This window comes from Vulpes vulpes, chromosome 13 (genome assembly GCF_048418805.1).
Source record: "Vulpes vulpes isolate BD-2025 chromosome 13, VulVul3, whole genome shotgun sequence".
NCBI lineage: Eukaryota > Metazoa > Chordata > Mammalia > Carnivora > Canidae > Vulpes > Vulpes vulpes.
The window spans coordinates 50,724,371-50,847,566 of record NC_132792.1 but is presented as its reverse complement, the minus strand read 5'-3'; the positions used below and the strand labels follow the sequence as shown (position 1 = coordinate 50,847,566).

Sequence of the window (123,196 nt, the reverse complement as noted above, 5' to 3'; positions counted from 1 at the left end):
TAGTGAGGCATAATATATATACAGAAAAATGCACATGTCATTAGCATACAATGTGAGGAATATTTCCAAACAGACCCACTGATGTAACCAGTACCCAGACCAAGAAACATTATCAGGACACTCCCTTGGGCCCCCTTCCAGTCATTATAACCCCCACTGGAAACTACTATTCTGGCTTCTAATATGTCTATTTGTTCTACTGGTTTGTCATCTAATGTAAATGGTGTGGTGCTGTGTATAATCTTTTGTATGTGGCTTCTTTCACTCAACATTATCTTTGTGAGAGTCATTCATATTGTTGCACATCATTCTTATTGCTGTAGAGGATTCCATCATATTAATATATCCCAACTTTTTAATCTATTCTACTCTTTAGGGACATTTGGGCAGTTTCTAATCTTTAATTATTAATAGAGTTTTCATGAGCATTCTAGTACATTCTTTTGGGGAATATATGTATGTATTTCTATTGGGTGTATACCTAGAAGTAGAATTACTAGGTCATAGGAAAGTATATATCCAGCTTTGCCAAATACTGCTGGTCTTCTAAGGTGTGGTTATACCAATTTTTGTCTTTTTTTTTTTTTTAATGTAGGTGGCACAAAAACTTCCACTTAGCCTCTACCTGAAGTATTTCCTTTCTTCTCTCTTGTTTTAAAGTGCCTATGTTTCGAGTAACAGCTAGGCTTTCTTTAAAAAAAAAAAAAAAAAAGATTTTATTTATTTATTCATGAGAAACAGAGAGAGAGAGAGAGAGAGAGAGAGAGAGAGGCAGAGACACACAGGCAGAGGGAGAAGCAGGCTCCATGTAGGGAGCTTGATGTGGGACTTGATCCTGGGTCTCCAGGATCAGGCCCTGGGCTGAAGGTGGTGCTAAACCACTGAGCCACCCGGGCTGCCCCAGCTAGGCTTTCTGTCAAGTTCCAAGAAGTGAAGACCATAGAATAAAAGAAAGAGGGAAATTAGGGAATAGGCCTGAGTATTAATAAATTACCTGAAATTGCTGTATATAACTGGGCACCCCAAGTCTCTTTAGCTTTTATTCTCTATCCAAGTACCTATTTAACACTTATGACCCCTCATGAATTTGACCCCACTCTCCCCAAAGTTCCCAAACTTCTCAGGTTCCTGCAGTTAGTCATAGAAGATGGATCTCAGAGCCCTTTATGCATTAGGAATTATACCTGTAGCATCGGAAATTTGGCCTTCTTGACATATTTTTTCAAGTGTTAGGTGACTGAGTTGAATTCTACAGTTGGACTAGAATTCTACATGTTGGTTAATAAGACTTTTAGGGCTGTCTGTAATATAAGTTGCATGTACATCACATTACACTTATAAGGAAAACAATTTCAGTAACTATTTTTTGGGTGCTGGGAATCTAGATGGATAATAAATTGAGAACCCTTGTGTTTGTGTTTGTACATCAAAATTCAGTATTCCAGGTTTCAAATCATTAGAAACCACAAGTTAAATTAATGGTCTAATGGAGGCTTGTCTAATGTGGGCCAATTGTATGAAAAGCAGAGTGATCAGATGTGAAAAACACATTCTAGGAGCACTCAGAAAAGAAGGTGGCTGGTCTCTGATTATATAAATTTATCTATTAGCCTTCTGCACTTAATCTAATTTCCCACAGAGAAGAGAGTTTCAATCGTAGGGTCTTCAGCTATTTTTCTGAAGAAAGCAGCCCTTATGACATTGAGTAATGCATGCCTCTCCCAAAGCTAGAGCTCCCTTCTGAATATGGGGGTAATAATGCCAGGTTTGCTCAATTAACCCCAGAGTATTGAAGAGGCAACTACTATACTAAATGTTTGTTTTCCTAAAACCTCCCCTGCTATGGCCTCTATTTTATTACCTTAATGTTTGAAAGCAGATTTATACAACTCATTAACTACTGACCTGCAACTATTAAAAAAAAAAAAAAACTTACTAAACAGAGCTAGTCAAGTGTGTCTACATTGGACAGACTCCTAACTACTTCTGAGTTACTGGAGAAGACTGCTAACTGGGAATCTATATATCCTTGGGAAGAAATGCTTGAAATAATATCTTATGTGTAAATTTTATATACTGAGTTCACTGCTGTTTGCTCTAATTATGCCCATCTATTTATCTTGCCTTAAAAGATATTCTCTGGGGATAGGAAGACTGTGGAATAGGAAGCATCAGGAATCCATGTCCCCACCCAGGCAATAACAAAGGCAGAGTATGTATAATGTAACTATTTTGGAACTTTGGAGTCTATTGAAAGTTTACCTTGGTAGCAGTTACCCAGCCCCAAGCTCTCAACCCCCAACTCAGTGGCAGGCAGCTATACATGTGATCCTGGAAAAGCTTGCATTTTAGGAGCTAGAGTGGGAAATAAGACCTTACCTTCCAAATACAGGAAATCTGATCACTGATTACTCCTTCTGATCTTAGTGGCATAGTCACAGAAGCAGTCAGCCATTGTTGTTGTACCTCTTTGCGTTGTGGCCAACCCCACCCCCTCAGGCCACAGTAACTTCCAGGGGATTTCAAAGGCTAGAACCTTCCTCCTTTTTCCTTTCATTTTTGTCTTTTTCTCCTTTTGGGAGCCATATATGAAAGATATTCAAAAGCAACTGCATATATGGAAGAAATTAGAAAGTTATCACTTATGCCCAGAGAAAGGCATGGGCTCAGAAAAAAACATAAAAAGACCTTAAATTTATACCTTAGGCTGATCCATGGCACAGAAACACCTTATAGTAATCTAAACAAAGCAACTCCTCCCCTGGAAAAGGGGAGGAATCTGATATCCAGAGGTACCAGTCTTCTAGATTCAAGTGTTCCATTTTCAACAAAAAAATCACAAAGCACACAAAGAAACAAGAAAGTGTGTCCCCTAAAAAGGTAAAAAATAAGTCACTAGAAACTGTCCCTGAGAAAAACCTGATGGTATGTTTACTAGGTACTAGATAAAGTTGTTTACTAAAAAATTGTGTAAAAGATGCTCAACTAAGGAAGACATGAAGTAAAAGACAATGTATGAGCAAAATGGAAATATCAATAAAAAGATAAAAAATCTAAGATGAATACCAAAAAAAAAAATCTGGAAATTGACTGAATTGAAATAACTGAAATGAAAATGTCACTAGAAGATTCATAGGTATACTTGAGCAGGCTGAAGAAAGAACTAGTGAATTTGAAGATAGGACAATTGAAATGATCAAGTCTGAGGAACAGAAGGACAAATGATTGAAGAAAAGTGAAAGAGCCTAAGGGACCTGTGGGACACTGTTAAGTGAACCAACATATGCATCTTGGGAGTCCTGGGAAAAGGGGGAGGGGAGAGAGAGAGTGACAGAGAGAGAGAGAGAGACAAAGAGGCCAAGAGAATATTTTGAGAAACAATGGCTGAAGAATTCCCAAATTTGATGAAATATGAATGAATATAAATGTCAAAGAATCTCCACAAATTCCAAGTAAGATGAACTAAAAGAGACCCACGCTGAAACAGGTTATAATCAAACTATCAAAAGTCAAACACAAAGAGAGAACCATAAAACTGGCAAGAAGGAAATGATTCTTCACATACAAGAGATTCTTAATAATATAATCAACATATTTCTCATTAGAAACTTTGGCAGCCAGAAGGCAATGGGCTGATACATACAGAGTGTTAAAAGATAAAACAAACAAACAAAAAACTCCACAGGTTTCTTTTTTTTTTTTCAATAATAAATTTATTTTTTATTGGTGTTCAATTTGCCAACATACAGAATAACACCCAGTGCTCATCCCATCAAGTGCCCCCCTCAGTACCCACCACCCAGTCACCCCCACCCCCTGCCCTCCTCCCCTTCCACCACCCCTAGTTCGTTTCCCAGAGTTAGGAGTCTTCCATGTTCTGTCTCCCTTTCTGATATTTCCTACCTATTTCTTCTCCCTTCCCCTCTATTCCCTTTCACTATTATTTGTATTCCCCAAATGAATGAGACCATATAATGTTTGTCCTCTGATTGAGTTATTTCACTCAGCATAATACCCTCCAGTTCCATCCATGTCGAAGCAAATGGTGGGTATTTGTCATTTCTAATGGCTGAGTAATATTCCATTTTATACATAAACCACATCTTCTTTATCCATTCATCTTTCGATGGACACCAAGGCCCCTTCCACAGTTTGGCTATTGTGGACGTTGCTGCTAGAAACATCGGGGTGCAGGTGTCCTGGCATTTCATTGCATCTCCACAGGTTTCCACCAAGAATCATATACCTATCAAAACTGTCCTTCAAGAGTGAAGGAGAAATTAAAACAATCCCAAACAAAAGCTGAGGAGGTTTGTTACCACTAGACCTTATCTGCAGAAAATGTTCAAGGAGTCCTGCAGCGTGAAATAAAAACACACTAGGTTATAACTTGAAGCTGCATAAAGAAATAAAGATTGCAGTAAAGGTTAAAAATGGACAGTTATAAAAGCTAGTATTATTGAGACTTTGGTTTGTAACTTTACATTTTGTTTTTTACATAATTTAGCAGACTAATGCACTAAAAATAAATTGTAGTTTGTTTCTGGCCATACAGTATATATAGATGTAATTCTGTAATATCAACAACTGAAGGATTGGGGACGGAACTATAAATATAAAGAAGCAGAGTTCTGGGGTGCCTGGATGGCTCAGTCAGTTAAGTGTCCAGCTCCTGGTTTCAGCTCTGATCATGATCTCAGGGTCGTGAGATGGAGCCCTGCATCAGGTTAGGTTCAATCCTCAGCAGGAAGTCGGCTTGAGATTCTCTTTCTCTTCCTCTGCCCCTCCCCTGCTCATGCATGCATGCACTCTCTCTTTCTCTCTCTCTAAAAGAAATATTTTTAAAATAATAAAGTATGCTATTGAACTTAAGCTAGGATAGATAAATTCAGATTAGACTTATAACATTAGGATATTAAATGTAATCCCCATGGTAACTACAAAGAAAATAGCTATAGAATATACACAGAAGGAAATGAGAAGGGACTTAAAATATTTCTCCATAAAATAACAATCATAAAAGAATAAAGTGATTCAGGGAATGTGAGGAAAATGCTATGAGGCCCATAGAAAACAAATAGCAAAATGACAAGTAAGTCTCTTCTTAGTAATTATTTTAAATGTAAGTGAATTAAACTCTCCAATTAAAAGAAATTGGCAAAATGAATTAAAATAAATAAATAACCATGATTCAATTATATTTTGAATTATATGTTGAAAAAAATCATTTTAAATCCAAGGAAATGAATAGGTTAAAATTGAAATAACATGAAAAGATCTGTTGTGCAAGTGATAACCAAAAGAGAGACATATGCAACGGAACATTATTTAGCATTAAAGAGGAAGGAAATTTTGACACATGTTACAACACGGATGAATCCTAAGGACATTTTGCTAAGTGAAATGAGCTATTCAGAAAAAGAAAAAGACAAGTCCAGTTATATGAAGTACTTCAAGTAGTCAAAATCAGAGACAGAAAGTATAATTATGGTTTCCAGACGCTGGGAGGAGGGAGGAATGGTGAGTTATTATTTAATGAATATAGAGTTTCACTTCTACAAGATGACAAGAGTTGTGGAATTAGATGGTGGTGATGTTGCACAACAGTATGGATGTACTTAGTACCACTGGCCTGTCCACTTAAAAATGGTTAGGATGGCAAATGTAATGTATGTATTTGACCACAATAAAAAAAAATGGAAAAAAAAAAGAGACTCCTATGTTTTTCTTGACTTTTAAACAATGAATATAATTAGCCTTTGTGCGGATCAGTTGTCATACTGGAAGTTTTAGTGGTAGATGTAGGAACAGGGTGAGCAGATTGTGTCCTGACCCCCAAGACAACCTTTCATAGAAGCTTTTATGAACATATCTGGTTTGCAGCTTTTTGAGTGAATATTTTGCTCTTTCCCATAAATTGTGAGGGCCCGAGGGGAGAATAGTTTACATTTCTGGTTAACTATAGCTCTGTTTATGGGACATTTTCTTGCTTCTTGAAAAAAAACTGGCTGGGATTAATGGTTAAGATGTGCTTTTAGAAATCAACCATGGAACTTTTACTGTGTACTTTATATGTAAAGAATGGAATTAAGGAAATGACCCGAGACAGAATTCTTGACCTTGGGGAACTCATGTTGAGCTGGCGTATGGTTTTAATCAGAGGTCTTCAGTTTCAGTGACAGAAACCCAATTCATACAGACTTAAGGAAAACAAGGAATTGCTGGTTCAGCTCCCTGTGGACATCCCTCTGCTCTCGACTCTCCCATTGTCACTGGCTTGACTGCTGATTTCTAGCACCTGTGACTGTCTGCCTGCAGGTTCTTTTGGCTTTTTATAAGAAAGGCTAGAAGTGCCCTAGAATTAACAATTAGGAACATTCATCAACCAGTGACAGAAGTTGGTGAAGAAACAAGCCAGCCTCCCTGCTTCCCAGGCAGGTTAGCTGAAGCATGCGTTCTAGATCACATCCCAGAGTGCGCTGGTGGGATGAATTCCAACTGCCCAAAATGACGGCTTGCTTGATAATGCACACTTTATTTATTGGCTTTTTTCCTCTTCTATACCTCACTTCCCTACTCCCCTACTAGTATTTTCTGGGATCAATCCCTAAATAAACCATTTACACTATAATCCCTATCTTAGAAGACTAGTTCTGGGTGAGCTCCCACTAAAATAATTGGCTTTTCTAAGCGAGAAGTCCATTTGCAAACTTCAGACACTACTGGATCCAGGGTTTTTTGTTGGTTTGCATTTCAATTTGTTAAGATCTTCATTAACGGATGCTTGCCGTTTGTTGACTTTTTTTGAAAAAAATCAAGCTGTAAACTTTTATTACAAATTAAAAATGAGGTTCTTAAAAATCTCAACTTGACCAGATAGGAAATAATTTAAAAACCTTTAAAGGTGTATTGAGAAAAACTACATTTTTTTTTTCAATACGTTTGTCATTACCAAAAAGAGGCTTCTTTAGGTTAAAGAATAATAAAACTGTAAAAATTAATTAATTAATTAATTAATCAAAAATAAAAATAAAAGAATAATAAAACTGTAGATAATGTAGATGGTTTTATTTATCTGGTACTTGGGCAAAAAGCAACCCCTTAAGGTCTTCAGCTCCAATCTTTTGTTCATTTCTTATTGATGGCATCTCATCTTCATTCCTTCATGTTGGATGAGTAGCCCAGATGATGGTGGAGATGGTAAACTGGCCTTTACTCAGCCCTGCCCTGCTCAGCCTCAGGAGTGGACCAAGTGTTAGCTGGTGGATCGACTGCTTTGGTCTCTTTGCCATCTTGTGGTTTAGGGTTTTCTGGGCATCTGTGTCGGTAGTTGAAGTTGTGGTGGTACTGACGTTGAGGTGGCTGCTGACCTTGGGGTCATCCTCTTGATTTTCCTTATCATCCTTGTTGCCATCCTCTCTAGGTTGTCTTTGGCAAGGAGGACCTGTACAGGATCGTGGTCTATAACCTCGATTCATACTCTGTCTCACTGGTCTACCTTGTTCTCGTGCACCTGGTTGTCAGCACCTGCCATCCCTTCTCCCTGCACAGGAGGGTTGGAAGACTGTGGTCGATGCCCATAGGATCTCCGCATTAGTAAGGTGGGAACCGTATGTAGCCTGCAGTAGAGTGGGCACTGTTGGGCCTGGCCTTCAGGAGTACTTTCCAATCCCTTGTTCCTTTCCCCACTCTCATGATCCTGGTAATTCTGCGGGTAACTGAGTGGGGGGCCCTGCCAAGTGGATGGCATCTATTACGGTTTCGGTCTACTGTGTATTTACTGCTTTGACTGGAACCCCACCAAGGCCGGGTACATTTGCTGTGTCCACATCCATTTTTCCTTCAACAACATCACACTCCACAGTCTCTCCATCTCTACGCTGCGAAGGTACTTTCTGGGGTTATTCTTCATGGCAACCTGGTGGACAGATATATCTTCCTTGGTGTTATTCCTGTTGATGAAACCAAATCCTTTTCTTATGTTGAAACAGTTTACAAATGTTCTGAAAACATTTGTTGTGATGACCTTCTGGTCCCTGTTGGGCAGGTGCCGCCCATGTGAGGCCCCACAGGCCGCCCCTCCCTGTCCTGCTGCCCCTGGTGCCAGGCCTGGGTGTGGGCAGCAGTGAGGGCGAGGGTGGCTGCTGGTTCTCTGCCTCGCTGTTCAGGGTTTGGGTGATCATGACTGGGGCCAGGGTGCAGCTGCTCAGGGCTCTCTGGGGTCTGCTCTCCACTCCCGCTATTGATCGAACTCCTAGGGATTTAAAAATGATGTCATTTTGAGTGTATTTCTCTTGTTTGTCTCTTCAGTCCTTTGCCCCAGCTTCATTTTTATCCACTGCCTTCCATTAAGGGGACCAAATGGTTTCCAAAAGCCCAGATGTAGACCATATTCTCTCAGCCACACCAACCCCAAAAGAACTATTTTTCCTTTTTTCTGATGGACATGAATTCATTGACCTGAAATTAGTCCAGACATAATCCTAATTTAATCATAAGGAAGGGATGGAATACATTGACTAGATTATACCTGGGTCAAGTACCTAACTCTAGAGCCAGAAAAAACTCAGGCCAATGTACATCACATTCCCTGCAAATGGAGAGATGAGTTTTCCAAGAAAAAAACAGGTTGCTGTTTACAGAAAAAAAGATAATGGATGATGGAAAGATAAAAATTACAAAGAAGCAAGAAATTTATATTTATTTATTTATTTATTAAAATATTTTATTTATTCATGAGAGACAGAGAGGTAGAGACATAGGCAGAGGGAGAAGCAGGCTCCCTGCGGGAACCCTTCATCCCAGGACCCCGGGATCATGACCTGAGCCAGCAGCAGACACTCAACTACTGAGCCACGCAAGTGGCCTCCAATTCATATTTTGAAATCCTGACCTCAATGTGATGGTATTTGCAGATGGAGCCTTTGGAGAGATAATTAAGTTTAGATAAGATTAAGAGGTTGAGGCCTTCATAATGTGATGGGTGCCTTTAGGAGATACCAGAGCCTTCTCTTTTTCTCAATCTTGTTCTCACTCTCTCTTTCTCAATGTTTAGAATACTTTGAAGGGTTGTACCCATGTGATGGGGATCATGGAATCCACAAAACACTTTGATGTATTTCTTCTCTCTCTCTGTCCCATGTATGAAATTGAAGAAACTGAAGGCTCTTTCCTCAGACAATCTGATGACTTCCTTTGGTGCCTCTTGATTGGACAGACCAATATCTTTGCTGGAAGTGTTATGGTATGAATGTTTGTGCACCCCCAAACCCCATATGTTGCCATCCTAACCCCCAAGGTGATGGTATTAGGAGATGAGGCCTTTGTGAGGTTAATAAATTATGAGGGCTAACCTCTCATGGTAGGCATTAGTGTCTTCATAAAAGAGGCCTGAGGAAGCCCCCTTGCTCTTTTTGCCAGGTTAGGACATGGTTAGGACATGAAAAGACATTGGTCTATGTGTAAGGGGGCTCTCACCACACACCACATCTGCCTGTGCAGTGATCTTGGACTGCCAGCCTCCAGAACTGTAAGAAATAAGTGCTTCTTGTTTATAAACCACCCATTTTATGGTATTTTGTTATAGCATCCTGAGCAGTCTAAGGTAGAAAGTATATCAAATTTCCTAGCATCAGAAACTGATCAGTCACATATCTGTTCAATGGGGAAACTAACACCACCTGATAAATTTACTGTAATAGATATATGGAATCACCTTATGTATTTGTAACTCATTTTCATAAAAGAGTGGTCCTGCTTTATATCTAAAGACAGATAACTATTAAAAACTATTAAAAACACAAATAGAAAATCTGTTTCAAGGCAAAAAGTAGAGTTAAAATAATTGCCATGATATGAATTCACATTTGACATTGAGCTTCTTGGTTGTTCAGGCAAATGGGGGAGACAGTAAAGTTTTACTACAGTATTTGTTATCAAAATGATCTTCAAGGGAAATTGTATGTCTGGGTATTTGTACTTATGTTTCCTAAGCCAAGTCAACTTTGTGCGCTGAGTACTCTGCTGGGCAACTGGGCAATGTTCTTTGTTTTTGTTTGTTAGTTGTCAGTTTTTGCAAGTTCTGTTTTATATATTAAACTATGTTCCTACGTTTCTGAGCCATTGTCTCATTCTTGTATCGTCCATACACATTCATGTTAGTGTGGTTGATTGCTTGGTGTCTTTCCATAGATAGAGAAATACGTGTTATTTGGCTATTCCATCAGGGGAAAAGGTAATTTGGACCATGTATTAGAGATAGCCACTAGTCTGTTTAGATCCAAAGAGAAACATTAGAAGAATCAGAAAAAAAATGGATACTCATGATCTAAGTACCATTTAGTACCATTTTATTCATATAGGCCTTTTTTTTAAAGTATGGACTAGCTAAAATGTCATAATGGAAGATTACAAAATCTCAAATTATATTCTGGAGTACTGATATTTTCTATCAATATTTCTTTAATTTCTCTCTGTGTGCTTAGGAATGACAAGATGTATATTGGAAAAGGAAAGGATCTGGAATTGGACAGACCAGCATTCAAATTATGACTCTGTGATTTATGAACTACATGAACTTAGGATCTGTAACATTCTCAGATCTCTGAGCCTTAGTAGTCTGTCTTGTCTGGATGGCTTGACAATACCTCTCACAAATTTGTGAAGATTAAATGAGATGATGAGTTTATAACACCTGATAGTACACAGCTCTATAAGTATTTTTAAATGAATAAATGAATGGACCCTTCTAGAATAAATTATGATGATGGCAATGATAATTTATTAAGAGACAAATGTTGGCTGAAGTACCGAAACAGGTAGGGAATGGTAATTAAATAATACAATATCAATAAGAATTTGAAACAATCATACAAGACCTGCAAGAATTTGGTTTGTTATCCTAAAAATATTTTTAAGTAAGAAGAGACTATAAGACTATAAGAAGCTAATTTAACTCAAAATGCTTGGCATAATCTAATTATCATAAATGGTCTGACAACTCATTTTCTATTTTGCATCAATTAAAAGGAATTAGAAGGATTAATTTTGCTCAAAAAGAAACAAACGCATAATCATAAAGAAAGTTTCCTCTGTGGGAAAACAATGTAACCTTTTGCTTCCCTATCCCTCTTGGGCATAGAAAATATGTTTTTGATGGCTCTGGGCCATTTTACTTTATTCCTTATAGGGAAGAAATCCGAACTAGGAAATTTTCTCAAGGATTCTGGCCTTTCTTTTAGTAGCTAATACACACTTGTGGTTTATTTCTTCTCAAATATCTGGTACATATATTAGGCAAATCCACTGCTTTAAGAAGAGAACAAAGTCATTCAGAAAAGTCTGACAATAAGAGACAAAGGCAACTGAGGCAAATACAAAAAACAAAAAGAAAAAAGAAAGAGCAAGGATTGTCATATTTATACCAGTCAAGTGAATTAAATAAGGCAACGGTGGGAATTTAATAGACATAAACATTATGATCCACAATGAAGAATACGTATGCACCAATTAACATAGCATTACATAGATCATAAGTTTGAAACTACCAGAACTTCATGGAGAAATAGATGGAAACACAGTAGCAATAGGCTATTGTAGCACAAGTGACCAATTAACTCAACAAAAAATGCATAAGGATATGAAAAACCTAAGTCCAAAAAACAGTTACAAAAGGTGACTATCAGTTTTGCTACAAAGAAAATCATGACAGGGATCCCTGGGTGGCGCAGCGGTTTGGCGCCTGCCTTTGGCCCAGGGCGCGATCCTGGAGACCCGGGATCGAATCCCACATCAGGCTCCCGGTGCATGGAGCCTGCTTCTCCCTCCGCCTGTGTCTCTGCCTCTCTCTCTCTCTCTCTGTGACTATCATAAATAAAAAACAACAACAACAACAACAAAAAAAAAACAAAAACAAAAACAAAAAAAAAAAAGAAAATCATGACAAATTCCCAAAGGTAGAAAAAGCAAAGCAAATGTTCTTTGATCAAATTGTAATAAAACAAGAATTAATCTTGCAATAAACAAGAAAACAAGAAACAATAATTATAGGATAACTCTAAAGTGTTTAGGGGAAATTTCCTTAAAAATTATATTGATAAACAACAATAAATTAAAATAACAAATGATGAGATCCCTGGGTGGTTCAGTGATTTGACGCCTGCCTTTGGCCCAGGGCACGGTCCTGGAGTCCCAGGATCAAGTCCCACATCGGGCTCCCTGCATGGAGCCTGCTTCTCCCTCTGCCTGTGTCTCTGCCTCTCTCTCTTTCTCTGTCTATCATGAATAAATAAATAAATAAATCTTTATAAAAAATAAAATAACAAATGATGTAGCCAATTCATGAAAATTTAAGATTAAAAGAGTAAGATAAACATAAAATAAACAAAAAAATCTTAATAATAAATAAGAAATTAATAAAATACTTGAAAATGGGAAAATTAACAAGCCAAAGCTTTGGTTATTTCCAAAAATGAGACAAACTAGTAGTTAACATGTTCAAAAATGAGATAAAAAATGCATAAGTAATAAAAATGGTAATATACAGGCCCCTGGGTGGCTCATTTGGTTAAGTTGTCTGTCACTTGGTTAAGGCTCAGGTCCTGATTTCAGGGTCATGAGACTAAACCTCCCATCAGGCTTGGCTTAGTTTGGAGTCTGCTTATGACCTCCTCTACCCTCTCCCTCCCTCCCCGACCTCGCTAAAATAAATAAATCTTTTTTAAAAATCCCTCTGCCTCTGCCCCTTCCCCTCTCTAAAAAAAAAGACAATATAACTACAAATACAAGAGAATACAGATCATTAGAAATATATACCTAATTTTATGAAAATAAATTTTTTTAATTTTTAAAATTGAATTAAGTGGGTAAACAAAAGAAATAGAGACTACTAAAACTGGACCCTATAAAAAAATGAATATCTAAAAGACCAGTTATACAAAACAAAGAAAATCGTCAAAAAGTAATACTTTTAAAAAAATAAAGTAATATTTACTTCACACCCCTCTCATGCACAAAATGTTATTAGGTCCAGACATTTAGGAAACAGATATCCCAAAAGATATGAAAACTCTTTGGGAACATGGAAAAAAGATGGAAAACCTCCAAACTCTTTTCATAAAGTCAACATAATACTTATAACCTGACAGAAAAATCTGAATAATCTAATAATTATTAAATGGAAAAAGCTATTTACAAGTTTTCCATAAAATTTCCCAGAAAGAAAAAAATCTTAGTTTCAAATAGTTCCATTGGCAAATTCTACAGACTACTCAAGAACCACGTGATAGACATCTAACAAAAACATTTGTAGAGCATGAGAAATAGGGAACATTTCCCAATTTGTGAGATTAGCATATCCTTTACACAAAACCCCCAAACAGTACAGAAAGTATGCATTTTAGTTCAATGTCACTGATGAATTCACATCAAACCTTAAACCATTTAAATACAGCAATGTGTCTTTCTCTATGTGTATAGGAAACACCCCTACTCTCCACCCCTGTGTGTGTCAAAAATTTGTGTTAGACTTCACTTGTATGAAAGACCTACGTTACTGTCGGTTTTCCCTAAGTGAAAGAAATCCAAAATAGATTTTTTGCTTTTTCTAAAGAAGTTGAAAAGTGAAAATAGCATTCAGCCTTTGTTTTGCAGAGTCTTTATAGAGACAGTTTGCACTTCAGCAGCAAGAGTGACCTGCCAATGTCCTTTCCTGGGAACTAACTTGGCATCTCAGCATCAAGCTGCCATAGCTTTGAACCAAGTCTGTGAGCATCTGTGCATTATTTTGATTTATTTTATACATCCTTTAGCAAGATGTGCCCTAAGGTAGCAAACAGCCTAAGAGAGGTTATTTTGGGGTCTGGAAGTGATCAAACATTTTTCCTTTTAAATTACTGGTAATTGCTTCTTTGTTTTATGCCATTTTGGCTTACAAAGTTTTTATAGGAATCTTTGACTTTCGGAGAGCAGGGGAAAATGGTGTATACATATATATATGATTGACCCTTGAACAACTTGGAGGTTAGGGGCTCCAAGCCCTGTGCAGTCAAAAATCTGCATATAACTATTGACTCTCTAAAAACTACTAATAGCCTACTGTTGACTGGAAGTCTTATTGATAACAAACAACACATATTTTATATGTTATATGTATTTTATACTGTATTCTTACAATAAAATAGGCTAGAGATGAGAAAGTGTTATTGGGGGGCCTAGGTGGCGCAGTCAGTTAAGTGTCCAACTCTTGATTTCGGCCCAGGTCATGACCTCATGGTCTTGGGATCAAAGCCCCAGCTCATTCTCTATGCTCAGTGGGGAGTCTACTAAGGAGTCTCTCTTCTATTCTTCTGCCCCTATCCTCCTCTCTCTCTCTCTCTCTCAAATAAATAAATAAATAAATAAATAAATAAATAAATAAAGTGTTATTAAGAAAATCACAGTGGAGAGAAAATGCATTTTCAGTACAGAGTTGTATTTATTGGAAAAATTCACATGTAAAGTGGGACCCTCACAGTTCAAACCCATGTTGTTAAGAACCAATTGCATTTAAAGCATCACTGACAAGTCAGTTTCATCCAAGGAATGCAAAGTTGGTCTAACATTAGAAAATTAATTGATTTAATTCACACTTTAATAGATGATCATATCATCATATGCAAAATAATATATTTTAAAAAATTCAATATCCAATTATCATTTAAAAAAAAAAAAAAAAAGAGGGATCCCTGGGTGGCGCAGCGGTTTGGCGCCTGCCTTTGGCCCAGGGCGCGATCCTGGAGACCCGGGATCGAATCCCACGTCGGGCTCCCGGTGCATGGAGCCTGCTTCTCCCTCTGCCTGTGTCTCTGCCTCTCTCTCTCTCTCTCTGTGTGACTATCATAAATAAATAAAAATTAAAAAAAAAAAAAGAAAAGAAAAAGAAAAAGCTCTTAGTAAACCAGGAATGGGAAGGAAACTTTCTTAACCAAATAAAAGGTCTCCAGAAAACCTGTAGCCAACACCCTAAATAATGGTGACAAATTGAAAACAACATTCCCTTTTATATCAAGAATAAAGCAAAGATCTCTTCTATCACTATTCTTCTCTACTGGTTGTCCCAGACCATGCAGACTGATAAGAAAAAGATACTAACAAACAGCAAGATTAGAAAAGATGAAGTTACAGGCTAAATGACAGTCTAGAGACCATGCGACATCTGGTTCTGGGTCACAACTCTGACTTCATTTCTCTGTGTTCTGCTCAACCTTGCTGTCCTCTTGCTGTCCCTCAAGGAAACCAGTCAAATTCCTGCCTCAGAGCCTTTGCACTTGCTTGTTCTCTCTGCTTATAGCACTCCTCCTGGGTCCTCCATGTGACTCACTCCTTCAGACTTGCAGAATTCTTCTCAGGTGGCTTCTCTGACCATCTTATTTACAAATCAAACCCTGCTTTCTTCCTCTTCCTTCCAGCATTCCCCTTCTCTCTTCTTTACTTTATTTCTCCAAAGCCATCTAATGGCTGCATATTTTGTTTGTTTATCTCTCCCTGAGAGAATACGAATCCCATTTCACCAGGGATTTATTTTTTCTTTTTTATTAATTGTTGAATCCCCTGTGTCTTGAAGGGTACCTGGAATGCAGAAGGCATTTAAATAAATATTTATTAAATAAATGAATAAAATCTAGGTGGGAGATTCAAAACATTCTATTATTAGAATGATTAAGAGTTTAGAAAAATTGTTTAAAACAAAATCAATATGGAAAGTTACTTGATTATAACACAACCTAGAAAATCAAATTTAAAAAACTATTTTTTATAAAAGTAACAACAAATTTTAGAGCTTGTAAGGTAAAAACTGTAAACTATTATTAAAAGCATAAAAGATGGAGATAAATGGATAAATATATCCCGTCCCTCAATACTCAATATGATAGATTTCACCTTTCCCAAAACTGATCTTGATTTGAAGCAATTCCAATAAAAATTCCAACTGGGTTCTTTTAAAAGAAATATGACAAAGTGGTTTTAAATATAAATGGAAAACAAAAGGGCCATGAATAACCATTCCTAATAAAGAAGAGGAAAATTGAGGACTTTCCTTATCAGAAATAACTTTAGGGGCACCTGGGTGGCTCAGTCAGTTGAGCTGCTAACTCTTGGTTTTGGCTCACGTCATGATCCCAGGGTCCTGAGATGGAGTCCTGCCTGGGCTCCTAGAGGGGTCTGCTTGAGATTTTTTTCTTCCTCTGCCCCTCCCCACTGTCCTCTCTCTCTCTCTCAAATAAATTAATCTTTTAAAATAAAAGACATCACTTTGAAGCTATTATAATTAAGACAGTATGATATCAGGTAAGGGAGAGATGAGTAGGAAGACAGAACTGAAGAGAGTTCACACATATTTAGAAAATGGATTTATGATGGAGTGGCTAATATAGATTACTGAGTCAAGGATGTACTTAATTTTAATGTAGTTGAATTTATCGATATTTTTCTGATAATATGTGTGCTTCCAATTTTTAGTAAGAAATCCTTTAAGACTGTAATAATAAGGTATTTTCCTAAATGATCTTCTAAAAGTTTTATAGTTGTTCCTTATACTTATATCTCCAGCCTATTTGAAACATCTTGTACATGTTGTAAGATAGGGTCCATTTTTAATTTGTTCATTTGTTTGTTTTCCTGCATTGGAGAAATAATTGTTACAGTCCATCTTTGCCTCACTGGTTTGCAATGCCCATTCTGTCATAAGTTAAGGCTTCCACAAATGTGTGGGTCTGATCTCTGAGCTCGCCATCCTGGTTTACATAAAAATGAAAGATGAAGGACCTACAAGGTTTTACACTAAGTGAAAAAGTCAAGAGAGACAAATACCGTGTGACATCATTTTTTGTGGAATCAAAGGAAAAAAAATAAGCGAAGCAAACAGAAGCAGATCCATAATACAGAAAACAAACTGGTGGTTGCCAGAGGGGGTGCAGTGGGGGATAGGCAAAATAGGTGAAGGGAATTAAGAGATAAGAAGAAAAAAAAGAATTGTGAAGATTATCTGCTCCATTAGTCATAGAAATGCAAATTAAAACTATTTCTTATCTACTAAGTTGTCAAAATTTCAAAGGCAGATAATATCAGGTATTTACATTAGATATGAACTAGTAGAGACAGCTGTTCACCCATTGCTGGTAAGGGTGTAACCTGATAAAAGTTATTTTTAGAGAAGTTTGGCATTGCCTAGTAAATTTGAACTTTCTGACCCAGAAATTTAATTCTTAGATATAATCTTCTAAAAAACTCTCGTACATATGTGCCAGGAGGCATATACAAGAATGTTCACAACAGTGTTGTGTATTAGCTAAAAACCTGGGAATAAACCAAACACCTGTCCCCAATCACCTGATAAATAAATTATGTTATATTCATACCATGGAAGATACATAGCAGTGAAAGCAAATTAACTCCGGTTACATGAATCAACACAGACGAATCTCAAAAATGCATCACGAGTGAAAGAAGCAGTCACCAAAGAATTTATAAAGTATGAAGAATAGTTGATTTAGGGATATTTCCAGAAGTGACAAAACTAGAAAGAAAGCCAAGGGGATGATTATATCAAAATGCAGAATGATGGTTCTCTCTGGGTGGATTGAGATGAGAGAGAGATGGGATCACGGGGTTTTTACCGGTATGATGGGAATATATTGTCTTTTTAAAAATTATTTATTCTGTAAGCTATGCTTATAAATATATGATTTTTCATATATACATATGTTTTTTACAATAACAACACTTTAAAAAAGGAAAGGATTATAATAATACAATATGATAAATGCTACCTAAGTATTATTTTTTTAAAAAGTATCATGGAAGGAGATTAGAATAAGTGAATAGTTGCCAGGAAAGAAAATCAAGGTTTGCAGTGGAAATATTAAGCCAGGATTACCAGGGCAAAGGGAGTTGGATGGCTTGGTGGTCAGTGCCAGACACTGAGCCAAGGAACCCTCCCTAGTTGCAGGACAATGGACTGGGTACTTAGAGGACAAAGGATCCTAGGTAGTCCTAATAATGCTCTGGCAACTTTATCACCTAATTTGTGTGTGTGTGTGGCCTTCCTGAGGAAGACCATTTATCCCTCTGACTGCACTTATTATTAGACTATCACTCTTTATTACATTTTTTTAAAAGATTTTATTTATTTACTCATAAGAGACACAGAGACAGAGAGGTAGTGACACAGACAGAGGGAAAAGCAGGCTCCCTGTGAGGACTCAATCCCGGGATCATGCCCTGAGCCAAGGGCAGACACACAACCACTGAGCAACCCAGGTGTCCCACTCTTTCTTTATTTCAACATACTTTCGAGACAAGTTAAAAATCCCATGTTCCCAGGCTCATTTTCATTGGCTACAGTTTCATTTGAAGGCTTTTAGATAAGCCACCTTAAACTTTTCCAATAGATACCTCCAAAGTATATCATAAAATTAATTCTTTCTTATATTTCCACAAAGTGTGGAGCATCTTGATTTTTTTTTTTCTGTTAACATAAAGTTACTTCCTCAGCATCCCTAAATTTAGTTGTCTATTTGTGGTGGTCTCAGCTTGGCTTAGTCCTGGCCTTAAGTAAATTTAGCTGCTCCCCATTTCCTTGTGATTGCAGTCAACCGAGTCTGATCTAGATCAGAAGACCATGTGATTGAGGGGCATCTGGGTGGCTCAGTGGTTGAGCATCTACCTTTGGCTCAGGTTGTGATCCCAAGGGTCCTGGGATCGAGTCTGCATCAGGCTCCTTACAAGGAGCCTGCTTCTCCCTCTGCCTATGTCTCTGCCTCTCTCTCTGGGTCTCTCATGAATAAATAAATAAAAATCTTAAAAGAAGAAGAACATGTGATTGAAAGATTTCCTTCTCAAATACAAAAGTTTACAAAATCTCAATCATTTTTCTCTCTCCAAAGATGGGTTCCATTTGGCACTGGATTTGTTTTTTTGCAAATAATCTGTGTGCCTCAATGCTATCAATGAAGATGTACACTTGGTGCTGCTGTTACAATCACACATCAGCTTCTCCAGTGTTCTCTAAAGCTGTGCCCTGAGGGAGAGGATAGGCTAGAGTAGTTCCATCTCTCTCTGTCCTAGTGTCCTATCATCCAAATTACTTGGTACAAGGCTATAAATCTGACTTCACTTATCTGCCACCCACTATCTGTGGAATAGCCCAATTATATTGAGCTTCATTTATGAACCATGATTTCTGATGGTCCCAGCATCATCTTGATGCTTCAGCTTCGGGCAGTTGTTTCCTTTATTTCATTCAGAAGCAGGGTACAGATGCTGTGTATACCAACTGCCAGCACCTTGGAGCCTTTTTCTGAATTCACCTAGTCTTAGCCTCTTATTTTTCTGGGAACTCTTTTGGGATACAATGAGAAGAGTAAACAAGGAATGGAACCAAGCCAGAATTCTGATTCTGAGAAAACCCCTCCCCCGTGGCAAGAATTCAAGCACAGAGGCGAGGTGGGGAGGAAAAAGAAAGAAGCAAATTGTTCTACCAGCTGTCTCCAATGTTGAAGAAAATTAGATATTAGCCAGAATAGAGATTTCTTTATCACACTTGGTCCTCATAGATGCACACTTCTTTCTCGATTGAGGATTCAGGCTATCTATCTCTTCAAGGTAGATTAGCTCATGTTTTTACTGAATCTCCAGCATCTGTACTTAGCCACTTATAATAATAGTCTTTGTAATATGTGCATCATTGCCATACCAGGAGAATCTGTAAGGAAAGCTTCAACTGGTCAAGTGATAAAATCCACCTTGAAAAATGACAACTTCTCTTTGTGATTTCCTTCATTCTATGCTAAAAACACAAACAGGTGATTTTGGTCTCTGGGGCTCTTTACAAATAGCCTATGTCCAAAGCATTTAAGGGACAACCAATGAATGTTTAGCAGAAGTCACATAATGCTGCTGGTAGAAATACACTAAAAAAAAAGTCTCTGTAATTGTGTTGCTAGGAATCCTATCAGAAATTGTTATGACCTAATGCGATGGGGAAAATGTAAACCAGACATGAAGAATAAATTCATCCATTGGTAGGTCCTATATTAAATCCAGAGGAGTCTAAATAAAATCAGGCAATGAATGTGATGAAAAATGAAATTTGCCCAATTCATAAAAACCAAACTACAGACTTTCAAGTACAAATCTTAGACTATGAAAGTCAATACCTTACTTTCTTAAAGTTTTGGAACTATTAAAATAATAAACTAAAGGTTGCTTTTATTACCTTATACTCTATTAAACACAGTTTTTTGCTATTTATCTTATAAGAACAAAACCAATGTTACACTTATTACCACATGCTAGTATATGGAATACCTTAAAGATTCCTGTTTTAAAGTGTTTTTAATTCCCTTTTCATTTAGCTTTCTTGAAAGTTTGTGTGTGGGGGAAAATATAAGACAGGAGGCATTTAGGAAACATTTACTGAGTGTCACTAGTCAAATGAAATCAGAGGTTCCAGAGCTAGATTAGACACTGAGGTTTGAGACTGGGGTTGGGAGGGGGGCAGGAAAAGAGAGTAGAAAGGAATGGATGGGGCACCTGGGTGGCTCAGTGGTTGAGCATCATCTCAGCTATGCAATCCCCATTCTTTAACAATTTGTTACTTATTTAGCATTTGATTCAACCATATTTCTCTAATCACTCTGCACATAGAATACAATTTGAGAGCCAAATATAGTAACAGTAGTGGTCATAATTGGCTCCTTGCTTATCTTTTGATAGGTTTATGTGTGTGTGGATTTTCTTTAAATGAAGAATTGTCAGGAAAACACATTTATATTGGGAAAATAAGTAGCTAAGGTATGTTGCCATTGAAGGGTAATGCATATCATCATCATGCAATAATTGCTGAATAAACACTTTAATTTACACAGTACTTAGGTATCAAAACTTTTGAAAAGCATAGGTGGAAAAAACTAAGCTGATATATTATCTTTTTTAATTAATTTTTATTGGGCTGATATATTATCTGATAAAGAAATGCTTATTAAAGATGATTGCACACCTGGGTGGCTCAGTGGTTGAGCGTCTGCCTTCAGCTCAGGTCATGATCCTGGGATTGAGTCACACATCGGGCTCCCCCACAGGGAACATGCTTCTCCCTCTGCCTATGTCTCTGCCTCTCTCTCCCTGTGTGTCTCATGAAAAAATAAATAAAATCTTAAAAAAAAAAAAAAGAAAAAGAAAGGAATGGATGTGGTTAGAAAGGAGAGGGGACAGCGCTGAGTATAGGCCCCGAGCTGCAGGTGTTATGAAGTGATGATCATTTTCAAAGATTATTTAAACTTATAAAAAGTTAATTAAGAACTGTATGAGGCCCCCTGTGCAATTATACTGCCAGTTCATTCCCAAACTTCCCTTCTCCCTTGGTAAATTATGATATGCACAGTCTTTTTTTTCATTTTACTATTTTCGAACAATAACAAAAAACACAGGGGTGTGTTTTGATTCTGCAGCTGCCGGAGCATTGTTCTCATCCACTTGATGTGATGATGGATACTGAGTTCAATTGCCGTGATCATGATGACATCTGGCAGGCAGCTTTAGAGGGACCTCTGTGGTATGCGTGACACAGGACATGTTTTTCTGAACCAAAGGGAAGCGTGTCAAGGTTTTGTTACCTCCTCTTTTGAAAAAATGGCCTGTAGTAGATACAGAGGGTGACTGGAACTAAAATTATGTATATTGAAGAGCTATGGGCTGTTGGATTACAAGACACAGAGTAGAGGTGGGGTAGTCATCACATAAAAACAGAGACGCTGACTTGTGGTGTTCCTGTTTTAAAAAAATTAAAAAAAGAAAAACCAAGTGAAATGGAAAAACTCTCTTGTATTGCTGTAAAATGAGACAGATGAAGGAAATCTTAAAAATACTTAATAAGGTGTAGGAGCTGGAGGCTTTTTTTCATTTGGGAAGGCAAGTATTGATCTATTTTTTCAAAATGGTAGGAAAAGAAGGACCCCAAACTTTTCCCATGCTTCCTAGATTTATTTTTGGCACTGGCATGGAAATCAGTTAATGCACACCTTTAATCCCCTTTGAATTGAGACATTCCAGATAGAGCTGGCAGGGGCAAGAGCTCACCTCATACGTGGGGCCACTAAATGGATGTTTAAATGCCAGCTATCTCATCTTCCCCCAAATACCTCTCCTACCAATTGTAAATCCCCAATATTAGTATTAATAATGAATTAGATAGGGACATCATCTCTGTACGGTCCCTTGACCCTCTCTTATCAGTTTATCACAAGAGAATACTTTCTAGGAGAAAACAAGTCATATCGAGCCCTGTTGGAGTAGGGTAGGCCCTGGGCCAAAGGGTGATCTCAGTGCATGCCTGGGAAGAGAACAGTGGTTCCAGAGGGGACGGGGATCCTTGAATGCTACCAGAATTGCTTTGCATAGTTCCAGTTCCTTCATTGCTCTTTAGTAAATTATAAATTTTGGAATTCTATATTACTCCAGTGTTTTTTTTGTGGTTATAGGTATTGATTTTTTCTTTAAAATTTTTTTATTATAGTTGATATACCATGTTACATTAGTTTCAGATGACAGCATAGTGATTCAGTATCTCTACAACGTAGTGATTCAATGCCATCTCTCAATAGATTATGCTATGTTCACAAGTGGAGCTACCATCTGTCCCCATGCAATGCTATGTCATTATCATTGACTATATTTCTTATGCTGTGCCTTTTATTCCTATGATTTATTCACTCCATAACAGGAAGATTTTAACCCCCCATCCCCCCACCCATCTCCCCTCTGGCAATCATCAGTTTGTCGTCTGTATGTATAGGTCTGATTCTGCTTTTTGTTTATTCATTTGTTTTTTTAGAATCCACATAGAAGTGAAATCATATTGGTATTTTTCTTTCTCACTCTGTCTTATTTCACTTACATAACACCCTCTAGGTCCATCCGCATTGTTGTCAATGGCATGATCTCATCCTTTTTATGGCTGTGTAATAAATAAATAAATATATATATATATATATATTAATTTATTTATTTATAACATCTTCCTTATCCATTCATATGTTGATGGACATTTAGGTTGCTTCCATATCCCAGCTACTGTAAATAATGCTGCAATAAGCATAGGGGTGCATATATCTTTTCAAATTGGTGTTTTCATTTTCTTTGTGTAATTACCTAATAGTGGAATTATTGGGTCATAGGGTTTTTATATTCTTAAGTTTTTTAGAAACTTGCTACTGTTTTCCACAGTAGCTATACTAATTTGCATTCCTACCAACAGGGTGCAAGGGTTCCTTTTGCTCCACATCCTCAGCAACACTTAATGTTTTTTGCCTTTTTTATTTTAGCTACTCTGGCAGGCGTAAGGTGATATCTCATTCTGGCTCTTATTTGCATCTCCCTGATGGTTAGTGATGTTTAACATAGTTTCATGTGTCCATTTGCCATCTGTATACCTTCTTTGAAAAAAATGTCTATTCAGGTCCTCTGCCCATTTTTAATCAGATTTTTTTTTGATGTGGAGTTATATAAGTTCTTTATATATTTTAGATATTAACCCCTTATCTAATATATCATTTGTACATATCTTCTCCCATTTAGTAGGTTGCCTTAGTAGTAACGAGAGGGTATTTATCTAATTCTGTTGATGGTTTCCTTCATTTTGCAAAATATTTTTATTTTTATGTGGTCTCAGTAGTTTATTTTTGTTTTTGTTTCCCTTGCCTTAGGAGATGTATCTAGAAAAATGTTGCTAAGGCAGATGTCAGAGAAATTATTGTCTGCGTTCTCTTTTGTTATGGTTTCAAGCCTCATATTTAGGTCTTTAATCCATTTTGCATTTATTTTTGTGTAAGGTAAAAGAAAGTGATCCAGTTTCATTCTTTTGGATAGAGCTATCCACTTTTCCCAGCACCATTTATTGAAGAGACTTTTTTCTCAATGTATATTTATTTCTCCTTTGTCATAGGTTAATTGACTGTATAAGCATGGGCTTGTTTCTGGGCTCTCTATTCTGTTCTATTGATCTATGTGTCTATTCTTGTGCCAGTGCCATACTGTTTTGATTATTACAGCTTTACAGTATATCTTGAAATCTGAAATTATGACACCTCCAGCTTTGTTTTTCTTTCTTAAGATTTCTTTGACTATTCGAGGTCTTTTGTGGTTCCATACATATTTTAGGATTATCTGTTCTAAATTTGCAAAAAAAAAATTTCTTGATATTTTGATAGGAATTGCACTGAATTTGTAGATTGCTTTCAGTACTATGGACATCTTAACAATATGAATTCTCTAATCCATGAGTATGGAATTTCTTTCCATTTGTGTCCACTTCAATTTCTTTCATCATTTCACAGTTTTCAGAATACAGGTCTTTTACCTCTTTGGTTAAGATTATTCCTACATATTTTTTGAGAGTGTAAAGGGAGTTATTTTCTTAATTTCTCTTTATGGTGCTATTTCATTATTGGTGTATAGAAACACTACCATATATTACTCTAGTCTATAAAGGATAAATTTCTCATCAAGTTTTGCTCCTGATATCTCAGCATTATCAGGGGAGATAGTAAAGAAATCATACAGTGTTATTTTAGCTCCTGAAAAAAGTATGAGCTTGAGTTTCCATTCAGATAAGAAGTGGCCAAGAGCTAGTTCATTGGTTCTACACTAGAAACCCTCAGGTCATGGAAAAGCTCCAGGAATGACAGTTTCTTCCTGCACATTATCAGGTATGGGCTCCACCCTGCTTTCTGTTCAAATGGTTAAGTTACTGAAACAAAACAAAACAAAACAAAAACAGAAAAGGAACATCTGATAAGGAACATCTGATAAGCATTGCCTCCTCAATAGGCCTTAATTGTGTGTCTAAAATGGAGTCAGGGCATGAAATTCCCCCAGGTAGAAGTATTATAGTGGAGCTAGATAGTGAGGTAGTGAACAGGTGCATAGGTGAGGTACTGGAATGGTATTGAGAATTTTATGAGTATAGGCATACACGTGCACACACACATATGTATATGCTCTTTCTGTAGGAAAGAGTTCCTATTTTTCATCAGCTTTTCAAATAGAACCACAATCCAAAGAAGGTTAAGAACTGTAAAAGAAGATTTAAAATTTTGAGCAAGTGACTGCTCTAATGAGAAAGGACTGAAAAGGGAAAATTTATAAGGAACACAGTTTAATAATACTATCTGGTGCAACACTGAATAAAATGAAACTAGAATGCACAATCATTATTAGTTTGTGGCGTATTACTGATATCCATGGTCCCTTGATTCCTGTGTCATATATGCAACTACATGTTGATGTAATTTGCACAATGTGGGGCATTTAGGGGAATGGATGCTGATCAGATGCCTTACTTAGGGTCACTTCTCTAGCAGGAGTTAGGACTGTTCTTAAAGATGATGGGGTCTGAATAGTGTGATTTTAGGGAAGAATTTTGATAAATAAAAATTCCTACTCCTTTCATGTTAGTTTAAATAATTGCCTTTCTAATACCTTGCACTAAAATATGAGCCAACCAAAGAATTTCTAGCCACTTAACTCCTCCCAGACCTGTTCATTTGTGTTGGCTTTGATGGTTAAAAGAGAGACGGTACAGTTTTAGCAGAGGTTGCAATAAGGATATTGGTCAAGTCCCAAAAAAAGTTATGTATGATATCATCCTCCCATGTTTCCCCATGGTGTAGAATTTAATATTCTAACTTAACAACATTTCATGATTATTATACCCGTTAACTGAAGTTAAATCGGAAAACAATATAAAGACATATATGAAATTACTTATCATCTAAGTTTTATAAAACCACTCAATAGAAAACACCAGTGGCTTACTTTTTTCATTTACATTACTTTTCATTTAAAAGGGAAAAATAAAAATTTCAGGAGTTAACAATTCTTTAGTAATGTAAGTTTTATTCTAAGTAATAATTTCCAATTAAATTATTCCATACACGTAAAATAAAATAGATGCTGTGGGTGGCATGGATATTAGAAATTTACTTCAAAACATGTAAGTTTGGAAAGAAAACCATTTTATCCAGAAAGTCATCTTGACATATTAGGTTTTGTTGACTACTTTGGCAAATAAGCCAGAAGAATTAAAAATAATAATATTTTGAACATTTCACTATAATGCTTTCTCTTATTCAATAATTAAAAGCATCATTAATGTGCAATGGATATTTTTAACACTCATATTTTGTTTTTAAAGATTTTATTTATTTATTCATGAAAGACACAGAAAGAGAGGCAGAGACATAGGCAGAGGGAAAAGCATGTCCCCTGTAGAGCCCAATGCGGGACTCAATCCCAGGACCCTGGGATCATGACCTGAGCTGAAGGCAGATGCTCAACTGCTGAGCCACCCAGGTGCGCAATCATCTTTAATAAGCATTTCTTTATCAGAAAATATAGCTTAGTTTTTTCCAACTACTCTTTTCAAAAGCTTTAATACCTAAACACTGTGTAAATAAAAGTGTTTACTCAGCAGTTATTGCATGATGATGATGATGGTGATATGCATTACCCTTCAATGGCAACATACCTTAGCTACTTATTTTCCCAAGATAAATGTGTTTTCCTGACAATTCTTCATTTAAAGAAAATCCACACCCATAAGCCTATCAAAAGACAAGCAAGGAGCCATTTATGACCACTATTGTTACTGTGTTTGGCTCTCAAATTGTATTCTATGTGCAGAGTGATTAGAGAAATATGGTTGAATCAAATGCTAAATAAGTAACAAGTTATTAAAGAATGGGGACTGCGTAGCTGAGATGATTAAGATTAAGGTATTAAAGAGTTGGGAAAAATGCCTGTTGTATAGTAATAAGCAGCAGAAGGCTTCTGAAGATCTGGGTCAGATCTTTTCAAGATCTGGGTCAGACCTAAGATAAAACTCCTACATACTTGTAGTTTCAAATATAGGCATAATTACATAAATGCTTTAAATTTTACAGAGTGCTTTCAAGCACATTATTCCATTTGACCTTCACAACAGGCTTTAGGCATTTTGAGGACCGGATCTATATTTTGTTCACTGTTGTTTTCATTGCACCTCATATAAAGTAAGCACTCTGTAATTTCTAAATAGATAAATGAAAGAAAGGTATAGTGATTAGTCAAAACCAGCAGTGTATAGAGAAACTTGGTCCCGTTCATGGTTTTTTTATTCAAAATCCCTTCTTCCTTTTATAATTTTGCCTTTCTTTTTTTTCCTACTAAGAAATAATCAAATCTTTGTTATATATGTTTTCCTACTAAGAAATAATCAAATCTTTGTTATATATGTTTTCCATTTTTTCAGATCTCAAAACAAAATCTTATGAGTTCTTTAGAATTCATAACCTCTCTTATTACTTAATAGTGAAGTTAGCTAGTTTAGATCAGATGTGGCAAGCTTTTTCCATAAAGGGCCAATTAGTAAATATTTTCAAACTTTTGTGCCATATGGTCTTTGTTGCAACTCTTAGACTCCAGCCATTGTGGGATAAAGGTAATCATAGGCAAATAAGTAAATGCTTGGGCATGGCTGTATTCCAATTAAATATTATTTATGAACACTAATATTTTAATTTCATATAATTTTCTGACTCACAAACCATTATTCTTATTTTGATTTTTAAAAACTATTTAAAAGGGTAGAGGCTATTCTTGGCTTGGGGGACCAACAATACAGGCAGCTGGCTAGGCTTGGTTCACAGTTCTGAGTTTGCCAATTCCTGGTTTAAATACTGATGGGAAGAAGAGCTTGGTTTCCCTGTATAGATGTTAATTAAAATCAATCTAACCATTCTTACATTTGGGAACTTGTGTATCGAGGAAAAGGCTATTTATTTTAATTTTCTCAGTGGTTTCTATTTAATGCTACCTAACAGGTTATAAAGCTCTTGATGGTACAGCATTATATCATTTGGGGCACTGAGTGACAGTGGCAGGGTAATCATGAGAAAAAGAATTTTCGAAGTATGCTTCTATTTCTACAGATTGGTGATTTGAACCTGGTTCAGGATTATGTCAATGTTGAATGTATCCAGGACTACAGGAAAGGAACTGCTAAAGGTACAAAAGGAAAGTTTTCCTTCCTGAAAACACAAAACATACTATTTTTAAAAAGCAAAATATTTTTTGCTTGAAAACTATTGTATCTGTCCTGGCATATTTACAATTAACAGTAAGAACAAATCTCAAAGACTAATATACACTCTAAGGAAAGCATAGAAATCATGCTCTATTTCTACAGAGACAAGGGGGGCAAATCCAGTGAAAAAATGTGCAAAATGCTGCTGAGGGGAAGGAGAAGGAGGGGTGGAAGAGAGATATTTTCAAAGTTACAGGGACAGGAAGATGAGACTTTCCTTTTTTTTATTTTTTCCTTTTTTTCTTCTTTTTCCTTTTTTCCCCCCTAATGCAGAAAGATGCATTTGTACTGTTAGAAGTGCTTGTTAAAAAGCCGCTGCGCTGTCAGAGCACGACTATAAAATAATCTGTCCTACTTCATAAGACATTGCATGGAAAATGGAAATAGAGGATAAGAATCTTTGCATTCATTCATTCATTCATTCATTCATTCATTCACAGTTCTCAGTGGTTAAAGAGAAGCTGAGAAGAGAGTGAGATAGTTAAGGTCATAATCATTCCATTATGAGCCCCCAATTTTTTCAGTTTCAGATATGATTTCAGTACCATTCACTGTAACTCTCAAGGAGCATAAGTTTCACTCATCTTGGTGAGGAAAATAAGAATCTGAAAAGCCTGGGGGCTGAGTTTTTGATTATTTTCCTGGTTCCAGGGAGGACACTTCTGTTTGGATTAAATAACTCGCTGCTAACCGGACAATTACTTGTCATTCTGTTGAAATGAAGACTTGCTCTACACGTGGAAAGAGAGCATCATGTTCCAGGGGAGACCTTGTTAGCCATTCTCGTGGGAAACCTACATTTTGTGTGAGAAACCAGCAGACCTCCCCTCCAAAGTGACCTTTGATCTCATGGAAAGACTGCCGTTATTCCAACCCACAAATCAGGACAGGCTGAGCTCTATCAAACATTCCTGCTCGCCTGACCTCAAACTTTTGTGGTGGTTTTCCTCAATAGGAGGTAGGAGATGGAAACATGGTGAGACACAAGTACTTTGGGAACACTCAGCAGAGTCTGAAAAGCTGCTTGCCCCATACAAGGTTTATATTTAATTTTTGAGTGTTTACTTGATTCTTGTATGTAAAGCCTCCACCCTTCAGTGTTGATTTTGGAAGTCATATAAATAGTTCAGAATAGTTCAGATTTCTTCTTCCCATTTGCAGATGTTCATTTTTGAAGAATTAATGAAGACATATTTCCGGTGTGTGTTGCAGGGATTTCTGCTTCATCTCCATTCCCCTTAAACTGGAATATTAGACTATGACAAAACCCCCTGGTTTTGTCTTCTTGAGCAAGTTCTGCATCTCCTCAGGAGAGTCTTCACGAGCCATTCGTTTACTCTGTTTTTGCACAAGTTCTGATAGGGATTAAAGGAGAAAGATTTATTTTGAGAATGTCCTGTTTGGTGTCCAACAGACCACACACTGGTTCGCAATGACAAAACATACTGGTTTGTGTCAGCTCTACTTTTCATTGCTTTGAAATATTGAGATATTCACTAAATCTCTCTCAGCTTTTTCACCTGTTAAATGAATTACATTTCTGGCAGAAAAGGCTTGGTTTTGCTGAGGTAACAAATATGCCCCAAATTTCAATTGTATAGAAAAACAAAGGTTTTCACACGTCTCTCATGGATTAGCAAGAGCTCTTGGGTCTGAGTAGTCAGCCATTTAGCGATTTAGGCTTAGTACTTCATTAAATGCTACCCAAAGCAACCAACACATGCTACTAATATTTAGTTTTCAAGCCTCTTCCCAAGACTTTGAGTTTATTAAGTACACCGTACACTTCCAACTTACTTCAGGTAAGGGTTTACGAAATGTTTTGCCTCTGAAAAACACAGAATGCCATCCTTCAGGCCTCCACTAATAGTTTCCTTATGAAATACTTTTTGATTCCCAAATCAAAGCTGTATACTTTAGTATAAGGCATTACTTGAGTTGTATATGCTAATTTCCACATTCATCCGATTGGTACAAATTATGCTGTGACAGTGAGCAAGCACCAAAAAAGTTAATGGCTTTAAAACAACAAAGGGTTATTTCTCATTCAGGGCACTGCTTACTCATCGCAGCCCTCAAGGATCCAAGCTCAACAAAATGTAACTACTGTGCCAAACACTTGGTTACTGCTAGACCAATGAGCAATAGATGTCTGGAGGGTCTCACACCCACAATTAAGTACACAGCCTGAGAGTATCACATGTTCCTTCTATTCAGAACTCAATAACAAGACAAAGTCACATACTCTCAGCAAAGTGCTTGTGTGACCAGACATGGCAACTCTCAAATAGCTGATGAAAAGCACTGGTGGCAATCAGAGCTGGTCCCTTCTAGTTATAAAATTTCATGATATTATTCTGACCATGGTTCAAAGAAATCTTTGGGTGACAATCCTACACCACAGAATGATAATCTTTATGCATGCAGTAAACAATTTAACATCTAAAGAAATATTCCTGGATCTGTAAGGCTGTGTAAGTTTCGGCACCTGAATAAATGAAGATGGATAACCATGACTCTCCTAGAAAGTATCCTTACTCTGCGTTCAGCTCATACCTCCCTAGTTACTCCTTTTGTGCCATGGTTTTGCCAGGACAAATGTGGTCAATTCCAGTGAAGCCTGAAGTCAGGGCTAGAGAAGTTACAACGGTTTCAGCAGGTTCTTGTCCAAGGTGTCGGTTAGCATTGACAGCAGTGAATTTGTCAGCAGCCAATTTCCACTCACCTCCATTTCCCAGAAGTTCTGAGGGGATTGCTGAGCCAGCACTCAAGAACAGAGGCATCTTTGTTTGGCAATAGTGTGAGGTTTACTGATTGATGTTCAACCTGAAAAACACTATACCTTCATTGTGCAAAATAAGTCCATATTTTGAAGCCAAGATGGCTAATACAATGGGTAGCCAGGAATACTCTCCGGTTTTGTCATCCCTTTGTCCTTGTGTTGCAGGAAATGTACGTAAGCAGGAAATGAGATAAAATAAATGTCACGTTCTGTGGTTCAACATGCAGATAGTAATAGTTATTAGATGTCAGGTAAAAATAGAAAATTTCTTCCCCAAACGTGTCCCCATGAACTTTCCAGCAGAGTAATGCAGTTAATCATCTTCAATAGGACAAAATACAGCCTCAGAATTTGGGGAAAGGACGGACTGGGCTGTGGTAGAGTGTTTGATGTCCATGTGGCCATAGCTGTGACATGTTTTGAATCTTCAAGTTCCTGAAATCTAATAAGTTCCTGATTACATCTCACAGAAATTTAGTCTCCCAGAGTTCTACAGTCATCTTTGACAGCCTGGCTCTGCCGCCTTTCAGTTATAGAACCTTGGGCAATTATTTAATCTCTCTATGCCTCAGTTTCCCCATAAATAAACATGTTATTACATGCAAAGCACCTAGTCCATAGTAAGTACCCAAACCACCCTAGCTTGTGGGTTCAGAAATCAACAGTTTCTGAGGAATATGATAATATTCACAGCAGCATTACTTCTAAATTGTGAATAAAGGAAAGGTTCTCAAAGTTTAGTAACTTAAAGATGTCCTTGGAACAGATAATATGTAAGCATTTTCCCCAGCTCCTCCAGAGCTTTCTGCAAAGGTTTCACTTTAAAAGTCTCAATATATTTCTGTGTTCTGAAACTTAGAAGGTGTGATTACAGAGTCCAGTTCAGAATTCTCTGTATCCCAGGATATTCTAAAACATGGAAGTCATGTTTTGAACACCTGTCTCAATATTTTTCTCAATCTCAATCTCAAAGGAAGAATTTTCCATTACTGAAGAGCTGCCCTCAATATTAAAACAACTCCTCATAATGAAGCCCACTCTAACTTAGAATGCAATCTTAGACCATTTTCCAGCTCTTATAAGGTGGAATGACTTGAATTGGAGATGCCTCTCATTCCATCAGTTATTGTATATTTGGAAATACCCACAGAATTCCAAGAAGAATAGAAGGCTGGGGAGGGAGTAATTTGAACTTAAAATCAAGTAAACTCTTTTATTAAAAATTTTGTAAAAGATATGTGAGAGAATCCCGTGTAGGCATATTACTTGGAATGTGGATTTGACAGCTGTAATGAAGAAGATGGGCAGTTAACATTAATTCATGTTAACATCTAAGCCACAAGGCAGCTTTCTCCAAAAAGTCAGCAGGGGTGCCAGGTCCCTTCACCTCCTGGTTCCTTTATCTGTAAGATCTTGCTCTCATCACTATGGTATAAAATAACACACTGCCAACTCCTCATTCCAGACAACAGAAAAGAGTTAAAAGAACAGGGAAGGCACCCCCTGCTCTTTTAAGGATGTGTCCCCTTGGGACGCCTGGGTGGCTCATTGGTTGAGCGTCTCCCTTCAGCCCAGGGGATGATCCTGGAGTCCCTGCATGGAGCCTGCTTCTCTCTCTGCCTGTGTCTCTGCTTCTCTATCGCTGTGTCTCTCATGAATAAATACAATCTTAAAAAAAAAAAAAAAAAAAAAAAAAAAGACGTGTCCCCTTCAGAGAAGGTGGGCTACTCTCACTTCCATCCCATTGGTTCACACTTGGTCACGTGGCCATGGGAGCCAGCAAATGTCCTCTTTATCCTTGAAGGTCAAGTGCCCAAACTAGGAACTGAAAGAAAGAAGAGATACTGGAAGAAGAGGAATAGCCTCTGTGTGAGTAGAAGACAGGATGCTGGGGGAAGCTCTATGCAAATCTGATCCCTGCAGTATTTTAGGAATCACTCCTTGTATATATCTGTGCATTATGAATTAGAGGGTTATTTCTGATTCCCTCTGAGGAATTGCCTAGGCTGCCTGTGTCTAAAGCTCCATAATTGCAAAATGGGGCAATCACATTAACTACAAAAAGGGTGAAAAATATTTGTTGATGTGATGAATCTTAAGTCAGAGTTTTAAAATAAGTGAAATATCCTTCAAGACCAACTCAACAGGGCACCTGGGTGGCTCAGTTGGTTAAGCACCTGACTCTGGATTTTGGCTTAGGTCATGATCTCAGGGTCATGTGATGGAACCCTACCTGGGCTCCCAGGGGTTCTCTCTCTCTCTCACCCTCTCTCTCTACCCTCCCCCTGCACTCTTGCACTCTCACACACACACACACACACACACACAAATAAATAAAATAAATAAAAAATTTAAAAAAAAAAACAAATCAACCATGGAATTAACATTTTTTTTAAGTAGGTTCCACCCCAGCTAGCGTGGAGCCCTATGACCCTGAGATGGAGACCCAAGCTGAGATCAAAATCAGTCCCTTAACCAATTGAGCTAGCCAGATGCCTCAGGTTAGCATTATTTTTAAAAATAGTTGATTTTTGTTATTATATATTTTTATTATTTGTTAATATATGTGTATACATATACACGCATATATATTATATGTAATTTTGTTATTACCACTGTTATAGCCAGTGGTTAAAAATTGAATGTTTTCTTCTTTATCAACACTCTTATCCCTTAGAGAAAGATGCCTGTTTCCATTTTGAAGTTAGATTTTATAATCAAAGGGACTATTGATTTTTCAAATTCAGGAAATGCCTCTCAGGCTATAATGGCCATGTTATATGATAATGTGTATGTGTAGATAAAAGAAATTTTGATGAAAAATTTGGGTTTGGTTTATTCATTTATTTATTTTTAAGATTTTATGTATTTATTCTTGATAGATACAGAGAGAGAGGCAGAGACATAAGCAAAGGGAAAAACAGGCTCCCTGCAAGGAACCCCATGCAGGACTCAATCCTGGACTCCAGGATCACATCCTGAGCCAAAGGCAGACACTCAACAGCTGAGCCACCCAGGTGTCCCCGGGTTTGGTTTAAAGAATAGTGAAGAAAGTGAAGCCAGAAAATCTTGAAAGCCTTGACTCTAGGACTAAACAAATAAGAGAAGCCAAACAGCTATTCATTCATTCAACACATGCCTACTAGAGCACTTACTTTATTCTGAGTAGAAGCTGAATATGCAAGGATAATAAAAGTAGACAAGATTTCTGTCCTCAATATTTTGCATGCTGCTAGGAGAGACAGGCAATAAACAAGTAACCATAGCATGTAATAATAGATAAGATAATGATAACTACTATAAAATGAATAAATAGTATATTCCAATAAATAACAGGGGGCATTTGCTTTAGATGAGGTAGTTGAGGAAGGCCTCTCCAAAAGGGATCAATAAAGCACAGACTGGGAAGAGAAGACACCAGTCTTAGAAAGAGGAGGGAGAAGAAAGTTTCAGACAGAACAGAGATCTGGTGCAAAAATAATGTTGGCATGTTGATCATAAATGGTAAAGCTAAGAATAAGTGCCAATATATTTGTTTCCAGCATGAGTCTCTGAAAAGTATCCATGGTTAGAACTGTTGCCTACACCACCTCATGTTCGTTGCCACTTCCATTATTTCTTTTTGTTAGTTAAATAACAGAATTGAAAAACAAATACTAGGTATTAAAGTTTGATGGCCAAGAGAGAATATATGCAAGTAGAAGCTGCTAGAATGAAGAATTTCAGAAATGAATAGAACAAATTATTGAAAAGAAAAGGACAAAATACTAGAACATGATTAGTTTTAAGTTTATTTGGAACTCCTGGCTATTGCCAATTTTTAATTGAGTGCTCCCAAAACAGATCTCACTTGAATTTTATGGGCATGCTGTCACTCCCATATTTAGCTGGGGCTGTGTTTACTTTGTAATTGGAAGAATTATCCATTCCTAGCTCTGCTGGCTTTAAAGCAGGATTGTTTTCTCCATCTTGAACACAGGGCCCTTGTCCAGCTAGCATCCCCAGGGAGCGGGGCACATCTATATCGGGAAATCCCATCGAGCTGAGCACACTGCTGTGGCCTCAGCCCTTCCGTGCTTTCAATGCATCCCCTCACTTACAGAACAGATGCTTGAGATACGGTTTGGAATCTTGACCACCTCTTTTGTGTGCTGACCCTTTCTGTAAATACTGAGGAAAACATTTTCAAAATTGTATGGAGAAGGTTCGTGTTCCCGAATTTACTCCAAAACTTCCCGAATCACAACATCACCTTTCACCCCAAAACTCTTAAAAGGAAAACCTATAGAGATTGCATGATGAAATTTGGTTTTTTAAAGACATGCTAATCCTTTTGTCTTTTAATGGATGACCTGCCCAAGATGTGCACACAGAACCCCTGGGCACAGAGGCTCTGGCCCATGGGCAAGGTATTTGACTTTGCCAGCAGCTCTAGACATGGTGAAACCCGTGCTGTAAACACAAGAAGAGCAGTGAATACAACTGGCAGTGGCTTTGGCAGTAAACTTTTCTTGGAAAAACTTGCCTGTCTTTTCCTAATGAGGATAGTCAAAAAAATGAAGCTGAGATTTTTCTGCATTGGAAGAATAATATATAAACTGGCGGGGGGGTGGGGAATCACACAAATGCAGAAATGTGGCTTTTGGTTTATATATATTTTGAACAAAATATCTTCAAAAACCGCCATGGTCATGGTCATATCACATCTGATTGACTGCTGTGATTATGTGGACTTGGTTAAAGGGGTGTCAGACATTTCGTGGAGGACCTGTGCTCGGACTACAGCTCGACTGGCTGCCTCGCAACTGGTTCCTGCTGATGTGTTTGTGAGAATCGCTGGCCTGGCACAGCTTGTTTTCCTGTCTTCTCTCACTTATGATTATGTTTAGCTCCTAATCAGGAAGGGGCTAAATATCTTTTAAAAATATAGTAGATATGTTTGTATATCCTGGTCATCAGGGGATGGAATCTTAGATAAGGTGGCTACAGATCACACCATCAGTTTTCCACCAACTTTTCCCAGAGATTTCCACCTCTGTATTGTGTCCAAATTTATTCTTCTCCCCCTGCCATTTCTGTTTGTAGATCTTCTGACCAATCACCAGGGTGTAGTTAGCAAAGGACCACAAAACTTGGAACTAGTCATGTGTGATTTGGAACGTGTTGCCTGATATCCATCAATCATAACTGTCTAATTTATAAAATGAATCATAACCCTTGCCTACCTCTCAAGGATACTGCAAACATCGAGTGGATTTGACGATGAAAGTATGTTGTAAATCATAAAGGGTGTAAGATGTTGGTTGTTTCTTAGTTGTCTTATTCTGGCTTGGTGGAAGAGGCTTGATTCTAGATTGTGGATTTTTTGGATGACAGTGAAGATCATAGAAAGGAAAATACTGAAAGAGATCAACGTCCCATTTCCCTGTCAGCAGGATAAGGTACATCTTTAGGAGGATGCCCTCTATGCTTTCATGTGCACAGAAATCACCTGGAGGATCTTGTCAAATGTAGGCTCTAATCCACAGATCTGAATGGGGCGGGAAATTCTCCATGTCTTCAGTCTCCCAAGGGATGCTCATATTGCCAGCCCCTAAACTGCACATGGAGTACCAGTGGATCAGAGAGAATGGGGTAAAGGGAGAAGGTAACACAGATAAAGAGAGTGATGAAGACAGAGCCCTATGTCTGTTGCCCCCCCTTCTTGGTACCATACCAGTCAAATGAGTTAGCATAATAGTCTTGTTAAGAAATCTTCTGTTAATACTGTGAAGTATCTGAATATGATTTGTTCTCAACCAAGCATATTTCTTGGGGAGTAAATCTAGTGCAAGAGATACACGGAGGAAATTGTGGCCTAACTCAGATCATGCCGGCCCTGCTCAGGATCTTCTACTAACACGGTAAAAAACGAGGGAAATTCAGTCTGTGAAAGAAGCAGTCTGTGTTCTGCTGCTGGGAACTGCTCCAGCGATGATAAGATCATTAGCTCCTGTGACCTTAGCTGTATTTCAAGAGTATTCTCCTGGGACCTTAGTTTAACATGTCTTGATTGGACATTGTAAACTAACATCCTCGTCATTCACATTTAGAACCAAATGACTTCCTTCTAGCATTTTCACAGCGATTTGGTAACCTGCCATGATATTATGCATTGTTCAGAATAATTTTCCATGTTACTGAGATTGATTCCCCCTGATTTATAGCTATTTGTGAAAGTTGGCCCTCAAAAGGGGTAGAAAAGTCAAGAAGAAAATAACTTTGTAATAAACTACTCTGAACGAAGAGCAGATGGTACAATTCTTGACATACTGTTAGAATTCTATAAAGGAAAAGGCTTGTAATATATAGCTCTTGCAGGCCCGATGCAAATGTATAACTACTGCGCTTTTCTTTTTTGACACACAATAATATCTTGACTCTTTGTTAGCAACTAAAATAACCGCTCCTAAAAATGGGCTGTTGTGATTTGTAGGAAAGCTACACACGGGCGTGAACTTTGTTAGGCACTATTCTTTGAGGTTTGCTGCTTACCTAGTCACTCCACTTACACTGTCAGAATCTTGGTTAAAATGACCTACAGAGGAACTATAGCGAAGTATCTGTTTATACCATTAACTGGTGGCATCCTTTAGCTCACTATTTTATATTTAAAAAAAAAAGAAAACCAGAGAAGAACTAATCTTGTTGAGTGAATCTCATCTCCACAGTGAGAACTCTACCTTAGTTCTATGCTTTTGTTTATTGTAGGGTTTTTAAAATCATTAACAAAAATAAATAAATAAAATAAAATCATTAACATGCAGAGTTAAAGAAAGCAGAAAAACTCAGTAGTTTGGTTCTACCATTTATTTCCTACTTCCTGTAGAAGGATTTCTTCAGGCTCAAAGCTAAGTGTGTCTAAAGGGCAGATCTGTGCAGTGGTGCAGCCAATATCCAAACAAGTAGTTGTTACTGGTACCCAAATCCATTGCAAATGCAACATTAGGCTTTTATAGCTCTGGAATGATCACTTCCAACTACAAGGGTTTTTGTTTTGTTTTGTTTTGGTTTGGTTTTGGTTTTGGTTTTGGGTTTTTTGGGTTTTTTGCTACAAGAGTTTTTAAGAGAAGTAATGAATTCTCAGTCTTTTAGTCAGTAATTACCCAGAGGTCAAGTACTGAGTCTTCACCAAGTATATTTCTGTAGTTTTAGCTTTCTTCTTCAGAACTCAGAACTTCAATTGGTGCTTTATGCCTCCAAAATGCATTTACGGGATGCTTGCCGACAATCGTTTACTTGCTGGGATGGCCTCTCCCTTTCAATATTTCATCTGACCAATGTACTTTGGTAAAAAACGGAAAGGACCCATACTGAGTGTCATAGGGTCTCTGCTTTACCAGAAAGTCAGGACTGCCACTTATCTTAACACAGGAAGATTTCCCATGTAGTTACATAACCCTAAACTTGCCAGCTCTGGTTGGTCATGATTGGTGACAAGGCTCCCAGCAGAGCAAGTAAGAGACAGTCCCGAGCATGAAGACCCTCAGATATCCTAGTCTGTGAGCACAAGGGCAGAGCAGGTAATTCATTCACCCTATTTATTAGGCCTTCCTGAGCCCACACAGCAATCACAAGGGAAATGTAGATTTAAGTGGTTTTAGGAAGGCCCAAGCTATTGAAATGCCAGTGATATAACTTCAAATGAGTCCCCTCTAATTTTACACTTCAGGTAAAATTCTGAAGGAAGGAGAGTGGATGACATAGACAGGACTGTTCAATGTTTATGTTTAAGAAGATCATAACAAGTACTTTCCTTAACCCTATCTTCAAAGAACGGCATGAAACTCATTATTGTTCTTTGGTTCTCAGTTAACCTCCCTCCACATATTTCTGTTCTCTACTGTCATCCAACCTCCTACTCCCTGAAGAGTTCCTTAGCTGCTTGAAGGCAGGGCCATTTCTCATTCATCTTCCATGTTTGTTGAGTGACTGACTGACTGCACATTGAATTACACTGGGATTTGCTGAGCAGGGTGCTTATTTGAGGTGGTGTCTAACAGGCTGTGGCTAACTATTACTGTGTAAAAATAAAGTTTTTTTTTTTTCACTGTATTTATGGGGATCGAGATGGGTAGAAGTACTTGGTGTTCTTGTGGCTTGTGTACCATACTTTTACTTTCTGGAGTACACGCTGCACATGATAAAAAAAAAAAAAAAAAAAAAAAAAACCTGATTGAATATTCGATGCTGCCTTCTTCCTGCTTTCCCCAGGGAGGAGAGTCTCCTCTACCAGAAAAGATTTATGTTCCTTTCTGTGCACCTGGCTGGGAGTTATTTCAGTGTTTCCCCAGGAGTTATTTCAAATAACCTTCTCTCCATTTCTCACCACTGCCTCCTGATAACTAGGGAGTTTTGACTGAAAGGAGGAAAAGGTGCTTCAATTTAGATACTTTCTGACTGTAGAATGATTTCCAAGTGATCTCACACATTTCCAGATGAATCAACAAAACAGGTATAAATCAGGAGGAAGACCGTGTGGATCTCTGATGGATCCTGCAGGAATTCTAGATTTCAGTGAGTTATAAATGCAGTTTACAAATGCACAGAGAACTGAAAGGGTTTCCCTCTGTGCTTTTCTTATTCTATGTCTTCTCCACTCAAATATTTTTGTACTCGCATCAATAATTCAAAAATCTAAAATCAACATGAATTCTCTACAAGGTAAATACAGTGTGTGCATTTGGAAATTGTAGATCTAATCTATATTTCATGTTACAACAGAAATAAATCTTATTCATATTACTTATTCGTGGGCTCACCAGTCTTTCACAATTTCCAAATAAGAAAATCCCTCAGCTTCTCTGTGGAACCAGGAATTTATGAGGAATCTTGTTAAATGGAGTATTTAACCATCCCTGGGTTATGCATGTGACTTATCAGAGAACAGAGAAGCAGACAGATTTCCTGTTTATACTTTAACATTCCAGACCTTACCATTTCAAGGGGAAAGAAGGGAAAGTTCGATGTGATGGCGTATTACAGTAGTATCTCATTGTTCTTCATTGTCTGTGAAACTTTGAGTAAAAAAAAACCTCCCCTTATCTAACCTGTGTGAAACCTAGCCCTTTGTTTTCCAACTCAGCATGGATGGAGGCTGCATGTGCAAGGTAGTGCATCAAAATTGTGAAGTGGTGGGGACGCCTGGGTGGCTCAGGGGTTGAGTGTCTGCCTTTGGCTCAGGTCATGATCCCAGGGTCCTGGGATCAAGTCCTGCATTAGACTCCACAAAAGGAACCTGCCTCTCCCTCTGCCTCCATCTCTGCTCTCATGAATAAATAAATAAAATCTTAGGGAAAAAAAAGAATTGTGAAGTGGTACTCATTCTTGCCCTCATTTACTCAGCAAACATTTATAAAGTCTCTTCTAGGAATCAAACACCGTGGGCTGGAAATTTTTTTAATTAAAAAAATAAAATTTCTTCACCTGAGCTTTCAATCAGATTTAGAGATTTAAATACACGGTTACATTGCAGTGTGAACACAATGAAGGGAATTCTTAAATTCCCCTCCTTGGAGGCAGGCGATTAATGTCTTTTCAAGGTGATGTTGGATGGAAAAGTGTGAGATGGGGAAGGGTAACTATATAAATGTGTATCTCTGTCTACATAGAACTTCTAGAAGTTGGGGAAACAGGTAGCTATTAAAATAGAAAATTTCACAAACAGAGGGTTATTTCAATATTAACTAGCCAATCCTATTAGATACAATGATATAGGGGATCCCTGGGTGGCGCAGCGGTTTGGCGCCTGCCTTTGGCCCAGGGCGCGATCCTGGAGACCCGGGATCGAATCCCACATCGGGCTCCCGGTGCATGGAGCCTGCTTCTCCCTCTGCCTGTGTCTCTAACTCTCTCTCTCTCTCTCTCTCTCTCTGTGACTATCATAAATAAATAAAAGTTTAAAAAAAAAAAGATACAATGATATGAAATGTAGAAATAAGTGAAAACTCAAAGATCATCTAGATTGGCCTCTTCTTTTAAAGACGGAGACACTGGAGCTTTGCAATGTAAATGACCTAGAGAAGGTCACCCAGCTACAAGACAATAGAACCAGGAATTAAGCCCATGACTTCAGATGCTGAATGATACTCTATTTTACAGCATCATATGCTCTGTTTCCCTTTAGTAATAGAATGACTCAAGATTGTAACATATTTGACTTTATTCAATTTTTTCTAGTATCTAATCATTTAGGAGCTTGATAAATGGAAAAGTTCTGCATACGTCATTATTGGGGGTAATTCTCATTATTGGGGATAATTCTCACAGATACGTAACACAACAAAAACCCTATATGCTGTGTAGGATGATATATATTTGTGGTATAACAATAGCAATAATAATAATAACTTACATATAAATAATGCATTACACTTTCTGAAGTACTTTCATATGAATGAAATTTCTCCTCACATCAACTGTGTGAAGTAGCCATTGTTGCCTCCATTGTACATATTACATCATACATTGCCTCTCTAACTCATGAAATATGCAATAGATGCCTTTCCCCTTCCCATACCAGTCAGATAATTAATGAATAGTTGCTGAGACCTAGCACTTTTCTGGCATCCTTCATGGACACAAAGCAGTATAGGATTTGGTGTGTGACCTTCAACACAAGCTATCAAAACTTCAGAAAAAAACAACAACAATGAATCACTGAAATAGTAATTAGTAAAAGTTTATTGTGTATACACCAAAAAGACAGCTTGCAGACCAGGAGCACCCAAACCAAAACATGGAAAGATGCTCAGAGGTATATTGTTATACAGCAGTTCATACAATACAGAGGCGGTAACTGTTTATCCTTTACACTAGTGACTGGTTACAATATTAGAATTTTCTTAAAGGAAAGGGAATTGCTTCGTGGTTACTTCCTATTAATTTTGGGGAACAATTTAAGTTTCACTTATAATTACCATAGGTACCAAAGCAAGAAGCAACCCAGGTCAAGTTAACCTCCCTTGTCTTGCAAAATAAGCTAAATTAAGTTTGTTTATGACTACACTGATATTGTTTGCTCAGAGAATTTTCAAGCCTGGTCTCTGTTGGTGTTTGATTTTAACAGTGCAGTGTAGGAGTGCCCGGGTGGTTCAGTTGGTTGAGCAACTGACTCTTGGTTTCAGCCCAGGTCATGATGTCTTAGGTCGAGGAATCAAACCTTGGGTTGCTTCCTAATCTGTGGAGAGTCTGCTTGAGATTCTCTCCATCTGCCCTTTCCCCTCTCCTTCCTCCACTTGTGCATGTGATTGAGTGTGGGTGACCTCTCTCTCTCTCTCTCTTAAATAAAGAAATATATTTTTTAAAGATTGTATTTATTTATTCATGAGAGACACACAGCGAGAGGCAGAGACATAGGCAGAGGGAGAAGCAGGCTCCTGATGGGGAGCCTGATGCGAGACTCAATCCTGGAACCCCAGGATCATGACCTCAGCCAAAGGCAGATGCTTAACCATTGAGCCACCCAGGTGTCCCTGAAATAAATAAATCTTAAATACATATATATATGTATATATATACACACAGTGTATATATATATACACACAGTGCAGTCTAGCTAAGGGAAACAGTATTGAGATTAATAAAATGTGGTATAACACAGGATAGGTTTTAATAAAAGTCCAAATGTTTAGATTTGGCTAGCTTTGAGTGCAGTAAGTGTTCTCCAAATGCCAAATTACATTAAGGAAATACAATACAAGCCCACCAAATGATTTATTTTGGAAATCCTAAATCTGAATTCTATCATCAATTTACTCTACATTATTTATCTTATTTCTTTAAGATTTTATTTGTTTGTTTGTTTGTTTGTTTATGAGAGAGAGAGAGAGAGAGAGAGAGAGAAAGAACGGGAGGAGGGACAAAGGGAGAGTGTGGAGACTGAATTGGGCTCCATCTCAGGACCCTGAACTGAAATCAAGAGTCACACAGTTAACCAACTGAGCCACTCAGGTACCCTTACATTATTTATCTTACTTAATGCAACTTCCATGCATTGATGTTGCATTAATAACTTGAAAACAAAGGCAATTATAGAAAATCAAGAATAAGTATGCTATGATGCCAAATGCAAGATTGTGCAAAAATTCATGTCCATCTTAAATTCCAGCAAGGGAGTAATATTCTTTAGTCTTGATGGATATGAAATTTAGACTTATCACAGATCTAGTTTTCAAAAACCTTTAACTATAAAAGCATTAATCCTTTGTTGCTGGGATATTCACTTTGCACCAGCAGACCAATTAAAACTGTTGCACAGGGGCTCCTGGGTGGTTCAGTGGGTTAAGCATCAACTCTTGATTCTGGCTCAGGTCAGGATTTCAGGCTCATGAGATAGAGCCCTATGTAGGGCTCTGCATTCAGTGGGGATCTACTTGAGATTCTTCCTCTCCTCCACCCCTACTCCTGCTCTCTCTCTCACTCAAATAAATAAATCTTTAAAAAAAAAAAAAAAAAAAAAAAGGAAAGAAGAGAAAAAAACAGTTGCATTGCAGTTGGTTACTAAGGGGAGGATTTTAGATAATGCCCAGATCCCAGTCCAGGTAACTGAGATCTGAACACTTTGCATGTCATCACTGATTTTTTTAATAGCAAAATGTGCAAGGCGCTTTTTCAAAAATTAGTCCCATACTACATATTTTGAGTAATTTGAACTTGTTTTCTAAATTCTGCTGAAAAAAAGTTTATATTTTGCAGAAGTTTAGCATTACTTTATAGCTTTGTTTTCCCTGTTGCTCCACATTTTGCTATTTTGAAACCTTAACTTTCCCATATGCCATGGATAATGGCCAATTGTGATGCATTCTGTGGAAATAACAAAGATAAGAAGTAAACAGTTGCTTCCCTAACAAAAGACTTGATTATATCTGAGTTGATTTTACCATAGTATCTTCACTCCCTACTGTTACCTAGTGTCATGTTGGGGACATTTGGTACTCCTGATTTTGATGACCTTTCACTCCATTTTGACTGATAGCAACATAGTAATAGCCAACATTAAATTTCTAACTTTGGAAGACCTTGGCACAGTGGTTTTCAAACTAGCCACATATTGGAATCACCTAGAAAAATACTGATGCCTCGCTCTTACCCATCACCCATAGATTATGATGTAGTGGGTCTGTGATACAATCTTGGTATTGGGATATTTAAAAACTTCCAGATGATTCTAAAGTGCAGCCATATTTAAAGAGATACCACTTAGTTCCGAAGAAATATTCCTGAAAGCTTAGCTGGAGTGACTTATTCAAAAATCAGAAATAATCACAGTCAACATGAAACTGAAATGGTCATTGAGAAAATCTAACTACTGTGCTACCTTCTAGGCAGTAGTGTGATAGTAAGTAGGTTTCTTGATTGTTTTTTATACCTGTACAAATACTACTCTTAATAAATTTAGCCACTTGGTGTGTATCTCAACAGCTCTGAGATCTTGTGAATTCTCTTCATTTTGAGGTGTAATAAAATGACCTATTTAACATCATGTGTGTTACTAGGTAAATAACAATAACAAAAGACATCTCTCTAATGCTTTTCCTATGCCAAGCACATTATATATATATATTACTTTTTTTTAAATCTCCCACAACTCTTTGAAGAATGCTGTATTATTATCCCCATTTTTACAATGAAGGAACCAAGGGACAGAGAAAGAAATTAAGGAACCACTGATACATAGTTAGTAAGCAGCAAACTGGAATTTGACTCAGCAGTCTGATTGCTCTTAGCTACCATGTTATACCAAAAAGAAATCTTGTTCTATAAAAAATAATTGCGAATTGGTATTATATTCTGAGACTATCTTTGAATACTGCAGAACTTTAGCTCCCTCTCCTGCTGCCGGTTGTTTGAAACTCTTTTTCAAATCTAGCAACGTATAGCACCTGCTGAAATGATCATTTTATCTTCCTCATTATCAGTGTAGTTCCACTTTTCCTGTTACAAAAACAGAAATTGCTCATGACTTTTGTATAATAGAGCAATTATGTTTATTGGGGAATACATTTTATTGCAAGTCGTATTACTACAACCTCTAAAAATAGCACCATGGTTTTAAGACTCTGCTTTTTATGGGTTTATCAAGCTGGAGCCAAAAACAATAAATAAAAAAAACCACACCTCGGTTATGATGCTCACAGACACGTGTTGACCAAATGCCCAGGGACAGAGAAGGACTTGCCAAATAGGGCTTTAAAAAAAATGTTTTTTGGAAATAACTTTAAACTTGCAAAAAAGTTGCAAGAACTGAACTGCTACAAAGAAAATATATATAGCCTCTCATCAGATTTGCCTATTGTTAGGTTTTACCCCATTTGCTTTATTAATTGCTCTCACTAATGTATATGCGTACACATGAATATGCATACATTTTTTAAAGTAAAAAAGTTTTTAAAAAATAAATTGCATATATTACGGCCTATTACCCCCAAATACTTCACAGTGTGTATTTCCCAAGAATAAGGATATTCTCTGGCATAATCACAATATGCTTCTAACTCTATTTACCATCTATATTCCAATTTATTTCAATTTACCAATTAACCTAATATTGTCCTTTGGAGTATGTCTTTTACCTCTTGTCCAGGATCTAGCCTAGGATTACTTACTGGATTTAATCATCATATATTTTGAAAGTAATTTAATCTAGAACATTTCCATAGAGCCTTTCTTTGTCTCCTATGACAATGCCAGTTTTGAAAAATTCGATCAATACCACCCTCCTTTTTTTTTAATAGAACATTCCTCATTTGGGACATCTGGGTGGCTCAGTGGATGAGCGGCTGCCTTTGGCTCAGGTTTTGATCCTGGGTCCTGGATCGAATACCACATCAGGCTCCCCACAGGGATCCTGCTTCTCCCTCTGCCTGTGTCTCTGCCTCTCTGTGTGTCTCTCATGAATAAGTAAAATCTTAAAAAAAAAAAAAAAAAAAAAAAAAAAAGAACATTCCTTCTTTGGAATTTGTCTGATGTTTCTCCATGATTCAATCCAGATAGGGATTCTGGACTGAAATACTACATAAGTGACGTTCCTTCTTAGGGTATCATATCTGAGGGCCTAGGTCCCAGCCCCTCACTGGTGATGTTAGGGGGTGATTACCCAGTCAAGGAGTTGTCCAATTTTTTCACTGCTTAGTTAAACTATTTTTCCCTCTCATAACAATGAGCAGTCTGTGAAGAGATACTTTAGGACCAAACTAATATCCTTCTCCTAATCAAAATTTCCCTCTAGATTTAGCACCCATTGGCAATTCTTGTTTGAGCCAATATTTACTGTGGGGATTAAAAAATGATGACTTTCCATTTCTAGTGCTCCTTCCACATTTACCAGTCAGCCCACAGCATTCTGCTCTAAGGAAGACTCTTCTCTTTCTCCCTATTATAATTATGGATTCTTGGATCCTTATTTTTCATTCAGTGGTTTATAAGCTATGATTTTTTCACAACTATTTTATTTTTCAAATTGCCCCAGCTTTAACCAAGGGGAACACCTCCAAGCTGGCTCCCATATTTTGATGGCATGCCTCTATTATTTTTTTAAACACTTCCTTACTTTCTGGTATAATAAGATATTTTAGGCTCATCTTATACCTTCCCTGACCTCACATTGGAATCAGTTGTTTCTCCAAGGAACCCTCATTTCTTTCAGTGGGGAATGACATTGGACACTAAGATCTGGGCAGTAGGTGGACTCATTCCTACTGAGGTGCAATTGCTTCTAAGCCCTCTGGGCAGATAGAGCTAGGAAATATATGGGTGTCTATACACATACACATAAATACATTTATATATACACACATAAATGCATGAAGATATTCATGTTCAATTACAAACACATATGCACATATATATATGCATGCCTTAGAAACCACAAATTTACATCTATTCCAATCCATTCTCACGTGATTCTTTCTTGCCTCCTTCATTCCATATTCATATATTTGTCTTCTATAGTGAAAATCCTGGCCCCTAACAACATCAACACATTTGTCATTTGCTCAATCATACAATACATCTGAAAGAGTTTCATTATTACTTGGGCACAGTAGTCCCTATCCTGCGTGTCAAAAATCAACTAGACCCAGTAATTCAATGCCTAGTTATTTATCCAGAAGGAAGGAACTCATATGTCCATCAAAAGCCTTGTGCAAGAATGTTTATAGCAGCTTTATTCATCATGGCCAAAATCTGGAAACAGCCCAACTGTCTTAAGAGAAGGGTAGATACGCGAACTGTGATATACTCATGCAATAGAATACTACTTAGCAATAAAAGAGCAAACTACTGCTACATGCAACAATATGGATGAACTTCAAAAACATAATGCTGAGTTTAAAAAGGCAGACAGGGATCCCTGGGTGGCTCAGCGGTTTGGCGCCTGCCTTTGGCCCAGGACCTGATCCTGGAGGATCGAATCCCACGTCGGGCTCCCGGTGCATGGAGCCTGCTTCTCCCTCTGCCTGTGTCTCTGCCTCTCTCTCTCTCTCTCTCTCTCTCTCTCTCTCTCTCTCTCAATCTATCATAAATAAATAAAAATTTAAAAAAATTCAAAAAAAATAAAAAGGCAGACAGAAAGAACACATAATGTATGATTCCATTTATATGAAATTCAAGAACAGGCAAAAATAATCTAATGGCACACTTTTAGAGATATTACAAAAAAAACAGACAAGTTTCTAAGAGGTGTGTCCAAGGAGACAAAATAAAGTGAAGGTTCAACAAATGACCCCTCTTCATTCTCTAGCACTTTGGGACTTAGCACAAGTTACTCTACACTGGTTCCTCTTTTATAAAATGGAGATAATAATAGTATCTACCTGATAGGGTTGTTGTGTGAGATTGTGCTAAATATGGCAACACGGCATCTAAATCATCTGGGAGAGAGTAAATGAGCTTGGCACACAACACACATATACCACTTAGTAGCTGTTATCTTCAGGATATGATCTGTGTTCATGCATTGCCCTATACATGTATACTGCTGGTTGCGTTGTCCCCTAATCCCTACGACATTCAGGAAAGAAATACAGAAATAGTAAGAAACCATCAGTTTTCCATATTTACTTACTAATCCTTCTCTTAGAAAAAATATTTAGCACAATCATGTATGTACATGAAGGTAATTTTTGCGAAATAATCTGTAATAACTCCAAACTGGATATAACATAAAAATAGAACAACCATATTATATAATCATCATAAATTGGCATAGCACCTGTTGAAATGTGGGAGACTCTTTGTTAAAGTTACAAAAAGCAGAATGTAAAAAAGTATGAGGGCCATGGTTGCAGGTAAGTACAATATGTTCGCATGTACAAAGTGATAGCTCACACCATGTAGGATGGAAGCAATTGTTTTCCTCTTTTTAAGATTTTAAAAAACTTCCTAGTTGCTTTTTATTTTTAAAAAAAAAAGCATACTTTTTTGAATTAAAGATAATATTCTTTGTATAAAATCCCACACATTAAAGAAATGTGTGATGTAAAAACCCAATGACAGAAACCAAATCACTACTGGCTTTTGGTGGAGGTGGGACAGGGCAGGACATTGACTGGGCAGAGGCATGAGAAAACTTTCTGGGATTAGAAATGTACCATTATCTTGATCAGGATGTGAGTTATATGGGTGCATGTATTTGTCACGATGGATTAAACTCTACCCTTAATATCTGTGCATTTCACTGTCCATAAATTATCCCTCAATTTTAAAAAATCAGCTGGAGTAGAGGCTGCCCTTTTAGCTGAAATAGAACTCTGCTTTAAAACAGCTCCTTCTTGTAGTTTGTTTCACTTCTGATCCTCCTCCCCATCATCCTCATGTTACCCCAATCAATACATTTACTTCCTTTTACTATCAGATTATTTGCTTTACTATCATTTCTGTATACAAAGTACAACACGAGTTAGAATTTCACAGATAATTAAATCACAATGTCAACTATTTAGGTCTGGCCAATATACATACTTTAATATAGTAAGGAAATGCATGTAAATTAAAAAATGTTTAAACAACACTTAATTTTAGATTAATCCTCAGTTTAGGCCTTTACCTATTTGATCTATTAAGACAAAAGCAAAAACAAACAAACAAATTGCAGTATAGTCGGGTCTTGCCAACGAAAACTGTTGATTTCCAACCTCAAATGATCAAACATCACTTCAATGAGGAAATGATTTTTCTCAGACCTTCTCATAAATTCGGGTGCATACCACGCCCTTCATTTTACATTCCTTAAGAAAAGAGAGAGATTCGTTGAGTATCTAAAACTCAAACTAGGGAACAGCAAATCTGCACATAGCAACAGAAGATAAAAACAAGCTCATGAGATTAAACTTAGAAACGAATAGAACATCAGTATGTCAGTCTCTGGCGATTAGGAGTTACCGCCATTGAAATAGGAGAACAGTTTCGAAGTCAATCTATGTTACTATGGAAGAATTTTCTTAAAGTGGCAAGTTTTTATGCATAATTCGTGTGCATTTAAATCTACTAAAAGTGGATTTCAAAACTATGTGCACATTTGTTTCATCTGAGGAACATTTAAAAATACTGTTGGCTCCTTTTCACCCAAGAGATTTGCATTTAATTGATTTTTGTTGGGGGCCCCATATTGTTAATAATTCCCCATGTAAATCTATTTTGTAGCTAGGGATAAGAACCTCTAAACTAAAGGAAAACACTTAAAATTACACGAATCTATAGTCAGTGTATGTATTATTAAGCACAGAAGATAAAACTTAAGAAAATTAAAGGTCATCTCGTCTAACCCTGATCATCATTCTTTATCTGCTGACAAAAACGTCTCCTTGAGCTGAGCTTAAATTATTGACATGGTGTAGTCCAAGTTTGGATTCTTGAAAGTAAAACACTTAGATATTTACAAATATTCTGTAATTGAGTCATTCAGGGTTTGTTTTGCTCTTAAAACTTAGATTTGCTTTTCTCTTTGTAAGTCCAAACTGGTGAGATTTATCCATATTTGACTTTACCATTATTTTTAGGCGTTCTTTCTAAAATTTTGGACCAATACTTGAAGTACTTATAGATGAGTCTTCATGGTTGAAATATCATCTAACCGTTAACTCTGACATTATTACTTACCCATTTTTAACCATTTGTATTGCAAAGAAGAAAATCTTGAAAATAATATTACACATTTCTTTATTTTAATACCATTATTTTGTATTTAGAAGTGAAACTACTCTTACCACTACCATTTTCCCATCCACCAACTTTCTTTTTATTGTTGTCTCTTTGCCATCCCATTTCTGCACTTGATTCAATGAGCCTCTTGACAAGGTTACAATGCTCTGCAAAGACAAATTCATATAATCGAGTTGTTTGGATTTTGGTTGATCAGAGAAATTCATTCACTATTGAATTGTTTTCATAATAGATGTCTCATGAAGCACATTAATTTTCTGTTTTATTTATTTATTTATTTATTTATTTATTTATTTATTTATTTATTTATTTATTTTAGATTTTATTTATTCATGAGAGACACAGAGAGAGAGGCAGAGACATATGCAGGGGGACTTGATCCCAGGACCCAGGGTTGACGACCTGAGCGAAAAGCAGATGCTCAACCCCTGAGCCACCCAGGTGCCCCTATTTTATTTATTTTAAAGTAGCCTCCACACCCAGCATTGGAGTCAAAATCAAAATCCTGAGATCAAGTAAGGGGCCTCAAAGGCACATTCATTTTCAATAGAACAGAGTGGTCTACCCTTTTGAACACTAACAGGAGTAATCTTCTCAAATCCTAGAATGAGCCAACTTTGAAGAGAAACATTAAAATTTACCTTTGCTTTCCTGTTGTCAGCTGTGGTTTCTTCAAATTCCTGACCTAACTTGAAGGAGATCTCTGTATTTTTGAATGTACTCTCAGTTCTTATAGTTATAATATCCCCTTTCTTGCTGATGATCACACGGGGTTTGGCTAAATTTCCCAGTTTTCTGGTGGCTAACCCCACACCTAAAAATCAAGATAGTGTTAGTATTCTTTTGACAAAGAGTTATACCTAGAGAGACTGTGAATGGCCACATTCTGTGTTCAGTTGTGCCTCAGATGTGGAGATGGCAGGTAGTATCACTGACTCCTGAGGACCTCCTCCCACATTACACCACCTAATGGAAATACCTGCGCATAGACTTAAATATTTTAGGTTTTATTATTACAAGAATAACGTCTGCAGATTTTAAAGAAAAATGCATTTAGCCTAAATAGTTCAAGTCATCCACTTTTACCACATCCAACCCCACAGTCCTTGAAAATCACCGATCTTTTGTATGGATCATTCCAGACATTTTAGTTTCTACATATAACTATTACAGGTATTTTTTAAATGAGACTATGACAGATACCCACTATTCTATGATTTCTTCTCCTCAGTAGTATATTATGGATATAGAAAAGAATTCCCCCCACATCCTTAATAGAATCTCGTTGCTGAAATTTTGTCATGGCCCCTAAGCTTAGCTGGTAGAAAAAAACTATCCATCTCCTTTCAAGATCTGTACCATTATACATGATCATAATTAATGTGATTTTTAAAAAATGTTCTGCATTTGAAAAATGAAACAAAATTAGACTCTTGGGTTTTATTACTATTATTACTAAGACTATAGAAACACATGGAAAAGGAGAAATGTCAAATGAGAGAAATAAATGAACGAAAAACTAGTTTTATATACATATAAAAAACTAGTTTTATGTGTATATATGATCTCTGCAGTAGGGTCTGAAAATGTACACTATACTAAACTCCCAGGTGATCTTATGCATTCTAAACTTGAAAATGACAGAATTACGGAGTCTTTCATTGACACTCTTGTATTTTTGCTTCTTCCTCAGCTATGAACTCAAGTCCATAAGTCTATCCAGACTTGTTAGTATGGATCTTCCCCCATAATTTCTAGTAGTTTTCTAGGCAATATGACATGATTTTGCTCATTTTACTTAAAAATACAACCTTTCTCATAAGCTTTCTGAACAGGTAAGGAAAGTTACAGGCACTTTGACAAGCATAGCAACCAGGATCATTGGAATCTCTTCCTATTATATTTATACAGCTCTGGAAATTTCCAAAGATACTTCTCACCTATTGTCCTCATATCATGGAACATTCTCTAGAGATAGTATAAAGTTGATAAAACTTATAACTAGATTTTTCCATCTTCATCCATTGCTCCAACTCCAGGAAAGTCTGATGTTAGCCTAACATCAGTAATTAATGTAAACTTCTGGTTTAGTCAAACACCAAAATTTTAAGTTGAAGTTTCTATTAACTTTAGTATATTCAGCTACTTATTTTATGAGAACTTCAGCTGTTATAAAATGAACCTTCAGGAAAGCCAGAGGATGGGTTGACTAAGCCTCTAAAATTTCTTTCCTCTAAAATCAAAGTCTTACTGATATGAAACTACCTTATCTGAAACCACCTTTGAAATCAGTGAAGGTTCCATATAATTAAGCAGCTCTTAGGTTAAAATCTATTAAGATTTCCACAAAGTGTACTAAATTATTGGAATGACACAATAGAAGATTAATTGCAGGAAAGGATTGTACTTCAGCCTGTGTAAACTTCCACAGAGTCCTAGAAAAGGAGTTAGAAGGATATAGTCATGCAGTCTTCTCAAAAAGGATCTTCTCAACTAGAGCAACAAGGAACATTTCTTACCCAGAGCTTTCATGTAATCATCAAAGTGCTCACTGGAGACAAGTTTCCAGGTGCCCAGGAATCTGTTGCTCATGATGACGGATGACAATTCAACACACTTCTAGATGAGACTTAGAAGACTCAAATGAGATGCTGAAGCCTCAGAAGATTCTTTTCAAAGATGTCCAAAGCATGTGACTCTCACAAAGACCCAATGGGGAAAAGCAGTGTCAGGACTGGGCAATGAATTATCCAGTAGGACAATAGAAATCCCTACATAATGTTTCCTTTAGTCTCCAAAAATTTTTATAAAGATCAATGAGAGTACTCTTTGGACGTTCAAAAAAATTTTTGGTCGATCTTACATTTTTAAGAAGTGCTTAGTCTTTAACGCTTTGGAAAAGACCCAATGAATTGAGTCCTATATACCAAACTAAATTATATGAGCATGAATGAGAGAGAGAGAGAGACCGAGACTGTGTGTGTGTGTGTGTGTGTGTGTGTGTGTGTGTGTGTTAGGCATCTTGGTCACTCCCAATCCTGAGTCTGCACAATTAAGAATTCTTATTGAAAGAGAAGAAAGAGAGGAAAATGTCCATGAGTATTGTGATAACCGCCTCAAATATGTTGTGGGAGAGAAATGCAGGGAAGCAGTGTGAGGAAGTATTCATAGGTAAGAGAGGCTTGGCATAGTTCACATATCCCAGGCAGGCAGAGTAGGCGACAATACGGTCAGTCTATTACAGCAGAGCACAGAAATTGTATTCATAGGATGGATAAGAAGTAACACTAGAGCGTGATCTTTGACCACAGCAAAGATTTCCATCTAAAAAAAACCCTTACGTCCAAATTAAGCAGGCCCTTAGTTAATACAACTACTTTGAGTTTAAGCCTTTAAAATAAAGCTTATAAAGAGTTTTATGAAGAGAAGGATTTTCTATACAAATAATACTAGCGTATACTAAGAGCTTCTTATGGGCCAGTTGCTATGCTAAGTGCTTATTACCAATTATTTCATTTAATTATCTTAACACATCCAAGAGTTAGGTACTATTATTATATCCATTTTGCTGATGAGAAAACTGAAGCTTGGGGAGGCTAGGTAACTTGCTCCCAAGCTTCTCATTCTCTCGAATGAGCAAAAAGCAAGGTTTGAACACGACATTGTTCTCCAGCCTGGACCCTGGGCCATTATCTTACACTGCTCCCTTTATACCACATATACAGAAAGGTGTTGGCCAAAGGTCAGATGATGCTAACATCACCATGACTGGATAGAGACTTTCATTCTCTGCCCCCAAATCAAGAAAGGTGAAAATCAAGAGATGAGAAAAAAAAAATCAAGAGATGAGGCACAAGGCTACCATGGTACATCAGATCCCTCGTGTTTGACCAGGAGGAGCAGATATAAAACCACTTCCAATTAAGTGTCCCTCTTGGGAATACCTTCTTGCTGCCATACTTTTTCCTAGTGGTTTCCTATACTGGCATCAATCCTGACTGTGAGATACTGATATTACTAGATTGTAAATATTCGTACACAGGCTGGCACTCTTCACAACAATGGAAAAATATCCCATCATCAGTTTGCTCATAATAGGTGGGATTGCTGGCCTCCTGGGCTCATGTTACCAATGTCATAGCTGTTCTATAACCAATGCACTTGTGTCATTAGGGTCCAAGTTGGGTCAAAATATGGAATCTTATACTGTGAGTCTGAGTCTCACTTTATATTACTCGTGCATGGATAACTCAAAGTGGGAATGAAATAGTAACTAGAAAAATTCCTCAGCTAACCAGCTAACCCAGCCCTAGACCTAAGAGAATATAACTGGAGAAAGGACATTGTACTGGGAAAGAAAAAACAGCTCTGAAAAAAGGGGGCTTTTAATTAGAGAATGTGTTATTCTCTCTCTCTCTCTCTCTCTCTCTCTCTCTTTTTTGAGATTTTATTTATTTGAGAGAGACAGAGTGACTGAGTGGGAGAATCTGTAGAAAGACTCTGAAGCAGACTCCATGCTGAGCGCAGAGCCCAATGTAGGACTTGATCCCACAACTGTGAGATCATGACCTGAACTAAAACTGAGTCAGTCACTTAACTGACTGAGCCACTCAGGTGCCCCAAGAATGTTTTATTTTCTTATCCAACCCACTTAATAAAAATGAGTGATGGTATCACTTGTGTCCTCAAAAAAAATTTTTTTGTGATCCTACTTTATCGAGAAGTATAGCATTCAACATTTAGGTGTTCTACCTAAATCTGTGAAGAACTCTCAGACCACCCTACTTGAGCTGAGCCCTTGTATTCAGAGGGATTGATATGGGAGAGCTGTATGAATTTTCAGCAGTTCTGGTATTGCACACAGAAATAGCTGTGGAATTAAAATATAAACATTGAGCTAGATATTGGCAATGCTTATAACTTTGAAGCAGTTTTAAACAAAGAAAAGAATTTTCTATTTTAGCTTATCATCAATGTATCTGACTGCTGGAAAGAACCAGATTTATTCAGACAGAGATAAAATTCTGGGGCTCATATGTGAGTCAAAGGTGAAGATCAAAGCAATGAGCAAAGATCCAGACTGAACCAGGCTTGAGACGTTAAATCACTCCTAGCTAAGAAAGTAATCAGTGTCCTAGCGAAAAAGAATAGATAATAAACACCAGAACCATATTATAACTAGATATATATATTTAGACTTGAATGAAATATTTGTGAGATGGATCTACAGTAGTCTGTTTACAGTATGGATTCACCTTTCACAGATTTATTGCCTATGTAAATTCTCCTGATAAGGGGAGCTACTTGAGTCATACACTGAAAAGAACATCCAGAGGTCCAAACAAAATAAAGAAAACTTCCTCTATATATATGTTATGTAAATATTCCTCACATATTGTCCTCAAGCTACATCCAATTATATATTTGAAAAAGTGGTAACCAACTGTCCAAAGAATTCATGATCATCCACTTGAGTGCCAAAGATCTGACTCCATTCCTTTCAATCATTTAACGGCAAAAGTATTGAGAGCCAACTAAGTGCTACTAAGTTCAAGGTTAAATATCATTGAACAAAATTCCATGCCCTTTTGGAACTTACTTTCTATATTAAAATTATTACATAGTGTGAAATTGTTTGTAAAATAGAGATACTGTGATCATAATTAGTAGAATGAAAAGCACACCAAATAATATGTCACTATAAATAAAACAGTCATTTTTAAAAATAATTAAATAAACAAATAAAGACTTTAAAATTTTCACTTGGGGGGCCTGGGTGGCTCAGCAGTTGAGTGACTGCCTTTGGCTCAGGGCATGGTCCTGCAGTCCTGGGATTGAATCCCACATTAGGCTCCCCTCAAGAAGTCTGCTTCTCCCTCTGTCTAGGTCTCTGCCTCTCTCTCTCTGTCTCTCATGAATAAATAAATAAAATCTTTAATAAAAATATAATAAAATTTTTACTTCCTTATGATAGATGAGGAAATTAAGCTAACTTTCCAACTATGACACCTTAGAAAAAATGGATGATTTTTTAAAATTCTTCAAGGCATCAGAGAGATTAAAAGACAAAAACTAAGGGTCTAGGATTTGGGTGAAAAAGGAGAGGCCAGAGAAACAGTCCCAATATTTGGGGCTATCCCCCCCTAGGGAGTTATGAATTCTGCCAAAGGCAAATGAGAGGCAAAAGCCTGAGGAACATTTATGACTAGGTTACAAGGGTTAGGGGAACAATGAGGGAAAGTCCTAGTCACTCATCGTGCTTTCTTTGGTTTGGGACTTTGAAAGGTTGCAGCATGGGGCGGGGGGGGGGGGGGGGGGAGAGAATGAAATAGGTCTGTGCTAATATCAATTCAATTCTTAAAATTAGTGTGATCTGGATAGCCAGCCAACCTAGCTACCAGTCAGAAACAAACACTCTCCAAAAGAAGATGTCACCAAAAGTCTAAATTATTCTATAATCTTTCATGTACACTGTTATTAAAAAAAAAAAAATAGAGGGGCATCCGAATGGCTCAGTCGGGTAAGCATGAGACTCTTGTTTTTGGCCCCAGTCGTGATCTCAGGGTCCAGGGATTGAGCCCCACAGAGGCTCTGCTCTCAGCCCCGAGCGTGCTGGAGATTATTTCCCTCTCCCTTTCTTTCTCCCTCTGCTCCTACCCCTGCTCACATGTGTGTGCTTGCTCGCTCGCTCACTCTCAAATAAATAAATAAATAAATAGAGCAAAGAGACAGGAAAATATGCTCAAAAAGCAAAAGAAACAGGAGTCCACAGAAATAGATGATTAACAGAGCAGATATTAGTAAAATAAAAATAAGCACATTATAGAAAATATCATCAAAACCAACAGATCTTTTTAAAGACCAATAAAATTGAGAGACATCTGGGTGACTCAGTCTGTTAAGCGGGGGACTCTTGGTTTCAGCTCAGGTCAAGATCTCAGGGTCTTGAAATCAAACTCCACATCAGGTGGTGAGTCTGCTTGGGATGCTCTCTCTCCCTCTACCCCTCCCCCGACCTTGCACACTCGCACATGCTCTGTCTCCCCATCTCTCAATAAATAAATACATTTTTTTTAAAAAAGAGGCTGAGAAAATTGGCAAACTTTTAGCAAGAGGGACTTTAAAAGAAAGAAGGCAAAAGTTACTGATCACAGGAATAAAACAAGATATATCCTACAGTCATTAAAAATTGTAAAAGATCGTAAAAAAATAATATGTGCTACTTCATGCTGATACATTTTAAGATTTAAAACAATTTTAAATTTAAAGAAAACACAATTTACCAAAAATAATATAAGATGAAGTAAAAATATGAATATTCCCAAATCCATTATTATTGAATCTATACTTAAAATTTCTCTCACAAAGATATTCCCGGCCCCTAAGCCTCACCACTGAATTCTGATAAATACTTACAGAAAAAAATAACACTCATCTTGCACAAAATCTTTCAGAGAATAGAAAAATAGTACTAATTTCCAACTTGCTTCTTCCAGTCTTTGTATATGCTCTTCTCCTTTCCTAGAATGTCTAGCCACGCCCATGTAGTTAATCCTTAAGCCTCAGCTCAATCACACTTTCCTACCCTTGGGCTGACATACTTTAGATTTCAACTCAATCATCTTTCTTAACCTTTTCTGGTATAACATCATTTATTAGTTATCACAATGGCAATTTTTACTAATTTTGGATATTATGTATCCAAATGTATATCATCCCCTGAAGTCTTGATTCCACACAAGTGGGGACAACATGTTACATTACTCAAGTAGTGTCCCAAGTACATAACACTATGTGTGGACAGTCAATAAATATTTGGTGACTGACTGAGAAAATATAAAATTTTCTACTTATGGGGGTTATTGTTTGCCTCAACTCATATAATAAATATTCTGAAAGCCTCTAAAATAATATTATTGATCAATAATATTATTCTCCTAAACTTCCTCCTCTCCCTCCCCTGCCTTTTCTTTCTTTTTTCATACACACCAGAAGCATGGAAAAAAGCACTGGCTCTGGGCCATAGCTAAGTGTGAAACTTAATGACAGCATTCATTCCTTCATTTGGTCACTCATATAGTCAGTGGTAAAAGCAAGTGATTCTTTCTATGTTCAGGATGACATGAGCATAGTATACCCCTGGGAAAGCACATGTGAGGTAATTCCAAGATTCATTATACCTATTCTCACCTGCCTGCATGCAGACAATTACTCAATACACATTAATTAAACTGAGGTAGCACAGGAGGGAACATAGTGAGTGAAGCACCAACAGTTCCTGCCCATATGGCCTTATATTCTAGTTAGGAAGATAGACATTAAACAAACATTCAGAGACATATTAGAATATTCAATTATTATTTTCTTTGTTTTCCCATTTATTATTTTCTATCACTTGCGAATGGAGATAGTGAGGAAACCATTAAAGAGCCAATGAACCACTATTATCTAGAAAGATCCCTCATGGAATTATTTAGACACCAGATGCTAGGATACTGATGATCTGATTTATCTTCAGAACTCAGCCACTAAGGCCTCTGATGCCCTTCCCAGGCAGTTATTTCACAGGTGACAATGGCACTTTAGGCCAGATATCTTCCTAGTACAGGTTTCATGTGTTTTTTCTCTACCTGTAACAATACAGAGATTATAGTTGCTAATGCAAATCTTTTCTTGCAACTTCCTTAGTCACCAGTGGGTATTTGATCTTTTGGTTGCTATGGTGACAGTTGCTGTGACATTTATGCTGCCCAAAGGTGGTTAATAGCTTTTCTTTTGTTGAATGGCAAGAGTCAGAAGTTGTTTTTGGTTCCTCCAAACAATACATTTGGCTTTGTTTTTACTAGACTTGAGCAGACATGGCCTCTTTTCCAAAATCTAGTCTAGGATTTCAAATCATTATTCCTGATAGAACACCTGAGAATTAAAGTTCCTCATTCACTAGGGAGGAAATAAAATACAATTTCTGCATTCCCATTTCTTTTGTTAGTCATTATAGTATATACTGAATTAGCCACAGTTTTTCTCTTCAATTTGCATTTTTCTTTCCTCTTAGTGAGAAAGTGACATTCACAACATTAAAGTAGGCTGTGCTTCTCAGGCATTAGCATAAAGAGCCATAGGAAATACTTTTTAGGACTCAGCCATCTGTTCCCTATATCTCATGGGAGAAAGGAATCCCTGAAAAATAATTCACTTGCAAAGCATAGTAAGAAGTGTTTGCGTGTCTAGCTTTATTTCATAAAGAACAAATATAAACTCATAAAAGTTGAAGTGATTTTTCTAACCATGTCTTATATAGCTAACCTGCTTTGTTTCCTACTTTATTTCTTTATTTCCTATCAAGGTTTTCAATAATTGAGATGATATACAGGTGTTGAGAGAAAGCATTATTTACACACACAGACACACAGACACACACTGTATTTGCTCTAAATGTTCAGTTTAGAAATCTTAAGACTTTAGGATTAGGTTACTTCAAGAAATACCTCACCCTAATTTTCTGCATACACAACTCTGTGAAGTAGACTCCATTTTGCAAAGGAGAAAACCAAAGTGGTTAAGCAGCTCATGGAGCTGTCTACAGCCAGGGTTCAAGTCCTGCTCTGACTGGTTCTTAAACCCCATTCATTCCACTTCACTGCAGGGTACCTCTAGGGTAACATACAAGTCCCATTCTTAGCATGGGGCTGGTGTCTAGATGGTTCCTCCCCAGTCTTGTCCCTCTCCAAAAATTACACAGGATCTAGATATTGAACTTCAAAATGGACAAGCTATATTTTCCCTAAACATTCAATTTAGAAATCTTGACAACTAATAACTTTGGGATTAGGTTATTTCCTGATATTTCATCCTAATTTACCATGTATTCTTTGTTATTATCTTTGGAATAGTCAGTTATCTTTTTATGGCTAGTAAAGAAAAGCATGATCTTTTATGTTTACTGCATTTTTGTACAAAAAGTATGAAAATTAAATACACTAAAAATATTAAAACAAATCATTTTATCAATGATTTACTAAATAGTATTGGGTAACAAAAAAGAAATCTAGTGAATTATTCTTTGGTAGTAGTATTAATCATGAATTTAGTATGACTGACCTTTGGATAATTAATACTTTCTCTAAAACTTCAATGTGGATTTGAAACATGGTGGTTTACTACTAAGTTATTCAGGTTAAAAATATCTGAAAATAAAATATATTTTCCTGTATGGCTTATAAAAACTACTCTTACTTCCTTTATTTCAAACCCTTTTGGAAAGTAAATAAATAATGGATTTTTATTGCTAAAGTCACTATAATGAAATATTCCATTATCTCCAACACAAGTTAACAAATATGACAGGCTATTATTTACTTACAGATAGATCATGATAAATCCAGTACAACTTGACAAACATGGCATGTCATCATTTACTTATAGATAGACGATGACTTGTGAAGGCAGGTCAGATATACCAGGAGACTGATCATGTGAAAGTCCTTAGCAAAGACAAATGATTCTAAATATAAATTTCACTGAATTTTTTTCCTACAGAAATTTTGACATGAGTTGACTGAGAATAAAAGTCAAAGCAATAGGGTTTCGAGATGCTGGGCTACTTGTGACATCAAAAGTTGTGAACTCCATCCCTAACATGTCGCTCTGTTCTAGCACCTACCATGGTTTTGAACGGTTGTCAGAGTAAGAATTTGTTAAGTGAATGATTTCCTCAGGAGCAGCATGTTTGATTCTAACTACTAAAGACTCAGCATCAGGCTTTTGGTTCATCTAGGCTCTTTGTACTTTGATTTATGGCATAACGGGAAGAGAAATGTCTTGAAAATTCAGAACTATATTAATTCTTGTCTTAATTATGCCTCTGTGAGTCCAAAGATGTTTTTAAGATTTTATTTATTCATGAGAAACACACAGAGAAAGGCAGAGACATAGGCAGAGGGAGAAGCAGGCTCTCTGATGCATGGGAGCCAGATGTGGAACTCGATCCCAGGACCCTGGGATCACAACCTGAACCAAAGGCAGACACGCCCCACTGAGCAACCCAGGTGTGCCCAAAGACTTTTTTTTAAGAGTCTGTTTGTTTGTTTGTTTGTTTGTTTGTTTGTTTATGAGAGAGAGAGAGCACAAGCAGGGAGAGGGGCAGAAGGAGAAGCAGACTCCCACACGAGGCTCCATCAGGGCTCAATGACCTGAGCCAAAGGCAGATGCTTAACCAACTGAGCCACCTAAGCATCCTATAAACCCAAAGATGTAAATGATTAACTGCCTAGTGCTTTTTAGAGTAGTATCTTCTTCCTGGTGGTTGAGAGGAACCCTTCAACCTCTGCTGCGGGCATTGCTAAAGTGGCTGACAGTCATCTGCGTTCACCTTGCAGAGACTGTCCTCTGACAAATGAACCATTGGCCCATGTTCCTCTTTGTGCAAGGACACCTTGGGGGCTGAGAGTCTCTTTGACTTCTGGAGGGCAAGCGTGGCCATATTTTGTACACACTTGAGGAAGGGTGGGCACAAGTCCTATGGGAATGAGTGTCACTGCCCACATCCAGCAGCTGTGCGGCCACCAGCAAGTCCATCATTTCAGGTGCACAGCTGTATGCTTCTGGTTTTAATATGACAAATCAGTTCTCTTATTTGGCCTCCTTCCTTTCCTCCATTCAGTTCTTGCCCCAGCCCCAGGCCAGGTGCTTTTCTATATTACCTTGCAATTTCATCCTTAGGAAGGAGCCTAGGGCAGACCCCAGGCCCCATTCACACCTGCTGTCCAAGTGTAGTTACTAATACAGCCCCTTTTGGCTGTAGACAACAAACTACATGGACATTCTACTTTAGCACATATGAAACATAACTCTCAGAATTTATTTTTGATCAACTATTATCTATTTTTTTAAACTTAAGGTGCAATGAGATATTTACATAATTCTCGCTCTTTCCCTTTTTCCTCCTCTAGGGTTTTCAAGCTTTCCGCTTAAATTTTACCTGTACTACTCTGTTTTGCTCTAAGCCCTGAGAGTACTTCCTAGCAACAGCCCTTCATGAAATTATGAAGGACTTTGTGTAGCTCTAACAATTATATATACAAAGCGTTGAGAAATTCAGGCCTGGCATGTAACATAATATCATTCCGCAAAGACTAAGCTGTCAACAGAGAGGGCAGATGTACTAGCCTGATTATTTCAAGTGGGCTTATCGATAAGTAAGACAATAATTGCTTTAAATGTTCTTCTATAAGAGTTCAACCACAGGTTATGAGGTTCAGGCTCTATTTTGTGTTCCATCAATCCTAACTACTTTAAGTAGAGCCTCCTCCCTCTGTAAAAATAAAAAGCCAGCAGTGTGGGTTTTCAGCATCTGTGCTACCCAAAGTAGTTTCCAACAATCGTATCTCCAGTGCACTACCTCCTCTGTGGGTCACAGGAATTTCCACAGAGCAGCCCTTTGACTGAATGTCTTAACCTAAATGGAACAGGTCTGCCGAACAGAACTCAAGGACTAGGGAAGGCAGGAGGACAGAGGCTCAGGGGGCCTTTGGTGCTCTTCTAATCATACCACAAGCAAGAAGCTTCTCACCTCACCAATTAATCAGTTTGTCCCCAGCCCTCACTGTCACACAGCTTCAAAACTGCACTTAATTTGTTGGTTTTATTGAGCAAATTTATGTTGAACAATTTTTAAAATCACTCGCCCTGAGATATATCTTCTTCATGCCCCAGAGTCCCATTAGTGAACAAGTTTCCATTATGCAGATACTTTCTTCAGACCTTTTCATAAATTCGAGTGCTGACAGTCTTATTCATGCTATATTCCTAAAAGCAGAAAGGGATCTATTAGAGTTGGTGGATGACAAGTTAAACTTGCTCTGTCCCTCCTTCCCCAGACTCTCAATTCAGAATGCAAAGCAACTCAGTAACTTGAGAAGCATGCGTCAAATAGGAGTATCTAAAAAATTCAATTTATAAAAAACTCACCACTACCATTTTCCCATCTACAATTTGTCTTTTGATTGTTGTCTCTTTGCCAAGCCATTTTTGGACGTGAATCATTGAACCACTGGTTAATGTTATGATGCTCTATAAATGCATAAAGGAATCAGTTAAAAATAACAATTCATGACACTCTAACCTACAGAAGACTAGACATCTACTTTTTCATTTCTATTTTGACATTCTTTTCCCCCATAATCCCTCCTCAGTTCTTGTCATAATTTATTTGATTTAATATTAAAATATTTATTATTAAATATTATGTTATTAAATACTGATTAAAATCACTTAATTTAAATATGACAAACTAGAGAAGTCTCAAGAGATTATTCAATTAATGCTCTCCTTCCGCAGATGAACAATACCTAAACTGTTTGTGAATAAACTATATGCTTTTTTATACAGTGACAAAGAGGGATCAGAAAAAAGTGAAAACTTGTCAAAGTTTTTGGCCCTGTTAACCATCAGAATAATTTGCAAAGGGGTTGACTATAGAGACATGAACAAAACAAGCCCAAACTGACTTGGTAATTAATCAGACTAGGTACGAATGAACCATGCTTAGCCACCTTCTGTTTTTTTCTGGATTGTGGAAAACCAAGAAGACTTAGTCTTTACCTTTACTTTCCGGTTGTCTGCTGTGGTTTCCTCAAATTCTTCCCCCAGTTTGAAGGAGATCTCAGTGTTTTTGAAGGAACTTTCTGTTTTGATGTTCACTTCATCCCCATTGGCACTTATGCTGATTCTTGGCTTCGCTAACCCTGCCAGGTTCCGGGCTGCTGCATTCATTCCTGTAAGGCAGTGTGCCTTCGTAAGACATTTAGGAAGTGCTAACAACTATTTTGGAAAGCAATTTAAAAAGAATATATATTTCCTCCGTTCAGGTTTTGGGTAATGTGTCATAATTTTTTCAGTGCTCACTATGATAGCTGGGTTGAGCCAAACAAGCCCATTCAGAAGGTCTATCTAGTGGTTACACTTGACATTTTGAAAAGCTCAATTCACTTTTTGAGGCTATTGTATCTTGTCTAAAATCTTCCAGACTCATGCTTCATCTAAAATATATGTCTGTGTGGTGCTTTTCAGGGGATCAAAACTCATGCTTTAGTTGGGGAAGTGTTACAACAGTAGTGCAGAGGGTGTTATTATCTTTATTTTAGAGATGAGTACACAGTGTCCCAGAGAAGCAGAAAGGCTTATTGTAGGTGATGTGTCTGGTAAGTAGCATAGCTGAGATTTAAACATGGGTTTTCTAATTGTCTAAGAATTTTAGCACACTTTAAAAAAGCAAAACAAGAAATACAATTTTCAGTTTATATAAACTACTCTGAAAGATAATGACTTAATGAAGATCCAGCTCAAGGGCATCTGGATTAGCTCAGTTGGGTGAGTATCTGACTCCTGATTTCAGCTCAGGTCATGATCTCAGGGTCATGGGATTAAGCCCTGAATCAGGTCCCTATTTGGCGCGTCTGCTTCAGATTCTCAATCTCTCTCTCCCTCTGCCCTCCCCTCTGCCTTTTTCTCTGCTCTCTCTCTCTCAAATAAATAAGTAAATAAAATCCTTTAAAAAAAAAATGAAGTTCAAGCTCCTGTCTTATTTGCAGATCACATTTAGATCTGGCCAAGTAAAGAGGAAGTATGCAAACTAGACAATTTGGCTAAGAGCCTGGCCAGATTGGGGAATGACCATTGTCAAACTTGATTCCTATAATAGGTACACAGAAGAGCTGAGTCCTCTCTCTCAGTGTCAATATTGAACTTGGTTTCACATTTAGATTGTGGAATCGATAAGACACATCTGACTTCAGAGAAGCAGTGTCAGCTGTGGATCACAGAAGAGAGAAGAGTGGGGTGGTTACAATGCAAGCTTTGCACTGTGAGCCCAGGCATGTACTTTCCTTCCTCTAACCTTTATATTTCACAGTAGCAGATCATGGATAACTATAGTACTTGCCTCCTACATGTGCTAGGAGATTAAGTGAAAAGACTTAGCATGGCAATGGCGCACAGTGGATGCTCAGCTATTATTCTCTGCCTAAGTCCAGTTCCCAATCAAAACAAGTGCTACTCTTGCCATAAGCCCAAAGTTCCTTAGATGCCCCCAAATTTAAACTCAAAACAGGTGAGTCTGAATCCATGCAGAAACAGGGAAACATGTTCTTAAATATGTTCTCTAGCTCCCTGAGAAAGTTGATATTGAGCATGAAGAAGGGACAAACATTACATTATGTACACATTGACTTATTATGCATTGATCAGCTCAGCCAAATTTAAAAAAGAAAATAAAGTTAAAAAAATTTTTGGCTTTATATACAGTTTATTATTGCAAGGGAGACTTCTCTTAATTAAATATTTAAAAATACGTAATCAAATATTAAATAATTACCATTCTTCTACCATTAGTGATAATAGTTGAGTTGTTATGGCCCTGAACCATTTTAATTGATGTTTATTCAACTTGAGGATGGAGCTAAAGGATGAATAGGTTTTATATTTCTGAGAAATATCCAGTGGTGAGACATTTGATGAGTAAAAATGTTACATTTCTTCAATAAAAAAATTTGAAATTCTTCCAAATATTTTTAAAATATCTCCTATATGTAAAAAAAAAAAAATCTCCTATATGTATGAAGAGTCTAAATATTAACCAACTGGAAGTTTCATTTGTTGCTATTGCTCTTTTGAAGTTATAACTTAAAGCAAACCTTGAAACAAATTTAGCTGATGAATTTAATTATAGATACTATTACCATCTATAAATTTGAAGCTAGGAAATACTATTAGTTGAAATGATGAAGCTAGAGAGAAACTCTAGGGCTTAGGATGATACTTTCAAAAATAATAAATGGACTTAAATATATGGATAATGACTAGAAGGAAGTATCTGTGAATAATTTTTGTATTTCAAAAATTATTGCTAGTAACAAAAAAATCAAAAACAGATACATAAACTTTGTTAATCTTATAGACTATTTCCTCCAAACACAAAAAAGAGATCTGTAGGAAAATTCGTTGTAAAATGCAAACCTAACCACATCACAAAATGTGTCGCCAGTTCCCAAATCTCATAATGGTATTTCTTACCCAGTTGTTTCAAGTATTCCTCAAAGTTTTCACTGGAGACCAGCTTCCAGGTTCCCAAGAAGGGCTCAATCATGGTGGAAAGCTTGCTGAGAAGAGGCACTCACAACCAAAAGCCAAAGAAACAGGGAACGCTGTGCTACCGGTACCTTAATTTAAAAGGCATCTTCATCATGTGACTTTTCTGGAATGACCAATGGGCAGCAGCAAGACCAAAGAGTCTAGATACCAGCATGACTCATTTTATTTACCTCCAAATTAAGAAACAGAAAATCAAAATGTAAAGTTGAATTTAAGTCAATGATTACAGCTTCTAGGAAAGAGATTTACACCCCCAAGTCACCTGCTAAATATTATTTGTGGAATGGAGACAATTTTCAATACATCAGCCCTTTGAAATTTGAATGCTGAGTCAACTCTAAAGGAAGATCCCAACAAGTGTCCAATAAACACCTGACTAAGGTGGTTTTCCCACCTGATAATAGAAGCACATCCTTGCTTGGTCCACCTCAGCTGTTTTTTGTTTGGACACGTCATGCTGCCAGAGTATACTCTTCATTAAAATAATATCCTCCTCTCCCTTCCTTGCAGGGTTGATGAATTGATATTAGTTAATGTAACTGAAGTGTCTTCAGTTGCTTGGAGTGAGGTATAGAGTATTATTAATATTATCATTACTGTTCATCAAGAGTAATTGCCCACTGGGAACAAAGGTAACAATTACCAGTGAATCGTGTTTTGTGACTTAAGTCCTAAAAAGGAGGTGGAGCTAATGCTTGGAAAATTCACCTTTCAGGCTTCCAAAGTAATTGTGATATTAAGATACCACTTGAAAAAAAAAATAAAAGATACCACTTGAAATTGTGAAGGGAAGTTTTAGAGAGACAAAGGGCACCTTGATATCTGCATTCTAAAAGACAAAGCAGTAGAATTTAAATCTTTGTACAATTACTTTTAAAGTCACCTTTGGTAACCCACGTAATATTATTATTGAAACAGTTGCATGTCTGAGTTTTCGTTACTTGCAGCTTAAGCCTTTGTCATCGATAGGCCTTAGCAAATAGCTTTACTTAAATGATTTATTTGGATGCTCAAAAACCAATCACACGTATATAATACTGGCCTCATGCACAGCAACTCCCATCTTTCCAGGTCCGACTCAAACATCCTCTTCTCTGTGAAATTGTTCAGAGCTAATGGATTCCTAGTATGTAGTACAGTTATACTTTCACAGAAAAATATTAGAGAACATTTCTTATAGTATTGCAAGTAGTTATTTTCCAACTTGTCCCTGGAGTTATTTTACAAGTGCATCAAGCACAAAAAAACATTTCTTACTCCTCTCCATATCCCAAAGACAGTGTCTGCTATAGGGTAGGTGGTCAATGAATGTTTTATGAATGATTGACAAAAGGAATAAACAGGTTTATTTCATTTTAATTGACAGTTCCCTTATTTCTGGTCTCAATCTCTCCAACAGTGACTCTAGGCAAGCTTGTAATACATTGGTCCAACCTGCTCACATGATAGGTCTTTTATTACCATCATCAGACAGTAGAGGGATTCTCAGATTTCTTCTTTGCTCTGTGTCTCTTATTACCATACGAGGAGTCTCTTCCCAACAAAGTAAGTGCTACCACCACTAGCATTCGGCTTTTTTTTTTTTTTTGTCTGATCATAAATACAAAACAAAACAAAAAACACCATTCCCTCAAGTAAAAAAAATTTCAACTGAGAATGTTCTTAATTGCTAATCCTAGCAAAGGAGCTAGATTACAATAATTTGGTATGGAACAGTTAGACATCTTGTTTTCATGACAATTACAATATCTGTTTCTCCATTATCTCATTTTTATATGTTTCTCCAATATCTCATTTTCTATATGAACTTTTTTCTTGTGATAGTTTAGATATTAAGTAGTTTTTAATAAAGTTTAATGTTTGAGGTGCCACATTCTCCACTGGCAAGAAATAGTGGTAAAAATGAAAATATATCAGCAGCTACAAAAGTATTCAGAAGTATGTCTGGTAATTTATTTATGTACATATACTATTTTAGCTGGAGCCACATTAGATTTATTTTCAAACTTTTTATTGTAAAATACACATATCACAAAATTAACTATCTTAAACATTTTTAAATGTACAGTTCGGCGGCATTACGTTCATATTTTTGTACAGCCATTGACCACCATCTATTTCCAGAACTCTTTTCGTCTTGCAAAACTGAAACTCTATACCTACTAAACAATAACATGATTTTCCCTTTCACCCAGCCCCTGGCAACCACTATTCTACTTCCTGTCTCTATAATTTTGACTACTCTAAGCACCTCAGATAAGTGGAATCATATAGTATTTGTTTTGTGTGTGTGTGACTGGAACATTTCACTTAGCATAAATTCCTTAAATTTCATCCAGGTTGTACCATGTCAGAATTTCCTTCCTTTTTAATACTTATTCTATTTGTATGTAAGTACCACATCTTGCTTATCCATCTGTCGGTGGACCTTGAATTGCTTCTAAATTTTAGTTATTGTGAGTACCATTGCTATGAATACGGGTGCACAAATATCTCTTTGAGACCCTGCTTTCAATTTTAGGGGTAAATACTCAGAAGTAGAATTGCTGGACCACATAGTAATTACATTTTTAATTTTTTGAGGAACTACCATACTGTTTTCTACAGCAGGAAAATCATTTTACCTTCTGACTGATGGTACACAAGGGTTCCAATTTCTCAACATCTTTACCAACACATTATTTGTAGTTTTTAAAGATTTTAAAATTTATTTTAGAGAGAAAGAGAGCAAATAGGGGGAGGGACAGAGGAAGAGGGAGAGAGAGAATCCCCAAGCCGACTCCTGTTTTGGAGCAAGGAGCTCAAAATCAGGACCCTCAGATCATGACCTGAGCCTAAACCAAGAGTCAGTCTCCCAACTGACTGAGCCACCCAGGCACCTCTGGTTTGTTTTTTGTTTTTTTTTTAATAGTAGCCATTTTAATGGATGTGACGTAGTATCTCATTGTAATTTTGATTTGCATAATCACTAATGATTGGTAGTATTGGATATCTCTTCATGTACTTATTGGACATTTGTATATCTTCTTAAGAAAAATGTCTTTTCAAGTCTTTTTCCCATTTTTTAATCAGGCTGTTAGTTTTATTTGCTATTGAGTTTTAGGCGCTCTCTCTATATTCTGGATATTAATTCCTTATCAGAGATATGATTTCCAAATATTTTTCCCATTCTGTGAATTGACTTTTACTCTGTTGTTAGTATATCAACACAATAGACAGACACAGATTTTTAATTTTCATGAAATCCAATTTGTTGTTGCCTGTGACATTGGTTTATATTCAAGAAATCATTGCCAAATCCAGTGTCATTAAGATTTTACTCTATATTTTCTTCTAAAAATTTTATGGTTTCAGGTCTTACATTTAGGTCATGGATCCATTTTAGTTCATTTTTGCATATGGTAATGGTTCAACTTCATTCTTTTGCATGTGATATCCAATTTTTCCAGCACCATTTGTTGAACACCGTCCTTTACCCATTAATTAGTCTTGGCACATTCATTGAAAATTATATGACCATGTATGTGAGGGTTAATTTCTGGACTCTCTATTCTAGTCCATATATGTCTGTCTTTATGCCAGTACTACACTATTCTGATTATAGTAGCTTTGTAGTAAGTTTTAAAATCAGGAAATATGAGAAATCCAATTTTATTTTTATTTTTCAGAATTGGCTCTTTGTGGTCCCTTTAGATTCCATATGAATTTTAGAATGGGTTTTCTATTTCTGCAAAACATGTCATTGGGATTTTGATGGGGATTCCATTAAATCTGTAGATATCTTTGAATGGTATTGACATCTTAACAATATTAAGTCTTCCAGTCTATATATATGGGATATCTTTCCATTTATTTATGTGTTCTAAAAATTTCTTTTAGAAATGTTTTGTAGTTTTCATTGCACAAATCTGTTAACCAAAAGTTAATTCCTTTAATTAAGTTAAATTAATTACGTTAATTCCTACATATTTTATTTTTTGCTGCTATTGTAAACGGAAATGTTAATTTACTTCTCAGGTTGTTCAGCGTTAGTGTATAGAAACACAACTACTTTTTGTGTGTTGATGTTGTATCCTGTTGCTTTGCTGAATTCATTTATTCTAATAGGTTTGTTTCAGGTGTGTGGAATCTCTAGGATTTTCTTTATATAAAATCATACCATCTGTGAACAGAAATAATTTTAGTTCTTTTTCAGCTTGGATGCCTTTTTTTTTTCATTGCACAATTACTTTGACTAGTACTTCTAGTAACATATTAAGTAGAAATGGAAGAAACTGATATCTCTGTCTCATTCCTGGTTATAGAGGAAGAACTTTTAGTTTTGCTATTGAGTCTAATGTTCAATGTGGGGTTTTCATATTTGGTTTTTGTTATGCTAAGGTAGTTTCCTACTATTCCTAGTCCATAGAATGTTTTCACATGAAAAAGTATTGAATTTTGTCAAATGCCCTCTCTGTATCATTTGAGATGACCATATAGTTTTTTCCCTTCCTTGTGATAATGCAGTATGTTAGATTGACTGATTTTTGTATGTTGAACCATGTTTGCATTCCCAGAATAAATTCTAATTAGTCATGGTGTATAATCATTTTAACACACTGCTGAATTCTGTTTGCTAGCATATTGTTGAGGACTTTTGCCTCAAAATTTATATGGACTGTAAATAGCCCTTTCTAAAGTTTTTTTCTTCAAGTGTCTTTGAAGTTAGAATCTGGGTTACATGGCTTCATAAAATGAATTAGACAGTCTTCCTTTTTCTTTAGTTAGGTTTTTTGTTTGGTTGGTTTTTGTTTTGTTTTGTGGAAGATTTTGAGAAGGATCGGCATTAGTTCTACTTTAATTTGGTAGAGTTTACCAGTGAAAACATTAACCCTGGGATTTTTCTTTATCAGATATTTGGTTACTGATTCAGTCTCCTTACTAGTTACAGATCTATTCAGATTTGCTATTTTTTTCATGCTTTAGTCTTAGTAGGTTTTGTATTTCTAGGAATTTGTTCCTTTGATCTAGGTTATCCTATTTGTTGATGTACAACAGAGTTCTCTAATCCTTTCTGTTTCTGTAGAATCAGTAGTAATGTCTCTAGTTTCATTTCTGACTTAGAAATTTGAGCCTTCTTTTTTTCTTAGTCCATCTAACTAAAGATTTGTCAATTTTGCTGATCTTTTGAAGAACAAAATTTTGGTTTGATTGATTTTTCTCTCTCATTTTTTCTATTTCCTATTACATTCATCTCTGCTCTGATTTTTATTATTTCCTCCTGCTAGCTTTGGGCTCAGTTTTTCTTGTTTTTCAAGTTTCTTGAGTTGTAGTTAGGTTGTGGATTTAAAAACTCCTCTCTTTTTTTCTTCTCCTCTTTTAATAATAGTATTTGTGACTATAAATTTCCCACTTAGCATTATTTTCACTGCATCCCATAAGTTTTGATGTTGCGTTTCAGTTTTCATTCATTTCCAAGTGTTTTCTAATTCCTCTTGTTATTTTTTTCTGTGATTCATTGGTTGTTGTTTAATTTCCACAAATTTGTGAATTTTCCATTTTTTCTGTTACTGATTTCTTACTTCATCCCATTTGTCTAAAGAAGACATTTTATATCTCTATCTTTTTAAATTTATTGAGACTTAATTTGTATTCTTTCTATCATGGAGAATGTTCCATGTACACTTGAGAAGAATATGTATGCTGGTTGTAGGTTGATTGTTCTATACATATCTGTTAGATTTAGTTGGTTTACTGTGTTTTTCAAGTTTGCTATTTCCTTACATATGTTCTATCTGGTTATTCTATCCCTTATTGAGAGAGATTTGAATTCTCCAAGTATTATTGTAGAATTGTCTATTTCTCCCTTTAATTCTGGCAAGTATTTTTTATTGAGACATAAAAATTGTCATTTTTTGCTTAATATATTTTGATGGTCTGTTACTAGATAAATGTTTATAATTATTATATATTCTTGCTGTATTGAAATTTTCATTAATATATAAGCCTATTTTGTCCGTTATTAGTATGGCCACCTCTGCTCTCTTTTGGTTACTATTTGCATAGAATATCCTTTTCTATCCTTTGACTTTCAGCTTCGATCTTTGAATCTAAAATTAATTTCTTATAGGTAGCATATGTTAGATTATGTTTTTTCATTCTTTCTGCCACCTCTGTCTTTGATTGGAGTGCTTACTCCATTTACATTTAAACAATTACTGATAAGGAGGGATTTATTTCTGTCATTTTGCTGTTTTCCATGTGCTTTGTAGCTTTTTTCCCCCTCATTTCCTGCATTAGTATTTTCTTTTTTGTTTAGTTGTTTTTTTGTAGTGAAACACTAAAATTCCTTTCTCATTTCTTTTAGTTGTTTTTTTTTTTTCCTTTTGTTGTTTTCTATAACTAGTTTCCTTTTTATTTCCATGGGGATTACATTTAACATCCTAATGTTATAACTAATTCTAATTTGAATTTATGCCAACTAAACTTGAAAAACAGAAAATCTGCTTGGTATTTGCCAAGTTATTCTATCATAAAACTAATTAATAAGCAATTAATGACAGTTATCTTTCATGGCCTAACTCAAATACATCTTCTATGTTGAAAACTCTGACTACTCCAACACATGTTGGTCCATAGAATATACCACATAATTTAGTGTATAATCCATTTCTTCCCCTATATTGCATCTTAATTCATTCTGCTAAAATTTACTGAGGGATTACCATGTTTTAGGCACTATGCTAGATTCTGGGTATACATGTAAGTGACTTGCTCTAGAAGCAGTGATAACCTAGTGAATGGGAAAGATGAGAAATGGGAATGTAGTAATATCTTGTTAAACTAAGAACACACACACTTTTCTGTGTTCATGGAGAGGAAAGTTTTAACCTTTCCTAGATTTGGGGGATAAGGATAGAGGAAGAGAGGGAATATCAGGACAATTTTCTGAGGTAATGTGATGGTATTCATGCTATTTCTCTGCTACATTAAGAATATGAATATGGGCTACCATTCTTTCTGTGTTCCATACCACACCTAACGCAAAGAAGATAGTTAACTTACTCATTCAAGAATCGTTTATTAAGCTCTAACTCCCCTGTTCACTATGCCAGGGTCTGGGGATCTCATTACAAATCTGACACAATCCTTGCGCTTGAGATGCTCTCAATGACTGATTTTTTTTTTCCTGTTGCCTACAATTTTCTGTTTGTTTGACTCTGTGTGAATCCTTTTATTGTATCCTGCGTTGGGATACAGCTGATGTATGAATAAATGGATGGATCCATAATTAGATGTAAGGTCAATATTGTGTTTTTCACATCTAATTAGAGAGATGTTCACTGATAAGCTAGCTAAGTGCTGTGCCTTACTCCTTCACTCAGCCATTTCCTGTATCCGTACAGTCTGGCTAGCAGTGCTATAAACACACTGCTTAAAAGCTAGACCCCAAAGATAAAAAAAAAAAAAATCGCTACCTGACAGCCATCATGGAGGCTTACATGTTCCAACTCAACACTTCAAAATCTATTTTTCCCTTCAGTAGCAACACACCTGAAGAGGTAACTTTTCACAAGTGCCTCACAAACCCTTGAGTAATTCTCAAGTGCAGATGATAACTTCTTTCTTTCCCATTGAAAAAAGCAAATAAAAGAACATGTTTCTTTAAAAAAAGTATTTTACAGGATAATATTGAATTTAAGTCATTTATTTTTAAAAGTAAAATAATTTGTAAATTTTTGTATACTTTATTATTGGTAGTAACTTATTTTGACATATCACACAATGGTCAAGTCACAATAATGACTTGGGTGAAAATCACTATTCTAAATAGGCTAGGTCACCTTTTCAAAACTTATGCAAAATTTTCAAATAAAAATTTAAGCCAATACTGATTTGGGATTTGGAAGAAGTATTTCTAAGGCAGAAATTATAGTTCAATGATGGTAGTGATGGGAATTGGAGAAAACAAAGGATATGCTGACCTATCATGTCATCTGAATCTCACAGTTTCTGAAGACTGAGTGAATGGCTTTTTGAAACATTCTTATCTACATTGAAATATAGATGGACTCTCTACCCACACATCTGTTTTTCTGAGAAGTATATACTTGATCCTTTCTTCTTTTTTTATAAATATTTTATTTATTTATTCATGAGAGAGAGAGAGAGAGAGAGAGAGAGAGAGAGAGGCAGAGACACAGGCAGAGGAAGAAGCAGGCTCCATGCCGTGAGCCCGACATGGGACTCGATCCCGGGTCTCCAGGATCAGGCCCTGGGCTGAAAGCAGTGCTAAACCGCTGAGCCCCCCGGGCTGCCCCCTGTCTTTCTTCTTTTAAGAGTAGAATCTTCTCTATGTTTCTGTATATATGTTGGTAGAAGCGATGTCAGACAATGGAAAATTATGTGAGCCTCAAAGAAGTCTCAAGAAGGATGAATTTGAGAACTGATACTCAAAGATATATCTTGTATCTATGGCTTTAGTTTTATGAAAATACAGAAACAAGAAATTAACTTATCTAGCAAATTTACATTGAACTGAAACTTCTTATTCAGTGCTTCCACAGACTCTGAAAAATAAGAATAAACTTGAAGAGTAAATTTTCAAAAATACCTAGATCCACAAATACACATAATTAGAAGTGGTGCCTAATGCAACTTTGTAAAAACTTAGCACAGAGGAACCATTAAGGGATGAGGAAGTTTCGGGATGAGGGAAGGGAGAGTTTTAGACAGAAAGAAGCAGAACATACCAACACACACACACCCACACACAAACCCACCCCCCCCACACACACACAACTTAAGGCAAAAAAAAAGTATGAAAATTGCTTGGTATGATGGAAGCAAGGAATGCAAAGACAATAAGGGCAATGATCAAACTACACAGCTGGGAAAAGGCAAGTATAAGACAAATATGCGTGCCACGCTATGGAGATTGGACCTTCTCTGGATGCAATGGGCATCACTTACAGCTTTTAATCAGTGAGTGAACAGGTCAGGTTTTTATTGTATAAATTGTATAAATGTATAAATATTATTTATGAAGTCCACAGAACTTGGAAAAGAGAAGAGAGAACTGAGAATAAAAGAGGGAAATTGGGCAGCCCAGGTGGCTCAGTGGTTTAGCACTGCCTTCAGCCCAGGGCCTGATCCTGGAAATCTAGGATCGAGTCCCACCTTGGGCTCCCTGCATGGAGCCTGCTTCTCCCTCTGCCTGTTTCTGCCTCTCTCTCTCTCTCTCTCTCTCTCTCTCTCTGTGTTTGTGTGTGTGTGTCTCATGAATAGATAAATAAAATCTTTTATAAATAAATAAATAAAATTTATTAGGAGAGTCCAGAAGTAATTTTAAAAATGTTTGGTGGTATTGGCAATGGAAATGAGGAAAGCAAACATTAAAGAAAATTTAAGTTGATAGAATCAACATGATTTTTTAAAAATAAAATAGATGCTGTAGAGTGAGGAAGAAGATAAATTCAATAATGATTTTAATATTTATGGAATGGGAAATTGGACAAAACATCCTGGCATTCACTGAGCTTTGGAAAATAGGATGATCAACAAGTTTTAGGGAGTGAGGGGAAGAGGGCAGCAATGGTAAGTTTAGCGTAGAACATGTTGAGTTGAGGTGCCTAGGACATCCACTTGATTACCTTCAAGTCTTTCTTTTTTCTAACTCTCCCTTATCCTTGGATGATCTCATGACCATTTATGAATTAAATTACCACTTGGGGCAGCCCCAGGTGGCTCAGTGGTTTAGTGCCGCCTTCAGCCCAGCATCTGATCCTGGAGACCCAGGATCGAGTCCCACGCCGGGCTCCCTGCATGGAGCCTGCTTCTCCCTCTGCCTATGTCTCTGCCTCTCTCTCTCTCTCTCTCTGTGTGTGTATGTGTGTGTGTGTGTCTCAGGAATAAATAAATAAATAAATCTTTAAATAAATAAATAAATAACCACTTGGATACTGAGGACTCCTAGATCTATATCCTAGACAAGGTTGCTTTCTTGAGTTTCAGATTCTGTTTATTCCCTAGTTAGCTTTCTGTACTGTAAACCTCAGTTTCCTCATCTGTGAACAGGAATACTAAAATCGCCTTATAGGATTTTTGTGATAATAAATGAAGTAAAGCACGCAAAGTGCCTGGGACCAAAGTAAGTGCTTAATAAATATTCATTTATGAAGAATTGTCTTACTGGGTCCCTATAAGGCTTCTCTTGTGGAGTTCTTTAATCCTCCAGTGAGCCCAAACTGAGAATCTGATTTTCTGTTTTTGCAAAGAAAGTAAATTCTTATGATCAGGAGTTGACTTCAGCTCTTCTGGCCTCTTCATATCTTGGTGTTGTGCAAAAAACAAGTGTTCAGAAAATAATGGACTTATTCTTAAAGGAAGCATCACAAACAGAATTCTAGCAACTGCAGCACACTAACAGACTCTGGCTGACTGTAAAATATAGGTATGTAGTTTAGGAATTTTCGTCTATGTAGGTGGAGCTCCACACAGTGATTTCTAGAATAGCTTCAAAGCTTCTACAAAAAGCAGAAGAAATCTCTCTCCCTCTCTCTCTTTTACACACACACACACACACACACACACACTCTTCTGTCTGGGAGGCCTCATTATCATTTTTGTTTGTTTGTTTTTAAATCCATGGAGATTTTATTTGAATAAAAAGTTCCAAAACATATTCAATATTTTATTTAATAAAAAGTTCCACTCCTCAAAAAAAGAAAAATTTGAAAGCCACCTTAAGAACATTTGCATCATTACTCATTACAAGCTGTCATCTCTTTTCTGGAATGAACATCATGGGATTATTTGCATTAATTTTCGAGAGACTCCAGAGATAGCTTAGGTTTGCCATTAATTTTTCAGATTAAAAGTTATACTCTAGAAATATTGCTCTGCAACATGTATTACTGCTCATTCTCTCAACGGTCTAGAATAGGAAGGTATGAAGTGGCAGGGCTTGGCCCAGCTGGCTATGGGCCACTTCACTACATTTAAAACTACCTTAGGTCTTTGAGAGATAGTTACTTGACTGTAAACATGCTACAAAAGGACTAGAATATGACATATTCAGTCATAACAAATTTATCATCTCCTACCTAAAACAATTGAAAATTCATGAATATTTATGTTTTTTACCTTGGATTACCATGAAAAATCCTATTACTTCCATGAGAAACAAAGCAAAAATATAATTCTCTATTTCCTTCATTGAATTATGAGTAAGAAAGATCCAGCACAATGAATGAATTATTACATCACCTTCTATATCTAAAAGGTTTTATTTAACAAACATATCCACGTTGAATAAGATCATTTGGGTGAAATTGGTTGCTTGCTAATTAGTAGAAAAAAACAATGCATGTTTGGACAATACATCCAACAGAATGTTGTAGAGTTCAATGCAAACTTCAGCTCGATGTCCCTTGGATTATGCTCTCTCATAAATTCTGGTAGAAGTGACGCCTTTCATGATACATTCCTAGACACACAAAAAAATTTCTTGGTCAGTCACAGGACTAAACTATGGGTTTATTTAATGTCTCCTTCAATGTTGGGAAGGAAACAGTATCACTTGAAAATATTCGTTCTGAGCCCTATATATACTTGTTATTATAATAAGTTAGGGAGATATAAAGACCAAGAAAACACAAGTCCTCCCCTCCAGGAACTTTATAATCTTTAAGTTGAGTGAGAAATGCATCATACAATATGGTGTGTGCTGAGAGCAGTCATAGAATGCTTCTTGAGGCACAGCACATGTCAACTGAACTTAAAAGCTTGAAGGACAATTGCCAGAGTGAAAGCATAATCCCAGTGAATCACCTTTTTTGTTCTAGGTAAGCAAGCATGACTAACTGCTTCTTTAGATAAAATAGTGATTATAAGATGACCTAGCAGTAGAGCCTAGAATTAAGCAACTAGACGATACTCACCACCACCAGTTTATCATCCACTCGTTTTCTCTTTATGGTAGTTGATTTTCCGTCCCACTTCTGCACCTGTACCAGGACACCTCCATCTAAGGTTATGATGCTCTGTGAACATAATTAGAAATGATTACCATTTGTATATGGTTGAGGAAAATAAAACCAAAAACATCACTTTTGAATAAAAGAATATTTTGAGGTCATTAGTCATTCTAAATTATAAGGATATATTAAAATAAAAATGGGTGTCAAAAACAATAGCATGCAAATAATGCATTATGATCAGAATATTATACAAAAACATACTTGAAATGATACTGTAAAAATGTAGATAATAAATTTATGTTGAGATGATCATCTTTTTTTTTGGTTCCACTCTTCCATAAACATTCTCTAACATTGTTATGTTATTTTAATTCACTTCACATAATTTATATATTGTGTGGCAAATAAATTATGTTAATCACTTTTTTAAAAGAATAAAGACAACTTTATAGAAAGGAGAAGATTCACCAACTAAATATCAAAGGCAACATGGTTTGAATTTAGAAGTCAGGGATCTTTGACCCATAATGAATAGTTTCCCTCCTTTTATACAAAATGGCTTCTTATTGTCAGCAGTGTTTTAGAAACCATGCTATTATTCTTCTCTAATTTCTTCTTCCTCACCTTGACTTTTCTGTCATCTGCAGTAACTTCATCAAATTCCTGGCCCAGTTTGAAGGAAATCTCAGTATTTTTAAAGGTGCTTTCCGATTTAATGGTGATCACATCCCCGTTTACACTGATGATCATGTTGGGTTTGGCCATGCCAGCCACTTTCCTGGTGGCGAAGCCCACTCCTACAGGTGGGAAAAGAAAAAAAAAACTGTCAAGTTCACAATTTTCCTTCATGTGTAAAAAAGTCAGAGCTGTAGCGTATGTGTGTTTGTGTTTGTATGTGTATAGGTGGGTGAGTGTGTATAGGTGGGTATGTGCTCATAAAAGGACAAAGACACCAGTGAGTTTCTTAAAAGCCCCATTTAAACAGCTGCTGCAGGGATCCCTGGGTGGCGCAGCGGTTTGGCGCCTGCCTTTGGCCCAGGGCGCGATCCTGGAGACCCGGGATCGAATCCCACATCGGGCTCCCGGTGCATGGAGCCTGCTTCTCCCTCTGCCTGTGTCTCTGCCTCTCTCTCTCTCTCTCTGTGACTATCATAAATAAATAAAAATTAAAAAAAGAAAAAAAGAAGAAAAAATCTCTTTAAAAAAAATAAAAAATAAAAAAATAAACAGCTGCTGCAGATAAGTAAAGCAGGGTAATACTTAAAGAAACCCATGGTATGATTAAGTATAGGTCTATCTAAATTCCTTCCTGGTTTCAGATACAACTCCACAGGAGACACATTGGTAATTTTGGAAAAGAGATTTTATATATATAGTGACTGCACTTGCAAATCAACTGGCCATCTCAGCCATTAGGGCAGCAATGGTCATTTTACTCAATTCATGAAACTCTTGGGTCACCTCGGCCTTTCTTTTTTAGAAAACAAAAATCCATGGTCAAAGAGAATTCTCAATAGGATTTTAAAACCAACATAGAGATACTCCACTTAAAAATATGCTGTTTGGGTGTACAAAAGTCACATTTCATCACGTTTGCTGCCAAGTCCTATTTTCTTGGCTTTTCCAAATTATTCTACTATGAAATGAAGATTTTGATTAATTTCTCCAAAAGGCAAAATGCTTTCTACATACCATCTAAGAATAAACTGTGGGAAAGGTTAAAGAGGGTCTAGTCAATTTTGAAAACTTCAAAATTTGAAGAACCACTATTTGAGTAAGTTTAAAAATCAATACTTTGATTCTCAATCACCTCAGTTGCAAATCCCTCTTTTAAAAAAGGAACTTTTTTCCTTAGGTAAGGTAAGGGGTGAACAGCTTACAGCTTAATGTAGACAGGGGGAACTTGCTGTCACTGCATATGTCATACAGAATTTATGGCAGTCGTTAACGTGTTGAAATTCTTAACACATGTACATAAATCTAAGCTACTTCTTTGACTACAGACTATTTGTCTATACAAAGGTTAGATAGAGGTAAAAGGGAGAGAAATAGTATACCAAACAAGCGATGCTGAGGCTCTTATTTAGTTCCCTGTCTGAAAAAATGGCTGCACATGGGAAGATATATTGCTTCATCAAGGCCTGGCTCTGTTACAAAATATAACTTCAAATACATGCAGTGAGTCAGTATAATGAATGGATGCAGCATCGGGTGTAATTCCAGAATGGCTGACCTTGGGAAAAATCACATTCTCCATTTGCTTTATTCAGTCCTTCTTTGACTGATGAAAGTACTACCTGCTTACTGGTCATCTCTAGAGCAACTAATTTCAGGAGCTATCTTATTGTCTTTTCTTACTATCAGTACTTTATAATTTTAAAACACAATGGTACAAGAATTTAAATATAAATGTTAAAAAAAGCCTAAAGTGTTCCTAAAAATCAATAGCAAAATAGCCTCAAATCCCGACATCTCTGTATCGGCACGTACTAATTAGTTTCTTGAATCATGACTAGTTGATATTCTAGAAAGTTAGTTCTCACTGATGCTGACGTCCATAATCTATAAACAAGGAAAATAGTAGTGCTTACAGACAAGGAAAAATATATATACTGTATGATTCAGGAAAAGGTGAAGTCTTGAGATAGATTAGAATCCTAACTAACCCCTCTAAAAACCCCTCCTCAAATTGTTACCCATTGATACAACCTTATCATACAGAGGGGTGTGAGGAGAGGGGCTTTCAAGGTAGAAGCTAAGTGAGAACCAACCTCCGGACCCTCTTGCTTCACCACAGTAATTATCCAGGGAACATTCACAAAACACACCTGCAGTGTTAGCAGACTCTAAAAGCCTGAAAGCCTCCATTACCAAAGAGAAGGTACATAATGTATATAACATTGTCCTTTGACTTACTTGGCAATCCTATGGCATCCCACGTAATTCCTAGTCAAAAAATATTTAACCCCTTAAAGCAACATATTTTCTGAAATTAAGATTTTGGCTCCCATAAAACAATCACACATTTTAACAGATTGACAGAAAATAAAATAATTAGTTAATATATGTTTACTTTAAAGCTATATTAAAAAGAGAAATATAATGCTTTCAGCTTCAAATAGAAATTTTTGAATCATGGGGAATATAGTCTTACTTATTTTAGATGCAAGAGAGAATAAATGAAAAACAGGCAAAGGGCCAAGTAAAACAAAGATACCCCAGTTTAGCAGTGAAATAAAATCTTGTCACTTCTATGGACTGTAAAAATTCCAGGTAGACCTTTTTTTTTTAATGTATATATTGGCTCACCATTAGTTGTGACTTTGGTCTAGAATGTTTCTACAAACAAATGATTCTCGCTTGCTACTTTTATAGCTTCTGTATAGAAAGCAGCATTTCGTATCTCACCAATAAAGCAGCCATAAGCCCCTTGTCCCCAGAGAAAAAGTTATAAATCCAGTCACCCCACAACATATTTTCTTACCCACTTCTTTCATGTAATCATCAAAGTTTTCACTGGAGCTAAGTTTCCAGGTACCCACAAAAGCATCACACATTTTATGAGCTTTTAGGATTATCTCCAAGAAGAGAAAAAAGCTGCCGTGGTCTGTAAGGTGTTATGACCTTCTGGAGCCCAGATAACTTCCTTTTAAAGATGCCCAGATCATGTGATCTTAGGAATAACCAATTGGGGATAATATCAGATCATTTCCTTCATTACCAGCCTCTGCAATTTTTCCTCTGAGTCATGTTTTTAATAGAAATTTCTCAACTTTGGTTCTCCCTGGCAAATGGTCATTTGACTTAGAGTACAAATTATTTTTAAGCATTAACAACATATTTTCAACATTCCTATTTTGTCAGTTTTAATGCTCAGTGCATTCAATTTGTCCCTATTGTTTCCATACATATTTAACCCAGGGTAGAGTAGGTTAATTATCTTGGGGTGAACTTTGACCTCCTTTTCTGGAATTTCTATTATAATTACAATTACATGGTTCTTTTGAATTGAGGAACATAAGAATTACCTTACAAATTCTTCAGTAATTGCAAAGGCTCTTTGGGACAGTACTGTCTTGGGGGTTACCTGCCAATTAGAACAAAATAAATAATGGCATCTTAAAATACCTCAGGTTTCTCATTTCAAACGTTTTGCACGAATGAAAAAGAAATTGTCCATCAGGAATCTGTCAGTTTCATTAATAATGATTTAACCACACTCTTTCCATTCCCCAAATGAGGAAATAGTGTTTATTTCCATAGTATTGGGTCCTTAAAAAAAATAGGCCCCGTTCTAAAATGTGCTCCTCATACTGAGAAAATCCATCCAGTTCCTGAACTATATTATTATATATTATTAAGAGCTCTAAATCTATCCAGATCTAAATGGTGTTGCTTTACTTGAAAATGGTCAGAAGTGATAGTGGCCACACACTATCAACACTTTATTTCCTTCTTTTACATAGTGAATAACTCATGAGATTACTTTTCTAAAGTATTCCTGTCTTTCAATCTCCTCCTACCCCATACCAGAATGTTGGAAAATGTTCATATGTGAAACAAACTGCCATGAACATACCTAGATTTTAGAAAAGAAAAAAGAACTAAAAATATTGCATCATGATGGATCACTACACTATGTACAACACTGAGTAGTATCTGTAGAGCACAGGACTGATTCACAGACTCACATAAGTATCCTGAGGGTTTCCCAAAAATGTTTGAGGCCAAGGATTCTATAAAGGACAGGTTTTTCTGTGGCCAAGCAAGCTGCTATAAAGGCCTGATATAGTCATGTTACTATGGTAATTTTTAATTGTTGCATTTGCTAATGGCACAGTAATAATGTTCATCCACTCTGGACTGTTGCATAGATGCATGGCCTGTGGGTGACGTACCATTCCCAGTAGACTTGCTATTATAAATTCAGCTGTTTCCCATTGAACAAGTAAATAAAAATGTTCAATCTTAATACAGTGATAACAGTGTTCTTTTTTTTTTTTTTTTTTTTTTTTTTTTACTTAACAATGTTCTAAGTTAATAATGGTTTGCTTTTTTGTTTTGGCTTTATTTTAGTTTATCTTTTTAAAGATTTTCTTTTTTTTCTTATTTTTAAAAAAAAAATTTAAAGATTTTCTTAAGAGAAGCTTTAAATTTACAACAAAATCGAGAGGAAGGTATAGAGATTTCTCATGTACCCTCTGCCCTCACATGATTCACAACCTCGCCCATGATCAACATCACTCACATTTTTTACCAAGGATGAACCTACATTGACACATCATAATCACCCAAAGTCTATAGTTTATGTTAGGATTCACTTTTGATGTTGTATATTCTGTATATTTGGACAAAGTATAAATGACATGTATCCATCATTATGATATCATAGCGTATTTTCACAGCCCTTAGAACTCTCAGAGGTCCTCTGCCTTCCCACATCCCTAAGCCCCCAACCTGTGCAACCACTTACTGTCTCCATAGTTTTGCCTCTTTCAGAAAATAGTTGTGTATGTGGCCTTTTCAGATTGGTTTCTTTTCCTTAGTAATATGCATTTAAGTTTCCTCTATGTAAAAAAAATAAATAAATAAAAAGTTTCCTCCATGTCTTTTCATGGCATAATGGCTCATTTCTCATTAATGCTGACAAATATTCCAATGTCTAGATATACTATAGTTTTATTTATCCGTTCACCTACTGAAGGACTTCTTGATTGTTTGCAAGATTTTGTAATTATGAATAAAACTGCTGTAAACATCCACACGCAGGTTCTCATGTAGACCTAAGTTTTCAGGTCCATTAGGTAAATACCAAGGAGCATGACAGTAAGAGTATAGTTTTGTTTTGTAAGGCACCATGGAACTGTCTTTCAAAGTGGCTGGACCATTTTGTGTTACCACCAGCAATGAATGAGAGTTCTGTTGCTTCACATCCTCCCTAGTATTTGGTGTTATCAGTAATCTGGATTTTGGCCATTCTTATAGGCGTGGAGTAGCATCTCATTGCTGTTTCAATTTCCATTTTCCTGATGGCTTATGATGTGGAGCGTCTTTTCATATGCTTATTGACCACCTGTAGGTCTTATTTGGTTAGGTGCTCTTAGGGTGTTGGGCCCATTTTTTAATTGGGTTGTTTGTTATTGTTATTGTTTGTTTTAAGAGTTCTTTGTGCATTTTGGGTAATAGTCCTTTATCAGGTATATCTTTTGCAAATATTTTCTCCAGTCTTTGTATAATGGTTTACTTTTCAAAATATATGTTGATGCTTTACTTTTAGTAACAAATTGCTTCAGACAGATTTTGAAATGATTATCATACTTGAATACATCTCATGTATATTTGAACACTGCAATTTAAGCATTTTTTTAGAGATGGGCTGCCCAAATAGTGTAGTCTTTAGTCACATGTGGTTCCTGAATACTTGAAATGTGGCTAGAATGAATCAGAAGTTGAATTTTTAATTTTACTTAATTTTAATTAAAATTCAGTGCGAGGTGCATGGCTGGCAGAGTGACTGCAGGGGCAGGGCGGAGGCAGTTGTGGCTTTTTCGCCTCCTTGTCCCCTAGGGCCAGCCAGACACCACGCAGGCTGCCAGCACCATGAAGATCTGGAATTCAGAGCACGTCTTTGACCACCCATGGGAAACTGTTAGGACAGCTGCAATGCAGAAATACCCAAACTCTATAAACCCAAGTGTGGTTGGAGTTGATGTGTTGGACAGACATATAGATCCCTCTGGAAAGTCGCACAGCCATAGACTTAGCACAGAGTGGGGACTGCCTTCCATTGTGAAATCTCTTATTGGCGCAGCAACAACTAAAGCATACGTGCAGGAACATTCTGTGGTTGATGCTGCAGGGAAGACCATGGAACTTAAATCTACTAATATTTCATTTACAAATATGGTTTCAGTAGATGAGAGACTCATATACAAACCACATCCTCAGGACCCAGAAAAAAACTGTTTTGACTCAAGAAGCCATAATCCGTGTGAGGGGAGTCAGTGTCAGCAGTTACCTTGAAGGACTGATGGCTAGCACGATATCTTCAAATGCTAATGAAGACCGAGAAGCAATGGAATGGGTGACACATAAATTAAATGCTGAAGTTGAAGGATTGGCTGCTTCAGGGGGGGTGGGGAGGAGAGAGGGAGCATAAGGACTCCGATGGTGGTTTGTAGAGAAATGAGGCTGAAAATCAGCGCTCCACATCCACTCCCCAGGTCTCTGCAAACTGGCAGTATATTTATTTGTTATTTAAAAAATAAAACTGTATTTTGGGTAGAGGTGCTTTTTTTGTTTGTTTGTTTTTAATAAGCTGAAGGAAAGCTATGGGACTTGTGATCAACACAAAGAGGTGCGAGGTTTCTAAATAAAAGGGATCAAATGAAAGTAGTATTGTTTGAAATGACCATCTGATTTTGAAGATTCCAGTATTTCGTAAAAATTGAACAATTTTTGAAAAGTACTTGGAAAATCACATTGGCATATTAAATCTCCTTTAAGGTAGAATGGTAAAGCTTTTCATGCATTGTAGACTCTACCTGGCTTTGGATCAACCTCGGAACAAAGCAGAGCCACCTAAATACATAGAATTACCCTGCTGTGATAAACGTAGGAGCTTGCACAAGGGAATGCTCTTTAAAAGGAGAAATTATATAGTTTGAAAAGACATTAATTTGTATAAAATAACTTGCTCTGCTATAAACTACCATTAAAAAACAGTGTTTTGTTTTGGTACTTATATGACATTTTTTGGAGTGAAAATTATCACTAAAATAATACATGACTCCAACAACGGAAAAAAAGGATTTTAGTATATTAAAGAAGACTGTATTAATTTGCTAAAATTTTGTAACTTAGGAAAGGTACTACCCTCATTGGATTTTTTACTTTTTGACTTAATATGCTCTACCGTGGGCTGGTGATGTTCACTGAAAAAAATAGTCATTACCAGAATTTTGCAACTTTAATTAAAATTTAAGAAATAATCCTCATACAGTAACTAGTTAACTTTTAAATATACGTGGAAGAACCTGAGTATGTGCGTCTATTCTTCAAATCATAGAAATGTCTAAATCTTATGAAATCTAAATGTCAATCAAGCATTTCAAAAGAAAGTTTAGAATCTGAATTGAGATATACTCCTAGTATGAAATGCATTCTGAACTTTGAAGACAATATTTTAAAAAGTACAAGATCTCATTAAAAAATTTTACACTGATTATATAAATTATGAAATGTTGAAATTCTGACATTTTAGATACATTGAGTTAAATAAAATATATTACTAAAATTAATTAAATAAATGTGATGCTAAAAAAAAATTAATGTGATGCTTCGTTTTCACTTTCATAACCTGGCTACCAGAAAATTTTAGATAACATGTGTGGCTCATATTATGTTTCTACTGAGTAGCACTATTTTAGAGTAACACAATGTCACCAAGGTTTATTTGTTTATTCAACATGTGTGTCAGGCTCTTTGCCAGCCACGGAGGATTCAATATGGGCAACCTTACCAGGCACTTGCTTGCTCTCACAGAGCTTACATTTTAGTTCTGGAGAAGATATTACACATGGAAATAAATAAACCAACATCGGGTAGTGATTTCAGAGAAAACAGAAAAAGGTAATCAGACATAATGACTGCTCCAAGGATTGGCAACCCTAGATGGGGCAGTTCTGGGAGGTCAGTCAATGGATGTGGATAATGGAGCTGATACCTAGAGGATGAGAAGAAAACAGTCATGGAAAAATGAGGCAAAAGATGTTCCAGACACAGGGAACAACAGGAGTTTGCAGATCCCATTCCCATTCATGACAATTTCACCTGAACATGACCACCAACACTAACCCATCCACACACATATAGATATATGTGGCAGCCCGGGTGGCTCAGTGGTTTAGTGCCACCAACAGCCCAGGGCCTGATCCTGGAGACCTGGGATCGAGTCCCACATCAGGCTCCCTGCATGGAGCCTGCTTCTCCCTCTGCCTGTGTCTCTGCCTCTCTCTCTCTCTCTCTCTCTCTCTGTGTCTCTCTTAAGTAAATAAATAAAATCTTTAAAAAAAAAGACATATGTTCCTATAAACCATGACAAAAGTACAGATATATGTTCCTGGTGAGCAGAGTCCAAGCTCCATTAAGGCAGAAACTTTTATTGTGATTATTTACTGGTGCATATCCAATAACTGAGTATGCAATAAAATTGAATTAAGAGTCCGTCAACACTCCTGTGAAATTACCTCAGGAATATTTCTATGGGCCAGTAGCCTCAGGTTCCAATGTTAATGTATTTAGTGTCTGATCATTGCTGGAGAAATGCATAGTTGAAATTCTCTAGAAACAACAGGCTCCTTTAATGATTTCTTATAAACAAAAGTAGTAGTAACCTATAGTATGGAGACTTGGTAACTTAAATAGCAATGAAAGAATTAATATATAAGAAAGTTGTTGGGTTTACATGAAAAAAGTCACATTATCAGTTGTACAGAGTAACAAAATAAGCTTGCCAGTGTTACTTGAGGGGATGTTGTCTTTAAAAGCACCTCAGTTTATGTTCCAAACTTATGGGCCATACTGAGGAATGCTAATATTCTATGAACAGGTGCACTAAGTTATATATCATGTAAGACAGAGATTTCCTTCAAACAAGAAGCTTTCCAAAAATTATTTTTAAGTTTTTTTGTTTTAATTCCAGTATAGTCAACATACAGTGTTCTGTTAGTTTCAAGTATACAATATAGTGATTCAATAATTCTATACATTACTCAATGCTCATCATGGTGAGTGTACTCTTTAATCGCCATCATTTATTTCACTCATGCTTCCACCCTGCCCTCCACCCCTCCTGGTAAGCATCAGTTTGTTCCCTGTAGTTAAAGTCTGTTTCTTGATTTGTCTCTCTCTTTCTCTCTCTTTTCCCCTTGTTCATTTCTTTTATTTCTTAAATTCCACATCTGAGTGAAGTCATGTGGTATTGTCTTTCTCTGACTGACTTATTTCACTTGGCATCATACTCCCCCAACTCCACCCATGCTGTGGCAAATGACAAGATTTCATTCTTTTTATGCCTGAGTAATATTCCATTATATATACTACATCTTCTTTATCTATTAACCTGTCCATGGACACTTGACTGCTTCCATAATTTGGCTATTGTAAAAAATGCTGCAATAAACGTAAGGGTGCATGTATTTTTTTGAATTAGTGTTTTTGTAATTTTTTTAGTAAATACCCAGTATTATAATTTACTGGATCATAGGGTAATTCTATTTTTAATTTTTTTGAGCAACCTCCATACTGGTGTCCACAGTGGCTGCACTAGTTTGCATGCCCACCAGCAGCGCACCAGAGTTTATCTCCACATTCTTACCAACACTTGTTGTTTCTTATGGTTTTGATTTTATCTATTCTGACAGGTATGAGGTGATATCTCACTGTAGTTTTGATTTGCATTTCCCTGATGTTGAATGATGTTGAGCACCTTTTCATGTGTCTATTGGCCATCAGTATGTTTTCTTTGGAGAAATGTGTGTACATGTTTTCTGCCCATTTTTAAATTGGATTATTTGTTTTTTGGGTGTGGAGTTACATAAGTTCTTTATACATTTTGGATGCTAATGCCTTATCAGATATGTCATTTGCAAATATCTTCTCCCATTCCGTAGGTTGCCTTTTTGTTTTGTTGTTTCCTTGGCTGTGCAGAAGCTTTTTATTTTGATACAGTCCTAATAGCTTATTTCTGCTTCTATTTCCCTTGCCTCAGGAGACACACCTGTAAAAATGTTCCTACAGCCAATGTCAAAGATGTTACTACCTATATTCTCTTCTAGGATTTTTATGGTTTCAGTTCTAACATTTAGGTCTTTCATCCACTTTGAGTTTATTTTTGTATATGGCTTAAGAAAGTGGTCCAGAAAAAAAAAAAAAAGAAAGTGGTCCAGTTTCACTCTTTGGCATACAGTGGTCCAGTTTTCCCAACACTCTTTGTTGAAGACTCTGTTTTTTCCCCTTTGCATATTCTATACTCTTTTGTCAATGATTAATTGGCCATGTAATGATGGGTTTGTTTCTGTGCTTTCTATCCTGTCCTATTGATCTATGTGTCTATTTTTGTGTCAGTACCATACTGTTTTGGTTACTAACAGCTTTGTAGTATAACTTGAAATCTGGAATTGTGATACCTCTAGCTTTTTCTTTTTTTTATGATTTTATTTATTTATTTTAGAGAGAGAGAGAGAGAGAGAGAGAGAGAGAGAATGAGAGAGAGAACAGGGGGAGAAGCAGGGAGAGGGAGACAGGGAAATCATCTCCAGCAGACTCTGCACAAAGTGCAGAACCTGACACAAGGCTCGATCCCAAGACCCTGAAATCATGACCTGAGCTGAAACCAAGAGCTGGATGCTTAACCAACTGAGCCACTCAGGAGCCCACAGTTTTTCTTTTTCAAGATTGTTTTAGCTATTCAGAGTCTTTTGTGTTTCTATGTAAATTTTCGAGTTATTTGTTCCAGTTCTGTGAAAAATGTTATTGGCATTTTGATGGGGATTGCATTAAATCTGTGATTTCTTTGGTGAGTAAAGATATTTTAACAATATTTGTTCTTCCAATCCATGAGCATGGAATATCTTCCCATTTGTTTTTGTCATCTTCAATTTCTTTCATCAGCATTTTATAGTTTATGGAGTACAGCTCTTTCACCTTGTTGGTTAAGTTTATTCCTAGGTATTTTATTATTTTTGGTGCGATTGTTACTTCACTATTAGTGTATAGAAATGTGATGGATTTCTGTACATAAATTTTGTATCCTGTGACCTTTCTGAATTCATTTATCAGTTCTAGTAGGTTTTTGGTAGTTTTTTGGTAGTTTTTTGAGTTTTCTATATATGGTATCATGTTGTTTGCAAATAGTGAAAGTCTTACTTCTCCCTTAGCAGTGTGGATGACTTTTATTTCTTTTTGTTGTCTGATTGCTGTGGCTAGGTACTATGTTATAGTAGTATATTGAACAAAAGTGGTGAGAGTGGACCTCCTTATCCTGTAGAGGGAAATTTTTCAGTTTTTCTCCCTTTGAATATAATATTCACTGTGGGTTTTTCATAGATGGCCTTATTATGTTGAGGTATATTTCCTCTAAACCTGCTTTGTTGAGAGTTTTTAATCATGAGTGAATGTTGTACTTTGTCAAATACTTTTTCTGCATCAATTGAAATGATCATATTGTTTTTATCCTTTCTCCTATTGATGTGATGTAGCACATTAATTGATTTACAAATATTGGAGTACCCTTGTATTCCTGGAATAAATCCCACTTGATCATGATGACTGATTTTTTTAATGTATTGTTGAAATTTGCTAATATTTTGTTGAGGATTTTTGCATCTATGCAAAAATCAGAGAGGTTAAGCTGTAGTTCTCTTTTTTTTTTTTTGTAGTGTCTTCATCTAGTTTTGGGATCAAGGCCTCATAGAATGAATTTGGAAGTTTTCCTCCCTCTTCTCTTTTTCAGAATAGTTTGAGAAGAAAAGGTAATAACTTTCTTTAAATGTTTGATAGAATTCATCTGTAAAGTCATCTTGTCCTAGACTTTTGTTTGTTAGAAGTTTTTGATTACTGGCTCAATTTCCTTGCTGGTAATCAGTCTGTGTCCAAATTTCCTATTTCTTCCTGGTTCAAATTTGGGAGGTTGTAAGTTTCTAAGAAATTATTCATTTTTTCTAGGTTGTCCAATTTGTTGGCATTATAATTTTTCATAATATTTTCTTACAATTCTTTGTATTTATGTGGTGTCAGTTGTTATTTCTCTTCTTTAATTTCTAATTTTGTTTGAATCCTCTTTTTTTTTCTTATGAGTCTGGCTAAAGTTTTGCCAATTTTCTTGATCTTCTCAAAGAACCATAAACTGTCCAGAATTTAATCCAAAGACCCATGCCTCATATTTTATGTGTCTACTCTAGGTAGAACTTGGAGTATAAGCAACTGCCCAGTTCTTCCATAAATTACCTTCATCTCAGTTCCTAAGACTTAATCTTGCTGCCTAGATAAGACAGACTGTGCCCTCATCAAATATATCTTTCTTTCACCACAGTGTTGATGAATTGTTATATGGATAGATGGAATACAATAAGGAGAATCACACTAAAAAACAATTTGGCGGTCTAAGACCTTGGGTTCACATTCTTTGAAGAATATCCTCCCTGTGTATTAATTAAGAAATTCAGATTTAACCAAAAATTTTGTGGTCATCTTTTCTTGAAAACTAGCAGAAATTGTACTATTCACATTTTTTTTAATATTTTATTTGTTTATTCATGAAAGACCCAGAGAGAGAGAGCAAGAGAGGCAGAGACATAGAGGGAGAAGCAGGCTCCCTACAAGGAGCCAAATGTGGGACTCCATCCCAAATCCCAGGATCCCGCCCTGAGCTGAAGGTGGGTGCTCAACCCCTGAGCCACCCAGGAATCCCTCATTCACATTTTCAAATCTTGTTTCATCGTTTAAAGCTCACATTGATAAAATTTTTTCACGAAATCTTATTTTGGCAAACCTACTATATCAAGGCATTGTGCTAGATGCAATGAGAGAATAGAGTAATAAAAAAGCGGGATCCCTGGGTGGTGCAGCGGTTTAGCGCCTGTCTTTGGCCCAGGGCGCGATCCTGGAGACCCGGGATCGAATCCCACATCGGGCTCCCGGTGCATGGAGCCTGCTTTTCCCTCTGCCTATGTCTCTGCCTCTCTCTCTCTCTCTCTCTGTGACTGTCATAAATAAATAAAAATTAAAAAAAAAAAAAAGATGTGATTTCTGGGGTGCCTGGATGGGACAGTTGGTTAAGCCTCCAACTCTTAGTTGTGCCTTAAGTCATGATGTCTGGGTCATGAGATCAGGTCCCCATTGGGTTTCACACTCAGGGCCAAATCTGCTTGAGATTCTTTCCATCTCCCTCCCCCTCCTCCCCTCCCCCATGCATATATGTGCTCTCTCTCTCTTTCTATTTCCCAAATAAATAAATAAATAATATCTTTTTAAAAAATGATGTGATTTCTGCTTCTCCTTAACTCTCCAACTTTCCATTCTAGTTACCAAACTGAGACCAAAGTAAAATACAAAATACTTTTAGATGTTTATTTTGAAAATCATCTTAATGTAGCTTTTTCTTTTGTACACAAGAGGGATCTACTGCTCTCCCAAGGTTTTTTTTTACACTTTTAACATATTTTATTAGCATATAATATGTAACAGATAAGTGATATCTCCAACCCATCCCCAATCTCTCCTCATTCATAATCTCCCTTCACCATCCTGAACTCTATCCCAAACATGACTTAAAGTTCCTGTACATTACTCATTCACCAAATATTTGCTGGATTAATGCATTAATTAACAAAAGTAATGGAGTTTGAGTTTAGGCACATAATCATACTTCTTGCTTGTGGATGAGTTTTAAAACCATAGACTCAGATCTGTTTTACGAAGATAGAGTGGAACTAGGAAGGATATATTACAAAGGCTAAAGTAAGCAGCAGTAATTTTCCTTACAAGGCACAACAGATGGATGATGAGTAGCTGAGCAAAGGTAACAGCAGAGAGATGATGGAAAAGCAATGAAAGAAAGTGAGGAATGACATAGGAAGGGTAGAGGAAGCTCCCTCCTTCTGGAGGAGCCAAGTCCCCATAAACAAGGGAGAAAATGTGCCTTTGGCTGTAAAAGGAATTCCCACAGGAACAACTATACCTTTCTTCACAAATATTCAAATAATAGCATTAAAATGCACATACTAGACCATACTTTTACCATGGAGAAAGGGTGTTCGGTGACTAAAGCTTTTCCTCACTTTAGAAATGTGGAGACTAGGGATGTGGCCCCAGATACTCAATGCTGGCTGGGCACAAGCCCTCTCTGGTTTAGGCCACTGCTTTGCACTTTGTTGCACTATGGACAGCTTCCATGGAATGCATCCCTCTGACCTTTGCCTGTGTTTATTTCTTTTGGAGGAAATGAGGGTATTTTTTCTGACAATTTTTAAGTTGAAGAGGAAACATACCCAATCTTGGAATAATCAAGAGTAGGGACAAAGCCATGATGAGAGGGAGTGTTTTCACAGAATGTGTGTGATAGGTTAAGAAAGAGTTCATGCCAAGGTTCTCCTTTTATTTAAAAAAAGTTTTTATATTCATGTAATATTATTACCAATGTTTGGGGATTTCTTAGAGTTTAAAGATAAAATTTTGGCAGGTAATTCAGGCATATTTTGCTTGGTTCTCTCCCCCACAGATTATTGGGAACTTTTAATATGAGAATTATTTTATATTTCCTACCCTAGGTTTAAGAGGCAAAGGTGACCCTATTAAGTTTGTGTATCATTCATTGAATATATGTTCACAGTGACTGATCATTGACACTTTGACTTTGAATATGATGGAAAGAGTGACTAAGCCAGCAGGCTATGCATCATTTTAAAAGGTGGTGGCTAATTATAGACTTGTGCTGTGACTTCAAGAGTATTGTGTAAGTTCTTCACTTGCCCTCTTACTCATAAAGGGAACTATTTGTTCATAGTGTAGTAGGGGCAAGTAGGAACCAACCAAAGAGCTGGCAACTTTCTGAATGTAGAATGTGTCCTACTTTGTCTTTATTTCATAAAGCAAGCATCATTATGAAGAACTGACTGTAGGCAAGTGAAAAAGTGAACCCAGAAAACCAGAATGGAATGTACAAATGAACCAGTTGTGATATTAGAAGATATAACTAAGAAAATGTCCAGGAGGACAGACAGAAACACACATACACACACACACACACACACACACACACACAGATCAAGTTTGTTCTCTTCTTTGTGTTCATTTAACATTAAGTTATTCCCCCTTTTAATTCCTGGCCATAGTTCTTTGAGGGTAAGTATTATATCATTCATCCTTGGATTCCCTAGGCTTAGCATTCTGGATGATGTGGAAGTTCTGTATAGTTCATTGCTGAATTAGGAGGGAACCAATCAGATTGATTTAGATCACATTACGGTGTATGACAGATAATATTGTAATATTATTAGAAATATTTGCAGCTTTAAAAATAAATCCCAATTAACCCCTTGAGATTATTTTTGACAGAGTCAAAGGAAAAATTTCAGGCATGGGAAATATATAGTAGAACAGAAGAACTAGTCTGGCCTCCTCAAGTTGTAGTACTATATACACTGCTAATTCTGCTTACAAGAACTTTTTCAAGGAATGAGCACACTCTGTTTTTCAAAACTCCAGTTCATAACCTCACTTTTACCACTCTCAGCCCACTTACATTTTATATGCTTTTTTAAATTGCACATATATCATGTGATTTTAATTACACAAATAGAACTAAACACAGAGAAGATGCTTATCCATAAATTCATCAAATGTCTAACAAATGTCAGTCACCGTGCTGGATGCTCTGGCATAAAAATGAGGAAAACGAACAATGGCAGGCACATGAGGACTATGAACCTTTTGGACAGGAGGGATTATGCATCTGGAGTGGCTCTGACAGAGAGTAGACATAGTTTCTGCTTCGTAAAAGGCGCTTAAATAACATTTAAGAGAGAGGAAGGAAGAGATAAAGGAGAAGGAAGACTAGAAAAAGAAGGATAAAAGAAATAAAGGAAAGAGAGAGCAGGGGAGAAGGAAGAAGGGGAAGAGAAAGCAGATGCTTAGGATGAGCACTGGGTACCCCATGGTTGTAGACAAAACGAAAACCATGTGGTAGAATGAAAACACCAGCGAGTAGCAGATGCCACAATAGGCACTAACTGTGACTTAATGCTAGTAAAGAGACAGAACAGGAGCAGCTCATCCAGGAATAATTTAGATTACAAGGAGGCACTGAGTATTCTTTCTGGGAGGCACTTTTGCTGTGAGACTTCTCCCCAGTGAACTCTGATCGAGTAAGAAAGTACAAATGTCAGGCATCTGTGAACTATATTTGCCATCTGGGTGTTAACTTCCCTCCTGACGAAAATCCTCTCTCACTGGGTGAAATGTGCATTCCTGTATTCATTCAGTGTCTTGCCAAGATTCTCCAAACCTAGATATTATTATCCCTGCAACAGGATTCTTGATAATGATTTTATGCTATAAAGATACTATCATTCCTTATAATTCTATCATTATATTAAAATATTCAGTGACTACCAACATGCCTATGACATTTTTGTGGTTGCCTTATAAGCAGTATTATATCTTAAAAAGGTCCATGAGCTCTGGAGTCAAGACATATTGAAGCTCTGTTTCCACTATTCACTGGCTTGTGACCTTTGGCAATCTAATTAATTTCTATGGCACTCAGCTTACTCATCTGTAAAATTGGAAAGCTATATTTTATGGTATCATTTAAATTCACAATCTTGATGTCAAGTATTTTGCCTGTTGCCTGGCACTTCCTTGTATATGTTGCCTAGTATGTGCCTCATTCAACGTGTAGAAACTAGTAATAGTGGTGGTGGTAGTGGTGGTGGTGGTGGTGGTGGTAGTGGTGTGGTGGTGGTGGTAGTGGTGTGGTGGTGTGGTAGCAGTAGTAATATAGCCCCGGATGATAAACCACACACTTGAGAATATGAGCCTGGGCTGGAAGAATTGGAAAATTTCTCTAATGCAGAATAGTCTTACTCCCAGGTATCTTTGGTTTTACAACTCTCAAAAGGTGGAGCTTTCTCCAGCAATGATTCCAAGACGAGAGTTTAGTCTTGAGACTGTAGAAAATTCATGAAATTCAAAATAAGTTTTCTTGATATTCATGATTCAGAACAAGATTTTTTTTCCGAAGAGATGATACCATGTTAATGCTCTTCCTCTTACTGTGGAAATTTTCCTAATGAACGTATGCTTGATACAAAAATGCAAATAGTATAGATACAGAGGAAAAAATAGTTGTCCCACTATTTTAATGATTCCAGGAATGATTTTTTATTTTTTAGTGATTGTAGGAATATCCTTTCAGTCTTTTTTTGCATGTGTAAGCAAAAATATGGAATATGAGTTTAAAAGTATGGGATTATTATATAAGATTATATGTATACATACTCTTCCATAACTTCCATCTTCTCTTAGAAATATATCATGACCATCTCTTCATGTCAATGAACATAAATTCATCTCATTTTTTAAATTGCTGCCAAGTATTTCATTTGTATGTGTGCCATATTTTAACCAAAACTCTACTTTTCATTGTTAAGAAAAATTTTAATAAACATTCTTATACATATTTACTATTTGTGTTGGTATTTCTGTAGAATAAATGCCTAGAGGTAGAGTTGAAGGGCCAATGGGTATACACATTCTAAATGTTGATACACGTTGAATTGTCCTCTAAGGAGCTTACGCTGTTTAAACTCCCATCAGTAGCGAATGAGATCACCTATTTCCTTTCAGTCATACTGGCTTAAAATGAGGCTTGCTTTCAGTGGGGCTTATCATTTGAAATCATCAACATTGGTACAAAATAAATAGAAAATAGAACACAAAGCTGACTACTAGAACCCAGAGCCAGAATGCTAACCAGGGCCTGGTTTATGGTGGCCAGAAATCACTCAACACATATTTGGTGACAGACAGAGAACATCTGGCTCTCTAACCAAGATCATTAAGGGCCTGACTTCGGAAAAACTAGTAGATAGAATAAAGAAAAAGTAAAATTATGTACAAACATTAGTGTTCACAGTCTTCTGCTAAAATAACAAATATGTATGAGTGAAGAGCTTAAAGCAACTTCACTTGAGAAGGCTTAGGGGAGATGGCTGAAACTTCAAATTCCAGTCAGAAACAGGTATAGTATTCATCTTCTTTTTTTTTTTTAAGATTTTATTTATTTATTCACAAGAGACACACAGAGAGAGGCAAATACATAAACAGAGGGAGAAGCAGGCTCCCTGTGGAGACCTGATGCGGGACTTGATCCCAAGACCCCGGGTCATGACCTGTGTCAAAGGCACAGGAAATATTCATCTTCCAATTGCATGTTTTCATATGCTGTTCAAATAAGGAAGCAAATAAGCAAATAAGGAAAATTACAGTGACTGTGGTTTGGTTGTAACTACTCCCTCAAGGCTTTATAAAACTTGCTTTTCCTCCTTTGTGAGTTTTAGGTATCTGAGAATTAGCACTTAGAGTTCCCAGTGGAAGTGATTTTCTTTATTTGTAAGTGTAGAAAGCAGGTTTGAATGTTGTGTTTTTCTGGGATAAAAAGAGTTACTGTGATTCTAATTCTCTTAAAATGCTTATTCTCTGTATAAATATTAGCAAGTGACTTACACGTATTAAAGACTGTGTTGCATGAATGGGTTTAGCAGCCAGGGACCCGGGCAGCCTGATCAAATTAAGTGCAAATTTGTAATAAATACATGATAATATCAAATGGTGTATTTAAGTAAAACAGGAGTTCCTCTAATGTGGAAAGAGAGAAAAGCTAGCATGAAATCTGATTTAAAATTGAGGAAACTGTGGATTGTGTTTCCTAACATTATGATTTCCAAGCCCTGAGGGTGCACCATTGGGACCAGTTGCCCTTTTCATGACCCTCTCAGGGTTGCAAACACCATGAAGCTGCCTCCTGAACATTATTAATATTGCACAGAGCAAGGATTCTATCAAGAATAATTATTTTGCCTACTTAAGACGTAAGTCATTCTTCAAAGGATTTCAATGAATATAAATGCCAAAAAGCTCCTTTGAACATCTCTATTAAAAATTGCTGCCGGTGTCAGATGCTGGTAAATGAAAAACTCTAGGTAGTGACAGTTTCATCTAATACAAATAAAGTCAAAACCCCTTGATTGGTGCTGAGTGGATTAATCATTGTGTATGTGTGTGAAGAATCATGAATTACTTTGACACAGGTTGATTTTTTTTAAGGGGTTCTTTTATCTCCTTTTTCTCCCCTGGAGAAATCATTTTGGTAGAGATTTGGGGAGGTTTTAACGAACTTCATTTATACATCGAAGGCAGTGCTTTTTCAAGCAATCAGTGAAGTTTATATTCTAATATATGTGTTGTTGCTCCAAGATATTCCCTGGAATATATTTATGTTCCTTAGAATTTTCCAAATTATTTTTTAAGCTCTCAAAGAAAGGAGTTCTGGTTTGGGGAAAACATCTAATGTGAAATGCATTTTTTTCCCTTTTTCTTTACTATAATGTGCCCAAGTTTTACAAAACATGTTTCTTTCTCTTCCTTCGTTTAGCCAAAGGAAAAAATCAGCATCCTTTCAATAATTAGTAGGCAAGACTATGAGCTGAAGCATTCCCAAGGATGGCAGAGTGGAATTTCCCTTCATCGGAGGCTCTCTGGGGTTTTGATTCCTGATTGCCCTAACCCTTAGAAGCAGCTTTCCAGCTCTTGCTCTTTCGCCTAGTTATCTTGCTAAACATTGCAAATGTCATTCTTGCTTCCTCCAAAATCACACCCAGGGACATTGTCCTCACTTTTTTTCTAGATGGCTTTTTCCCCCTTGTCCTTTGACATACTTCTGAGTTCCTCAGGACTACAGAATACAGGCTATTTTAAATCAAGTCAATGACACATTCTCAGTTCCGACATCTATGGTTTATTTTTTTTCCTTCTGGTTCATGTATTGTCTTTATTCAAAATAACTATTCAAAAAAAAAAAAACCCAAAAGCACGAAATAGTAGTCCAGAGTGCAACCCAACCATTTAAAAGTATGTTATTCCTTTTAATTTTTGCCTACCTGCATAATGATGATTTGAAGATGCAAATAGGGGCACCTGGGTGGCTCAGTGGTTGAGCATCTGCCTTTGGCCCAGGGATCAAGTCCCACATCGGGCTCCTTGCATGAAGCCCGCTTCTCCCTCTGCCTGTATCTCTGCCTCTCTGTGTATGTCTCTCATGAATAAATAAATAAAATCTTTTTTAAAAAAAAGAAAATGCAAATAAAAAATCTAAGTACGTAGAAGGCACATGGTAATTTGACATATAATATATAGGTGCTACTTTTTTTTATGATTTTAGGTTAATTTTGCCAAAAATGTTTTTTTCCCTCATGGAACTTAAGATTTACTGTTCTTTAAAAAATGTTCTCTTCTTAATTGTCCTCCTACATTCCTTCAATCACTACAATTTTATAATAATATCAAAAAATAATTAGAAAAGTCCTAGAATTATGTTATCACTGGCCTCTAATGCATTCCCTTTATTTTATGGATGAGGAAATAGGTTCTGAATATGGTCTGTCCAAAGCTACATAGATAACATGTCCAACTCAACTGACGTGAAAATGGAGTTCACTTGGTTTTATATGAATGCTCTTTTCCATATGGAAATTTTATTTTCCCCATGTTATTTGATTTTCCCTAAATTATAGTCTGATTATTCTATGTTAGAAGTAACAATATTCACCATCTGTATTGGACACATTTAAGTATCTCCTTAGATTTTCTTGATGGCATAGTCTCTTGGATCCTCTGCCCCGGCCTTCACAGCAACCAATACCACATTCCCAGAAGGACTGTAGATGCTAGTGTTAGCATCAAAGACTTTGAGAATGTAGAAGTTGGGTTCCCTATCATATCCCTATTCAGTTTCCCAGCTGTCTAGCCCCAGCAGAAACTAGATGGATCATGGCCAATCACTATGGACTAGCATCACCTTAAGCAGATGACGGCTCTAAGCCAAGGTGATATGCCAGCTGTGATTTTGTGACTGCAGCAAACAAGCACATTCTGAGATCCAAGCAAGCAGGTGCTGTCAACTAGGGCTCTGAGGCAGGTAGCAGGGTCCTGAACCTTGGAACTTTACTTGCGACTTGACCATGAGGCTGATCAGAAATAACAAAGTCCAGACATTGGAGTAAGACAGCAATTTGATCACTGGAACTAGTCTATGAATTAGGTGCTGGGTCCCAAAAATAGGAAGGAATCTGATTACCAGAATCAAGATACTGATGGCTGGAGCCTGGGCTGTAAGATCAGAGGGTGAGGTGAGGCTGTCTCCAAGTGAGGACCCAAACAGAGCTTGTGCTTCCTGGAGACAGCAAAGCAGAGACTCCAGGAAAGGATGAAGTGGCCTGAGCCGCAGAGAGGAGTATCAAGACTGACCAGGGCCTGACAGGTCACAAATAATCACAAACTGTTCCACAAACTGGACTCTTAAGGTCTTTTTTTTCCCTTTTTTTTTTTTTTCATTTTTATCTTAATATCTAACTTCTAGCTTCTTTCTGAGGCCTGCTGTTGAAGAAGCAATTTTCAGAGAATAAAAGCCATTTCTAGAGCCTCCTTTTTGATCTCTCCTCAAATAGAAATACTATCCAAGCAATCCTCGCAGATCACTTTGTAATTAGCAACCACTGTAACTTGGTAATCAGCAAACATTCTGAAAAAATTGCCACATTTGTTCATTCATTCATTTACACATCAGTGATAGACAAGTACTCACTACGTGCCTGCTGAAGGCAAAATGCCTACTCCCGAGGCAGACAGACCGTGTTCTAACACTGGCTGGCTGTTTCCTATTGGCAAGGCCTATTCAAGAGTTAAAAGGATTAAGTGAGATAATTCATATAAAACATAAAGCACAGGACCTTGCAATAGTAATTAGTTAATGTATAATAGCTACTACTATTACTTTTACTTTTATTGCTATCAATGATAATAACATTAAAACATGGTTACAGTCTATTGAAAAGACTAGACTTTACAATAAATAAATGTAATATAGAGTAATAGGTGCCACAGTACAGGTATGTACAGGTTTTGGAGGGGATAATAATGCTACTTGGAAAGGTCAGAGAAGCCTTGACAGGATGAATCATGTTTTACCTTAAGGTTAAAAGTTGAAGAGTCCCCCCCACAGTCATGGTAAGGATGTTACGGGCAAAGGAGTTTCTTCCTACTACGTGAACCAGGGCAACAGGCAAAGCTGGAAACGTATAAAGGGGCTACGTGACAAACAGTGTTAGAACCTTCGCAGCCGAGTCTGGACTTTGGATGGGGAGATTATGGAGAAGACTTTTAAACCATGAAGAAACAATTTACCTTCCATAAAAATCATTCTAACAGCACTGGGGAAGCTGGAGCTGGAATCAAATTGGGGGAAGGGAACCAGGCAAGCCAGCGAGACCCCAACGGCAGGAAGGCCAGTGAGGAGCTGTTGAAAAGGTCAGAAGGGAGGAGATGAGTGTCTGTCTGTCTGGTTCTGTGTTTTTAAACTGGGATTCTCCTAGCCTACTGCCAAGCAGGATACTCAGGGAATCCCAGCCCCATCCCCTACAGTCATCCTCTTCATCCTCACTCTCTCTCTCTCTCTGACTTCAGTGTGGTCCAGAGGCAGAGTGACCCAGTGTTTGGAACTGACCCTGGAGGGGCAACTTCTGAGCCTCTCAAGTGTATCACAATCTATGCCCTTCTTCTCCCTTTTTGGTAGGCCCTGAATGAGTAGTGTTTCCTCAAGGGAGGTCCACTGGTCACCTGTTTCAGAAAGACCCTGGGGGCTTATTAAAAATGCCTATTTCCAGACCCATCCCAGCTGTCAGAATCCTTTGCAGTTGAAAATCAAATCTGCACTTTTTGCAATCTCCCCAGGGGATCCTGACTTTGAGAACCCCTGCAAGGGACCACTAGACAAATGGTTCTGGAACTTGACTGATCATCTTAAACTTTTTCAAAGTGGTCTTTGAGACCCCATCCCTCGAGAAATCTGAAGGTCTAGGGTTGAGTAGGGAGTCCTCCCAAGGGGTGGACACGAATCCTACCTGGGAACCATTGCCTAATATCACCTTCCTGGTAACTTAACCCTCTGCTGCTAAGATAAATGAAATAGTCACAGATCCTTCCTGGTGTACTTACAGAGGGATGGCCAACTTGCCATTTTATTGAATGGAATTCCCTCAGGAGGCTTTTGAAAACAATGAGACTGATGAAAGAGGAAAGGTCCCTCTCACGACTTAGTACTAATAAGAGATGGTCCTGAGAAGTGATGGCTACCGAGGACCACAGCACTTCTTGATGCATTACAAAGTGTGCATGAGGCAGAAAGCTGCCTGATTTGGGACAAAGAATTACCTTTGATCTCATCACCTGCATCAGAGCCTTTTCTAGCTCCTCTCTCATTTGCCTCAGAAATCTGGGGAACTCCCTTTAACCATGTGATGCTAGTGCTTCCAGTTCAGAAAGCAAGGATCATCATTTTTCCACTAGCTCCTCGGCCCCAATATGCGTTCATCAGGCCTAAAAAAGACCTTATCCAATAAAGGATCTGTTTGGGGTGGGAGGGGAACTGGAGTAGAATAAGAAGGAATGATTATAAATTTTAAAATAACAATGAAAAAAATGAATCCTGGACCTTATCCACCATACCAGAACCAAATCTAATGACTACAGTAGAGACAATTTATGTGACTTAAAATGAGATTTAAAAAGGTAAAGAAGAGAGAAAGTCCCACAGAAACAGAACATTGTGCCATTAGTTATCACTAAAAGTGGGTCTGGTCCACTGCTTATTTTTTCTCAGTTTAATGAATGCCCCCTGGGATTGCCTGTTAAAGCTCATTGCTCTGTCAGAAACTCTGTTGAACATTGGAAGGAGATTTTTCTGGTTTCCAAATGATGAAAAGATTCTCTTGGAACATTTTTCATAGGAGTAATGATAGCCTCTGAAAATTTTTGCTTTAATTTATCATGGTTGAACAAGTGGGCAGTCTTCCAGCAAGAGATCTTTTAAGAACTTGCAAGTACAAAAGAGGGTGACCTTTTTGCTGGCAGTAAAATGTGAGCCTTCTTACAATTCCTCTTGTGTAAGCATTCATGTGGAGAGAATAGCCCACGAACACACATTAACTATCCTTTTACCTCCAGGAAGATAAAGGAAAGTTCATTTTGAAGCGTAAACCTCCCAATAATAGAGTTACCAACCCTCTTGGCCTGGAAATTCCAGAAAAGTCTTCAAATGAAAAGTACCACTGCAATCTAGAAGTATTTAGTCTATTATCATTAGGGAAGGACCAGTTTGTCCAGAGAGTCAAGAAAGAATTGACTGAGAACGTGTAACTCCAGCTGAGTATTGCAGGATAACACAAGTTTGCCAGATAGAGGAAGAGGAAAAGCAAAAGCATTCCAGGGAATGTGAACAGGCACATACATGTGGTGATTTAAAAAACCAAAAAAACAAACAAACAAATAAAAAGCACATGTTTTAGTGTCGAAAGTCAGAGGTGAGGGCAGAGACGAGTGCATAAGGTGTCTATGTTTGGGGTGGGGGTGGAGGGTCATCTGAGGGGGGAGGGTGAATCTGGAGCTGTAGATCATGTGAAGGCATTTGTCACCAAAAGGAAAGTCATAAAGTCTTTCCAGTAAGGGAGTTAGTTGTGAAATCAGATTCAGGTTTTAATAGGGTAATTCTAGCTGCAGAGTGACCCGGTTTAAGGAATGCCAGGCAGTTGGGACAGAAGACCATTAGAAAGCTAATGCAGTTAATACTAATCAAAGAAGGATGAAGGGAGAGTGAATTAAGGTGGAAATAATTGGCCCCCTGAAGTGCAATTTGGCTAGGATCCCCTGGAGGGGCTTTCTTGACCTGCAGTCCTGTGGTTTTCCATACCACACTCTTTGCTCCTGCATCATTGTTTACTGTCATTTGCTTTTTGCAAAAATACACGTCCTGTTAGCTTCTGCTCCCACTTGGCTGATAGCGGCCTCCCTTCTCTGAAATACCATTGCACTAATCACATCCCGACTTGCATTGTTTTAAACTTGTTTTATTACTACTATTATTTAGTTTGGATACCATTGGTTCATTACGAAACAGATACGGAAATTATTTACGTGATGAAAAGTTTCACAACTTTAGTGGAATGGGCAGCCTCACGTGATGCCATTTCAAGAATGATTAATTTCGGTCTACATACTTTCCAAGAATGTCACCATCTCTACATAAGAAATAATCCTTGTCATCTAGAACAGCTTGGGCACCTCTGTCTTCTGAGAGAAGAACTTTATCTCCAACTTTCACACTAAGTGATTGAATCTCTCCACCCTTTCCTTTAGAGCCCGATCCAACAGCTACTGCTGTTGCTTGCAGTACTTTTCCTTGAGATTTTTCTGGAAGCATAATGCCTCCTTTGGTTACAGTTTCAGCTATACTCCTTTCAAGTAAAACTCAGTCAAAGAGGGGAAGAAACGTTCTAAACTCCAGTCCGGTCATGACTCCAACTACCATAGCTTGTTGTAAATTTGTTTTAGATGGAACTCCTTCAATGCTTCGAATCTAGCTTTGAATGTAGTTGCCTATCCCTCCGCTTGGGATCCAAAAAAGTATATTAAGTGGCGCCAAACATACATTCTCCCCGTCTACCACCACTATCATGACGTCAGCCCTAGTGAGATAAGCTGCAAATGCAGAAACTTCAAAGACCCTCTACTTCTCCCAAAGAGCCTGATCCTAAAGGAGATATACTAGCAACTCTGTATTTCCTTTCCCAGGCCCCTACTACAGCCTTTTAAAAACTTTCCCAGTGTTACATTTCCCAAGAATATACACAAGTCCTCAGACCTCTTCAACCTACAGAGGAAGAGGAAAAAAAAGAGGTAGCAAAAGGAATAAAACGTTTATAATTTTTTTCAACCTCCCATTAATAGTTCCATGTCTTAACCTTGGAGAATGGGACAGTCAAGGCATTGCTGTTTGGTGGCTGCACTCCCTGATAAATGTCAGGGACCACAAAATGATAGGAATGAGCAAACTGGGAAGGGCATAACTCATCTATGGGATTTTTGCCTTCTTGAGAGCAGGGCTGAGCATCCTACTTCCCTGTAACTGCTCCAATGGCTTACTTATAGTAGGTATATAATAGTAATTAAGTGAATTAACTGATCCTTATTATAACTCTTGAAAAACCTATGTTGGTCTTCATAGTTTTAGAGAATTGCCACACAATCTCCTGTCCTTTCCGTAATCTTGGAACATGATCAGTGGAAGTCTTATTGGCCCAATTATATAGATGATAATCTAAAATATGGGTTAAAATACTTAAACAAGCACGAATAGGCACTAAGTGGAAAGCCAGGACACAAACTTAGGGTTTTAACTCTGCATTCTACTTTCTTCTATGTTCTCAGGCCTTCTGCTGGACCCCTGTCATGACAGTTGTATTGAGAAGCCTGTACCTACGTATATGTCCACCTTTTCAAATTCCTAAGCAGTGATGGCAGACCTCTATTTTCTGGCTGTGAAAAAATTTATGAGAACTAGGAAAATGGATAAAGAACGCCAGTTATGGAATAAACCCTATTTGTCCATCTACCCAGAATTAATGAAAATCTATTAGGGGTTAGTCTTAAAATATGAATATGGAATAGGAGGTTCCCTGAGTACCTATTATAGCAAAGCACCATCTCCCAAGTGAGGTTCCCACATCTGGAGACCATCTGAGGGTATCACAAAAAGTGGACATCCCAGGTCCTATCCTCCAATTGAGTCAAACTCCCTAGGGTTTGAGCCCTAAAATCTACGTGATTAATAATCTTTTCTGGAAGTTTGGAAAAATTACTGGACTGAGGACTTAGTCACCTCATTTGACAGCTCCAGATATTCTGGTGTCAGATGTTTTATCTGCAAAATGGGATAATAAGACCTTACCTTCCTAAAGCCAGGAGGCTAGATCTCTTTATCTCTTCCTGTCCTTTATGTTTATAAAATTTGCCACTCAATTACTTATGTTTCTCATCAATGATTCATTCCTGCTTCCCTGTGGTTACACCATTGCTCTACCCCCCAGTTCCCTCCCCCAACCCTTTCCTCATTAATAATCTATCCTCTCCTTAAAACTGTTCCCAACTGCTCCCATCATGGGTTTATCCCCTTCTTGTCTCCAAACTCTTGAAGGATTTGTGGTGCCAGCACTGATTTGACCTAAGGAGGGCATTGTATTGTGGTGACAACCTTTCCTAACTCTATGTTATGACTCCCAGCTGAGTCCAGACTGTCCTTGTTGATGACAGTGATATTGATCAACACTATGTACACTATTAGTTTAAAACAGTTTTACAGGGGTACCTGGGTTTCTCTGTTGAGTGTCTGCCTTCAGCTCAGGTCATGATCCCAGGATCTGAGATTGAGCCCCACATCAGGGCTCCCTACCTCAGCCGGAGGTCTGCTTCTCCCTCTGCCCCTCCTCCCTATTTGTGTTGTCTCTCTGTCTCTCTGTATCTCTCTCTATCTGAAATAGATAACTAAAATCTTTTTTAAAAAAAACAGTTTTATAATGTTCAATAATCATGAAATAGAACCTCTAAAAAGTCTGCTAGGCACAGATTTCAAGCTCTGTGTCTAATAGATACGAACTCAGGAATTTGGCTTTTACCGCCTACAGTTAACTCTCCTTCAGTGTCTAGACTTTTAGACTCTTCAATTCAGAAAGAGTATAAAGCATTTCCTAAAAACAAGAAGATCCAATCTTTTTAAAAGATTAGAATTTTTTAAAAGAATATGTATAAAAGAATCTTTAAAAAGCTAAGTTGAAATAACCAGTCTCTGGATTACAAGGGAAATACGCTGGAAAGATAACGTGGAGCATGAAAAGATGGATGTAACCAGCAAATCAGCTCTTGCCAAGCTGCCCAAAGATGGAGAGGAATGTAATAAGTTATATTTTTGACCTTGAAGCAGGTATTATTCAACTGCTCCCCAAAACACTGCCTTCTGTTTAAATCAGGGCTATGTGCTAACTTATATCCAAAGCTGCTTGCCAAAAATCCTCTTAACACAGAATTGTAATAAATAATTAGGCCCTAGTCTTAAAGTTGGTATAAGATAATGCTTAAATGTTATATAATTGCCAGCTTATAAGATCCTTGTTTTGTAAATGTGTTTTCTTTTATTTTAAACAAACTTTTTATTTATTTTTTATTTATTATTTATTTATTTATTTATTTTTATTGGAGTTCAATCACCCAGTTCTCATCCCATCAAGTTCCCCCCTCAGTGCCCACCACCCAGTTACCCCAAACCCCCACCCACCTCCCTTTTCACTACCCCTTGTTCATTTCCCAGAGTTAGGTGTCTCTCATGGTCTGTCACCCTCTCTGATATTTCTCACTCATTTTTTCTCCTTTCCCCTTTATTCCCTTTCACTATTTTTATATTCCCCAAATTAATGAGACCATATAATATTTGTCCTTCTCTGATTGACTCATTTCACTCAGCATAATACCCTCCAGGTCCATCCACGTTGAAGCAAATGGTGGGTATTTGTCATTTCTAATGGCTGAGTATATTCCATTGTATACATATACCAAACTTTTCAACTTTGTGGCATTAAGGTTTGAAATTAGAAAGAGAAAATGTATCTTCTGACTAGGTAATTGCATAAAGAAATTCACCTTGAGTACTAGCATTTTCAGAATGAGCCCTGGTGTCCCTCCAGCAGTTCTCTACACACTGCTCTACTTCTTACCCAAGGTACACAGGTGTGGCAGGCAGAAAGGAATCTCATAAATCTTCCTAAGAGATTGTTGCTTTTCTGTGGCCCACCATTATCTTAACTTTGCTCTTTTTTCTACTTTAGTCATTCCAGACTAAATATTAATGACTTTGTAACTGCATATCATTATTCGATCCCATGATGATAGATGGTTTCCTTGGCCATCTATCTGTTTGGTACTGTTTGAGTGTGCTAGAGGGTGTTTGGTAGGAAAGGGACCAGGAAAAGCTGAGGACTGGAGCACAAGTAGGGAGCTAAGAGATCAGATGACGTTAGAAATATTACATTGGACACTATTTAGCAAATCACTAGAAAACAATCAAAAGTTTACATCCAGCATTTAACTCTAAGGAGTTTCCTAGAATTCACCATCCTACAAAAGTACGGGAACCAAAGTTTAGCAATGGATGAATCCATCAAGCAATAGCAAATATATTGAAAATCAATGGATCAATGCAGGGCAGCATTATGATGTTAATGGGCTGCTTTTTTGCTTTCATAGGCCTCCCCATCATAATAATATTAATATTACAATTATTTTATATTATTTTATATTATTTTAAATATTTCAATATTTAAGTTTTTCTGTTTTAGGCAAAATTTAGTAGATTTTTACGGGGTCTAAAAAATGTTTTGTTTTGGATTAGTTTTTTGTAATATCAGAAACAAAACATGTGTGTGACTCGAACAGTTCTTCTTTTTCTAAAAAAAATTTTTAAGTCTTCTTTTTCTTATAATTTTAAAAGTAATTAAAAGATTTTCATGGATCTCTAAAAATATCATGGATATGTACTCTGTGCTGTTGTGCCTGTAAATAAGTTGGCCCTGACTCAATAAAGGCAATAACTGTTTTGAGGTGAAATAGATCTTTTCCATTCTGAACTCTCATTTGTCAGACTTTACTCGGTACTAACGCCCCTCCATGGTAGATGCTTAGTGGTATAGCTCTAGTCAAGAGAAGTCTGAGATAATATTTTCTCAGTACACCTTGCTTCTCTTACAGGATTAGTCCTTCTAACTCATTTTTAGGGGAGCAAAGAGAATAGAGACTCCCCTGAGGGTGAGACTTAGCTCAGTAGCTGCAACTCCAGACAACTCTGCTACCTGTCTGACCTATACATTCCATCCCTACAGGACCTTGCCACACTTGAACTCATCCGCTGTGAGAAGATAACTAGGATTAAAGTAGTCCTTTTCCAAGCAATACTTGGTTTTAAAATGGGGCTCTTGGGATCCCTGGGTGGCTCAGCGGTTTAGTGCCTGCCTTCAGCCCAGGGCATGATCCTGGAGTCCCAGGATCGAGTCCCACATCCGGCTCCCTGCATGGAGCCTGCTTCTCCCTCTGCCTGTGTCTCTGCCTCTCTCTCGCTCTCTCTCTGCCACTCATGAATAAATAAATAAAATCTTTAAAAATAAAATAAAATGGGGCTCTTGAAGTCAGAAAAATTTTGAAGAGCCAAATGGGAAATGCTGGCGTTTGAGGACTCCTGATACAAGGAGGTAGCACAAGCTAGAAGGGAAATGAGAAAATGGTTGCATGATACCTCCCATATTATTTCTCCTCAACCTATACTAGTCCCTCATATATTCAATGGCTACCTAATAATACATGGGTCTCATTATATCTAGAGTCAGTCATTTTAAGAATAATTCCTTCCATGTCTTAAAAAACATATTTTTATTCATTCATACATTTTTGTCCTTTGTGTGTAATAATTAAGGTCAGTATATATAAGACTTTATGGAATTCATGAAAAGCTGAATGTATCTAAATGCAAGAAATTGAAAATAAAAAAGGCCAGTCACCACTATACACATATTAGAATAGCCATATTTTTATAAAGATTTTTTTAAATTTATTTATTCATGAGAGACACACAGAGAGAGAGGCAGAGACAAAGGCAGAGAGAGAAGTAGGCTCCCCCCCACCCCCCCCCCGGGGAGCCTGATGCAGCACTCCATCCCAGGACCCCGGGATCTTGACCTGAGCCAAAAGCAGATGCTCAACCACTGAGCCACCCAGGTGCCCTAGAATACCCATACTAAGATTTTCCATTGCAACTATTGGCAAGGATGTGAAGAAACTGAAACTCTCATACACTGTTGGTGGGAATGTTAAATAGTCATCCACTTGGGAAAACAGTTTGACAGCTTCTTTAAAAGCTAAGCATTCATTTACCATAAGATCCAGCCATTCCACCCCTACATGTTTATGCAAGAGAAATTAAAGCATCCATGCAAAAGTCTATGCACAAATGTTCATAGTAACTTTATTTGTAACAGCCAGAAACTCAGAAGGACCCCCAGAGTCGATTAATAAGTGAATGGATAAGGAAATTGTGGTAGATTCATACAATGAAACACTAGATAATAATAAAAAGAATGATTGATACACGTAATTATGATGAGTGAAAGAAGCCAGAAGAAATAGAGTAAATAGTATATGATTCCATTTACATAAAATTCTAGAAAATAAAAGCTAATCTATAGTGACAGAAAGTTTGTCAGTGGGTGCCTTCAGATGGTGGGGTAGGAGAAGGGAGAGATGGAGTGGGAGGATTACTAAGGAAAATGAAAAAAACTTTTGAGAATAATGATATGATCAGTGTAGTGATGGTATCAAAGGTAAATGTATATGTTAAACATTAAATTGTATGATTTAAATACCACTTTATTGGAGCATCTTGGCTCAGTCAGTCAAACATCCAAGTCTTGATTTTGGCTCAGGTCATAATTGCAAGGTTCTGAGATCAAGCCCACATGGGGCTCCATGCTGGGTATGGAGCTTAAGATTCCCTCTCCCTCCCCCTCTGCCCCTTCCCACCTTCTCTCAAAAAGTAAATAGATAGATAGATAGATAGATAGATAGATAGATAGATAGACAATAGATAGACAGACATATACCTATCATATATATATATATATATATATATATATATATATATATATGTTTTTCTATGCTAATATATCTCAGCAAAGCTATTATTTTTTGGGGGGGGGGGGAAGAGACCAGTTGGTTTAAAATATAAACTTGGAAAAATACTAGACAAGCTTCTAGAAAAAATGAGAAACAGAAAAATGGGAAATTTAGCATCAAATGTACCAAAGGCTGTCAGATAAATCCTGATATAATAAATGATAGACACAGTAGGTGGAAATGAGACAATACATATAATATCTTACAAGAAACATTCAAAGGAAGGTTTGCCTGTACAGTTAGGTGGAGACAAATGGTGGGAGGAAAAGATAAGAAAGCCAACACCCCTGACAATCGTGTAAGCCTCTTCCAGTATAGAACATAAATCTAAAAGGCCAGGAGGTCAGAAAGATGGAGGATTAAACAAACAAAAAAAAGTACAATAAAAGGGAATTTGTTACATACCAAGGCTATATTGGTTTAAAAAAAAAAATGACATTGTTTAAGTGACTCTTTATACTGTACACAGCACCACCTTGAGGAAAACTATAAGAAATACTATTTCATGTGGAATAAGCCCAATCCGTTCATTGATTTGTTGATTCATCATTTACTTCGGTATACACACCTCGTATCTTCCAACTATCTCAAATTCCCTACCTTCTAATCTCTGTCTCCTCACCTCAGGCCACTGTGTTCTTCTTATGACCCCTCTTTCTGCATGTTGATAGAGGAAGGGTCCCTGGGCAGAAAACTGAAACAATGGTGGGAGCTCACCTGAAGTGTTTCCCTTCTCTAAAGCATTATGGCATCATGCCTTTCCTGTGCTCCAATACCTGGAAATAGCTGCTTCATATACTTTGCCCATTTTTAAGCCATTTATTGTTCAAGGGCAAGTACAAGGGTTCCCAAGTGTTTGCGAATTGGAGCCTACCAAGACTTTACTCTTTTGAAACCCATTTAAGACTTTCCTCAAGGGAATGGACAAAATAAAGATTTCCAAACCCAAGATGTTACAAGTTGGATGTAAGAGCTCCTGTGGTCCACATTTGATCAACTTGTGTTTGGTGTTCAAAGGTCACCAAAAGCACAACTACCAAAAACCACAGAGAGTTCCCATATTTCATGGTAGGCATTGAAATAATATTTATAGGCTTCCTGAGATCAAAATACTCTCCTATCCCTTCCCTAGCTTTCTAGTCTTCAATACCTTTTAAAGCAAAAATAACAGAAACAATCTGGCTTTAGCCATAATCCCAGGAGTAATGCTGAAGGCCTTACTTTTCTTTCAAAAGCCCTTTATCCAACTGTGGTGTTACTCGGTGACTGTGAGCAAAGCCTTTATAGTGAGATTTATCTGGATCCTGGATGTACCATCAGCATTTCCATCACCTCGGGGGAAATTATGTAACTTCTCCTAGGCTTAAGTATCAATGACCTAGTACATGGCTTGACACATAGTAGGAATTCTATACCAGTCAGAGCAAGTAGAAACCACACAACAGGGCGATTTTAGCATCAGGGATTATTGAGCTGATGTTAGAGAACTGGAGGACTCGCATAGGAGCATGAGAGGTCTTTAACTGCAGGACTCAGCCACTATCTCTGCAGGTACAGGAACAAAGAGAAAGGGATGAGGCTTTATAGCATTTGAAAGTTTGGGGGGGTTTGGGGGAAGCTTCCCCGGAAGCTGGGACTCAGACTTCTGAGGAGAGGGCAGGCTGCTGAACTGGTGTCATACTCCTCTGAGTATCATGGGGCAGTGGCCAAGTTCACCTCAGGTGTTTTGTTTCGCTCACAGTTTACTGTTCCTTTTCCCTGAAGTCCTGTGTCTTGAAAACCATCATTTCATATAATTTGTCCTTTTTTGTTGTTGTTTCAGGGAGAGGTAAATCTGGCCCCAGCTATTCCATCACGGCTTGAAAGGGGAGTCTCTAGTGTTTCTTAAGTAAATAAATTAACTACTTTTTTGGATCATGTCATTGGTTCTGTCTCACTCTGTTAAGTTTTTTTGATGAATTTATAAAATTGAACAATTACTTTGGCTAGGTTAGATGTAATGTCACTTAACAACATGCATCTTTCTAATATCGAAGACCAAAAAGTTTTCATTCCTCCTTAATGCTCTCCTGCTTTCAAATTCCATCTATCAATAAATTCTGTTGACTCTAACCTGGAAATATATCCTACTACTACTTGCCGTCCACTGCTTTCTCCTACCTCAGTACCATCCCAGTGCCAGTTACCATCACCACATGCCTGAGATATTCATACAACTTCCATTTTTTTAAGATTTTATTTATTTATTCATGAGAGACACAGAGAAATATTAAGGCAGAGACACAGGCAGAGGGAGAAGCAGGCTTCACACAGGGAGCCCGATGTGAGACTCAATCTCAGGACTCCAAGATCACGCCTTGGGCTGAAGGCGGTGGTCAACCGCTGAGCCACCCTGGGATCCCCTTGATACAACTTCCTAATTGATCTGCTTATATGCCTGTCTCATTCCATACTCACTGTCAGATCTTTACTCAAATGCCATATTTTTTGTCTCTATCAGTCTGATCCAGCAATATTTCCTCAGACTACCTACAGCAGTAGGCTCCAGTAGCTGAAGTTGATTTCATTTATAGATTTCTAGCCCTCTCAGAAGAAACCAGCATCCATCTGGAGTCTCCTTCTCAAAGGTCTGGGTCCCAGCTCCACAGCATCTTTCATAAAGGTAGCTGTCAGCAGATAAGAAGTGAATTAAAAGTACCCTCCAGAATATGGGTAAGGGAGATGAAATCATGGGTAGGGTTCTGGGACCTCCTACACAAACAGAAGAATTCTGCATTGATCTGTTTTACACATCTGCATACAATTTATTTGGCCGAAAGATCCACTGACAGAAAAGAAAATGTTCAAAAACTGCTGGTAATCAAAATTAAGTCAATAAGTCTTGCAGAACATAGCAAAGTGCTCATGTCACAAAATAAGGAAGGTATCATTCTTTGTCATAGAGCTTTCATGAGCTTTTCTGTCAGCAAGAGTCATGTCCTCATCTGGTATTAGACCGGATTTAGTATATTCACCTAATTAAATGTCATATGTTATCAACAGTTCTGGTCAAAGTGGTTCTAGGATTGTGACTTCAGTCTTCCTTTGATTTTGTCTATAGGATTCCATATGGTCTATAGCAATTGCTAAGAGCAAACCTGTATAACACACCAGTGATCAGTCAGAACTGGGATGACCACAAACAAGACCTTGTCAACTTCTTCATTGGACATACCTGGTGCTAAAAGCGTATTTCCATGAGATCGCACTGTGTAAATATGAAAATGTCCCAAAATTCAAAATATATACCAATATTCTCCACTTTTTTTAAATTTATTTTTTATTGGTGTTCAATTTGCCAACATATAGAATAACACCCAGTGCTCATCCCATCAAGTGCCCACCTCAGTGCCCGTCACCCAGGAACCCCCACCCCCCGCCCATCTCCACTTCCACTATCCCTTGTTCGTTTCCCAGAGTTAGGAGTCTCTCATGTTCTGTCTCCCTTTATGATATTTCCCACTCATTTTTCCTCCTTTCCCTTTTATTCCCTTTCACAATTTTTTAAATTCCCCAAATGAATCAGACCATATAATGTTTGTCCTTCTCCGATTGACTTATTTCACTCAGCATAATACCCTCCAGCTCCATCCACATCAGAGCAAATGGTGGGTATTTGTCATTTCTAATGGCTGAGGAATATTCCATTGTGTACATAAACCACATCTTCTTTATCCATTCATCTTTCGATGGACACCGAGGCTCCTTCCACAGTTTGGCTATTAAACAGTATTCTCATCTATCAGCGCTAAGCTAAAACTTACTAGACCTTCTAGGTTTCTTAGTCCAACTTCTCTGGTCTCAGATTCTTAGGTTTTATTCCTTTTGTTTAGTGCATTGACCAAGAATTTCCTTGATTCTTATCTCTCTTATATGTCAAATGTAAAACACAAAAACAAAACAAAACAACCCAAGTTCATAGACATGGAAAATGGAATGGCAGTTGCCAAGGGTAGAGGTAGAGGGCAGAAGAAATGGGCTTAAAGGGAGTAAAAAGTTAAAAAAAATTTGCCTGTTGTCCTGGTTCATTCTGACTGTGACATTAAGCTACCATAGACTGAGTGACTTATCAGCAACAGAAATTTCTCTCTCATAGTTCTGAAGGCTGGGAAGTCCAAGATCAAAGCACCAGCAGATATGGTATCTGGTCATGGCCTCTAACAGTTCTAGGCTCTTCCCTTTTAGTAGCAAAGGGGTTGCAGCAGCTCCGGCCCTTACATCATCTCAGATTCAAGTTCTACACTCAGAAACAAGTTTGTTTAAAAATGGGCAATAGTACCCTATACAATGAGAAACATGTTTCTTTAATAATTACTTAAGTTTAATTTGAAAAGAAAAAAAGGGGAAACAGAGGAAAAAGAAATCCAGTGAGTATATAGAAATATAAGTATACATATAAACATAAAATAAAATACAGATAAGGAAGAAAATATGTGTAATTGTTACAGGTCTTATTTCTGTAGCTGATGGTGTGATTGTACACTGGGGCATGTAGATACTAATTTGGAAGGCATAAAACATTAGTCGTGTACTGCAAACTTACACTGAAATAAATGCCAGGTGGATAAAAATTTAAGTGTAAATTATAAAACCATATGAGTAGTAGAAGAGGCATAGCTGTTTGTAGGCCTTGGGGAGTGGGAGGGATTACTGAGCATGACACTGAGGTAGGCAGCCTTTGACCTGTCTGCCTGGCACCTGTCTCCTCTGAGGAACCTCCTCGCCTCCCCCCCACTACCCCCTCCTTCCTCTCCACCTCCCACACAAACCTGTGGTCTGAATAGGAGGCCTCCTCTCCTTCTCCCGAGCCATGTTCCTGGCCAAGGTGCTGGTCTAGAGATGAGCTCCTCACCCAAGCTAAGTGAATCGCTTCCCTGGCCACCCATCTGGGGGTCACCCTGAGATTCTTTGAATCCCTCTCTGTTCATGAAACTGAGGTGATGTATGCTCTAGCATCGCCTTTGGAGGCATAATAAAAAAGAAAGTAAAAACAAACTCCTGATAAGTCTGTCTCATACGGATGACACCTTGGTCATGGCTTGGCTGTTTTCTGCTTTGTAGATCTTCAGCTCCAAAAGGTAATCTTTCTATTCACTTAGGGAACAAGAGTTTAGGTAGAGGTTCCAGTATTAATTATGCATTTAGCACAGAAAGACTCTGAAAGAAACTTTCAGAACTTCATCGTGATTTCTGGGGAGGCATCGTGGCTCGATGGTTAAAGAGTATGGACCTGGGGTCCCAAAGACCAGTTTTGGACTCAGGCTCTGGTCAGCTGAGGAAATTGAGGAAATTAAGCCTCCTTGAGTCTTAGTTTATACTTTTGTAAACACCTCACAGAAGAGAGAATGAGCCATGCATCAAAAGTGCTAGACAGTGTCTGGCACTTAATGACTCAAAAATCAGTGTATTAGGATTGTCATAATCCTATATTTCATCTCAGATTATTGTCAGCTGAATTATTCAAATGGAACCTTGTTTTTCCAAATTTGTCCACCTAGATAGAAAATATTCAACATTGTTAACTCTACGGCTTAAATAAAACTAAAATATCCTCCTTTTCTGTGGTGAGTGGTTTTCTGATTTCTAGTCTAATATTTTGGCCAATTCTCAATAAAAAAATATGATATTTAAGAACTCAAACTTGGAGTGCCTGGGTGGCTGCAACTCAGGTCATGATCTTAGGGTTGTGAGCCCACTTTGGGCTCTGCACTGGGCATGGGGCCTGCTTAAGATTCTCTGTCTCTCTCTCCCTCTGCCCCCCTACCACACCACACCCCTGCTCATGTGCTGTCTCAAAAAAAAAAAATTCCCAGCTTAGGATGAACAGGTTATACCTCTCTAGGAATAAGTTCATACTCCATATATATCCTGAATAGTGATTACTGACTTGAACTGAATGGGTACAAAGTGCATGGAGGCTGCAGCATGGAGGGACATGCTCCCTAGGACAGACGTCCTGATAAGGTGTGCACAAGAGCCCATGTGTGCCTCCCTGGCCAGGCTGCTGTCCTCACTCTTGCTGCCTCTGCCACCCTTGTTGCTGGTTTTCTTCTCTCCTGGACAAGGCAGTTATCCGCCAAGAAAGTGGCATTAGAGCTTTCTCTCCAGGTGAAAACATTTGCTTTTTAATCTGTTATTTATTTATACATTCCAGAGATTAATGTCCCAGTGTGATACTTCTTTTTTTTAACACATCTCTTCTCTTTTGAGTCAGTCAAGGGTAAGGAACATGACTTAGCTCTCCTGACATCGCTAGTTCCCATGTGGTGCCAGCTACATGGTGAAGGTGCAGTAAATCCTAAATTACAAAATCACTTTAGAGCAGTGGTGTGTCTTGTTCAGTTTGGTTGTACATTGATTGCTGAACCACACCTGAGGGGGACGCCACCTCCATCATAGTAAGGGACTTAGTTTTAATGATTCTCAACCAGGTAAAGGAGGTAGGAAGAAGGTTGGCATGCTGCTTATTTACCTTCCCTGAAAATCTTTGTTTGCTGCTGTTACATTTTCATGATTTGTGTTTGAGTACCCAAAAGTCTCTACGCTTCATCAAATTGTTGACAAATAAAATAACATTAATACCAATATCCAAATGTTATCTTTACACTTGCTTGCAGAGAACCCCAGCCATTGCAGAGTGCCCCCCACCCCCACCCCGCTCTGAGTCCCAGGTGTCCCAGGGAGTCTTCATGGGTGTCCTGCTTTCCACTGGTATCTGATAGCTATGCCTTCTCCGCAAGGCTTCCTGAATGGCCAGTGAGAGTACCTCCATGGCCATAGCAGATGAGAATCCTCATACCAAAGCCAAGAGCACTGTTTGTGAAGTTCCCATATCCACTGACCCTTCAGGTACCAGAGAAGTGCTGGGTTCCATTTCGGTGGGGAGAAGGCTTCTTTCCCATTTCTGTGCAACATGCTGTCCCCGGGGCCCTGCAGCAGGCTGCTTGTGTCACAGCCATACACAGGGCTACAGGGACACAGCTCCCCTGGCCTCTGCCCGTGATCCTCTCTATCCAGTCCAAGCAGCCCGGAGGATGTTTTCCTATGCCTTCCATCATTTTCTTCACCATTTCAGTACACCAAGAAGTAAACAAGCACTTCTCTCACTTCTGGAGTTCTAAGATCCCTTAATATATTAATTCAGGCAAATAAGCAGTGACAGGTGACAAGTCCAAATGATCCAACTCTATGTCATCACCTGGACCAAGCTGTGGCATCCTGCCACACTTGGTTTTAACATAAAGGGAAGCCTGTTTATTCATAGGTTTGGTGTAGTGTTCCACTTGATTTGTAATTGTACGCTGTGAACCTGTTTCTATCTTGATGCCCTATGTTATGGCTATGAGGTGACCAATCCAGAAACATGGGTTCTGGTTCCAGTTCCACCTAAAACCATCATAATGGTATGGAAGTGTATGGGTCACCAGTTTGGACCTATTTCCCCATCTATACAATAAAGCAATCAGTCAACACAGTTCCTTTGGTGCTAATAAAACAGACTCTTCTCCTTTGTGTTGGCTTTTAGTGTGAAGGAAGTAGGTGTGTGTTCTCTGTAAAAATAGTTTGCTAATCTATTAGACTGTCCATTGCTCTGGTTCTAAACCTGTGTACTATTCTTTCACATATAGCTGAAGTATACTAGTTTATTAAAAAATTAATATTTTATATTCTGACCCCTTTTACCCATTTCTCCCAGTAGATGAAGGGGGTTAAAAGGTAAAAAAGAAAAAAGGGAACTGCAAACTAACTGTAGTCCAATGAAGCTTCCTTGTTAACTAGAAGCTTGATCTAAGAATAAATTTTATTAATAATCAAGACAGAAAATCGTTCCTTACATACCAGTTCCTATAAGATGGGAAAATGCTTCAAATGGTCCTCATACTGTTGATTTTAAATTGCTGCACACTATTGATTTTAGGCAATCGTCCTGGTGTGCAACTGAGAAACACTAAGAGGCTAACAAAATAAATGGTTGTGTTAGAAAATGCTCAGTGAAATCAGCATACAAGTTGATAACAAAACTTTTCGTTATAGAGTTCTATTCGTATCAGTGGGTGATATAATAATTTATACATTAAATTAAAAATCCTGAGCATGTAGGACAAAATTCTTTCTAAATACAAATCATCATGTATTAACTATAATAAGTGAAATCTGAAATACAAATCCTTCTAAACAGCCTCCAATGCAGTTTGATTATAAACTCTGGGCATGAATTCTTGTGTTTTGTTTCTGATGTTTCTCTAGCACCTATCAGAAGTGTTTTTGCTGTTGTTTTTAAAGATTTATTTATTCGAGAGGGAGAGTACTCGTGGGCACACATGAGCATGATGGGGAGAGGCCGAAGGAGAGAGACTCTCAATCAGACTCGGTGCCAAGCCCAGAGCCCAACGTGGGGCTCAACCTCACCACCCATAAATCACAACCCCAAGATCACGACTGGAACAGAAACCAAGAATGGGATGCTCAACCAACTGTGTCACCCAGGTGCCCCCAAAAGATTTTTTTAATTAATATTAATTTCCCAGTATAGTGCAGGTCATGTTGAAGGAGTGACATAATATGCCTGATGAGAAACAAACCAACATGAAGTTGATTCCTTTCGGAATGTATTAGCCCTTAGGGGAACAGGATATATCACCTGGCTTCCCATAGCTCCCGACACCAAAGTACAATATAATACAGGCATATAAAACAGGAGTCAAAATTGTTGACGCTTGTGCACAGGCTCTCTCATATTAGCAGTTGTAACATTTTACTTTGGAGTTTTATTTAAATGACCTCAGCATTTTGGATCACAGTTTGGGAGTGCTTAAGGGTTTGAGACTGGGGTTGTTGGTACCCTCTCATACGTCCGAGTACAGGTAACATTGTTCACGGCACTTTCCTAGGAGACAAATGAAGGGATAAGATATTTCAGTGTTGTTGGTGAAACTGACTTTTAGAACAATGGAAACTAAGTACTATCCATACATATTCCTTAAAAATCTTAAAGAGATCTATGTAGACAAATGTAGATACCAACTATTTATTAGCTGACTTTGCCATATGTGTATGGCAAATCATATATATGGTAGATTTGGCTATATATATTTATGGTATATAATGCATATGTGTGTATGTGTGTGTGAAAAAAAAACAAAGCAAATAGTATAAAAATTGAAGTCCTTATTAAAACATTTTAAATGTCTACAGTGAAGCATTTTTGATAAAGTAAAACAAAGCAAAAACAAAACAAAAAAAAGTAAGTAAAAAAGTAAAGTAAAACAAAACAAAAAAAAACAAAGCAAATAGTGTAAAAATTGAAGTCCTTATTAAAACATTTTAAATGTCTACAGTGAAGCATTTTTGATAAAGTAAACTCAGTCTTGGAGAGGATAAATGACTCATCCAAAGGCATATAAGTGCTGAATGGCAGAGACGGAAGTGAACATTTTAGATTCTGAATCTATATTCTTCCTAATCAATTAAAAATATATTTGTTTGGTAGTTAATGTCACTATTAAGGAGCAGTAAAATCAAGTATCTTTAGTCTTCCACTTATTACTTTATAAAGAAATGTACTCTTCATTACTGAAAGAAAAAATATCCCTACATTAAGAAATGAGGATGGGGGAGAGGTTTTTTGGGGTAGTTACTTCTACATAATTCTTACATATTCCCTTAGAACCATGTGATACTAAAATTGCCATTTTATTCATTTTGATGGAATTAGGGATTTAGGAAAAAATTGCCATTTTATTCATTTTGATGGAATTAGGGATTTAGGAAGAAGAATCATTGACATATTTCCCTCTACTGTGAGGAAGATGACCTGAGAAGTCATCTCATGGGGAGCAGAATGGACTCAAAAATGTATACTTTGAAATTAAGCCAACCTGGCTTTTAATCCCAGTGCCACCATGTTTTATGAGCTGAATATCCTTAAATTAAGTCAGTGGCTGAATCTCAGTTTTCTCACCTGTTAAGTGGGCTAATTAGTCTTACCACACAGGATTATGGTGAGGATTGGGTAAATAATATATGAAAATGAGCAGACACAGTAGTCATGGAAATTTAGCTTTTAATTGTGTCAACTCATCCATATACCAAGTAGACACCACTTAAGATTTGCATTAATTTAAATTTCCTTTTTATGTGTTTGTTTGGTATTGAGCTGGAAACACTGAGAAATTAATCCTGGTATGGAGCAATGGATGAACAATAACTCACAATCTTTCTTGCACAAATGCATGCTTGTTTTGGCTTATGTACAAGTCAAAGAATTAGGCAATGGAACTTCTTTATTTTCTTTAGCTTTATAGTTCCTCAACCCATGCACATTTTATAATATTTATGATTATACATTTATCTGCCAATGTTTTCCCCCCATTCTTATAAAGCAAGAGAAAAAAATTACATTTGCTTCCATTATTTTAGAACAAGCTATCTGAATGATTTTATATTTAGGTGTTATAGCAGGTGACCCAAATAATGACAAGTAGCTCACTCACCACCACCATTTTTCCATCCACCAACTTTCTCCTTATGGTGTTCTCTTTGCCATCCCAATCCTGAACTTGAATCAAAGAGTCATTATCTAAGGTTACCACACTCTGAAAAACAGACAAAACCGAATTCAGCTCAGATTGTCACATTTGGGCATTTTATCAAGCACCAAATTCTTGTCAGCTGTTGTGATACCCTCGGCTTTAGAATGGTGTTTACAGTTTCATTTATGTATTTTTTTTTCATTTATATTTTAAGACTTGGTCAGCACTAAGTTTGTTGGCCAATTCTTCTGCAGGGGGAAAAGGTTTTTATAAGAGTAAACATATAATGTTATCTTGAAAAATAAGTAAAACTCTCTTTTCCCTGAGAAATTAAGAGGGAGAGATTCCCTGTGCCCTCATTTCCTGTCCCCTCTCCACTGCACACACAGAAACTTCTCCAACCCCACCACAATGCTGAATATGTATACTAAGTTAGAAAGCAGTTCCCTTTGTCTGAAGCCACTGGGGCCTGTGGTTAACTTGGTACTGTGGCATAACCTCACCTATACGGGTTAATACAAGTTTTATTCATTGTAGCTTTATGCATAGAAAAGTGCTACAAACTAGAAGAGCAGAACTTTTGTTTTTGAGAGAGAGAAATGAGTTTCAAAATGTGTCGGTTGAGCATCTGCATCAGAAATATTAGAAACACAGTTTTAAGGTGCCTACCACAGACATTAGAGCCTGTGGGAATGGGACCTCCAAGTAGGCACTTTTCACAAGCTTCACAGATGTATATATAGATACATTGGTATCTATACTAGAATTTAAGGTCCTCAGATTTAGGTTTTAGCCCACAGTTTATCTAATACAGACTTTAGATGAATTTGCTCTAATTGTTTATTTACTTAGAATAATTTTGAATTAACATTCTTATGAAGTGTATCTAAAAGAGTGTTGAAGGCCTCACCTTGGTTTTATGGCCACCTGGTGTGGTTTCCTCAAACTCTTCTCCCAGTTTAAAGGAGATCTTATTATTTTTAAAGATGCTTTTGGTTTTTATAGTGATCCAATCTTCCTGAGTACTGATGGTCACAGTGGGTTTTGCCAGACAGGCAAGTTTCCTGCTGGCTCTTCCTATCCCTGGAAACCAGATAAAAGGACATCATAGTTTAATCTGCTGCTGGCTTTAGAAACTCATGTTAGCTGTATAATTCTTTATTATCTAGGAGGTTTGTGAGTTAAGCAGATTTAATGCTTCATGAATGCAAATATCTGAAGCTAGTATCACCATCATTATAAATTAAAATAGATTATATTTTACAGGAAAAAAAATAGTCCCTAGTTTGGGCTAGTGGTTGTCGTGTTTCTTTTAGTCCAGTAGTTATTGATTTTGTTGGTTCATGAATCTCCTTGAAAATTTGATTACAGCGATGAACCATCTCCCTATTTTAAAATGCACTCATTTATACAGATGAAATAGTTTGGTATGATTATTCAATCTTTATCTCTTCACTTGCATTCTTATATGTACACATATATAGAGTTTGTTTTTTCCATTATGTTTATTTTATTGTGCTAAAATACATATAACATAGAGCCGCCTGGGGATCCCTGGGTGGTGCAGCGGTTTGGCACCTGCCTTTGGCCCAGGGCGCGATCCTGGAGACCCGGGATCGAGTCCCACGTCGGGCTCCCGGTGCATGGAGCCTGCTTCTCCCTCTGCCTGTGTCTCTGCCTCTCTCTCTCTCTCTCTCTCTCTGTGACTATCATAAATAAATAAAAATTAAAAAAAAAAAACATAGAGCCGCCTGGGTAGCACAGTCACTTAAGTGTGGGACTCTTGGTTTGGGCTCAGGTCATGATCTTAGGCCATGGGATCGAGCCCCGCACTGGTCTCTGTACTCAGTGTAGAGTTTGCTTGAGACTCTCTTCCTCTGCTCACCCTCACACACTCTCTTAAAATAAATAAATCTTTAAAAAAATAAAATACATA

General features: G+C 37.2%; 4 protein-coding genes and 3 pseudogenes across 4 annotated transcripts in view; 1 reads left to right on the top strand and 6 right to left on the bottom strand.

The window, feature by feature from the left end:
* Nucleotides 1-7,212: 7,212 nt before the first annotated feature.
* LOC112931436 (Y-box-binding protein 1 pseudogene) lies at nucleotides 7,213-10,156 on the bottom strand (annotated as a pseudogene).
* A 38,761-nt stretch (nucleotides 10,157-48,917) lies between these two features.
* On the bottom strand, nucleotides 48,918-55,228 carry LOC112931943 (myelin P2 protein). The gene is made up of 4 exons (XM_026014756.2): nucleotides 52,661-55,228; nucleotides 50,783-50,955; nucleotides 50,186-50,287; nucleotides 48,918-49,207 (listed from the first exon to the last, which is right to left on the bottom strand). The coding sequence occupies exons 1-4, from the start codon at nucleotides 52,731-52,733 to the stop codon at nucleotides 49,157-49,159; spliced, it is 399 nt and encodes a 132-aa protein (XP_025870541.1). The 5' UTR covers nucleotides 52,734-55,228; the 3' UTR covers nucleotides 48,918-49,156.
* A 7,669-nt stretch (nucleotides 55,229-62,897) lies between these two features.
* On the bottom strand, nucleotides 62,898-66,285 carry LOC112931950 (fatty acid-binding protein 9-like). The gene is made up of 4 exons (XM_026014768.1): nucleotides 66,213-66,285; nucleotides 63,744-63,916; nucleotides 63,111-63,212; nucleotides 62,898-62,948 (listed from the first exon to the last, which is right to left on the bottom strand). Exons 1-4 carry the CDS (start codon nucleotides 66,283-66,285, stop codon nucleotides 62,898-62,900), a joined length of 399 nt encoding a protein of 132 aa, XP_025870553.1.
* Nucleotides 66,286-76,949: 10,664 nt separating this feature from the next.
* Nucleotides 76,950-81,875, bottom strand: FABP4 (fatty acid binding protein 4). Its single transcript, XM_026014778.2, has 4 exons — nucleotides 81,735-81,875; nucleotides 78,875-79,047; nucleotides 78,212-78,313; nucleotides 76,950-77,757 (listed from the first exon to the last, which is right to left on the bottom strand). Exons 1-4 carry the CDS (start codon nucleotides 81,805-81,807, stop codon nucleotides 77,707-77,709), a joined length of 399 nt encoding a protein of 132 aa, XP_025870563.1. The 5' UTR covers nucleotides 81,808-81,875; the 3' UTR covers nucleotides 76,950-77,706.
* Nucleotides 81,876-84,847: 2,972 nt separating this feature from the next.
* On the top strand, nucleotides 84,848-103,282 carry LOC112931446 (PRELI domain containing protein 3B pseudogene; annotated as a pseudogene).
* An 838-nt stretch (nucleotides 103,283-104,120) lies between these two features.
* Nucleotides 104,121-104,435, bottom strand: LOC112931453 (10 kDa heat shock protein, mitochondrial pseudogene; annotated as a pseudogene).
* A 15,105-nt stretch (nucleotides 104,436-119,540) lies between these two features.
* Nucleotides 119,541-123,196, bottom strand: part of FABP12 (fatty acid binding protein 12) — a 4,879-nt gene continuing 1,223 nt past the window's right edge. The window contains exons 2-4 of the mRNA XM_026014169.1: nucleotides 122,171-122,343; nucleotides 121,222-121,323; nucleotides 119,541-119,615 (exon numbers count right to left, since the gene is read on the bottom strand). Coding sequence (XP_025869954.1) covers nucleotides 119,541-119,615; nucleotides 121,222-121,323; nucleotides 122,171-122,343 — 350 coding nt within the window. The remainder of the gene's footprint in view (nucleotides 119,616-121,221; nucleotides 121,324-122,170; nucleotides 122,344-123,196) is intronic.

Excerpts from the sequence above, each read along its gene's own strand:
- FABP4 (XM_026014778.2), bottom strand. The coding sequence starts at position 81,807 with ATGTGTGATGCTTTTGTGGGTACCTGGAAACTTAGCTCCAGTGAAAAC. Across the intron at positions 79,048-81,734 it reads TGATTACATGAAAGAAGTGG|GAGTGGGCTTCGCCACCAGG; the intron begins GTAAGAAAATAT and ends TCCCACCTGTAG. Across the intron at positions 77,758-78,211 it reads TGGATGATAAACTGGTGGTG|GAATGTATCATGAAAGGCGT; the intron begins GTGAGTATCGTC and ends TTGTGTGTCTAG.
- LOC112931943 (XM_026014756.2), bottom strand. The coding sequence starts at position 52,733 with ATGAGCAACAGATTCCTGGGCACCTGGAAACTTGTCTCCAGTGAGCAC. Across the intron at positions 50,956-52,660 it reads TGATTACATGAAAGCTCTGG|GTGTGGGGTTAGCCACCAGA; the intron begins GTAAGAAATGTT and ends CTTGATTTTTAG. Across the intron at positions 49,208-50,185 it reads TGGATGGGAAAATGGTAGTG|GAATGTAAAATGAAGGGCGT; the intron begins GTAAGAGTAGTT and ends TCTTTTCTTAAG.
- LOC112931950 (XM_026014768.1), bottom strand. The coding sequence starts at position 66,285 with ATGATTGAGCCCTTCTTGGGAACCTGGAAGCTGGTCTCCAGTGAAAAC. Across the intron at positions 63,213-63,743 it reads CAGACAACCGGAAAGTAAAG|AGCATCATAACATTAACCAG; the intron begins GTAAAGACTAAG and ends ATGCATTTATAG. Across the intron at positions 62,949-63,110 it reads TAGATGGGAAAATGGTAGTG|GAATATAGCATGAATAAGAC; the intron begins GTGAGTTTTTTA and ends TTCTGCTTTTAG.